Genomic DNA, 144179 nt, shown 5'->3' with positions numbered 1-144179 from the left:
AGCAAAGAATTAGAAGTAGATTTCTATTGATTGGGAAGTGGCTGAATAAATTTTGGTATATGAATGTAATGGAATGTTATTTGACCAAAGAAAATTATAAATATGATGAATGCAGAGAAACATGAAAAGAATTACATTGTTTCATTTAGAGTGAAGGTAAGTAGTGCCTATATATATAGATAATGACAATAACAGTGGCAAATAAATGGAAGTACCATCAAATGGAAGCAATCAAAAGTGAATGTTGAAAAATTATATAGAATAAGCATGGTACCAAAGAAGAGATATGGGAAAATATCCCCACCCTACTCTCTTGTACAGACAAAAGATACATGTATGGCAAATGGCTTACATTTTCTGAGTTCTTCAATGTATTGATCAAATTTGCTAATTTTTTTGGTCTCTTCCTCTTTTTCCTTTAAAAAATATTCTTGTTATATGGGATGATTCTTTAAGAGGAGAGAAGGCTACTGGGAGAAAATCTGGTGGTATAAAAAAAGATATCAACAAAATTTTTAATTAAAAGTTTTTTAATTGAAAGATATGTATATGGAATTCAATTCAAGGTATCAAATTTAACACGTAATTAAAAAAAACTTAATAGAAGAGTTGACAACAAAGATCAAATTTTAAAGGAATCCTTTAGCTGAATTCATCATAAAATTGTTTGGTGTTCTTAAATTGATGTATTCACTATCCGTTCTGTAAAATGACAAAATACAGGGGTTCGATTGGGTCTCTTTTCTACCTAGTCTTCTGTATATGTACAACCAGTAAACAAAGAACAATAACAGAAACATCATTTTTTTCTAGCAAAAGTTCTGATTTCCACCTGAAGTCACTCTTATGCCTCCTCAACTCACTGGGGGGAGATCATTGATCCAAGAGATGCAGTAGTCCAGGGTACCAGAGAGGAAAGTTATGGATGTGGCTATTTTGAAAAGGAAGCATATATACTCATAATATAGTCTTCTGTTGTTATATGACTGAGCCATGGAACATTATGTCTCTGAAAGAACTGAAGTTGTGGATAATCAAAAGGAGAATGGCATTACTTAAGAGAAGTGGGACAATAGGCCTATCAATTACATGGTGGAAGTGAGAAATAATTAATATTATCCTAGTGAGGTCAAGGGAATGCAAGGACCACCCCTAGTGCGTTGGGCAAACACCCTCCCCACCCTATCCCCATAGTGAACTTATAGAAAGAAACAGATGAGAATAGCACAGGATGATCAGGCAAGGAAAGGTTATAATTACTATCTCTGGGGGAAATACTGGATTATTTAAACTCTTTCGACCCAAGAGCTCTGGACATTAGTAACAATCTGAAAGCTGATCAGCAAGAAGAGCGATGCCAACCTATTGCTTCCCATAAAGACTTGCTTAAAGAGATAGAATAAAACCACAATTGGCTTAAGTAGCTATAAATTCAGTTCCCTCTTATATTAGGCTTCTGGTTTTTTTTAAAAGAAATCTTTCCCCTTCTTCCTTTTCTTTACATCAAAGGTCCAGGAACAGGCAAATCCTTGGGATTATATACTTCAATGATATGTATTAGTTCTGTGCTGTACAAAACTCGACTCTTTCATAGACACTAAAAGGAAAACCCCTTACTGTTGCTGGTCAGCTCTCTCTGACTTATAGTCAGTAACCTCCATTTTCTCAAAATTGCTTTTCTTTTTTTCTTTTTTAAGTGCAACAGCTTGATCTTTTACCATATGCAGGTTCTCCTGAAACTTACTTTAGGTTCAAGGCACATTGTGGGTTCATATCCTCTCAAAAACTTAGTGCCTAAATCCCTACCTCCATAGATCCATTACCAGTCAAGAGAAGATACGTTTTCAAAACAAAAGACATTTAGTTAAATGGTATTAAAAAAGATAATAACTATTCTTCTCATGCACCTGAAGTTACATTCTCCTATAGGTTACCATACATACCATCAGTGGGGAAGGGGATGCACACTGGTCACACATGTGAATGGGAGACATGAGAAATGAGGTATGTATGGGGAAAATACATACATATATACATACATACATATTTATACACATGCCTGAATATATATGTACATATATATGTAAATACATATATTTAAGGAACAGTAGTAGCCAGGAAAACAGGAATTTGTGGCAATTCTGCCAGTATTGCCATTTACTTCCCTAGGGAGCTGCTGCTACCCTCTGGGTAGCCATCATTGGACTATCAGTTACTTTCTTCTCTGCACTGTGAGACTAGGGACCTTTGCCATACGCCTCACTGGTGTCCAAAATTTGCTATGTTCTTTGCAAAAGGAAATGGAAAGATGTATCTTAGCCTCATGTTTTATACAAACTATACAAATGCAGCACTTAGCATAGTACCTGGCATGCAGAAGGCACTTAATAAAAGCTTATTGACTAACTGATTTTTTTGGTAGTGATAGCCTTAAGCAAGGGATGAATCACTCAAGTCACCAATCAATAAGCATTAAAAGATTATATACTATGTTCTAGGTTCTACAAAGATAAAAATAAAATAGTCCTATCTCAAGTTACTTACATTCTACAAGGGGATGGGGGGGACAACACACACACACACACACACACATATGTACCAAATGCATAAAAAATTAATACAAAGCAATATGGGGAAAGAATCCCTAGTTTGGGGGGAAATTAGAAAAAGTTTCATGGAAGGTGAAGTTTGAACTGAATTTTTTTAAAAAACTAAGATTTTCAGAGGAAGACAAGAAGAATTGTCTACGTAAACCCAGAATCATGAAGGACCGCCTACACAAAGGCACAGACATGGAGATGGATATACATGTGCAATGAAAAACAAGAAGGACAGATTGGCTGAACCATAGAATATATAAATGGGAAGACCATATAATAAGATTAGAATGACGGATTGGAATTCATTGTGAGAGACTTGAAATGTCAAACAGAGGAGTTTGTATGTGATCTAGAGGATCATATGGACAGTGTCGATTGTGTGTGGGAAGATGAAAGAGGAAGAAGAGGTGTGTAGTCAGAATATCTTCCTAGAAAATATTGCTCCTAGAAATGTTAAAATCAGCATTTTCTGAATGTATTGTCACATCTTGCTGTGCACATATACGATGAAATTGTAAAGAAGAATCATAGGACAGTATGTTAGCCTCCTGTTTCCCTGCTTCCATCATTTATTCCTACAATTCCCTTTCCTGGCCACAAAAGGGGTTGTCTTTGGCTGTCCCTGGTTACATATCTATTGGCCATTAGTTCTTAGTCTTAGTGGTAGTCTCTCGGTGACCGAGAATGACTATTGTCTTTGTGCAGTTTCATCTACGGTGTACCCTCATGTGGCTTTGGAGTCCAAAGACTGAGGCTCACAGTTTGTGGCACATGGGGCATGGGACACCAGTTGTTACAGGAGGTGCGGCTACTAAAAGGGAAACACAAATGAAAATTGTCAGTGCTGAAATAATTTCTAAAAGGACAAAATGCTTTTTGTTTGTGAATACGTTTCTTCAGAGTACACAAGGTAAGAGTCACCCAGCTAGACAACAGCTCCCAGGTCGAAGCAGACAAAGCTGTATCAAGCTCCTCTCACAGAGGTTAATAATTTTGAAATCCAGGAACCAGAGCTTTGAAAATCCATCAATTCAAAAGGAATCCTTTTCAAGTTCAGACCTTGAAGGTATGTCAACACTAGAGCCTGTCAGTTTGGACAACCTGAGGGAACTGACACTCAGTTTGTTGGAAAGCCCCAGTCACAGGAGTCTAGAAGATGTGTCCTTTGTCATCAAGGTGAGCTGTAAATATCATTAGTGATCAACTGAATAGCTTTTCAGAGTAGGAAAGGAAGAAACTTGATAGCTCATCAGAAAATAAAGTCACGCAGTACCTTTTCATATGTCATAAAAGAAGGCATATAGATATTGATTTCATTTTGTAGTTTAGTTTTATGCACACAACACATCAAGGACTTGAGATGCAATGGGTGTTGAAATACTTCTCTGTAGTTTATAATTTTAAAGTTTCCTGAGGAGCAGTTCTCAAAGGATAACCAAGCTATATATAACCATATTAAAAAAAATGTTCAAAATCCCTAATAATCAGGGAAATGAAAATTAAAGCAACCCTGAAGTTCTCCTTTATACTCATTTGATTGATCAAGATGAAATAAGGGGAAAATAATAAATTGGGGGGGAAGTCTAGAATCAGGAAGACTATTCATCTTCCTGAGTTCAAACCGCAGACACTTAATAGCTGTGTGACTCCAGGCAAGTCAACGAATCCTGTTTGCCTCAATTCCTCATCTATAAAAGGAACTGGAGAAGGAAATGACAAACTATTCCAGAATCTTTGCCAAGAAACCCTAAATGGGGTCCCAAAGAGTCAAACATGACTGAAATTACTGAACAACAATAAATGTTGAAAGGAATGTAGGAAAACAGTAATATTAATGCACTGCTGGTGGAGCTGTGAATTGGATCAGTCATTCTGGAAAGAGATTTGGACTTAGGAGGAACCTAAGAAACATACCCTTTTACCTAGTGACACCTTTATCTACTAGTTATATATCCAAGAGAGATCAAAGGAAGAAAGAAAAAACAGTCCCAAATGCAGAAAAATATTTGTATCAGCTCTTTTTGTGGTGGTAAAAATGGGAAATGAAGTATATCAAGTCTTGTATGGATGAATATGTTATGATATATGAATGTAAGGGATTACTATCAAACTAAAAGAAATAATGAAAAGGATAGGTTCAGAGCAACCTGGAAAGACTAGTATAAAAAGTATGAAGTGAGCAGGATCAGGAGAAAAATCTATACAATAGCAATCTGTAAAGGCAAACAACTTTGAAATACTTAAGAAATCTGAGTAATGCAATGACTAACCATAATTCCAGAATACTAATGATGAACTATTGTGAAGATTGGATTCACTATCCTGATTGTAACAATGAAGGTACTTAGCTCTTCCTTTACAGGGAAGCTAGAATTGTAATCCACAATCTATTTTTAGATTTTAATCTACAAAAAGGTGATAATTCGGTATTTTAAGTACATCTACCCATTTTGACCACAAAAAGTTGCTAAGTAACTACAAAAGTTGAACTTAACAAAAAAAGGTGTAAAGTCACCCAAAAAGATATAATCTAACCAAAGAAGGTGAGAACTAAAGAGTGTACAGTCCTGGAGAAAAGTATCTGCTGTGATTGGTAGACATGAAATTTAGGGGAGGTCGCACAAGAGAAAAAGATTCTTTAAAAAGAAGACGAAAGGCCGGAAGATTTTTTCAATTCAATTTGAGGAGATCGAAGGAACTCTCTGACTCAGAGAAACAATCAGAAGACAGACACCGAGACTTCTTTCATTTAGATGGTCACCATTGGTGAGTGAAAGGCTGACTTAGTGACCCTGCCTTTCTGGAGGCATGAAACCTCCAGGTAAGGCTCATCTTCTTGAGACTCTCTTCCCCTAGTGGGACTTAGAAATTCTAAATGGTATCAGAAGAAGCCAGAGCTCTCTCTCTCTCCTCCCCCCCCTTAATATCTTCCCTCTATTGTAAATAAACTACCATAAATTCCATTTACTTTAGTAATTCATTTTTGGGATTTAGAAATTAAATCCCTAGTAACCACCTAATTAATATATTCAGAGTCCAACCACAATTAATTTTAACACTATGACACTCACCTCCTAGGAGAAAGGTGATGGACTTAAGATGCATAATGAGATTTGCAGTTTTTGACATGGACGGTGTGGGTATTTGCTTTGTTTGACTATACATATTTATTGCAAGGATTCCATTTATTACAAGGGTTCCATGCCCCTCTCTCCTTTCAAATTGGAAAGAGGTTGGAAAGAGAGAAAACAAATAGCTGGTAACTGAAAAACAATTTGAATAGTTGCCTCAGGTTTAGAATGTCAAAGGCAGGAATTAAATCCATGTCTTATTGGATCTTTCATATCTACCCCTCTATCCTCTATGCCCCAATGATTCCCATGTATTCCCATAGTATTATCTCTACTCTAATCATTGTGGTGTGGAGATAACTCAGATAGTTCTTAGTATGGAAATCAGTCTTATTCCACTATAGTTATTTCTCTTATCTGTTCAAGAGCAAATGCTTTGTGTTCATTGAACTATTTACCCTCTTATTATTACTGTCATTATTCCTATTATTGCTAAACTAATCACCAACATGATACTGAATAATTTGATAATCCACTTTAACAAATCTGACACAGTAATATCTACTATGCTCAAAACTCTATGCCAGAGTGGGTAACTACATATAGATAGAGCACCAGGCCAGGAGTTGAGAGGACCTGGATTTAAAATCTCACTCCAGACACTTTCTAGCTGTTTGACTCTGGGCAACTCACTGACATCCAGTTGCCTGGTCTTTGCTGCTCTTCTGTCTTAAAAACAGACAGAAGGTTGTGCCTGGCAATGAAAGAAATACAATGTTTAAATAAGCTACAAAATATCCTATTTATCCTCATGAATTTTACTGTCTAATAACTCTATCCTTAAGTCATCAAGCATTTATTAAGTGCCTGCTATGTGCTGGGCACTGTATTAAGCATTAGGGGCAAAAGTGAAAAAATGTGCTGGATTTGGGATCAGGCAAGACCTGAATTCAAGTCTTACCTCTGGTAATTTTTAACTGTGTGACCACAGACAAATTACAACTTCTACTAACCTCAATTTCTTCTTCTGTAAAATATTACTGGGAACAGCTAAGTGGTATAATAGATAGAGCATTGGGTTTGGAGTCAGGGAAACTTTAGTTCAAATCTGGCCTTGGATATTTACTAGCTATGTGATCCTGGGCAAGTCATTTAACCCTGTTTCCCTCAGTTTCCTCATCTGTAAAATAAGCCAGAGAAGGAAATGACAAACCACTCTATCATCTTTACCAAGAAAATCTCAAAGTAAGTGATGATGAGCCAGATACAACTGAAATAACTGAACAACAACAAATATGCCTCTACGACCGATCATTGGAACCTTGTTATGAGAATTAAAGATTATATGTATGTATGTATATCACTTCATGAATCTTAAAGTGTCACATAAGTATCAGTTATTATTTTGATGTCTAGAATTCAGATAGGGTCCTTTAAATTTTTTTTTTAGCCTTTCCATTACACATGATTTTAATTATTCTTGTTAAAACATATAGTGTTAAAAATGTCCCCACTAAACCCAGCACTGAATTTAAATATAATTTGCTCTGCATTTGCCCTTTGTTTCAACCAAGTTTCATATCCTGACCTAGTTTACAGGTAAAAATAAGAGATCAAACTCTTCAGAAAATCCTCTTTTCTTTCTTTTTCTGTTCCTCTTGATTTTCAGAAACATTTCACCAGTCAGTCTGTTTCACTGAAGTCTTCTTCAATTCTGCCTGTCCTCTTGTACTCCTTGACCTTTGCTTCCCTTGAAGTTTTCATTTCCAATCACTGTTTGATCTCTACTGTAACATCATCATTCATCTCTAGCTAGCTAAATTTTTAAAAATCGTTTTGACAAATTTCCCAGACTCTTGTCTGGCTTTCATCTCCTTTTTGGCTGGCTTTGATTTCTGCTAACATGGGAGCCACATTCCCCGTAAGTTTTTGAATCAGAATCAGAGATCTTATCCAAATTAAAATTCAGTATCAAGAAAGTCATCTGTAGTTATTGATCTTTCTTGGCTGTGTCTACATGACAGCAAAACATCTGGATAAAAAGGAGAAAAGTTGGCCAATCAATCATTGGCATGTAACCTTTAAAAAGACATTTCAAAATGTCTATTTGCTCTATAAGGAATAGGTATTAGTTATTAAGTGGGAAATACTATATAAATATCAGCTATTATTGTGACTGATGTTATTATTTTAAAAATTGGAAAGGTGTGGTTTTGTCTTCATGGAGGTTTAGAGAGATAGGAATATAGATGTGAAATTTTTAGCTTTAAATTTATGATCTTATGAAATATAAAACAAAATAATACCTAGCAATTACTTGGCAGCTAGGTGGCATAGTGCAATATTTCTCAAACACCTTGCTCTAAGGACATTTCTATTCTCTTAGAAATTGTTGAGAATCACAAATAGTCTTTGTTTATGTGAATTATATCTATTGAGAGCTCCCACATTAGAAATTGAAATGCCTTAGCATTATTATGAAAATACTGTAGTTTTGACCTCATAGATGTCCTAACAGGGTCTTCGGGATCTACAGGGATCCCCAGAGATTCTCAGACCACACTTTGAAAACCACTAATATAGTATTGTTTTACGTGTGTGTGTGTGTGTGTGTGTGTATTGGACTTTGAGTAAGAAAGGTCTGAGTATGAATCCTGAGTCATATACTTACTGTATCCCTAGGCTGGCCACTTAATCACTTTGAGCCTCATATTATCATCTCTAAAATAAGAGAGTTACGAGACAGCTAGTCTAGTGGGTAGAGAGCCAGGCCTGGAGATGGGAGGTCCTAAGTTCAAATTTGGCCTCAGATACGTTATAGCTTTGTGACCCTGAGCAAGTCACTTAATCCACAATTGCCTGGTCCTTATTAATCCTCTGCCTTGGAGCTGATACTTTGTATTGATTCTAAGATATAAGGTAAGGGTTTAAAAAAATAAAAGAGTTGGTTCATCCATCTCTACATTTATGAATCTATTTTAATTAGGAGGGTGGGATAGGAGGGTCAGTGGTTGACTCTTGATGGTTCATTTGTCTGAAGAATAGGTCCACCTCTATTCTGAGAAAGTAGTTGCTGAGTACTAAGATGGCAATTGCTCGTTTATGTATGACAGGCTATAGAACTGTGGAGTGAATACAGAACATTCGCTTCCTTGGTTTCTACTTCAATGATTCATTTGAATATGAAAACTGGAGAACTTTGAAGTTAACAATTGAAGAAATATGAACACAATAACTTTTATGGTTATGAAATTTTATCTAATTATGGCATAATAATAGCCGATGAGAATTTGGATGTAAAATGTAAGATAAGGTGAGGTTTCTTTCAGAAAAGACCTAACTTGACTAGGCAGTTTTCAGATGAAGACATTGAAACTATCAATAATCATATGAAAAAATGTTATAAATCCCTCCTGATTAGAGAAATGCAGATCAAAACAACTCTGAGGTACCACCTCACATCTACTCCTGTTCTGGCCCTAATTTTTGGCCAAGATTTGATCAACAGATCTAAACTTTTGAGACAGGAACTTACTATTTGACCATCATCACTGCTGGGAAAATTGTTGTATGACAAAGACTGGGGATAGATCAGTATCTCACACCATATACCAAGATAAGGTTAAAATGGATACAGAATTTAAACATAAAGGTTGACACCATAAGCAATTGGGGGTGCATGGAATAATTTACCTGTCAGATCTATGAATTAGGGAAGAACTTATGACTAAACAAGAGATACATAGTATTATAGGATATAGAATGAATAATTTTGATTATGTAAAATTCAAAAGGTTTTACAGAAATAAAAACCAATGTAACCAGGATTAGAATACAAGCAGAAAGCTGGAAGAAAAAAATTTACAGCAAATATCTCTGATAAGGGTCTCATTTCTCAAATATATAGAGAACTAAGTTAAATCTATTAAAATATGTCATTCTCCAACTGATAAATGGTCAAAGGATACAAAGGCAGTTTTCAGATGAAGAGATCAACACCATTTATTATCAAATGAGAAAGGTGTAAATTTAAATAACTCTGAGGTATCACCTCCCACTAATCAAATAGGTCAATATAGCAGAAAAGGAAAATGATAAATGTTGGAGGGGATGTAGGAAAATTGGGACATTAATGCTCTATTGGTGGAGTTGTCATCTCATCTAACCATTTGAAGAGTAATTTGGAACTATTCCCAAAAGGTTCTAAAACTGTGCCTACCCTTGATCCAACAATACCACTACTAGGTCTATATCCCAAAGAGACCCAAAAAGGGAAAAGGACCTGTTTGTATGGGAATATTTATTTCAGTTCTTTTTGTAGTCACAAAGAATGGGAAATTGAGGGGTTGCCCTTCAGTTGAGGAATGCCTGAACAAGCTGAGGGGTACAATTGTGATGGAATACTATTGTGCTATGAGAAATGATAAACAGGATGATTTCAGAAAAATTTGGAAAAACTTAACAAAGTGTAGTGCACAGAACCAGAAGAACACAGTATATTTTGATGAACAACTGTGAGTGACCTAGTTATTCTCACCAATGCAGTTATCTAAGACTATCCCAGAGACTCATGATGAAAAATGCTATTTGTCCTCTAAGAAAGAACTGGTGGAATCTGAATGCAGACTGAAACATACCATATTTCACTTTCTTCTTTTTTTAAATTTGAAATTTCTTCCACAAAATGACTAATATGGGAAAATGTTTTACATGCTTGTACATGTAATAAAAGGGAGAGAATTTGGAACTCAAAAAATTGTTTAATGCTAAAAATTGTTTTTACATGGGATGGGGAAAGATAAAGTGTTATTTTAAAAATTAGCAGTTTTTGGAAGAGAGGGGGAAATGATCTTAGTCTTTGACATTCAGCTGACTTTTATTGACTATTTGGCTAGGTGCGGATAGCCATAGCTCGCAGGGATGTACACAAAAAGAGTTTCATACCGGCTTATCAGCAAGAGTCTTTGAACTACCATACCCCAGTAACAGTAGCAAAAACAGTTTAGTAACCATGAGGCCAATAGACATGGCTAGCAAAGATAATGTGACTGGGAGCAATGAAAAATGGAAATGTGACACCCAAAAGACAGATGGAGAGAACATCATGATAAGGTCATCAGAGAATAATGGCAGACAGAATTAGAGGTATGATATAGATGCCATATATGGTCCTAAACCATATATGTCCCCTACATGTGTTCTTTACATGTGTACACATGTGTTCTTGGTGTATCTCCCTTTATACAAGTTCCTTCCCTGTCTAAATGTGTTCCCTGAATATATGTATGTACCGTGCATGCAACATATTCATCTGTGTTTTAAGTGTGTGCGCCTTGCCTTACTGGTTGTGTTCGTTGTGTGAATGCCCTCCATACACAAAAGCATAGTGGCGTGGAATCTTCTAGTAATTTCATTGGCTAGTTGCCTAAAAATAAAATGAATTGCTTTGAGAGATGTTGGATCCACAATGCTGGGACTTCTTTAGGCAGAGACTGGAAGACCATTCATTGAGCATGTTATCATGGGATTTCCTTTTAAATATTCACTAGTGGAGATGACCACTACTTAAGTCTGCTCCAACTTTCAGATTCTCTCACTAAAATATCTTTTTGTCCCTTATTGGTTGATAGAAGTAAATTCATTAGTGAAGAGTGTTAAACTGTGGTTTTGAGTCATTTACTGATACACAGAATGTCTTGAAACTAGGGCAGCTCTATTGAGGTCCTGCTGTGAAGGAGAGAGTTAGTTACCTAAATGATATCCATATTTATATATAATCTGGTTTACTTTATTTTTGCCAATATCCTTCTATTTGTCAGGTTGTTTTTGCTTTATTGGTATTTAGTTTCTTTCATGTTTACTTCAAGATGGAACCATTTTTATGTTGTGGACCCCTCTGACAATTTAGTGAAAGCTACGGATCCCTTCTCAGAATAACATTTTTAAAATAACTGAAGGAAATACTAAATTTCATTCAGAGGTTAGTGAAAATAAAGTTGTAATTTTTCCCATTCAAATTCATGGATCTCCTGAAATCTCTTCCTGGACAGAGAATGCCAGGTTAAGAACCTCAGCTTTTAAGGCTTCCCACAAAGCTCTGGACAACTATGGATAACCTTAATGACAAGCTTTGTCACCTTTCCCCTAATTCTGGTGAGCCAGATTCTGCACAGGCTGCAGCATCTATTTCCTCTTTAAACAACAGCCATAGGAGGGACCAGGCAAAATGGGAGCCCAGCTAGCCCCAGATCTCTTGGTACTTGCCATTACTATTCCTCTGAGCCCAGGACTTTTCTTCCCTGTACTAATTGTGTGTTCAAGAAGTGCCTCACTGCTGGGCACAGCCAGGCCACCAGGAGCACAGCCAGAATCTTTCCCCCTGCTGAGATTCCAAAAAGGCTCTTCTTTCTTTTTTCCTCTTTGTAACTGAGGAATGCATTGAGGATTACACAATAAGAAGAATCGACTCCATTAACTGAATGCTTATTGAATCAAATTGAATTATTAATCCAATTCTGCCACTGTGCAAATGGTACTTTAGAGTACTATTTAATAAATTACAGTTTCAGCACACTATCTGCAGAGATATTAAACACCTCCATTACTGAAGTAAAGAAATGAGACATGGAGGGACTGGACCTATCATTCAGTGGCACAATTTGCTCAATCTGGAAGTACAACTAAGGTTTTCCTTCAGACCGACAAGCATTCTAGGAAAGAATTCTTTCATATCCACCTTGATGAAGTTTTCCTTTCCTCCTTCCTCTTCCTAAGTTGATGCAGGAATAGCAACCTTGAAAGCATGCTATCCTACAGAGGGCACTACTAAATATTAGCTAACATTTTTATATTGCATTAGGGTTTACAAAGTGTTTTACTTGCATTCTCATTCCATCCTCCCTGCATCCCAGTATGGTAATAACAGGTGCTATTAGCCCCCATTTTGAAGGTGAGAAAACTAAGAGGCTCCATCCTCTTATCATCATTAAGCTGTCTTCATGGCTCATCCCCTTTGCCAAACCCTTTCTTGATTCCCCTAGCTGTTTTTGCTCCCTCCCTCTACAAATAAACTTCTGTTTACTTATCTGCTTACATGCCGAAATCTCCAAAAGAATGTAACCTCTTCTTGGAAAGGCATAAGTGAATTGATGCAAATTGAAATAAGCAGCTTTAGGAAAACAACAGATACAATGATATTGACAACAGAAGTGGGAGGAACAACTGGGAAACAATTGAAATTGAATGTTGCTAAGTTATAAAGATCAAATTTGGCCCCAAAAAATAGATATATGAAGACAACTACTCTGACTCCTGTGGGGAAATTGCAGTCTATAGGTGCAGAACATGGCATATATATATATATATATATATGTACATATATATATATACACACATATTCATACACACATTTATTTTTAGTCAGGAGTTCAGTTTTGTTTATTTTTTCTCTTCATTTATTTTTATAAAAATTTGTTATAAGAAAAGGTATTCTAGGAGAGCTAAAGAGAGATGTGTTAATTGCTTTTGCTTAATTTTTTCCCTTTTTGTACTCTTTGTTATAAGATTTCACTTTCTGGGAAGGGAGGAGAAGGGATATAGAAAGAAATACAAGTGACGTAAAGCCAAAACAATAAAATCTTTAGGTTATGTTTATTGACACATTTTGTTTTTATATCATCTATGTTTCCCTTGTATCTCTCTCTCTCCTTTCCAGACTTTCCTTGCACCAAAAAATTTTTGGAAAGGAGGCAGAAATTCAGAAAAATTTATCAACATATTTAAAAAGTCTGATATCATGTGCAGTATCTATACAGAGACAATTCAAATCTGCAAAGGAATAGAGAGAGGTACCCTCACATATCTCTTCTTTGGGACTAGACTTAATTTTTACATTTCACAACATTGTTTCTATTGTTTTCTAGCATTTTATATTATTGGTATCATTGTGTATGTTGCTTTTCCGACATGGTTTACTTTATTTTGTATCAGTTCCCATAAGTCTTTCCACGTTTCCCTGTGTTTACTACATTCACCATTTTTTCTCTTTTTCTTTTCTTTTGAGGCACACAAGGTTAAGTGACTTGCCCAGGATCACATAGCTACTAAGTGACTAAAATCTTCCTGATTCCAAGCCCAGCATCCTATCTGCTGTACTCATTTATCATTTCTTCCAGAAAAGTAATATTCCATTTATTTAGCCATTCTCAAATCAAATGAGTATTTTTTCAGTTTTTTGCTCCCCCAAAATTGTTGCTTTAAAAAATTATTTTGATGCACATGGAGCCTTCTTTTTGTCCATATCCTCTTTAAGGTGTATTCTTAGCAATGGATTCTCTGAACCAATGGGTATAAGCATCTCCTTTACCTAATTCCCAACTTTTTTTTTTACAGTGGATGCACTAAATCATAGTTCAACCAACCATGCATTAATGTGCCTCAAGGAATTGTGAAAAATAAATTATATTAATGAAAAATCTGTTTTTTTTAAAGGATATAATCTTCTGAATTGCAGAGACTGTTTCCTTTTCTTTATTATCCCCAATACACAGACTAGTCTATAGGGTCTAGAGACTAAGACTATAGACAAGTCAAACAGAATGAAGTGACTTGCCAAGGGTCCCACAGCTAGTGTCTGAAGTCAGATTTGAACTCAGAAGACAAGAGTTTTTCTGACTCTGGATATGGCACTCTGTCTACTGCCCTACCTAGCTCTTATTGTCATCTCAATGTTATCTTTACTTCCCATGATGATTCCAAGACCCTATTAAGGTTCAACAGAAAATTACGCAATTCTATGGACACTTAATTTTTTCCTCCTAAGGATAACAATGGGGGAAAGTGGGAAATGTATAATTTTTATTTGTTTTCTAAACATGTTTTCAATAATTAGAGAAACTATTTCATCACTTGGGTTGGAGGCAATTCCAAGATTACCACAGGTCCTTGAGGACTTACACTACTGACATATTATTTATCTCGGACTGAACTTCATGATAATAGAGAATATAGCCATTAATATATTGTCTGTGATTCTAGGGAAAATGAAACCAATCAATACATAAACATCCAAGGAATAGTGATATGAGGACTAGTAAGATGTCATCCTCACATGAAACTAAAGAGGTGAGGCACTGGAGCAGTCATTTTGCTTGGGAAAAACTTTTAAGCAAAGCCAAAAATTAAGATGAATCATGATAAAGTGGACCAAATGTTTGTATATTCTGTTTGCATGATGTCAGATATCTAGATATTTTGGAACATTCAAATGTTTAGCATTACATGGACAAAAATATGTGGATCAGTCTCCAATTTTTCTTTAAAATTTGTCAACAGATTTCTTTTGTGTTAGTAAGAAAAAGTTGATATCTTATTGAATTTAATTCAATTTAATTCTTATCTGAGATTTCTTATACATAATTAATGGTGGTCTGGTAGACTCATAGATACAGTTATACCTTTCTCACTTAATATCAGGTCTCCATTTTGATAGTTGGGTTTTGTCTATTCCTTAAGACTTTCCCAAACACAATAGTTAGTCACTATTCCTAAATACATAGAAACAAAACAAAACTATATGTTCTTTTTTCTCCCAAGTTATTCCTTAATATAAAACATCAGAAGCCTTATACGGTTGCTATAAACTTGCCCCTTTGGAGACATTGGATTTGGGGATCTTGGCATCATAGATATAAAGTTGAAAGAGACCTCTGGTCTAATTCATTTATTTTATAGATAAGGAAACAGAGGCCAGAGAGTTTGTATCTTCTCTAAACCACAGCACAGGAAGAGAGGTTGAGAAGTTGACTGGTCTGTCCTATTTCCTCAGACAAAGCTACACACTCAAAGGGATAAGGCAAGATGAACCATTAAATGAGACCTCTGAGTGTCAGCGCAGAATGAACAAACAGAACAAGGCAAAGTTAGGAGTTTGGTTTCTGGGTGGATTTTCCTGAGTGTCTATCTTCCAATGAACTGTACATATTTACTAACCATTTCCAACATCTGACAACCTCTACCCTTCCAGAATTTGGGGGTACTAAAGCACAGTGTGTTCTCACAATTGGAGATGAATGATCAGAAAAACTGAGAAGAAAATGAATTGATTTTCAAAGAGAAGACAGAAATATCATTGTATTTTTAAGGTTGTTTATTTTTGTTTTTTATCTTTCTGAAATTGAAAATAACAACAAAGATGAACATTTCTGGTTAGAAGGAAGAATAGAAAAAAGAAGATTAGACAGAAAATCGTAAATCTCAATTGTATGTAGGTGGTAGATATAATAAATTATATAATTACAATTAATTAATATATTACATTAACTAATTAAGTAATATGATATAATTATATTAACTAATATTGGTTAATATAATGTAATTATATAATTATATTTACAGAATAAATTCACCATATTATTACCAAAGATGTACTATTTATTTCCCTGAACTTCCCCTGAACTCCCTTCTGTTCTGTTTCATGAATTTTTTAGAACTAAATGACACTACTTTCTTTCTTTAGTTTTATTGCCATTACTATTATACTCCTCTCTCCACTCCCCACCTCCAATGTTTTCTTGTAACAAAGAAGTACAGTCAAATAAAACCAACCACAAATTGGCCACATGCAAAAATAAGTACCTCATTGAACACCTCTAGACCATTGCCTTTCTTCAAGAAGTGGGAAGGATGTTTCATCATCAGTCCTCTGGTGTCCTAGTTTGTTATTGCATTTGTCAAAGTTGTTAAGTTTTATAAGTTTTTTTTAACAAAGTTGTATTCATTGTATAAATAAATTGTTTTCATGGTTCTCCTCACTTTGTTCTGTACTAGCTCATATAGTCCTTCCCAAGTTTTTGTGAATCTATCCTTTTTATATTTTCTTCTATAATATCATAATCCAAGCCTTCTGCTTTTTCAATGTGGAAGCTGCCAGATCCTATATAATCCTGACTGGGGCTCCATGATATTTGAGTTGTTTATTTCTCTCTGCTTGCAGTATTTTCTCCTTGGCCTGGGAGCTCTTTAATTTAGCTATAACATTCCTGGGAACTGTCATTTGGGGATTTATTGCAGATGATCTATGGACTCTTTCCATTTCTATTTTACCCTCTTGCTCAAGAATATCAGGACAGTTTTCATTGATAATTTCTTGTAATGTGATGTTTAGACTTTTTTTTGATCATGACTTTCAGATACTCTAATAATTCTTAAATTGTCTGTCCTGGATCTATTTTCCAGATCATTTGTTTTTTCAATGAGATATTTCATATTTTCTTCTATTTTTTCATTCTTTTAAATTTGTTTTATTTTTTTCTTGATGTCTCATGTCAGGTTATAGGTGACTGAGTGTGAGGGCCAGATAATCATGGGTAAAGATCCTCACCATCACATCTAGAGAGAGAGAGAAAGAGAGAGAGAGAGAGAGAGAGAGAGAGAGAGAGAGAGAGAGAGAGAGAGAGAGAGAGAGAAAGTTTAGAAGACCAGTCCCTTGTAAACAAAGGAATGTGAAAGAGAAAGAGAGAAAAAGATAGATAAAGAGAAGAAATATGTATATCTGAGAAGGACACTGAGAGGTCAAAACACACAGCACGGTAATTATAGCTGAGTATTTTCTATTTATTATGACAAAAAAATGTTTTATAGAATATAGCATTTTAAGCTTATCATTCAAAAGGTATAATTTTCTCACAGAAGATTCTTTATAAAAAGCTTTACCCAAAACATTTCTAAGATATTTCTATGAATCCAAGCAATTGAGAAATGTTGACAATAATTTGTACAGGAATTAAGGGGAAAGAACATCTGGATCATTTGGTCATGACATTACAGAAACTTCTTTGGTCATCAAAATAATGAACAGCTCAAGAATAATTATGAAGGAAACTTTTCAAGAGATATCTGTATTCTGGTTATAGCTAGACAATTTTTTTGAGTTGCTATTTTGAGATTTTGTCTTTGCCAAAGAAATTTGGTAAGCCTTATGGTCAAATTATTTTTTCTGAGGCTTTGCTTATATTTTGGGGGGAGGTATTTTCTTTTTCTTAGTATACTTCTTGGGCATCTTTTTGAATCCATAAAATTTTTTCACAGTGTTGACATCTTTTGTTCATATGTCCAGGATTAGTTTCTGATATAAGATTGTGTGCAAAGACCAAGTTGTATGCTCATGCTCTTGGATGGGGTAATTTGATCAGATTTTTAAAAATACTTAGTTTCTATATTAAACTTAATATTAAGTATTGATCCCAAGGCAAAAGAGCAGTAAAGACTAGGCAAAGGCAGTCAAATGACTTGTCCAGAGTCACACAGATAGAAAGCATCTGAAGCTAGATTTGAACCTAGGATTCCCTCTCTAGGCCTGGCTCTCAATCCATTGACTCACCTAACTTCCCCCTAACTGCTGACTTTTTATCTCAATTTCCTGGGTTCCTAACATTGATTTCCACCTCCTGGATATATTTGCACTCAGACTACTGGCAGATTTCTTTAAAAATATTTTTTCATATTATATATATAACAATTTTTAACATTTGCTTTCTAAACTTGAGTTCAAAATTATCTTTCTCCCTTTCTCCACTCTGCTTTCTCTGAGTCAGTAAGCAATTAGATATAGGTTATACATGTGTGACTGTGTAAAACATATTTTCAGAGGGATTTAGGTGGCTCAATGGATAGAGAGCTAGGCTTAGAGTCAGGAGATCTAGGTTCAAATCTGGCCTTAGACACTTAGACACTTAGACAATTGGGGTTAAGTGACTTGCCCAGGGTTGGGCAAGTCACTTAACCCCAATTGTCTAGCCCTTACCACTCTTCTGCCTTAGAACTGATAATACTCATTCTAAGACAGAAAATAAGGGTTTAGAAAAAAGTCCATATTGGTCATGTTGTGGAAAAAAGAAAAATGTGAAGAAAATAAAGCAAAAAATATTATGCTTCAATCTGTATACACATTCCATCAGTTCTTTCTCTGGAAATAGATAGTATTTTTCATCATAAGACCTTTGAAATTGTCTTGGATCATTATGCTACTGAGAATAGTTAGTTCATTCACAGCTGATCATCATACATGATTGCTGTTACTATGAATAATGTTCTCCTGGTTTTGCTCACTTTACTTTGTATAATTTCATGTAAATATTTCCAGTTTTTTTTTAATCATCCTGGCCATCATTTCTTATAGCACATTAGTATTCTATTACAATCATATATCACAATTTGTTTAGTCATTCCCCAGTTGATAGACATTCTCTTAATTTCTAATTTTTTGCCACCACAAAAAACAATGACAATAAATATTTTTGTACAAATGGGTCCTTTGGGGGGGGGATCTCTTTGGGATACAGATCTAGTAGTGGGATGGCTGGATCAAAAGAAATGCAGTTCTATAAACCCTGGGGCATAGTTCCAAATTGCTCTCCAGAATGGTTGAATCAGTTCATAACTCCACCAACAGTGCTTTTCCTACATCCTTTCCAACATTTATCATTTTCCTTTTGTGACATATTAGCCAATTCATAGATGTGAATTGGTACTTCAATAATGTTTTAATTTGCATTTCCTTAATCAATAATGATTTAGAACATTTTTATTGGACTGTAGATAGCACTGATTTCTTTATCTGAAAACTGTTCTTGACCATTTATCAGCTGGAAAATGACTTATATTCTTAAATTTTTGATTCATTTCTCTACAAATTTGATGAATAAAACCTTTATCAGAGAAAATTGCTGTAAAATCTACCCTCACCCCATCCTGATTTCTGCCTCCCTCTAATCTTGTATACTTTGGTTTTGTTTGTGCAAAACCTTTTTAATTTAAAATAATCAAATTATCCATTTTATATCTCTTATTAGTTCATAAATTCTTCCCTTATCCATAGATTTGTTAGGTAAATTTTTCAATGATCCCTACTGTCATATTTCAAGGGAAGAAGGAAGGAAGGAAGGAAGGAAGGAAGGAAGGAAGGAAGGAAGGAAGGAAGGAAGGAAGGAAGGAAGGAAGGAAGGAAGGAAGAAGATTATTAAATGCATAATTCTTAATCAGGGCAATACAATGACCTTCAGGTCCATATACTTTTTTCCTCTATTTTATCTAATATACAATAAATAAAAAGCTATTACTAAGATCACAATTGATCAGAGCCCACTTAGGAAAATTCTTAACAGTCAGAGAGAGTTTTAGTCCTCTGCATTAATTTAAATTTTGTCTAAATCATCCTTAGTTTCTTTATCAAGATACAGAAGATGCTTAGGGGAAAAGAGCAGAAAAGATATTTTAGTATTTGATTAGAAAGGCACAGGGAAGAAAATTGTGGAAAGAGTAGACCTTTTGGAACTTCTTTCAGTCCTTGAAGAGGCAATTATAACTGGAAGCTCCAATCTTAGTTCTCTATTTTAAGTCACCTGCAAGAACCCATTGATCCCCCTCGATCTCATTTATCACAACTCAGTTCTCCTTTTAGTTTCCTATTTTGTCAATTGTTCCCATGTGACTGGTTCTTTTCCAGTGTAGTATAATGAAAAAGAAGCTAGACATGTAGTCCATTGACCTGATTTTGAATTCTGATTCTATGAATTAATCCATATGTGATTCCCCTCTTTGGGTAAAGTTTCCTCATTTGTAAATAGAAAGTGGGATTTGATGAGCTCTAATTTCCTTTCTAGCTCAAATCTTCAGCAAGATCCCACAAATAATAAAATTGTAGTCTAGCAAGATTTCTTGTCAAATAGTGACAGTCAAATTTGAAAACAGATTCTCAGAGTCCTCTTTGCTAACCCCCTAACTTACAACTTTCTAACTTTAAAAATTCTTCCAAAACTTGGTAATCATCAAAATCTGGGTTCTTCCTCTATACCTGGATTTCTTCTGAAGTTTAATTCCCAAGAAGGTCAGCTCCTCCCATTACAAATTTCCAATCCCTCTCATTTGTCCATGATAATAAATTGACATTGTGGGAAGGAAATTTGCCACACACACACACACACACACACACACACACACACACACACACACTTCTGGAGTCATGCAGGTGACCTCAACCTGAGTACCTGGGTATGTCTATGTAAGTCTGAACTTGACCCAGAGATGAAATACAGGACATGGAGGAGCCTGGGGGTTATAAAAAAAGAGGGGTAAACAGGAAGTTGGGGCTTTCCCTGACCCTGGAATTCTGCCAAGGAATTTCTGTGCTGGGGATGCTGCTGGAAAAGCCTCATGGGTAGCTAAATTATGCCCTTTTCTCTATTCTATCTTTCTATCTCTCTATCTTCTTTTACCTATCCCAGTAATTCTAATAAACTTTATTAAAATCTAAGGACAAGAGTCCTAATATAATTAAAACAACATCCTACCATGGTGTGCCTGCATCAAGGAAGATACTGTGTTTCATGAGCAAAGCAAAATCTCAGTAGTACAGAGGAAGCATAAGATGTGCAAATTAAGAGACATGTCCATCTCTAATGTTCAAGCAAACTATTTATGCCCAACCTGTGGTAGACCCTCTCTGAGTTCATATTGGATTGATCAGCCACTATGGAACATACTGCACCCTGATGCCAATATCATGAGGCCAATTTGTCCTCTTCAAGTATATAGAGAAAAGGACAAGGGCAGGAGCATTGTTTGCTAGTCTTTAACCTCATTTCTTTGTCCTTTTGCATATTATATATATATATATATATATATATGTCCTTTTGCATATTATATATATATGTCCTTTTGCATATTATATATATATATATATATATATATATACTGTCCTTTACAAGGTTCAAATGAGTTACTTATAGGTCTGTATCCCAAAGATATGGAAGATAGAGGGAAAAGACTTATTTGTACAAAGATTTATGACAGCTCTCTTTGAGGTGGAAAAGAATTGGAAACTGAAAGAATGTCCTTCTATTGGGAAATGATCAAATAAACTGTGATATATGATTGTAATGAAATACTATTGTATCACAAAGAATGACAAACAGAATGTTCCTTTAAAAAAAAGACTGGACGAGGCAAAGTCAAGATGGTAGCATAGGGGCAGAAAAATTCAGACCTCTGAAAATCATTCCTCACCAATTATAAATCAAATCCACCTAGGGGACTGAAAACCAAACCTAACAATAGGGCAGAGCCAAGGAACCCTTCTGCTGGATTCAACTTAAAAGATATGCTTCCCCCCCCCCCAAAAGCCTGAATTCAAGAACACTCAGGTTTAAGGGGGGAAAAGAAGGAAGGTCCCAGGACCTCTCCCCCACCTAGAGTGCTGAGCCTCCAGCAGTGGTTGGAATCTCTCAGTGTGCAAGGGCACTAGTCTGGAGGGAGTACCTTGTGGGCAAAGCTGTGCCAGGTTCAGGGCTCTGAACACAGGCGGTGGGGAAGCAGTTGGAGAAGAAGCACAGAGCAGGCAGTCTAATTGCAGAGTACACACTCTATATTGTACCCCCCTTTCCTGAGGTTTTGGCCTCAGGGCACATCCAGCTCTGCAAGTTCAACTCTGCTGGGCTTAATCTTATTAAGTCTTCAGAGGGCAGGGAAACTCAAGCTCCATTACCCCTCCCCCATGGACTTCTTTGAGAACCTTGCTAAATTCCAAGGGTGAAGGTTGATGGAAAAGCCCAAACCCACAAATCCAACACATAATGAGAGGAGCAAGAGTGCAGGCAACAACAGGGAGGGAAAGAAGGGGCAAATATGAGCAAACAGAAAAAGAAAAAATAAATTACAATCAATAGCTTCTCTCCAGGCAATAAACAAAGAACAGAATCAAGGAACACCAAGCAAAAAGACAGAAACTCCAGCAAATTGGACACAGACTTTTAAAAACTCAAAATACAATTCAAAACACAATTAAGAGAGGCCGAAGACAACTGGGAAAAAAACTTAAAAAGCAAGATAAGTCATCTGGAAACAGAAAAAAAAATGTCTTGAAAGCCAAAATTAATTAGCTTGAAAATGAGGCAAAGGAGATGAAAAATCAGAAGGAGAAGATTGACCAAAAAGCCAGTGATGAAATTCAGTCTTTAAAAACCAGAATACAACAGTTAGAAGCAAGTGACTTCACAAGGGAGCAGAGAACTATAAAACAAAATCAAAATAGTGAAAAAATTGAGGAAAATATGAAATATCTCATTCACAAAACACAAAACAGAAGATTTAGAAAATAATTCCAGGAGAGACAACTTAAGAATCATTGGTCTGCCTGAAGACCATGACAAAAGAAAAAGCCTGGACATCATCCTATAGGAAATTATCCATGCCCTAACATTCTAGAACAAGAGGGAAAAGTGGAGATTGAAAGAATCCACAGATCACCTCCTGTACTTAATCCCCAACTGACAACACCCAGGAATTTTATAGCCAAATTCAAGAACTATCAGACTAAGTAAAAAATATTACAAGCTGCTAAGAAGAAGTCATGCATATACAATGAAACTACAGTGAAGATAACACAGGATTTGGCAGCATCTACACTGAAGGACCAAAAATCATGGAATATGATATTTTAGAAAGCAAGGGAACTAGGTCTACAACCAAGAATCAACTACCCAGCAAAACTGACTATATTTTTACAGGGGAAAGTATGATCATTTAACAAAATAGAAGAATTCCAAGCCTTTGTAAAGAAAAGACCAGACCTGAAAAGAAAATTTGATGCCCAAGCACAGAACTCAAGAGAATCATCAAAAGGTAATTAAGCAAGAGAAGAAAAAGAAAAACAAAACAAAAACCCTTTTTTAAAGAGACCCAATAACTTAAAATGATATGTATCCATATAAGAAAAGAGGTCATTAGTAACTCTTAATAATTGTTATTATCACCTGTGCAGCTGGAAGAATTACACTTAGAGGGAACAGTGGCAAACTGTAGAAGATGAAATGCCAAGACATAAATATGTATATAGATATATATGCATAAATACATATATGTGTGTATATATATATATATACAACTAGAGCTAAAAAGAGGTTAATACTAAAATAAATGGTAAAAGAAACAAAAGGGGTAAATTTATATGTCACAAAGAAGCTTGTGGTGGAAGTAGAGAGAATATCAATACACTGGAAGTATAAAGAGTTTGGAGTTAGGAAATACTCAACTCTTATGTGCATTGAAATTGTCTCAAAGAGGAAAGAACAATCAAATACATTGGGGAAGAGAATTGATTTGTGCCCTATAGGGAAGTAGAAGGGTAACAGATTGGTGGGGAGGGAGGCAGTACAAGGGAGAGAGAGGGTGGAGGGGTAGTTTAAAAAGACTGTAAAGAAAATAAGAAGGGAAGGGTGTAGAAAGGGAAGTAAAATAATGGTGGGAATTAGGGGGATTGATTAAAAACAAAACATTGGTGTAGAAGGAAATAGTGAAAGAAGAAAAGGCAAGACTAGGAGTGGAAGTCAAAATGCTGGGACATACACAGCTGGTAATCATAACTCTGAATGTGAATGGAATGAACTCACCCATAAAATGCAAGTGAATAGCAGAGTGGATTAGAATCCAAAACTTTACTATGTGCTGCCTATAAGAAACACACAGGAGGAAGGTAGGCACAGAAAGAGTAAAAGTAAGAGGATGGAGCCAAATCTATTGGGCATCAACTGATATGAAGAAGGCAGGAGTTGCAATCATGATATCTGACAAAGTCAAAGTAAAAATAGATCTAGTTAAAAGAGATAGGGAAAGTAATTCTATCCTGATAAAAGGCAGTATAGACAATGAGGAAATATCACTATTCAACATGTATGCACCAAATGGCATAGCATCCAAATTTCTAAAGGAGAAACTAGTGGAGCTCAAGGATGAAATATATAGAAAAACTATACTAGTGGGAGATCTGAACCTTCCCCTATCAGAACTAGAAAAATCAAACCAAAAAACAAATAAGAAAGAGATAAGAGAAGTGAATGCAATCTTAGAAAAATTAAAGTTAGTTTAGATATGTGGAGAAAAATAGAGACAAAAAGGAATACACCTTTTCAGCAGCACAGGTACATTCACAAAGATTGACCATATACTAGGGCATAAAAACATTGAAAACAAGTACAAAAGAGCATAAATAATAAATGCAACCTTCTCAGATCACAATGCAATGAAAATAATAATTAGTAAGGGTACATGGAGAGGCAAATCAAAAATTAATTGGAAATTTAAAAAATTATGATTCTCCAGAATTGGTTAAAGAACAAATCATAAAAAAAATGAATAATTTCATTGAAGAAAATGACAATGATGAGACATCCTTTCAAAATCTATGGGATGCAGCCAAAGCAGTACTTAAGGGGAAATTTATATCCTTGAGTTCATATATTAACAAATTAGGGAGGGCAGAGGTCAATGAATTGGGCATGCAAATTAAAAAACTAGAAAGTGAACAAATTAAAAACCCTCAGACGAAGACTAAATTAGAGATCCTAAAAATCAAAGGAGAAATTAATAAAATTGAAAGTCAAAGAACTATTGATTTAATAAATAAGACTAGAAGCTGGTACTTTGAAAAAACAAAATAGGCAAAGTGCTGGTCAATCTAATTAAAAAAAGGAAAGAACACCAAATTGAAAGTATCCAAGATGAAAAGGGAGACCTTACCTCTAATGAAGAGGAAATTAAGCAATCATTAAAAACTATTATGCACAATTAGTAGTAGTCTCTCAGTAACTGAGGATGAAAATTGTCTTTGTTTATTTTCATCTATGATAGATGAGTGTGCACAAAGACACTTGTGTGTGAAGGAGATTTAAGTGGAAAAGTCAATGCACAGAGACAGTCCCACTCTCTCGGTGTTGGAAGCCTGGGTCCATTGGCACGAAAAGTTGTTACACCTGGAGGCTTCCTCAGCTGCATTGGATGGCCGTGTTGTCTTTTGTGCTCCAACATGCCCTAAGCACTCCACAGTGCTTTGCTGCATTGCCATCTCAGCCGTTGAACCTTCTGATTGGTTTCTTCCGTCTGTTCAGCCGAAGCAGTCTTCAAATGCTGGGTGAGCAAGGCCCTGGTTCACCAGGGGTCTACGACCCAATGGCTACTCTCACAAGGTTTAGCCGGCCTGTCAAAGCCGCTGCCCAGGGTGTGGCCACTGCCACATGCTAGTAGCTACTAGGAGCCACAAGTAAGAGCTGGGTGTCAGGTGGGGGTCAGAGGCTGGAGAGCTGCCTTAGGAGGGCATGACAAGCCCTCCATACCAGAGATACTACCCCTCCCTGAACACCCCATACACCCCAATGCACAATTATATGGCAATAAATATGGCAATATAGGTGATATGGATGAATATTTATAAAAATATAAATTGACTAGATGAACAGAGGAAGAAATAGACTACCCAAACAACCCCATATCAGAAAAAGAAATTTAACAAACCATCAAAGAACTCCCTAAAAAAAAACCCTAGGTCCAGAAAGATTCACAAATTAATTCTATCAAACATTCAAAGAACATCTAATCCCAATATTATACAAAATATTTGACAGAATACGCAAAGAAGGAGTTCTACCAAATTCCTTTTATGACACAAATATGGTACTGATTCCAAAGCCAGGCAGGTCAAAAACAGAGAAAGAAAACTATAGACCAATCTCCTTAATGAATATAGATGCAAAAATCTTAAATAGGCTACTAGCAAAAAGACTCCAGAAAGTGATCACAAAAGTTATTCACTATGACCAGGTAGGATTCATACCAGGAATGTAAGGATGCTTCAATATTAGGAAAACCATCCACATAATTGACCATATTGACAAGAAAAACAACAAAAATCACATAATTATCTCAATAGATGCAGAAAAGTCTTTGACAAAATACAACACTCATTCCTATTGAAAACACTATAAAGCATAGGAATAGAAGGGCCTTTTCTTAAAATAATAAACAGTATATATCTAAAACCATCAGCAAGCACCATCTGCAATGGGGACAAACTATAAACCTTCCCAATAAGATCAGGAGTGAAACAAGGATGCCCATTATCACCTTTATTATTTAATATTGTACTAGAAACACTGGTTGTAGTGATTAGAGAAGAAAAAGAAACTGAAGGTATTAAAATAGGCAATGAGGAGATCTAGCTATCACTGTTTGCAGATGATATAATGGTCTACTTAAAGAATCCTAGAGAATCAACCAAAAAACTAGTCAAAATAATCAACAATTTTAGCAAAGTTGCAGGATACAAAATAAACCCACAGAAGTCATCAGCATATCTATATATTTCCAACACATCTCAGCAGCAAGAATTAGAAAGAGAAATTCCATTTAAAATCACCCTAGACAATATAAAATATTTAGGAATCTATCTGTAGAGACAAACAAAGGAACTATATAAAGACAACTACAAAACATTATCCACACAATTAAAAGATCTAAACAATTTGGAAAACATAAATTCCTCATGGGTAGGATGAACTAACATAATAAAAATGACAATCCTACCCAAAGTAATTTACTTATTTAGTGCCATACCTATTGTACTACCAAAATTTTTTTTACTGATTTAGAAAAGAAACCATAACAAAGTTAATTTGGAAGAACAAAAGATCAAGGATATCCAGGGAAATAATTTTTTTAAAATGCAAAAAAAAAAAAAAGGTGGCCTTGCAGTCCCAGATCTCAGACTACACTATAAAGCAGTGGTCATCAAAATAATATGGTACTGGCTAAGAGACAGAAAGGAAGATCAGTGGAATAGACTTGGGGTAAGTGACTTCAGCAAGACAGCCTATGATAAGCCCAAAGATCTCAGCTTTTGGGACCAAAATCCCCTATTTGATTTAAAAAAACTGCTGGGAAATTTGGAAGACAGTATGGGAGAAATTCAATTTGGATCAACATCTCACACCCTACACCAAGATAAACTCAGAATGGGTGAATGACTTGAATATAAAGAAGGAAACTATAAGTAAATTAAGTGAACACAGAATAGTATACAGGTCAGATCTTTGGGAAAGGAAAGATTTTAAAACCAAACAAGAGTTAGAAAAAAATCACAAAATGTAAAATAAATAATTTTGGTTACATCAAAGTAAAAAGTTTTTGTATGAACAAAACCAATGCAACCAAAATTAGAATGGAAGCAACAAATCAGGAAACAATCTTTGTAACAAAAAAACCTCTGACAAAGGTCTAATCACTCAAATTTATAAAGAGCTAAATCAATTCTACAAAACATCAAGCCATTCTCTAATTAATAAATGGGCAAGGGACATTAATAGGCAATTTTCAGTTAAATAAATCAAAATTATTAATAAGCACATGAAAAAGTGTTCTAAATCTCTTATAATCAGAGAGATGCAAATCAAAACAACTCTAAGGTATCACCTCACACCTAGCAGTTTGGCTAACATGACAGCAATGGAAAATAATGAATGCTGGAGGGGATGTGGCAAAGTTGTGACATGAATGCACTGCTGGTGGAGTTGTGAATTGATCCAACCATTCTGGAGGGCAATTTGGAACTATGCCCAAAGGGCACTAAAAGACTGTCTGTCCTTTAATACAGCCATAGCACTGCTGAGTTTGTACCCCAACGAGATATTAAGTGCTCTTTGTGGTGGCAAAAAATTGGAAAATGAGGGGATGCCCTTCAATTATGGAATGACTGAACAAATTGTGGTATATGTTGTTGATGGAATACTATTGTGCTCAAAGGAATAATGAACTGGAGGAATTCTATATGAACTGGAATGACCTCCAAGAATTGATGCAGAGTGAGAGGAGCAGAACTAGGAGAACATTGTACACAGAGACATACACTGTGGCACAATTGAATGTAATGGACTTCTCCATTAGTGGCAATGCAGTGATCCTGAACAACTCGGAGGGATCTATTAGAAAGACATTATCCACATTTAGAAGAAAAACTGTGAGAGTAGAAACACCGAAGAAAAACAACTGCTTGATTACATGGGTTGATGGGATATGATTGGGGATGTAGACTCTAAATGAACATCCTAGGGCAAACAGCAACAACATGGAAATAGGTTCTGATCAAGGACACCTGTAATACCCAGTGGAATTGCATGTGGGCTGTGGGAAGAAGGGAGGGAGAGAAAGAATATGATTCTTGTAACCAAGGAATAATGTTCAAAATTGACTAAATTTTTTTAAATTTAATTTAATTTAATTTTAAAAAGACATATGAAGTGATGCAAAGTGAAATGAACATAAGCAAGACACTGTACTCAGTAACAACAATAAAGTACAATTATCAGCTATGAATGTTTTAACTATTATCAACAATGCAAGAACCCAAGACTACTCCAATGGACTCATGACAAAAATAGGCTACCCATTGCTACAGAAGGAACCATTGAAGTCTGAATACAGATTGAAGCAGATAATTTTTTTTTACTTTATTTCCTTTATGAGGTTTTTCCCTTGTATAAACATGTCTTCTTTCATAATACGATGACATGGAAATGTGTGCATGTAGTGCCTCTATCATATTACCTGCCATCTTGGGAAGGGGGAAGCAGAGGAATGGAGGGAATGGACATTGATCACAAAAATGTCAGAAAATGTTTATTAAAAATTATATCTACATATAATCTGGAAATGAAAAATATAATAACACTTTAAAAATGAAAAACAAAAACAAATAAGCCACTCAAAGTCTAGCAGGAGTTAGCGTTTTTATCTCATTGCCTTGGCTACTTGTCCTTTCTATTCAATAATTTCATTAGGAATCCTGGGAAGACTTAATTGACTCATAGTCCCTTGATTAACATCCTTCCTTGCCACCATAAAAAGAACTGCTATAAATATTTTTGTAAAAATTCTTCCCTCATCCATCCATCTGACAGACTATATGCATCATGAATTAACAGCACTCAGAAGATATCCCAGGTGAATCTTGAGAAAACAATGAACCAAAACAAAATGAAGAAATATTCATTGTTTGAAAAGTCTTATTTTAGCCAATTGAGGAGTTACTACCAGCAGGTCAAAGGGACAGTGGTTTTTAAAATACAGCTTTTGTCAGTAAGTTTATTAAATAGGAAGATTGGCAATCCTTGGGAAAAGTAGACTGTCCATCCAATTAAATTATAGAATATGAAAAAGGTCAAAGCAATATAGAAGTTTAATTTGTAGAAAACACTAAAATTTTGGTTTCTCATACTCCTGATAAAGATTATAATTGTGAATTGAAAAGGTTAAACTGTTTGTTTAGTCATTTGACAAAGACTGAAATGAGAATGTAAAATGGTCACAAGTGTAACCTCATTTTGTTATATTGTTAAAACATTATTGTCCTATTTTCTTTGAATGTGAAATAACACTTCTCTCTGCATAATCTTAAAATTAAAGTAAAAATACATATCTACTTTTTTTAAAAAGTCCTTTTGCTTTTTCAGAGCATTTTAATATATTATATTTCATTTTGTCTCCAGATCTTATGTAGTATAAACTTGAGTATACGTCATGCTTAACTTCAGAGTCTAGTCTGATACCATTGTACATTCTGAGAGTGCTCAATGTAGGGCTTGGTAGCAATGGGAGCAGCAACTGAGCTTTCATTCATTAAAAATTGCCATTTGTATTGTCCTGAGATTTTCTAACTCTTAACAGCTTATCTTTAGCTTCATTTATCCTGCCATCTGTTCTTCTTCCACTTACATGTAGGGCTCATGGCTTTCTTTGTCGAACTAAATTTGCCAATAGTTGATCATTTTTCTTGTCGTGGTCATAATATTTATACTCCATGTGGCAGGCTCATCTAGGACTTGGCAAAAAAAAATATATTTTCTGGGTTTTTCTCATTTTTCCCCTAAGGCTTTATTTGTTTAGAGATTTTTCTAAAACAGCATAGTTAGGGACAGGTAGGTAGCTCAGTGGATTGAGATTCAGGCCTAGAGATGGGAGAACCTCGATTCAAAACTGGCCCAAGACTTCCTAGTTGTATGATCCTGGGCAAGTCACTTGATCTAGCCCTTACCATTGCCTAGTCCTTACCTGTCTTCTGCCTTGGAATCAAAGCAAAGTATTGGTTCTAAGCCAGAAGGTGAGGGTTTAAAAAAAAATAAAACAGCATAGTTGCTGTTTCAGCTCTCTTCAAATACCCAGCACAATGTCTGGCCCATTGTAGGGGATTAATGCTTATTGGCATAGTCTCAATATTGCTGCTTGCATAGACTGTGAATATGCACCTGCTTTCATCATTACTGTTGACCCCTTATCAGCTGAGGTAGCAAGAAAGAAAGGATGAAATGGAAGTTACTAAAATTTTCCAGTTTTACTCCTTAACCCTGTATCTATCACCAGCCTAACTCATAGAACCTTTTTTAGGATTCTCTTAAAATAGTTTTGCTCTACCAAATCAGGAGAACACTACATACAGTAACAGCAAAATTGTACGATGATCATCTATGAATGACATTCTCAGCAAAACAATCTTCCAGAAAATTTCCAAAGGAAGCATGGGGGAAAATGCTACCTACTTCCAGAGAAAGAACTGATGGAATCTGAATTTAGCTCAAAGCTTTTTCACTTTATTTTATTGTGGGTTTTTTTTCTTTATGAATCTTCTTCCACAATATGACCAATGTGGGAATAGGTTTTTCATGATTGCATAAGTATAATCTAGGTCAAATTGTTTCCTTTTACGGAGGGAGAAGAGGAGGAGGGAAAGAGAGAATTTGGAATTTAAAATTTCATAAAATGAATGTTAAAATTGTTTTATATGTAATTGATAAAAATAAAATATTATATGAAAATGTTTATTATTCTAAAACTCATGTCCTATGCTTTGAATATCTTTGACATATGCCCCCCCGCCAAGGTGGACAAAGACTAAAAGAAAGGTCCTATGTACACCAAAATACTCATAGAAATAAGAGCTTGGAAGCAGAAATGAATGAATGAATAAAGGAATCAATAAAAATGGATTTATTAAAAGCTTAAAATGTGCCACTCACTGAGCTAAGTCATAGGGATATAAATATAACAGTAAGATGGCCCCTAACCTCAAGGAGTTTAAACTCTAATGGAAGAAAACAGCATATTGGCCAAGTGGGATGGTGGAAAGTGGTGATCACAGAGGAATATTTTGGTTTGGAAAATTCCCGGGTTGATTTGGAGTCTTTTTTTTTTTTATTTTAGGGGATTTTGTCCCTGAGAACTGCATATGCAACTTCTTAGACTAGCAAAGTGTGTTGGGTAGCTATGTGATGCCACTGATAAGTTCTCTGTTTTTTAAGTTGGACCAAATGGTTTTGAGAATGACAGCTTTGTAGTATAAATTTAGCATGGCATGGCTAAGTCTCTTGTTCTTGTTTCTTTTCATAATTTCAAAATATGAAAAAATGTTCCAAATCATTACTAATTAGCAAAAAGCAAATTAAAGCAATTCTGAGGCTCTACATTATCATATTCTTCAGATGGGCAAAGATGCCAAAAAAAGGAAAATGATAAATGATGTAGGAGCTATGGGGAAGTGGACACATTGATGTTCTCTTGTTGGACCTGTGAATGGTTACAACCATTCTGGGAAGCAGTTGAGAATTAAACCCCCCAAATTACTGACAAGCATATGCCCTTTGACACAGATATATCAACACTAGGCCTGTACTAAAAAGGAATCAAAGAAATAGGAAGAGGTACTACATATGAAAAAAATATTTGTAACAACTCTTTTTTTTTATTGTGTCAAAAACCTGGAAACTAAAGGGATCATCATCAGCTGAACAATATACTGAATAAGTTATGGTTCATGAATAAGATGGAACAAGATTGTCCTCTAGGAAATTGGAAAATAGATCATTTCAAAAAGATATGCAAAGATTTGTATGAACTAATGCACAGCAAAATGAACAGATATATGTGTGTGTGTGTGTGTGTGTGTGTGTGTGTGTGTGTGTGTTTGTATTCAGCCAATGAGAAAATTTGTTTGGCTTTATTTGTTTTGCATATTTTTACAAGGTATTTTCTTTCTTTTCTTCAATGAAGTGGCAGAAAAGGGAAGAGGAAGAGAAAATAGATTTCTGTTCATTTAAAAAACTATTGAAAAAAAGAATCTGAGTGGATGCTAAAGGTTAATTAGTTCCTCTGTTTTCTGTCATCTGCAAATTTAACAAGTACATAAACTATACTTTTATCCTGAGGCATTGATAAAAGGATTAAATAGTACACAGCCAAGAGCTCTTTTCTGGGACACGGAATTAGAGACTTCCCTCTAGGTCAGTGTTGGTGAACATTTTCAAGATTACATACCCAAACTGCAACTTCAAGCTGCCTGTGAGACTCCTCCCTGCATTAACTCAGAAGTGGAGGGAGGAAGTGCTTGCTTAGGGTGGCTGGACAGAGGAATGAGGTACGTAAATGCCTCAGGCCCTGTGGAGAGGAGAAATGGAGTAGCCCCCTCCATGCCATCCTGGTACCAGTGCCATGGCTTCACTAACATGGCAGTAGGCAATATTCAATATGCTATAGACCTCTTGAATAGAAAGGGAAAATAGATGAGACATTAAAAAAAAAACAGATTCTAAGTCTGGCACATGATATAACAGTGATGGAGTGTGTGTGTTGGGGGCAGGGAACAGTCTTCTATTATTTGGACATTTGCTGGAACACACAATAATTTATTGACTTGCCTCAATGATCATTTCGCCTTTCAAAAAACAGAGAAAACAACAAGGAAAAGTTCTATTCCTCTTCAACAAGGAGAGATTGTTTTCTAGGGGGACAATAATTGGAATCTTTGAGGAAAGTGATACTCTTCCCACAGGTGAACTGTGAGATAACATCCCTTTGTGTTCTGAGGAGGAAATTTATGCCTTTTGATTGAATTTTTTTTTTTTAGACTACCTTGTCCTCTGGTTTGCTTACTGGCAAAATGTATACACAGTTGGGTGGGGAGATGGCTGCTTTGAGGCATGATTTAGAGTGGGTGGTGACCACAGAATGTCTCAGAACTGGAAGAATTATGCTAGGAGTCTTGGTGTCACATATACAACAGTGATCTTCAAGAGATAAAATCCTACACGGACATTTTCTTATTCAACTTCACATTTTACCAGCATAAAGTAAAGAATTTGGTTTAAGCTTTCCCAAGAGTGTTAGTGAAGAAGAAAAAGCAGAATCAGGCTTCTCACCTGCACATAAAGGCAGCCTAGAGAAGTATCCAAACCCTGCAGGATTTCCCCAGGATGATATTATGGACATCATCATTGGGCATTTTAAATGAACTCCAGCTTGTCAGCTGGGGTTGATCTCTAGCCTGACCTCTCCAGGGCTTTTTCTGCAGAGGAGCAGCTTCCCACTTACTAGGGCTTTTTCTCTGGAGTTCAAGGTGATTTACTGATTACTGGTGATCTCATTAATACAGCAAACCCCAGAGACAAGGATGATCCAGGTTTGTTTGTTTTAAAGAATTATTTTTTAAACCAAGACAAATTAAGCTAGAGTGGGGATAAGCCTTGTGGGGTGGATAGCAGTTAGACTGATCTTGAAATAGGTAGTAATGAATTCAGCGTTGAAAACTTATGAAGAAAAGACGAAAAACACTTAGGTGTCAAACCAAGTCTCTGGTGGAAAAAGAAATGCTGAGCGCCTTCTCTTGTCCTCAAAGTTCTCTCCTCTATTTCAAACTTAGAATCTGAGAGGGTGGGAGGCCCATTAAATATTCCTTAATAGAATTGGATAGGAGTACCCACTCTCCACTCCTTCCTACCACGGGAGAGTTAGTTCTTGAAGGGAATTTAGCAGCCATAAAGTACTACCCTTCTGTTTTTCAAATAGGAAAATTGAGGCACAGCAGCACAGATTTAGAAGTGCATGGAACTTTCGAGGCCTTTCACATTTCTCAGAAATGAAAACTGAAACTCTATTTGCCCAGGGTCACATACCTAGGAAGAGAATGGGCTAGAATTTGAACTCAGATCCTCCTGCCTCCATGTCCTACATACTACATACCATGTTCGCTCTCTTTCCACAAAGAATCTAGAACTAAAGTTTACCATGGGCAGGAGGAGAAATGTACACAGGCACAGGCAGCACACAACCATCCATCCGTGCATACACACCCACACTCACACTCACACTCACACACACACACACACACACACACACACACACACACACACACACACACAGCGCTGAAAAGGAGGAGCATGGCCTTAGAGGCAGGAGAGGAGGTGGGAGGGAGTGGGAGGAGGAGAGGGAGAAGAGGAGGAGGGAGGGGGACGCTCTGACACCCAGTGGGCACAGCCTAGAGAGGAGAAAGAAGGAGGCGGAGAAAGGAGGCAAAGGCGCCGGTTGCTGGAGTGTAGATGCAAGAGTTGCGGCCGGAGAGCAGGGAGCGACCGGTGTCCCACGCACAGGACCCAGGAGGGCCCTAGTGGGAAGAAAGGAAGGAAAGGATAATGCCTTTGCTGCTGCTGTTGCTGCTGCTGCTGCCAACCCAGGATCCCGAGGAGGAGTCGTGACTCAAGCTTGCCATGGACCCAAAGACGGGCGGAGGCGAGGAGGAGGAGGATGACTGTGTGGACTCGGGAGCTGAGACCGGCGGGTGAGGAGGGATGGAAGGGATCTGGACCGCGGGAGTGCAGTTGGGAAGCCGGGGCGAGGGAGCGCGCAGGCTCAGTTGCGCATAGGGACATGAAGACTGGGGCGACAGGGGCTCCTCCTAGCTTGGTGGGGAAGTGGGCGTAGAAAGGGAGCGGGTAGGAGTCGGCGGAGTCTCCACTCCATCCTGGGACCCCCTTACTCCACCCCGGGTGGGTAGAGCTAGAGTGGAATAAGGAGAGTTTGCATGTGGGTGTTACCCTGATCTCCGGGCTAGGCTTTAGATCAATCCTCGCCTTAGGGAATCCCTTCTCGAGGAGCAGAAGTTTGGGGGGGGGGGGGTAGAGGAGAGTCACTAGGAAGGAGGCCCTCAGGCCCAATGTGAAGCGGGAGGGCGCTCCCCTGGGACCTGATGACCGGGCCTGAGGATAGCTGAGCCCTTTTGTGTGGGGGAAAGATTATAAGAATGAGTGGGTCTCTATGAGAAGGAGAGCTCTTCTATTGCCCCTTTCCACCACCCATCTCCACTGCCCCCCTCCTTTCTGCTTCTGTGCCTTTTACAGAGAGGTGCTTGAGATGCTTTTGCACTTGTTGCTGCCCTGGGCTGACTTTCTTCTTGCTCAAGCTACTAAATTCTGTCTAGGATGTTTGAGCAGGATAAGAAAAGACTACTTGTCTCTGGCACCTACAAATACACACATTTGTTTTTGTGGGCATATATGTACACAGTGTATGTGTACATACATACATTTGTATGTATACATATATTTTTTGGTATTTAGATACCCTAAATCAGGGTATCCCCCCTCTAACCCCCCCCACTTTATAGTGGGACTTTAGTGCAAATTTCCTGGCCATAGGGCCCCTACCGGCCTTCCCCCAGGAGTCCTCCCTGACCTCAACTGAATCATTAATGTCTCCTTCCCTTCCTGAATCTCAGACACTCAAACTTTTGAGATAAGAGGAGGTGCCGTAAACCTTGCACAATACACTTTTGATTATTTAAATAACATATCATTTCCTATCTAGAAAAATAAAATAATTAGCTCAAAATACCAGTAGAAGAATAATTACTCTTTTCCTAACCACCACTGTTTTCCTGTGTAGGACAAAAGGCTGAATGCTCCTGCCCAAAGCCCTTCCTAAGTAGCTCCTATCTCAGGCTGGACTTCCCTGGGCATCCCCTGCCCAATCCTCAGGATATAGCTACCACCATGGGATGACCTGGAGGGGAAAGGGTGTCATTTCTTCTGGAGGAGGAGCCTTGAGGGACAGAGGATCTAGCTATTTCCAAACTAGAGAATGAACCTGGGGCCATTTAGGACTCATTTTGGGGTTTGACTAACCTATTGCACAGTCCTATAGTTGTTCCCAGAAAGTACAGACCTTAGAACACACCCAAATACCTCATTTAGCACTGTAGATGAACTAGCCTAGGACTGTAAACTCTCCTAATACATACCCACCCCAAACCTAAGAAATTTAAGCAAAGTAGGATTGGCCTTGCTTGGAGACTCTTCTATTAGTCAGTGTTCACTTTTGACCTCAAAAACTCATAATCTAAGAGGAGAATATAATTTCCAATTTTTAACTCTTTTGTTGCTGTTTCTGTAAATTTGTGAAGTTTATCAACTTTTATTTTAGGGATTTTGTTTTCTACCTCCTATTACTTGGAATATGAATCCAAGGCACTAGGATAAGCAACCTGTTCTTAGCTGGTTCAAACCTCTGATATTTCAATTCATTTCCAATTTGTGATTTCCACTTAAAATGGATAAAAAGGGACTTTAGCTAGGCTGGTGGAAGGCATTGACCCAGATGGTGATATTATCCTTTAGACTTAGACAGTCAGCAGGACATCTGCTTATGCCTGCTAGCAATGGCTGTTAATGCTGATGGTTTTATGGCTCTTTTTAGAGCCTCTGGTACTAAAACTGTGGCTATCATAGTGCAGGCTTAGTTGAAGAATTTTTATTGTTCAATATCATCCTTAAACTTTGAGGAGAGAAGTGAAAAAGATGCATTTAATCAAAATAGATTTCATTATATTTATTAGGTTGCGTGATTTTGGTAAATAGATTTTATTTTCTCCTTTTTTAAATCTGCATTTGTGTTTATATCTTACCTTTGTCATCAAAAGAGTTATTTCTAGTTTCTCTATTTTTCAGTTCCCTATCATACACAAAATTCCTTTTTATCCAACACACAGGCCCTTTACTCTGTTTCAAATAAATGGCTACTTCAGAATTCAAGTCTGTTTTCTGGTTATCTCAGTCAAGAGACAAAGTTTGTTAACTTTGGGGTTGACTTTAGTAGGATGTATATCCTGAACACTTTCACAGTAATTTTCTGCCTATCTCATCTACCACATCCCCTATGTAGTTTGGTAGAGATGTGTGACTTCAATTCCCCTGGTGTGAAAACCTCTCCCACCAATGAATCAGCAACCCATCTATACTATGGTTTTAGAGAGTTGAGATTTGCCCATATTCTCACAGCTCCTGTGTCAGAAGCTAGTCTTGAATTATAATTAACACTACCATTACCTCTGGAGAAGGACTTGTCCTATAATTTCACACAATGTCTTTGTGACTTCCCAGACCACAACACTCTGCCTTAGCCATTATTCTATTCTATTTGTCTCTCCCATTAAATTTAAGATCCTTGAACTCCTTTTCATTTGAAATGTCATTTCTTATTCCTTCCATACTCTGGCTTTCAATGAGACATGGCTCCCTTTTGTTGGAATGGCTTCCCTTATCACATTTTTCAGTACTTGTCATACTCCCATATCTGTATAATTCACTGGTTGTAAATCAGAATACTCTTACTCATCACTGCCACTTTTTTTAACCCTTACTTTCTGCCTTAGCAGAAGTGTGGTAAGGGCTAGGCAGTGGAGGTAAGGTGACTTGTCCAGGGTCACACCACTAGGAGGTACCCCCTAGCTGCTCCCAATCACTGCCACTTCTAAACAACTTTTCCTCTTTGTTGCTCATGGTTTCCAAATTTATTACCCATTCCAGGTACTGGTGACCATTGTCTATTGATCTCCATATTATTCTATTTATTTCCCCACTGAGTTGTGTATGGGTCATGGTCTTTCTTTCCTTCCCATTGTAATATTTAAAATAGTTGAAGGCCTTAAACTGTAACAGTTTAAGTGATGTTGTAAACTGTAGTGAGTTAAAATGGTGGAAGATACAAATTATGCTAGATATAAGAGAGGGTGAGTAAATTGTGACCGCAGAAAATATGTTTCACTACAGTGTCTTGGTTTTTAAATCAAATATAAAGTGGTCACCAGGGAAATATTCCCAATTATTCAATATGCCCAAGTCAACTGGGTTTTATAGAGAATTTAATTAATAATGCAATGAGTAATCAAAGAAAGAGAGAGAAAAAAAAGGAAATAAGTATGAAGGGCCTTAAGCCAACATGGCCTAGACCTGAGTCTTAAGAGAGAGATCAGTCGGTTAGTCTTTTATCACTCACCACAAGGTCTGTCTAAGCAAGGATTCTAGGGACACCAGGCCAGCTCCATCTCAGCTGATTTCACCAGAGAGAGTTCCAGCCAGAGTTCTCCTCAAAGAGAGATCCAGCCAGAGACTGTTTCAAAGGGCCTCTCTCCAGAGCCTCCAAAGGGACAGAGTCCCCTCAGAGGAGCTCCAAAGAGACCTCCTTAGAGATTGTCCTCCAAGAGCTTCCCTTCTCCAGAGCCTCTCTCAAGAGATTCTTCCCAAGAGATCCTCATAAGAAATCCTCCAAAAGGATTTTTTTTCTCAAGAGATTCTGCTTTTTCTTATATAGGGGTTTTTCTCCTATGTCGCCTCCCCTAAGTCCTTACATCTACCAATCACTGTAGATGTTTTCCAAAGGACTGCCCATCTGAATTCCTGCTAAGCTGACTAATCTCCTCCGTATGTCTGAACCAGCGAAAACACAGCTGAGTCAACTAATCTCATTAAGAGAAAACTTGCCCGACCCTTTTAGGTACCTAGCATCTCATTGTATCAATTCTAAAAAAAAAGGCATGGCTCAAAGAACTCCTTGCCTTATTATAAGCATGGATCCAAGTACTTTCATTCTTTAGCAAGTTTTCTCCCCTAAAGCAGTCTTAAGTATGGGTGGAGTAGAGGTTCTCCCATTTCTGATCCTGGCCAGTTCTCACATCAAAATGGGGAATGTTTCCCAGTAGGGAATTTGTTCCAATGGAGGATTCCTCAATGTGGAAATTTTTAACATTCACAAGTCTGAGAAATTTCAAGATTTACACCATCCCCTATTGTCATACCAGGTAACTTCAACATGCATATTGATATCTCCTTAAGTACTTTAATTTTCCAGTTCTTCAGTTTTATTCAGTTTCCACATTCTTCTGATCCATCTCAGCTATACATATTGATGGTCAAACCCTTGATCTTGCCATTAGCCAGAAGGGATTCTTCTTTCTTTTTTTCATGGCCTCTGAATTTCTTTGTTTTCTGATCATAATCTTTTATTGTTCTATCTTTTCCTATATTTTTAAACTCCCTAACACTACTTTTTCTCCTCACTATGACTTCCATTCCCTGTACCTTTCAGTTCTTTGACAGGCCACTATCCCTGCATTGGCTCCACTCTACTTCCTTTCTTATCTCAATCTCTTAGTGAACTAACTTTAAAAAAATACCATGTATTGGTTCTAAGGCAGAAGAGTGGTAAGGGCTAGGAAATGGGGGTTAAGTGACTTGCCCAAGGTCACACAGCTGGGAAGTGTCTGAGTCCAGATTTGAACCTAGATCCTCCTACCTCCAGGCCTGGTTCTCAATCCACTGAGCTATCCAGCTGATTTTTGGTACTGAACTTGATAATGAATAATTTGATAATGTTCACTTGATAGTGAACAATTCTTCACTATCTTCTATCCTTAGATACCTTTCCTACCTTTTCTGTAGTTTGATGCTTTACCAATTCGCAAGCCAAGTGGAGTCTCACCATCTACCTCCTCCATTATTCACATGCTATTAAATGAAACTGGGAGAAATCATGAAACTTTTCAGATGGATTTACAGATTTTTATAATCTAATCTCAACTGGGCCTTCCTTGCTGCAAGGCATTCTTTTCTCCACAACTGTGTTAAATCTTCTTGTCTCTTCTCAAGCTTCCTATCCCCTCTTCCTGATTCATCACATTAGTCATACATCTTCTTCCTTTACCCCCTTCTTCCTAGTCTTAATGGATGAGGTAGCCTTTGTCCTTACCACAGTAAGCCTCTCAAATGTAATCTTGATCCCATATGTTCTTGACATTTCCAGCAAATTGCCCTTACTATCACTATGCCTTTCTCACCAGTCTTCAACCCTTCTGTCTAGAAACATATCCATTTCTCTCTCATCCTTAAAAAAGGGTCCCAGATCTTACCATCCCCATTAACATCCCTATCTTTCTCTCTCTCTCTCTCTCTCTATATATATATATATCCTCTCATTTGTAGCTAAACTCCTTTAGAATGTTGACTTCATGCAATGCTTCTACTTTTCCTTCTCCGTCCTACTTCTAACCCTTTTGCAATCCTGCTTCTGATTTCATATTCACCTGAAATGCCAGTCTCCAATGTTGCTAATGGTCTCCTATTTGCTGAATCTAATGGCCTTTTCCTAGGTTTTTACCCTTCTTTTTTTTTAAACCCTTACCTTCCATCTGAGAGTCAATACTGTGTATTAGCTCCAAGGCAGAAGAATGGCAAGGGCTAGGCAATGGGAGTCAAGTGACTTGCCCAGGATCACACAGCTGGGAAGTGTCTGAGGACAGATTTGAACCTAGGACCTCCCATCTCTAGACCTGACTCTCAATCCACTGAGCCCCTGCCCCCAGTTTTTAGCCTTCTTGACTAGGTACTTCAGTGATTGGGCTTGGAATTAGGAAGACCTAAATTCAGATACAGATTCAGACATTTATTAGCTGTGTGACCTGAGCAAGTTATTTAATCTTTGTTTCAGTTTCCTCAACTACCTTTGAGGGTTGTTTTGAGAATCAAATAAGATTTTTGTAAAGTGCTTAGCCTAGTGCTAATCCTTAATCTCCTCCCCTCCCATCTTTTTGTATTACTACCAGAGAACCACTATCCTCATAAACAAAATGCCAACAAATTTATACAAAGCAAGCTAGACACAGGATAGATAGGGTATTCCTGACACTTTGTAGGTGCTTAAATAAATGCTTCTTGTTTCCTTCCCTTCTTCTCTAGGTTCTTTGACACTGGTGATCACTTCCCCCATCACTCTATTCTGCCTAGATTTTTATGCTATTGCTCTCTCTCTTCATTCTCTTTCTATCTGTCCAACTACTTCTCAGTCTCTTCTGCTGGTTCTTCACCCATGCCACCCCTACTGTTCATGGCTGTACCACAAGGCTCTTTCTTGAGACCTCTTTTGTTTTTTTCTTTTACATTATCTAACTTGGTGGTCTTATCTGCTCCCAAGGGTTCAATTATCATGGATATACTGTTGATTCCTAAATATGTATGTCCAACTCCAGTCTCTCATTTCAGGTGGTCACTCACCTTCGCTTGCCCCTTGGCCATTTCAAACTAAAGGCATTTTAAATTCAACATGTCTGAAATGGAGTCCATAATCTTCTCTTTCCCATTCTTCCCTTCTTTTCATCTTTTGTATTATTGTCTAAAGCATCTCCATTCTCCCAATCATCCAGGCTCACAAACTTGGTGTCATCTATTCTTCATTCTCACTTATCTCACATATCCAATCTTTTTTTTTTCAAATCTTCCTTTGTGACATCTCATATCCGTCTCTTTCTCTCCCTTCGTATAGAAACAACCTTAGTTTAGTACCTCCTTGCTTCTTGCCTGGGTTACTATAGTAACCTTCTGGTTATCTTTTTCCTTCAAGTCTCTCCCCACTCTAATTCATCCTTCACTACATTGCCAAGGTGATTTTTCTTAAAGTATAGGTTCAACCATGCCACTTTCCTGTTCAGTGTGCTCTGGTGACTCCTATTATCTCAAGGATCAATTATAAATTTCTTTCTTTGGGAGTTAAAGCCTTTTATATCTTAGTCCCTTCTTATCTTTCCTGTCTTCCTACATTTCACTCCCCCAATGCACTCTGCTATCAGAAACACTGACTCTGCTTTTCCTCACTCTCCATCTTTGTCACTGGTAGTGTCCCCAAGTCTAGAATGCTCTGCCCTCTTGAATCCACTTCATAATTTCCTCAACTGATTTAAAAACTCAGAACAAAATCTACATTCTGCAGGAGACATTTTATAGTGAGCCTGTCTTTTTCCTCACCCCCAACTCCAGGATTGCTCTTTGGGATGATCTTCTATCTACTCCCAATATATTTATATGTTTTCTTCCTCATGAGCAAACATGCTTCATGAGAGCAGGGATGTATTTTCTTGCATTGGTTTGTATTTTTATCAGTTAGCACAATTTGGCATTATAGTAGGCACTTGTAAATTAACTTATTGAGAGCCAAGAATATATTCCTTAGGTGTTTGTATTCCCAGTGTTTTGCACAGTGCTTGGCACATAGTAGGTACTTAATAAATGGCCTTTAATTCATTCATTTTATTCATAAATGGTCAAATACAGGCACCTAGTGGTTTAGTGGATAGAAAGCTGGGACTGGAGAGAAGAATACCTGAGTTCCAATCTGCCATCCAACACACAATAGGTATATGATCTTGGACAAGTCACTTGACCTCTGATTGCCTCAGTTTCCACAACTGCAAAACATGTATGATAATGGTAGTTACCTCACAGGGTTGTTATAAGAATCAAATGAGAAAATCTTTGTTAAGAGGTGCTCAGCACAGTGCCTGGGTGCTTAGTAAATACTTGTTTGTTTGATAATCCAATTGATTGATGACTCTTGAGGTAGAGACATTATAATTACTTTTTGTTATTATCATGATTTCATTATCTCTTTAGGAATGAGAAAAATGACCTTTAAAAACTAAAGAATCAGAATTTGAGGTTAGGTTTTCACTATTGCCATTATTATGCACGTTAACTCTTCTTTATTAACCTAGCAATAAACAGGAGAGAAAGATGCTCTGTTCTCTGCAGTTCATGTCCATCAATCAATCTTACTCAGTAAATATTTATTAAGCACTTATTTCACGCCAGTCATTGTGCTAACCACTCAAGATACAAAAAGAAGCCAAAGATAGACCCTAGGGGATGCCCATCAATTGGGGAATGGCTGAACAAGTTGTGACATATGCTGTGATGGAATACTACTTTTTGATGAACAGGTTAATTTTTTTAAATCATGGAAAAGCCTGTATGAAATTATGAAAAGCAAAATGAGTAGAGCCAAGGGAACATTACCTACAACTATAGAAGCATTGTTTGAAGAATAACTTGTGAATGCTTACCTCTAGGAAAATAACTGATAAATAAAAACACAAAAGACAGTTTATAGAGAGATTATTTGGGGGGCTAAATGATGACTTCTTTAAGGCCAGGAGGAAAGGAAGGGAGGGAGATATCTGAGATTTTTGATGTGAGCAGAAAACAAATAATTTTTTAAAATTCTCAACAACAGCAGAAGATAGGTCCTGCCCTTAGGGAGTTCAGATTCTAATGAGGGTGACAGCATTGCAAACAGATATATACAGACACATTATATTTGGGATTAATAGGAAATAATTAACAGAGGAAAGGCACTAGATTAAGAGGAGTTGGAGAAGGCTTCCAGTACAAGCTGAGCTTTAAGTTGGAAACCTAAAGAAAGTCAGGAAGGTCAGTAGTTGCAGTGAAGGTATATGATACAAATCACCATAAATATAGATTGCGATTAATCAGTTTGAATGAAAGTGACAGTTAAACATTTGCCTTATATAGATATAAAAAGAGAGCTATTAAAACCATAGACTTTATATTTTTGTTATTTAACAATTAACTGCTTTTTTCTCTATTTATCCAACAGCAAAGGCTATAGATCAGAATAAACAAACTCTTATGGCCACTTGCTATCTACCCAACTACCTGTGTACTGTTAATTTGTTCAAATAATTGTACCCTTTCAGCCTTTAATTAATTCTCATGTTTTTTGCCCTGACATTATTCTATTTGCTTAGTATGGCATTACTGCTGCCCAACATGTCCTGCAAGCCAAGATTGTAAGCAAGGCAGTATTCTTCAGCCGTAATTGATTTCGGTTGGAAGCCACAATTTCCCAAATCCACTTGAAAGCAAGCTTTGTACTTCAGCATGCTTTTTAGTGCCTACAGCTGACAAGCAGACCGCTAGACAGTAGTAAACGATTTTTAGTAACTGAATCTCTTAACAAAGGGACAGGCAAGGTTGTTTTATATCTACATAAAGAAAAGAGAACAAGTGAGCCTTGGCTTTAGAATGGCCATTAGTAAGATTTGTCTGCTGAACCACTCTTTCAAGTATGACTATACTAAGTAGATTCATTTCTTCGAACATTGTAGTCTAGGATTGCAGAATTGCTCCTTTCACGTCATCCCTGAACCACTGAATCAGGGTCATACAGTGCCCTTTACCTATGGCTCCCCTCCAGTTGATGATATCATAGAGTTGGGAGATGATAGCCAGGGCATGAATCTAGTGTTTTTAGAATGGATAGACAGAGAAAGAATAAACTGAAGAAACCCAGACTAAAATAGAAAGGGGGAAATCACCGTGTTTCTTCTTTCTGATCAAGAGATAATTATTAATTACTGTATATCTTTGTTTTCTGAAGTCACAAAATTTACATAGTATCTGGTCCAGTGCCCTGAGCCTTGCTGAACGTTAACCCAGATGAGGTTTGTGGGGCAGTGAGTTCTGATTTGATATTATACATAAAGGCAAAGTAGCTCATTAATTAGAATCTTAAACTTTATACCAATTTGCTGGGAAAGAAATTTTTAAGAAATATAATTAGAGGGGGCAGCTGGGTAGCTCAGAGGATTGAGAGCTAGCCCTAGAGATGGGAGGTCCTAGGTTCAAATCTGGCCTCAGACACTTCCCAGCTGTGTGACCCTGGGCAAGTCACTTGACCCCCATTGCCTAGCCCTTACCACTCTTCTGCCTTGGAGCCAATACACAGTATTGACTCCAAGATGGAAGGTAAGGGTTTAAAAAAAAAAAAAAGAAATATAATTAGAAACCCAGAGATTAGCCAAAAAGCTCTTCTGTTCACTGTTTGGGTTCACCAAGTATACATATAATGTCAACTTAGGGGAGAGAGAAGGAGGAAGAAGATGGGGAGTTTCCTGGTCAACTGAATGCCCTTAGAAACTATGATCTTTTGTGTGGGACTTGCCCAGGGCACATGGCTAGTAAGTGACAAACCTGGGATTTGAACCCTGATCATCTTGATTTCAAGACCAGTACTCCAGCCATTAAAAAAAATTGCCTTATATTTCTGTTATGAGATTAATGCAATTAAAGTTCTATTTATTAAATATATAACTGTAGAGCCAGTCAGTCAGTCGTATTTTTCCAGCTCCTGCAGTGTTGAGTTGACAGTAGCTCATGCCCTATTGGAGACTTTTCAAAAAGCTCCTGAATTAGGAACTGGACAGGGAAAACGGTTCTAATATGGTACCTAGCTGATGTTCATTGATATATAGATATGTCTATTTACCTATATTGATATATGAAAATAGACATATTTAATTTTTTCATCTTAGCATTGATTTTTTAAACCCTTACCTTCCATCTTAGAATCAATACTGGCAATGGGAGTTAATTGACTTGCCCAGGGTCACACAGTTGGGAAAGTGTCTAAGGTCAGATTTGAACCCAGGACCTCCTATCTCCAAGTCTGACTTTCTATACACTAAGCCACCTAGCTTCCCTCTTAGCACTGGGATACAAAGATAAAAACAAAATACTTTTTGTCTTCAAAAAATTTACCTTTGACTGGAAAGAAATAACATGTACACCTAAAAATGAATATGAAATATATATAAACATTTAATTAATAGTTATTGAATTAACTTAATTATAGTGTGTCTTCTCTGACCAAAAATAAAATAAAATATGTACAAAGTAGGCTAAAGATAATTTCCAAAGAGAAGCCTCTAACAACAGGGGAATCAAGATAGACCTCCTGCAGGGAGAACATTTGAACAGAGCATTGAGGTGAATTAGGAATTAAATACTCTCTTATGAGGCAGACACAAGGAAGTAGTACATCTACAAGGCATGGAAGGGCCAGCCTGTGCAAAGATTAAAGATGGGTTCTCGCATGTAGAGAACAGCAACTGGGCAAGTTTAACTAAAACACAGAATTTGTGAGGGAAAGAAATGTTCAATAAGCCTTCAAATGTAGACCAGAGTTGAATTGTAGAGAATTTTCACTTGAATCAAGGACACATGTGATACCCAGTGGAATCGCGCGTCGGCTATGGGAAGGGTGGTGAGGGGGGGAAGGAAAAGAAAATGATCTTTGTTTCCAAGGAATAATGTTTGAAAATGACCAAATAAAATAATGTTAAAAAAAAAATTTTCACAGCCAAACAAAGAACAGCCTTAATTAACTATACTCTTGTCCCAGTTAATTATTAGTAGTCCCTGACAATCAAATAGCAATGCCTTTGGGTGCATTAGCCCATATCCTCAATGCAGGGTAGCTCTTAAGAGCCATTGGAAGGCTCCATAGTGTCAAGTAGCTTACCTGATGCAGAAACTACCTTCCTGGGGATTATTTCCCCCAGTGCTATCTGTGTATGGAGTTCATTGCAGAGTCCGTAAGGCATGGGTCTTAATTGCTTCCCAAATTAGCAATCTATTGTGAGTCTGTACCTCTTGTAGCTAATGGGCCTTGAGTTTATACTAATCCTTACCCTCATGCCACCCAAAAACAATATAATCATACAAAGTTACTCTAGGCTTGTGTCTATGGTGGCTTGAAAGGATCTGTCCTTCAAAAATGTAAATATAGCTAATATTCATGTAGTCCTTTAAGGTTTGCAAAGAATTTTGCAAATATTATATCATTTGATCCTTATAACAACCCTAAGATGTAGGCACTATATTAATCCACATTTTATAGATAAGGAAACTGAGGCAGGCAGAGGTTAAGTGACTCACCCAGGATCTCACGGCTAGTAAGTGTCTGAGGGTAGATTTGAGCCCAGGTCTTCCTGACTCCAGGCTCAATGTTCTCTCTACTCTTCCACCTTTCCTTTTTTTTGAGGAAAGCAAATTTTGTTTTATTTTTATTGTATTTATTTTTTGTTACATTGAAGTTCTGAAGTATCTCCGTCCTTCCCCTGCCTTGCACGAGAGAAAGCATCATTTGACCAAAAAGCATGTATATGTATAACCAAGTCAGACATATTTCCATTTATCAGTTCTTTCTCTGAGGTGAACATTCATGGCTATTCTTCAAACAATACTGCTGGTGCTGTATACAACATTCTCTTGGTTCTGTTTGTTTTGCCCTTCATGATTTCAAGTAGGTCTTTTCACTTTTTTAATTAATCTGCTTATCATTTCTTACTGTGTAATAGTATTCTATCACAATCATATGCCACAACTTGTTCAGCCATTCCCCAATCAATGAGCATCCTCTCAATTTCCAGTTCTTTGTCACCACAAAGAGAACTGATACAAACTTTTTTTAATAAACAGGTTCTTTTTCTTTCTCTCTGATTACTGTGGGAAACAGACCCAATAGCGGTATTGCTAGGTCAAAAGGCATAGTGAATATTATAACTCTTTGGGCCTAATTCAGATTGCTCTCCAGAATACTTGAATCAGTTCACAGTTCTAATAAGAGTGTATTAGTTAGTGTCCCCATTTTTCCACATCCCGTCTAACATTTCTCAACCCCCCCTTTAATCATTTTAGCCAATTAACCAATTTTATAGGTGTCTGAGGATATCTCAATGTTATTTGAACCTTTCATTTCTCTAATCAATAATGATTTAGAGTATTTTTCATATATGTATATATTGCTTTGATTTACTCATCCAAAAACTGCCTGTTTGTATCCTTTGACCACTAATTGATTGGGGAATGACTCATATTCTTATAAATTTCACAAATTTCTCTATGTATTTGAAGGAAAGCAAAATTTAAAAAGGAAAAGTGAAACTAAAATCTTACATTAGGAAAAAAATGGATAAATTTAAAAAGAGAAGGGTTTTTTTCTTTAAAAGAGAAAGCATTTGAGGATTACATGGGAGTCCAGCAATTCCCTTCCTATCAACCTGAAGTTGGCGGGGATCCCAGTCAAGTCCAGAAGATATACTTGTGCCAGACAATTTTGAGGGTTATCTCCTGAGCACATGCTGGAGCAATGCAAACAGTTTAGGTCTATGAAACAAAATCAGAACCAAAAACAAACAGTCCTGGATGAACTGTTTTAATTCATATGATGCAAAGAGGAATGATTCAGCTCCAATAGTAACTCTTAAGTCTGGGGCTCATATGGCTGAGGTTGAGGTTTAGAGGATACCCTGCAATATCACTGAGTCCTAACTCCATGGCTCATCCTTTTTTCTTTCTTTCTTTCTTTCTTTCTTTCTTTCTTCCTTTCTTTCTTTCTTTCTTTCTTTCTTTCTTTCTTTCTTTCTTTCTTTCTTTCTTTCTTTCTTTCTTTCTTTCTTTCTTTCTTTCTTTCTTTCTTTCTTTCTTTCTTATTTACCTTCTGTTTTAGAATCAATACTGTGTAATGGTTCCAAGGCAGAAGAGTGTTAAGGGCTAGGCCCTTTGGGGGTCAAGTGATTTACCCAGGGTCACACAGCTAGGAAATGTCTGAGGCCTGATTTGAACCCAGTACCTCCTGTCTGTGATCCTGACTTTCTATCTTCTGGACCACCTGGCTGCTCCCTGGACATACTGAAATTGAGATGCTTATAGGACATCCAGTTGGACATATCCAATTAAGCAATTTGTTACATGGGACAGGAGCTCAGAAGAAAGATAAGGAGAGAATATATAACTCAAATCTAGAGATGGTAATCAAACTCATGTGAACTGATGGGGTTCACAGAAAAAGGAAAAGGGAAAGAAGAGAGGGGGCCCAGGACAAAGCATTGGTCAATGGATATGGAAATGTCCATTATAATTTTTTGGAATTTAGTCTGATGAAACTTTAAAAGACAGATGACTAGCCCCATCATAAGCCATTACAATATTAAAAATAAATTAATATAAGGCAGCTGGGTGGCTGAGTGGATTGAGAGTCAAACCCAGAGACAGGAGATCCTGGGGTCAAACCTGGCCTCAGACACTTTCCCAACTGTGTGACCCTGGGCAAGTCATTTAACTCCCATTGCCTAGCCCTTACCACTCTTCTGCCTTAGAATCAATATCCAGTATTGATTCTAAGATGGAAGGTAAGGGTTTTAAATAAACAACTAAATCAATGAATAAATAAATAAATTCATGGATTTTGGGGGTGGTGAATATTCCATGACTACATATGAAACACCTACACAGGTGAACATACCTTTTCACAACTTGTTTCTTCACACACAAAATGGAGAAATATATTACCACATGAACATTTTGGAGAACTAAATGTACTATATGAATGTGAATTGTTGCTATTGTTTGGATAAAGAATAATTGGTATAATTATACTTATGCCATGGTTTTTATTTTTCAGGTCAGACTACAGCCATATGTCCTCTACCAGCAGTAAGTAGCAATTGAAAAATCATTCTAAATTTTCTTAAAAGTTATTGCTTTCATTGTTTCTCTCTCTCGTATGCATATGGATGCATTGAAGGACCTCTGGATCTCAGGTCAGAAGACCTAGATACCAATCACAAATCTGACACCTACTATTTGTGGGGCCAGAGGCAGATCTGTTAACCTCTCTGAACCTCAATTCTCTCATCTGCAAAATGGGAGTGATAATACTGGCACTACCTTCATCACACATTTTCTGCAAAGAAAATACTTTGGATATTCCAAATGTGAGGTTATTATTTTATTAAAGTAGTATATAAATAATTAAAATGCTCTTTAAATGTGAGATATTCTTATTAATGGTGAAAATAACAAGAATAATCCATCACCAGATTTATCGTCACAAGATCATATGCTAAAGACCATACCTATATTTTAAACCTATACTTTAAAATAGTTTAATCTAGCATGGAGTAAGTGAGAAAAATCACTGGAATTGGAGTCCTTTTTCCAAGTGAAAAGAAGCAGCATATAGAATCAGAACATTTGAATTGGAATGTTGACTCTGCGTTTACTATCTGTATGATTTTGAACAATTCACTTAGTGTTTTTAGATCACATATAAAATGGGAGTGTTGGGCTAAATGTTTCCTAACATCCCTTCTACTTCTAGATCTATGATTCTGTGACTTAGTTTCAAGCCTTGACCCTATTATTTATATCACTGAGCCTTTCTGACTACATAAATTCCTTTATCTGATCACAGTCATCCCAAAATTGCAACCCCAAACCTTGTTCTTCATCTTCACCATGATCTCCAGTATCTCTAATCCTTTTACTCCTCAGTTCTTTGCCAGGGTATCACTGCCAATCTGTTTTTACTCTCCCTTCCCCTTCTTGACCCCTTGATGAACCAGTTCAACTCTATACTGACCTCTAGAGTCCCTTTCCCTCTTATCCTATTTTGCCCTGCCAATCCTTGCTTTAGAATATTCTGCTGTCTTAATTCCTGTTTACATATTCCTGAAGGAAACTTGTAACAGTCATGAAATTACGGACTGGGTCCACTATAAATTTATGTTCATTTGTTTTTCAGTAGTGCCCGATTGTTCCCCATTTGGGATTTTCTTGACAGACTTACAAGACAAGAATGATTTGTCATTTCTTTTCCCAGCTCATTTTACAGATGAGGAACTGAGGCAGGCAAAGTTAAATGACTTCTCCCAGGGTTACACACCTAGTAAGTATCTGAGGCCAGATTTGAACTTATTAAGATGAGCCTTCTTGATTCCAAACCCAGTGCTCTCTATCCAATGCCCCACAAAACAAAGTATAACAAAATTGACGTTACATAATCTCAACTGTGTCCTCACTGCAGCAAGGCAATTCTTTTATACCTTCCTAATTGACTCACCATCCTACTCACTACAGTGTCTTTTGTAAACCTTTTCATCATTCCTCAAACAACCCATAGTGTCCCCATAACCCCCCTGCCCCCAATATTCTCAGCTAAGCGCCTTACCTAATATTTCATTGGAAACCACTAAGGCCAGTTGCCAAGATCTCCCTCTTCTCTTTTCTTTCTCATCTCACATCACTCTGATCCCTTCTGCTATTATGTCCCTTTCATCCTTTTCCCACATTAAAAGATTACTCTTCTCCTTGCCAAAGCAAATCTAGCTGCATGCACAAGTGAACCCATCCCATCCTATCTTCTCTAATATGTTGCTCCCAATTCTCATCATCCCTATTCTTGTATTTCTTTTACTGGCTATTTCCCTATTGCCTAAAAACATGTCCTTGTCTCTCTCCCTTATCCTCAAAAAACTCTCACTTGATTGATCCACTCCTTCAAGCTCATTGTCCCACATAGCTCTGCCCTTCTTTAGTAAACTCCTTAACAAAGGTATTATAATCAATGCCTTTCCTTCCTTGCTCTCATTCTCATTTTAGCTCTACAATCTGGCTTCTGAATTTGTAATTCAACTGAAACTGTTCTCTCTAAACTTACCAATGATTTCTTTGCTACAAAATCTAATGGTCTTTTCTCAATCCACATCCTTCTTAACTTCTCTGCAGCTTTTGACTGGGTCAGGAACCCTCTTCTCCCCAATACTCTCTTCTCTCTTTCTTTTTTTCTTTCAGGTTTCTGTTAAACTACTTCCTCCAGGTGTTTCTCGTACCTATTTCACCCTTCCTCAGTCTCCTTTGCTGGGGCTTCATCCAAGTCACACCGAATAACTGTGGGTGTCTCTCAAGGATCTCTGTCTTGGGCATTCTTTTTTCTCTAGACTACTTTTTTTCTTGGTGATCACATCAGCTACTATGGATTCAATTACCATCTCTATGATGATGATTCTCAGATATAATTACCCAGCCCTAACTTATCTCCTAACTTCTATGCTTGAATCTCCAACTGCTAATTTGATATCTTTAGCAGGGTTTCCTATAGACATTTTAACTCAACTTATTAAAAAATGAAATCTTTATCTTTCCCCCAAAGCCTTCTCCTTTTCTGTTTCCTATAAATGTGGAGGGCACCACCATTTTTGTAGTCACTCAGGTTCATAACCTTAGGTGTCATCCTTGATTCTTCCTCTAATCCCACCTATTTGTTCTGTTGTCCAGTCCTGTAGGTCTTATCTTGATAACATCTCTCATATATGCTCCCTTCTTTCCTTGATATTGCGACCACCCTGATGCAGACCATCGCCTTCTCACTCCTAGACTATTTGGAAAACCTGCTGTCTTGAGTCTCTCCCCATTCCAGTCCATTCTCCACCCAAGTGTCTAATTCATCTTCCTATAGCACAGAGCTGACCATGTCATCCCTCTATTCAATCAACTCCATTAGCTTTCTGTCACTTACAGAATGAAATACAAAGTTCTCTGTTTGTATCCAAAAGCCTTCATAACCAGGGCCCTCTTCTCTTTCCAGAATTTTAAATTTGACTCCCACATCCCCCATATCTGCAATCCAGTGACATTGACATCCTTGCATTGCTGCCACCTTTCCATCTCTTGACTGAACATTTGGTGGGCTTTTTTTTTACTCTTTCTGTTTTAGTAACAACTCTAAGACAGAAGGGCAAGGACTGGGCAAAGAGAGCTAAGTGACTTTCCTAGGGTTACACAGCCAGGAAGTGTCTATGGCCAGATTTGAAACCAGATCCTCCTGACTCCAGGCCTGACACCAGCTGCCCTGATTTTGAACGTTTTCACTATAATCTCCCATGCTCAGAATGATCTTCCTCTTCCTCTCCATTCCCTGGATGCCTTGCCTTCCTTTGTGTCCCAGCTACAATACCAAGATGATTCTCCTCATACCCCTTAATGCTAGTGCCTTCCCTCTGAGATTATCTCCAGTTTTCCACATATGTTCATATGATAAATTGGATATATCTTATTTATATATAATGATAAATATACATATCATTGGTACATAGTTGTTTGCATGTTCCCGCCCCTCACCTCCCCATTAGAATAAGCTCCTTGAGATCAGGGACTCTGTCTTTTACCTTTCTTTGTATCCCCAATGCTTAATAAAATGTCTGGCACATAGTAGGTGCTTAATAAATGCTTCTTGTCTTGACTTGATTCACTTAACCCCTTTGAAAGTCAGTTTACCCATTCATAAAGTGAAATTATTAAATGACCTCCCTGAACCCTCTTAATTCTGGGATCCTTGAGTTTAATGACCATGAAAGCACAGGGAGTGGGGAATTTATGCTGAAAAAAAATTTGTTAGTGTTTTCAGCAAGGACAACTTTTACTAAAGTATCTGAAGACTGAAGTCCATTAAGGGCAAATAGAAAACAAATTCACTAGATCCACATGGTTAAACTCTCACCTAATTTACAAAGAAGCTTTATGGGTGTATCTGGAGAAAATTGTGGCTGTGTTTAAAAGTTATTCAGTATTTAGAAAAAGCTTTTCCTGTGAATGAGTCCGTTAGACATAAACATTAGTATAGACGGGGAGAATGTAGCCAACATTTTTTTTTACTTTAAACATGATCTGAAACAAACTAAGAACAATAGTAAGACAGGAGAAAGAACTTTGAAAAAGAAGCCTCAGATAACATTTTCCTATCTATCTCTAAAGGTTTATAAAAAGCCATATTTGTAGCCAGAAATTGGTCTTTAAATGAAAGTAATAGAAACATGATCATTTTTGTTAGCTTCCTCAGAGATTTACTCAGGAAGTGAAGGACTGGGTACACTCTGGGGGGCTTTTACTTATCTGATTGATTGTCCCTACCTATGGGGACTAGCTCATCTTATATGTTTTTTTTTCTTTTTTTCTTTCTCTCTAAAACCCTTACCTTCTGCCTTGTATTGGTTCCAAGGCAGAAGAGTGGTAAGGGCTAGGCAACTGGGGTTAAGAGACTTGCCCAGGGACACACAGTTGGGAAGTGTCTGAGGCGGATTTTAATCTAGGACCTCCCGTCTCTAGGCCTAACTCTCAATCCACTGAGCCACCCAGCTACCCCCTGCTCATCTGATATGTCATAAGACTCACCAGGGTCAAAACATAATTCAGTGTAACAGTAATGCCCTGAGCAAGGTTGGGGGGCAGAAAGGAGGAAAGATTCTTTCCAGTGGTATTCCGCTATTAGGTCTCTTATCTGTACTATTTGGGATGATACTGCTATGCTATGAACCTCTTCTTTCTGGCCAGGAGTATTGCCTCCCCTCACTGTCTTATGTAGTCCCTTCCTTTCTTCTTTCTGATGGGGCCACTCAGCTGGGATCAACTGTCCCTATAATGGAGCTCTCCTGCAGCAGATGGCTCTTGTTAGTGACTCTTCCGGGACTCCCAAGATGAATAGATGGGTAGCACTGAACCAAGTTTAAAAAATCATGTTCTCAATACATTTTGTCTAAGCAAGCTTGGGAGCAAAAAACTGTGATTACTACATATCAAATATAGATATGCCCCTTGTGTACCTTGATTGTTGAATGCCTGACAAATATTTCCTTTTCTTCTAATTTTCTTTTTTTACTTTGAGCTGACCAATTGCAGCAAACATGATCCTTTCAATACACAGAGAGAAGAGGCTTGCATATGAAATTAAACTTCTATTACATATTTTGGTTTTTAAAAATATGGAGATTAAGCTTAACAACAGTAAACTTTATAGCAACAAAATTACCCTGTTCATCTGGGTCCTTCCTGAATTTCCTTCTGTTCTCTTTGGTGTATACTTTGGATGGCTCAATAACTCACTTTTCCTTTCCTTCTTTGTTCTGACACTACCACTACCAACCAACTCCTCTAGTGCTGCTCTCCCAACAAATAGAAGCTCTCTCTCTCTCAAATAAGCATAGTCAAGTGTAAAGCTGAATAAAAGAGCGTCTCCCACATCTGATATGAGTCATGGCTCCCCCACTTTTTCATAGAGTTAGGCTTGTTCCAGTCTTCTGATACAATTGGATTGAGAAGACTGGTCTCTTTGGGAGAAACTAATAATAATTCCATGGATGCTATTATAGCCTCTGGCTATAATAAAAAATACTGGTAAACAATGTAGACACAGAGTGAGGGAAGTAAGCTGGGTCCTTCACTCTACAAGTATCTTCATGCATCTGTAAATTGCTGCTTAAAGGGGAGGTAGTTATAGGGCAGGAGTCCAGTGTGAATGAATAAATGATTCCAGGAGATTCCTTTTTCCTTCTTTGTCCTGGATAGGCTCACAAAATATCTCTCGTCTAGGGGATTTTGATTAACTTCATGTTAGAAACATTATTCTGCTTACCACCTAGATAGGCTAGCTAAGGAATACTATAGTAATGAGACGGAAAAGGTTTGTAATTTTCCAGGGAAGAAATAATTACTGAATTACTGACTACTTTTTTCCCTTTGCCATAGCTATGGATGACACTAGCCACACAATGGGGGTTAGTAACCTCAAATTTCTTATGTTAAAAATGGAAATAAACAGTAGTGAAGGAAAGAACAGAGAAGCAATGGGGGAGGGGCATAATCTCTGGGTGTATGCAAGCAGCACAGGATATTGCCAACTATAGCAGAGAACTAGTTGGCTGCTTAATTTAACTCCTTCCTTTCCTGGAGGGAGGTCACGGCAGTTGCTTCCTTCTCCAAATTGGAGTTCTGGGAGAGAAATGTTATCCCTTAGGTATTAATTGGACCATCACACTAAACTAGGTCCAATCATTACCATACTCACTGCTCACTGTTACTTTCGGGAGTCTTTCAGTTGAATATTGACTGCATTACTGGCAGCAGTTGCCACAGCTACCTTTCTGAATCTTTTAAGGAAGCACAAATCAGTGGCCAGCTAAGTGCTAGATTCTGAAAAAAAAAAAAAAAGTCCACATAGTCCAAGATGGAGGAAGGAAGTCTAAACTCACCATCTGTAGCCAAGGCTTCTCCTTTCCCCAAGATTCACTGCCAACAGTCCTTTATACCCTAGTCTCATGGTATCACTAGATGCAGGATTTTGTTTCCCCTTCACCCATGGTCATTTTGAACACAAAGTCACATCAGTAAAACAAATGTATATATTCACTATATCTAAAAATTTATGTCTCATTCTGTGCCTCTAGTCCATCTCTTTGTCATTAAAAGGGAGGACGTAATGACTGGTCATTATGTTATTGTATTGTCTTTCAAAGTTATTTACATGATTATAGTCATTTTACAAATTGTCGTATTCACTTTTTTCTGTTTCAGCTCATAAGAGTTTGCTCAAATTTCTGTGAACTCCCTCAGCATGTATTTCTTCTATCCAAACTAATAGCTGCCCTAGTACAGTGGCCCAGTGACGCCTCTTTCCTTTCCATTGTTACTATTTGACATTTCCCTCCTGTTCTCTCTCCATTTCCTTCTCTCTTGCTACAGAAATCCCCATTACCTAAAACCACGCCCTCCCTAACTCAGTCCCTTAATCAATTCACACAAGGACTAGTCCAGAACAGTCTTTAATGACAGCACTGAAGATATTGGTGAGAAACAGAAAGTAACACCCTGCAGTCATCCTTCCCTAATCCCTAATCATAATTTCCTAATCTCCAACTCCTACCATCCCATAGTTCATTAAACCAAGACACTGTAGACCTTCTCCTTCCCACTTGTCCTCCAAAAAGAGCTCTAGGTTTGAAGTCAGGACCTAAGTTTGAATCCCAGTTCTGCCTGTTTGCTACTTTGTCACTACCTGAAAGGTCACTTACCCTCTCTGGGCTTCAGTTTTCTCATTTAAAAAATGCAAGAATTGTGCTAGATGACCTTTAAGAACTCTTTCAGCTCAAAATGTATGATTTTATTTCAGAGCCTGTGAACTTGAAAGGGAAAAAAACCCTATATCTTTATTTCACCATTATTGATTATATTTTATTTTTTGAATTTAAAAACAATTCTGAGAAGGCCATAGGTTTCACTGGACTGCCAAATGGGTCTGCACACAGAAATAATGAAGAGAACCTATTTTAAATGTTTACTTTGTTTCAACAAACAGTGTTAATCACAGGTAAAAAAAAAAAGTATCATCTGATAGCCTCTTACCCTGTGGGACCTTGCATGCCAAGAAAGTCTCTGATCATATCTTAGACATAGGGAAATCCCTAATCCCACATTCTATTAGGGGAGAAAGTGGGAGAAGTCACTTGTGCCATTTAGAGGGCAGGGAGATGAACTTTTGGCATGACAAATTAGTATTTTGGATACATTTTTCCATAGAAATATTGCTACCCATTGGGGTTTACACTGTACTCAAGTACTAGAATATGCATGTCAGGTGCATTCTGGATTGAATAGGTATTTGTAGGCTGGTCTGGGATCAGAAATACAAATTTTAAAATTCTGTGAGAAAATATTTTTTCATGTGCCAACACAATGCCATTAGTAAGTCATTTTCCTTTTATGAAATATTCAGAATTATTGTCATTAATATTGGCCATTTTCTTTAAATATCATCAAATAATTATGAAGCAATGGGAGATTTGAATATTTTAATGAATCAGTAAACAGTTCTTATTCCTGGTCTGATTTGGCTTAATTCATTGGCTACTAGGCTATTTTTAGAGATTAAACACTTAATTAAATACTTTGTTCATAGATAATCTGATTTGTTCTTTTTGGAAAAAAGTTTACTTTTGTTGTTGTTGTTTTTAATCATCTACATTTCTGTATGCATCTTATTACCCTCTCTTTCCCATAGAGCCATTCTTAATGACAGAAGATTTTTAAAGAGAGAAAAAACCCAGTTCAACAAAACTAGCCAACACAATGAATCATCCTATACCCTACATCTCCATCTCAGACATTATCTATACTATTCAATACCCCAGACCCCAACTTCTGACATTACCTACAGTGTTCTGTACTCCAGACCCTCATCTCTGAAAGAAGGAAGGGAGGTGCCTTCTCATATTTTTAACTTGGATTTTATAGCATTCACTTATTTTGTTGTTCTTTCATTGATATTATAGTAGTCTTAATACATATATATGTACATATAGAGAGATAAAATAGAGCTACAAGATAGATACACATTTATATATATTTCCGCTCCTATCCATGTCACTTTGCATCATTTCACAAGTCTTCTGTTTCTCTGCCTTGGCAGATTCAGCATTTCTTAAAGCAAAGTTATTCCATTATATTCATGTACCACAACTTTATTATCCATTCCCCAATTAATATGAAACTACACCATTAAAAACCTTTTGTTATTTTAAAAATGCTTCTGTAATTATTTTGGGACATATAATACTTTTCTTTTTGCAAATGCCCCTTCTGGGTTATATACCCTGCAATGAAATTACCTGTGTGACGTTGGGCAAATAATTTAATCTTGCTGGATTTTGGATTCCTTATTTTAAAATGAAAGGGTTGGGGGTAGCTGGGTGGCTTAGTGGTTTGAGAGCCAGGCCTAGAGACAGGAGGTCCTGGGTTCAAATCTAGAATCAGACATTTCTTAGCTGTGTGACCCTGGGCAAGTCACTTTGCCCATTACCTAGCCCTTACCACTCTTCTGCCTTGGAACCAATAAACAGTATTGATTCTAAGACAGAAGAGAAAGTTTTTTTTTAAATAAACTAAAATGAAAGGGTTTTATTAGATGGCCTTTGAAATCCCTTTCAGCTCTAATAAATCTATCATCCTATGACATTTTTATTGCATTCTTAACATGATTCCAAATTGTTTTTCAGAATTGTCAGACCAAATCATAACTCCACCAATCGTGCATTAGTGTGTCCATCTTTCCATAACCTTTCCATCATTTACTTTTCCCCTCTCTTGTCCTCTTTGACAACTTTTTGGGTGTGAAGTTATTTTCTATTAGAAAAAGAAAGAATGTTCTAGAAATGTATATGTTCTCAGGCAATAAGTTGGTGTTATAGAAACTCTGGCTGTCCATGGAAGGGCATTGAGTAATTGCTGATAGCTCTGTGAGCAGCTGCTAGCTTGACAAAGCAGGAGGTCATTTGTTCACCCTCAGTCACGGAGAACTGTCAGTAAGGATCAGAAGGAATGCCAAACAGATTTGCAGGTGTACCTTTTCAGTCCCTGAAGTCCTTTTCACTTGTAAAATTAGAGAAATCCCTAGACTTCTGTATTCTACTCACAAAGACACTATACTTCCCTAGGCATGAGATTTTAAAAGTGGTTTTCTAATATAGTTGCTAAATTTGTAAATCCAGTATAACCATCTGGGTGAGAGCTTACATGCATTTTCTAGCCAGGGACCTGAGTAGGTTTTTTTTTTTAGTAAAGGCTCCCCCCTCAACATTTAAAGAAATTTTTTAAAGGGCTTTGTTGATACCTTTTGCTTTGCATCATGAGTCATTCCAGAATATACTGCTTGTATCACCCCTCCTAATAAATTTCCTCTTTAACAAAGAAAAAGAAGTTAAACAAAACTGACACATTGGCCATGTCTGAAAATGAAACATTATTTTCCATTTATAATCCTTTGTGTCTCTACCAGAAGGAGGGAGGCTCATTTTCTTATCTCTTTCCGAAGGTAGAAATGAGAAAAAAATATCTTAACTTTGGTGGTTATAGTGGGAATGCGGGAAAAGACACCAATGTGAAAGACTAAAAATGCAATCAAAAGGATTTGACCAGTGATTAAAGATGAAAAGGCATGGAAGAGAGAATTGTCATGGGCAATTCTTAAATTTTAATCCTAGGTTACTAGGAGGATGTTTATACCAGCAACAGAAAGTGGCTAGTGGCATTTGGGCATTTAGGAGGTACTGACTTGAAAGTCAGAATTATGAGAGTGTAGTGTTATTAAAATCTCTTAGAATCCCTAGTTTCCTTTAAGATTCAGCTCAGCCACTAACTCTTACAAGAAGCTTTTCTTGATCTCCATAGCTGCAAGTTCTCCATCTTAAATGGGTTTGTATCTATTTCATAGGTACATATTTATATTTGTGTATTTGTGAGTATATGTGAATATATATAGGTATAGTATCACTATAACTATAAAACTATAACTTTATAACTATATATGTAAAAACATTATTGTTCAATTTTTTAGTTGTCTGCCTCTTTGTGATCCCATGGACTTGTCCATAGGGGTTTTCTTGGTAAAGATACCAGAATGGTTTGCATTTCCTTCGCCATTGTGTTCCCATTTTACAGATGAGGAAGAGAGGCAAATAGGGATTAAGTGACTTGTCCAGGATGTCCCAATTAGTGTCTGAGAGTAGGTTTAAACTTAGATCTTCCTGATTCTCAGGCCTAGTGCTCTGTTCACTAGATAGATCCGTCTAGGTGCCATATATATACAATGAGTGTGTGTATTTTGGCAGCCATCTTTGTGGTTATTGCATTGCTATTATCTTCATATAAGTGAATTCCAACTACAAAACATAGATGGTGGATTTGGAGAAAGGTAGATCAGGATCTTCACAACTAGTACTGGTTTTTGCCCATGGGTCCCATCAGCCACACATAAAGTTTTGTCAATTGTTTTTATTTTCTTCGGGATGACTCTTAAGCCTTAAAACCATCCATTCTAATAAACATATGTATCTTTAACAGTGAAAAAATATATATATATACTATATATACCTATACCTACATGTACCTATATGGATGTGTGTGTATACTAGTTGTTTCCCTTGATAGATTATAAGTACCTGTAAATAATAGGAGCTTAATAAATGTTGATTAAGTCTCAGATATCACTTATTTTTAATTGTGTTGGGGCTTGTGTGTATCAGTGTGTGTGTGTGATCATGAATGTACAACAGGTATCAGGGTCCCATTATCAATTTTTTCCCACTTAAGAATCCCTGGAATTCTCACTTTCAGATGCTGTTATTTACAGGTGAGTGAGTATATGCAGTGCTCCTCATTCCTGCCTTTACTCCCAGACTCTGCTTATTTGTTTCAGTGAACAAAAGATTACGAAGGTGATTGTTCCAGAAATTTTTCCTTGGTGGCTCAGAGCTTCAGCTTCCAAACCTCAACAATATGGATCAAGTCATAAGGGAAAGTGTTTTCAAAATAGATCTTCAAAATTCTATCTTTGTTGGGCAAATAAGTGAATGGTTTCAGGCTTCCATGCAGTGGACTGAAAGTGGTAGTGGCTGTTATGATGGGCCTTGATTAACCTTCTCGTAAGGATAATTGATAACTTTATTATTTATCGCATCAGAATATTCTGCTTCATGCTTCCTGCAGTTGGCAAATGCAGCTCAGAGATGCTACCCCCACACCCCTCCACCAGTGCATCCAGAAGGCAGGGATTACCACCCCACTTTCACAAGCACCATTTGTCAGTCCTGAAAGGGATTAGTGTTTGGTGCTGGCAGTCTGTTTGGCCAATTGTTGTGCCCTAGGCTTCTGCCACAGGAATTGTTTATATGGGAGATTGATCATGTGACCTACTCCATGCTTATTTCGTGACTTCTGCATTGATATAAACACATAATGAGTAGAGGCAGCTTGGCTTCCCTTTTACTAAAGAAGATGGCAAATGAAAATGGATTTTTCTCCTCTTGTTTCATATCTGTTCTTTAAAATGGATATTGTCCTCCTTTATATCTGTGTTTACACTCTCTTTTTCTCTCTCTGTCTCTGTCTCTGTCTGTCTCTCTTTCTCTCTGTCTCTGTCTCTGTCTCTGTCTCTCTGCCCCCTAATGTGGAATTTTGTGCTCAGAGCTAAGTAGCTGCAGAGCTCAGATCCACTCTGGTCTGACTAGCTCAGCTCAGTGAGCTTGTCCTCCTTTGTAGTAGAATCACGATTTCATTGGTATGGGTGTTCTCTCAAGCAACAGCATTTTTATTTCTTTTGCCACAACCATCCCTGTGTTGGAAGAGTAAAATTGTCTCACATATAAGAAATGGCTCATGACTTTTGTGTGAATGTGTAGTTTCCATGCTTACCCACAAGATATATAGAATGTTATGTCTGCCTTATATTTGCCTTCATAAGAAATTGTTACAAGTTCTTTTTCCAGTCTCAGGCACTGATACTTAGTGACCATCTTTCCTGGCCCATCAGCGTTCTTTCTTCTTTTAACTGTATCAAGTTTAAATCAGTTTGCATGCCATAGAGATGGTCTTCTGAAAGACAAAACCACCTTCTTTCACACTGCTTCCTGTGGGTAAATTAAAAACCTGAGAAAGGGGAAATTGGTTAGCAGAATGTGGAAAATACTGATTTTGGCCTTTAGCATTAATGAGGAAGCACAAGCCAGTTTCCAGCGAATCCATATGCTTTTCTCATATATGTGTGTCTGTTACTATAGCAACAGCATGTGTGTTGGCAGCAGCAGCCTTTACCTTATTCCCTTTGGTACAAGGATAATAGGTGAGGTGAGGATATGACTAGTGAAGGGTGTGCTGAGACTGAGCCAGTTATCTAGACCTCTGATATTGCAGGTACCCAGCCATAGGCTTCCCTTTAAAACCAGAACATTATCTCTAGGGAGGCATAATCTGTCTATAGTCCATCCTTCCACCTAGGGTGCTTTACTTTCATGGTTAATATTGGTTTTGTTTGGGATTTTTCCCATTGAAATGTGTCTCTGTCTTTTTTTTTTTAATTGACACACCAGATAGGATTTTTCTTATCATTTTCTGAAAAAGCGGGATGCATCATTGGCACTTGGTGAATCTTTGGTGATCACAATCTGTCCCCGGGAAGATGGGCTGAAGCTGAATTTACCTTCTGTTTCCAGAAAGTCTGGTTAGGAGATTAGCAGGCCACTGTGTATAGTTTAGCTTCTTATAGATTTAAACAAGAGGAGGAGGATTTATAAACAGGAGGGAAGAAAAACAATCATTATGCCAAGGAAACTCAAAACTTCCATGTCATGCTAGTGAAATTCTCATCATGATAAGACTAAATATTTCCTCATAAACTGTTGTCATTAAGCTATTCAGAACTGGATCTGAAAACTCAAATACTTGTGCTATTTTGTTGTTATTGTTAAGGGTAATGTAACCACTTTATATTTTCATAGTAGGCATATTGGCATCAATATTGGTAGTTTTTTATAGGCAGTTAGGTGATATAGGCAGTATAGGTTGGACCTGGAGTCAGAAGGACCTGGGTTCAAATGTGATCTTGGACCTGGAGTGAGAAAGACCTGGGTTCAAATTTGATTCCAGATACTTACTGGTTGTGTGATCCTGGGCAAGTCATTTTACCTATCTGCCTCAGTTTCACCAATAAAATAGGGATGATATATGCCCCTACTTCCAAGAAATGTTATTAGGGTCAAATAAGATACTCATAAAGTATTTTGCGTATCTTTAAGTGTGATGTAAATGACAGCTATTATTGTTAGGGTGTCCTTGACCTTTGGGTCTTACAACCCAGAATAAACAAATCAAGGAAAAGGAGATTATTAACTTTAGCCCTCCCTTGCATTTGAACATATTCTTTAATGGAAAAAGAAAGAGGCGTTGCCACTATCTACCCTTTCTGACCTCTGCTCTGTCAGCCTCCATGTTGTTTTCTTTAGTGTCTGTATAAATAAGTCTTAATACTTTTCAATACACTTTTCAGACACAGAAGGTGGTAGCGGCAGGGGTGGCAGTGCTCTGTCTCTAGTGTAATTCCCCAGGGGTGTCCACGGCTCCCATATGTCTGTGGCACATGGAAGCAGATGGTTGTGAGTAGTCACTGTCACACTGTCCAGAAATAAAGTCTCTCCCCTCCACAACCCTATGTTAACTTTGAGATTTACCTTAGTCCAGCATCAGACCTGTAACTGAGAGAGCCACCATTTCACAAAGAGGGAACCTGAGGCACAAAAAGGTTAATTGCCCCATGTTGAACAATACAGCCAGTCTAGAAGTGACCTAGTATTAGAATTGGTGCTTGTTTAACTGTCTGGCAGACTGCTTTTTCATTTGGAGGCTTAAATTATTTTACTAAGTTGTCTAGAAGACCGGATCACACATAGCTGCTTTTTCTCTCACTAACCTCTTTCCCCAATAATTATTGCAATGGTTCTTTCCTTCACTCATGTTTGCTAACCTTCCTTTAATTACATCATTACCTTGTAATTTGAAGAAATGGAAACATAGCCTGCTTTGATAGCTGAAGCTATAATAGGAATTTTAAAAGCATCAAGTGCCCACATCTGCTTTTGTGCACATCTGCTCAGCTTCTCTGCATTAAAAAGAAATTAGCTAATGTAAGTGAGCTGATTTTTTAAAAAGGAAGGTTGGGAAATTTTTTTTAAGCAAGAAAATTGAAGAGCTGATTACACATTGCAAAATTAATGGATAATTTAGAATATTTTACATGAGCTGTGTACAACAACAAGAGTCAAATTCAGGTTAAAATTAATGACAATCATCTGTGTTTCTTCTGTTCTATAACAGGGGACAGTGACTTAACAGATTTTACTCACATATAGAGGCAGTGTTTTGTCAAAGATTCCCTCAAAGAGAACAGGGCAGAAGATCACAATATTCGGATTACTTTTATTTCTCCTTTATGAATTTAGCACAGGGAAAAACATCTTCTACATAGTTCATCTGTGGCTTACCTGGAGGCAATTTTAAACATAAGCTATAACTCAGCATTTCTAATTCTTGCTAGTGTATTTTGCTGACTGATCTCTATTGTTCTCATTTAAATTTAGATAAAATGGGACCTTATTTGCTGGTTTTCATAAGGAGTAATTTTAGCCCTTGAATTTGCTTAGCCACAGAAACAGCAGCAGCAGGAAATTTTGTGCTGCTTATGTTTAAGTTTGGAGTATCTGAAAGGCCCTAGGAGTGTTGCTCATCAGTCCATAATCAATCAAGAAGCATTTACTAAACATCCACTGTGTGCCTGCCAATGTGCTAAGCCCTCTGGATACAGATATTCAAATGGGAGAGACAATATGGATACAGGAATACATAGAGCCTATATTCAAAGTGAATACAAGGTAGTTTGCTGTGGAGAGCAGGAAAGGCTTCATGAAGCCTGACTTTTGAATGAAACCAGGGAATTCAAGAGGCAGAGTCAAAGAGAGTATATTCCAGGCTTAGGGGGCAGCCAATTCAAAGGGATGAGGAGAGAAGGGATGATGGAGCTTTATACAATGAAGTTTGGTATTTACAGAACACCGATGAGTAGACCAGTATGGCTGGAATGTAGGCTGGGATAAGAGTGGAATAAAGTATAAGTAAACTGGAAAAGCTTTAAAGGGCCAGTTTGCAAAAGGGTTTAAATGTCAAACAAAAGAATTTATATTTGATTCTGGAGATTCTACAGAGACAACATACCAAACCTGTTGAGATGTAGCCAAAGCAGTTCAAGAGGAAGGTAGGGGGAGAATATGTATTTCTAAACACTTTCAATCAATAAAAAAATATTTATATTTGTTAAGGGCCTATTCTGTGCCAGAATCTGTGCTAAACTAAAGAAAGAAAGAAAGAAAGAAAGAAAGAAAGAAAGAAAGAAAGAAAGAAAGAAAGAAAGAAAGAAAGAAAGAAAGAAAGAAAGAAAGAAAGAAAGAAAGAAAGGAGGAAAGGAGGAAAGAAAGAAGGAAAGGAGGAAAGGAGGAAAGGAGGAAAGAAAGAGTAGATTGGGCATGTAACTAAAAATGAACCAGAAGATCAAATAAATAAAAAACTCCAACTAAACACAAAAGTAGAAATTCTGAGAATCAAAAAAGAGATAAAGTAGGAGACAAAAGAATAGGTGCTTATTAATAAAACTAGGTATTGGGTTTTTTTTAATTACTCTAAGGTACTGTTACAACAAATATACTATAAAAATAACCTTTACTTTGTTAAAAAGGAAAGTCTATGGTATCCTTTAGTTTGCCAATAGAGCTGTATTCCAGTAGCCATATATTATTGTTTAGTGTAGACATAAGAAGAAAATGTGACCTAGTTATCTACTCATTGGAATTGTTAAATATCTTGCTTCTTAAATTTCTCCAGAGATGAGTCATTCTAATAGTGTTCATCATATTCCATTGTTAACATTCTAGTAAAGCAATTCAATTTGACAAAAAATATTAAGCCCTATGTATCAGGCATAGGACTGAACACTGAGGATAGACAAAATAGCTTGCATTAGAGTTGCATTGCAATTTTAGGAATTCTAGTATATGGAAAGAAGGAAGAGGAAGGGAGATAAGAGATGATAAAAAGCAGGAGGAGATAGATGAAGGAGAGAGAGAGAGAGAGAGAGAGAGAGAGAGAGAGAGAGAGAGAGAGAGAGAGAGAGAGAGAGAAGAAGAAGAAGAAGAAGAAGAAGAAGAAGAAGAAGAAGAAGAAGAAGAAGAAGAAGAAGAAGAAGAAGAAGAAGAAGAAGAAGAAGAAGAAGAAGAAGAAGAAGAAGAAGAAGAAGAAGAAGAAGAAGAAGAAGAAGAAGAAGAAGAAGAAGAAGAAGAAGAAGAAGGGAGAGAGAAAGAATAAGAGAATGTTCATAGTTAGCTATAAGTCCTCTTTTTGAAACCATTCCCTTTGCCTTCTTTGACTTCTCTCTTACCTTGAATTTTAGGAAGAAGAAATAGTTATGTGGTATGAACACCTAATAGAATTATATTTATACTTAAAGCCCCTCTAATCCTCCATTTTCCTGACCAAGTATTTACCTTTTGCATTTTCTTCTTTTTGAGTAGAATCCCTGGTTTGGCCTTGCCTTATGATGAATAGCCTACCTTAGCTGGATGATGGGGAAAATAGCATTTATTAATTTATTTCCATAGCATTTCCATACATTGTGTTTGTGAATTCCTGGAGTTTTAACTTGGACCAGCGTGATTAATGAAAGGAAAATGATCTGAAGTCTAAAGACCTGTGTTTGAACACTAGCTTTGTCGTTTCTCTATTTATGTGGACCTAGGTCAAATCACCTGACCTCTCTGCCCCTAAATTTCCTCATCTGTAAATTGAGGAGGTTGGATTAGGAAATCTATAAATACATACCAGTTCTAAAATTCACTACTTACATGAAAAATATTATAAGCCAAGTTCATAATATATTCTAGAAGCTACTTAGCTATTTCAAAATGAGAAGATATTTCATTAAGAGAGTGCTAAAATTATCTTACTACAAAGTACAGAAAGAAAACAGGTTATATGATCTTCATCCTATTATACTTTAGGGGCTTGGTTTAAAATGTAACCTGTCATTTGTGAATTAAGCTAGAGGTAGCAGGCAGCTAGCCTCCCATGCGAGATTGTGGGAAATAGAAAGAAAGCCTTTGAAAAGAATTAAGAGTAGGTTCATAGAATCAATCTGTGTTAAAGAGAAGATAAGTGTTTGGGGATGTGATTCATTAGAATAGTGTCTAATGAATAGGGGTAGTACAAAGTGCACTAGATTGTTTAGTTCCAAAGAAGAAGAGTAGTAAGAAGAAGTGACTTGCCCAGGGTCACATAGCTAGGAAGTATCTGAGGCCTCATTTGAACCCAGGACCTTCCATCTCTTGGCTTGGCTCTCAATCCACTGAGCCAACTCTCTACTCTCCAGATATGTTCTTTATTCCACCTGTGTGACCTTAAGGAGGTCATTTCAAAGCCTTAGGCCTTAGTTTTCTCATCCATAAAATGAGGGTTTGGTAGAAGTCTCTAAGGTCCCCTCTAACTTAAAATCCTATGATCTCTTCTCTTTCAGGTCTCCATAGTTTTTCCCAGTCTTCTAGTTGAACATCTTACAGTATCAGACTTGGAGTCAAAGAATCTGGATTCAAATCTTAGCTCTGCTGTGTACTTCTTGTATGATTTGGGGCAAATTACTTCCCTTATTTTGGTTAGTTTCCTCACCAGCAAAATAGTAGTCTCAGAACAGATTATCTCTAACATCTCTTCCTACCTCAAACTTTGTATCTAATTTTTAGCATAGTTATCTGCACACAGTAGTTTTTTTGCCTATATGCTGAATTAGTGATCATTCATTTCTAGGTGAACAAAATGTTTTTTTCAACAATAGTTCCATAAAATACATAGTTCAATTATTATGAGTTCAAGTTACTTGCTCTTTCTCACTATACCAGTGATGGTGAACCTATGGCATGGGTGCCAAAGAGGTCATGCAGAGAGCTCTCTGTGGGTATGTGGGGCACCCTCCCCCATATCATTCCCCCCCCACCCAATTCATTCATAGAAGGCAGAGGGACTTGGGTGGAGCTGCTCCCTTCCCCATCTCTTCAATGCATGATGATATTTTTTCACATTGCCTACTCCTCAGCCCAGCAGTTCAACAGGAGTTCAGAGGGAGTAAGGTGAGTAGCTCACAGGCAGCAGAGGGGAGGGGAGAGATCGGGTCACTTCCCTCCCCCTCTCTACATTTGCTGAGGGCATTCCCCACTTCACCTGCCCCTCTGTCTAGCAGCCCAATGGGAGTGTTTTCTCCCTCCTCTATGTGGGGTATGGGGGGAGGGGTATGGCATGTGGTCTCTGGGGGGTTGGCCAGCATGGCACTTGGTCTAGGGGGTCAGATAGGGGAGGAGCCAGGCACTCCATCTCTAAAAAGTTCACCATCACTGCACTATACTATACTGTTTTTCTTCCTCTTTATTTTCCAACCAAAAGATATAATAATGCTCCAGCCTCCCTAAATAGAAAAAGTAATCTTATCAAAGCAGCCTAAAAAGTTGGATAACATTCTGCAAGAAACTTCCTAACTCTCTGGTTTTAACAGATTTTGTCTATAAACAACTGACTTTTTTGGACTCCATTGGAAGGGGTGAAGGATGGCATCTATGATGGGAATACTATAGCACTATCGGCCCCAGACAATGGAATTAGCTGAAATCCTAAATTCTTGGCACCAAAGATGGTACACTTTTGTAAATTCCTCTGACATAGTTCCAAAAGGTTCAAGGTCATTGAGGAAAACAAAGAGTTGTTCTTTAAAAAAATCCTTTTTAGTTTTTGCAACTCCTGGAGAATTGTTTGTTTTGCAAATCTGCCCCTGTTGCTCTCCTTAGGAATAGATTGCAGTGGCTCCATATTGTCTCTTGGATCAACTGTGCTTGGCATTTAAAGCATTTGCAACCTGGTCCCAGCCTACTTTTCCAACTTTATCACATATTATTCTCCTTCCCATACTTGATGGTGTAGGCACACTGGCCTTCTTGCTATTCCTCATGTATCGTAACTCATTTCCCATCTCTGTACCCTTACACTGGCTGTTCCCTTATACCTGGAATACACTTGTTCTTCACCTCTGACCCTGACTCTTTGAATTCCTCATCTTCAAGAACTTTTTCTTAGTTCAAGCCCTGTCTTCTACTTGTTATGGGAGAAATATCTCCTCTCTGAATTCATTTGGTAAATAACTTCTGCAAAACACACATGCATATACACATACATGTATGCACACGTGTGCACACAAATTATTGGGGCAAAAACTTAGGTTTTATTATTATGCTCAAGCATAGGTTCAGGCTTCAGAGATAATCCAAACCACCACAAGGACTCTGACAAGGCTTCTTATAAACAAAATTACATCAGAGTGATAGAGTAATAATTCTTTTACACATTACAATCCTGTACATTCTTCTTGGGCCATTAAATTTTAAAAAGAAGATAGGTCAGGGGCAGATAGGTGGCTCAGTGGATTGAGAGCCAATCCTAGAGATGAGAGGTCCCGGCTTCAAATCTGATCTTAGACACTTACTAGTTGTATGACCCTGTGGAAGTCACTTAATCCCCATTACCTAGCCCATGCCAATCTTCTGCCTTGGAATCAATATATAGTATTGATTCTAAGTTGGAAAGTTAGGATTAAAAAAAGAGGATAGATCCATAATCCTATACTTCCTTCAATGTCATGGAAGTGGAACAAATTTAGTTAAACAGAGTCATAATCTTTTACATTCTGGGGAGGGGGGGACTCTATTAAACAATAGGTAAATTAAACCAGGTTACAGATTGTTGTTATTGTTTGTCCTTTGTTTTCAAAGAGGACAGAGTATATCATAGAGTAATGTCTCCATTTGCCTGTGAATTGGATTTAAGATTTAAGTGAGGCAGAGTGGCAGAGAGTCACTGGACTCACTTTCTTGTCCAATATCAAGTGATAAGACAAGAGTCAAGACAACTGGCAATGGCCTGGGACGCAGGGGTGAGGTTGGCATCTTCAGTATCTGACCAAGCTCTAAACTGAGATTGGGGGCTCCTGTACTAATGAAAAGTCAGAAATGGGAAGGAGAATTGGCCTTTGTAGCCACTGAACTTCCAATCTGGTCAAGATAAGGAGACCTATCTAATAAATAATCAAGTAGACAGACAGACAAAAATAGATGAATAGACTGATTGATGGATAAGTGAATGAGTGAATGAATGATAAAATTTGAGATATCTTGAGATCACTGATAGATCCAGAACTGCATAGGTAAAATTTAAAACCATCTAAAACTTGATAGTGTTTTAGATAACATCTTTTTTATTATTGTAATTCTTAAAAGATATCTCTGTTCTTAGCATTACTGGTAAACAAACATGGCAGAGTGTACAAAGTGTATTTTCAACGAAATCAGAAAAGATGTAGGTTCAAATTCTGTCCCTGATACTGACTAGCTGTGTGATCATGGGAAAGTCAGATAGACTCCTTGATTCTCCTCCTTTGTAAAATAAAGGTAATATCTAGAGTACTATACTTCCTCTACAACATTATTGTGAGGTTGTGGTAAGAGAATTTGAGTGTTGCCACCATTTTCTTGAGACAGCTTGTCACATAACAAGCTAGGGCTTGCAGAATTTAGCAGAGACATAAAATTTTACCTTAGTTAATTAACTGGTTAGTGATAGAACTTCTAGCTCAGCTTTATTACTCCTATTTACTTAAGCTGAAATGTCAACTACAGCCCTATAGCTTTTTGGTTAGTTTCTGTTTTATCTTTCTACAAATTCCAGTTAAATCTCCTAGTATTCCTTGATTACTTTATCGTTTTACCTTTTGTGGATCTTCCCTTTCTGCTATTGGTTCTTTGATGTGGAAATTTTTATCTTTGATTTTGCCTTCTGTGGAATTCCAATTGTATCTATCTTGCTGATCTAACTGGAGACTATCTAGAGAGTTGCTGAAAATGTTATTGGAACCCACTGATTTTTGTGTACTGTAGAACTATGCTCTGAGCATATAATTAAAAGCCTATTAAAATGTCTCTGCTTATAGAAGTATGATTGGCAGCAGTACCCATCAGTGAATCCTTGCATATTTTTTATCAGAATCAAATAAGATAATATATGGAGGTATATAGCAAACCTTTTGAGGACCACATCTTGAAAGTTGTTGTTTTTTGAATCACAGTTTCCAGTCCGTACCCTTGCATTTACCATTGTCGATCTTAACGTTTATATATCCTACTTCTGGATTTATATTCTCCTGACCCCGCCTGAATACTGGCCACTGATAGGGGTCCAGATGCACCCTCTTATGATGAGATTCAGTATTTAGTTAATTGGTTGGAAAGCATAAGCCTTCCCAAAGAAGGTGATCTTATGGAATGCTCACTCCCCCTGAAAGAAACCAACCATGAAGTCACTTTTGTTCTCCATCCATAATTTTCCCAGTCATTCTCCAGCTTAGGGAAACTCATCTTCAGTTTCCTACTTCACCAATGAGATAATATATGTATTATCATATTGAAAAAATTACCAAAATATTAAGAAAAACAAGTTCATGGATGAAAGTTGAAGAAACTTTGTTCTAAGTGATCTCTTCTTGTTTTCTCTTGGTTCGTAACAAATACGAGAATTTTTTTTAATAGCAATCGTGTCCTAGAATCCTAAGCATTGTTTAGTTAGTCTTTGGTTTTTAACTGAACTTATTTCCTTTTTTAATTTCTCTTATTTAATGTATTCACATAGCAAATAATTAAACTCTGGTTTCTTTTTGAAGAATAGTCAAAATGTTTTCATTTTGTTGAAAGTGACTTTTGGATTGCAGTCTAATCTTTGGTTCGGGGAATATCATATTCCAAACTCTTCTTCAATTCCTTTATAGGAAGAAGTAGTCCTGGGATATTTAAATTAATTTTCCTTGATAGCTAAAGATCTTTTTCTTGACTCCCTCAAATATTTGTTTTTGACATTTACATTATGAGGTTTAGCCATAATTGAATCTCTGTTCCTTAATGATTGGATCTTGGAGCTTCTCTCTGTTAGTAATTGTAAATTCTTACAATTAGTACTTTATTGACTGTTTTCAATACTTTGAAATAGTTTGCTTGTGTTAATTACTGCACTTAAATTTTGGAGGTTGTTCAATTTGTCATTTTTTTCTGGGAGACCCATGTAAATTATCTCTATCCATCTTGTCCGCAAGGTTGATTGCTGTGGATTGTATAGAAGTCATGTTCTTCCAATGATACTGTCCTTTTTTTAAATCAACTTTCCCCCCACATCTATATTTTTGAGTTCCATAACTAGATTCTCTTTCTCAGTATCTCTACGATTTTTGACAGATTCTCTAGTACATATTCTAAATTACTTAATCTCTCTTTTGTCATGTTATTTTCTTTGAGAATCAACTCTGATTTTTGCCTGAATTTCAATACTAATTTCTATCCTTATTTCTTCTTTTAATTTTCGTATTTCTCTTTGGAACTATTCTGGAATTTTTTTCTGCCATACCATTATTCCTAATAGTCTTTTTTCTGGGTTGGTTTGTTTTATTTTTGAGCTACTTTCTTTCACTGTATATTTATGCATTGTTTTGCATACTTTGTGGTTTTCATTTTCCTTTCTATCTTTATGAGCCTCGCCTGTTTTGTAGCATAAGGCCAGAGCTTGCTCTCAACTTTTCTCTGTTGATTCTTATCAACTACCCTTTCCTTTCTGATCTTCTGCACAGTTTGGCCCCTTCCCCACTTCTATAACGATTTCTCTGGTCCAGACCACTGGGGTGTGGCAGCTTCAAAAACCTCCCTTGTTTCAAAACATTGAAGGTAGAAGACAGTGATGGGCTGGAGCCAGCAAGTACTAAATCTCCCTGATTGTTAAAATTTTCAGGGTGAGTATTTACAATGCATAAATAGCAAAGCCACAAATTAGGGCTTGATTTATAGTTTTGTTGATCATCTAGATTTAAGAAAGTGATGGGAAAAATGTTAATATTACAGACTAAACTTTAAAATGTATTCATCTTTTTTTTTCCGTTGTTAAACATTTATCAGCACACTTTAGTGGCAGTATATAACTCATAATGAACTCCCTGTTTCATGAAAGTTCCACCAGAAGATGTCAAAGTTGGCTTCATACTCCTTTGTCCTTCAGTAGGAAAAAAACAGCTTTGCATTGCTAAGTCTCATACCCACAAAGCTATATACCCTCTCATGTAGTGCATCAATATTTGCACACACACACACACACACATGCACACACACTAGTTTTGTGACCTTAGGATCGTTATTAAAACTCCCTTGTTGGGAGTGGAGGAGGTGGAGGCACCATGGGATTGAACCAGATGGCCTCTGATATCTTTTCCAGCTCTTCTTCCTAATCTTCTCATAGAATTAGACAAATTCAACACTTTTCTTTCAGTGGAATACCCACGTAGCCCAGTGGAGGTCTATGTGGTAGGTTGCAGAGAGCAGGCAGGAATGATAGTAAGGGCATCAGTCTTCATTTAGCCATTCTCATTTCAGAAGACTTTACATTGTGTGAAACTTTCACCATCTTTATTTCTTGTTGCAGTTTTAATTACTATACATCTGCACATTTATTGTTGGTATGAGTTATTAGGGTTGGGTGTTACATTAAGAGTCATTTATATTACCCACCTGACATTCACAAGTCCCTGTGCACTATTTGCTGTGTTGAGCAATAAGGAATTTGGAAACTTTGAAAACATTTTTCTTGACTGAGTGGAGACTGGGAATACCATGCAGTGATATTATTTTGCTTTTTAAAAAAATCTGGATTTGTGATTTCATTAACTTCTTAGGGAATTTACAGAGAAGGAATTCCCCATCCTAATGTGTCTTGACACCTAATCCACACCACTGAATTTGTTTGAAACCTTTAACTTCTGCCTTAGTATCAGCTCTAAGACAGAATAGTGGCAAGGGACTAATGCTGATCTTTTTTCTTCCTGTTCTCCCTTTTCCCAGTCTGAACCTTTTTGATTTTTTATGTTGCCTGTTTGGCATGCAGGTACATAGCCTCAACTGGGACTTTTGCCACTTGATATCTTTTTGGAAGATGAATCCAGCTGGCAGAGCAACTGAACGAATAAGCTACATGATGCAATCAAGTTATTTATTTAGCCTCTGGCATTTGAGGTTGAAAAGGTCTCCAAGTAAATTCCAGGGCCAGTTTTCCAGAAGTAAACTCCCAGACACCACTGTGTTAGCAGTTTGGGTCAGCCAATCTCTATTCCTCTGCCCATTTCCAGGTTCCATCAGCCTCATGGTGTGTTGGGTGCCTAGCACCTAGTGTCAGGGAGTTGCTGTCCTGAAAGTAATGAGAGATCCCTTCATTAATATCTAGAACCTCTAAACTTGCTGTTGGGTAAAGCTTCATGCAGTGTAAGCACTAGTCTAGAAGAGTGTGTTTTGTTTTTGCTTTTTGTAATTTCCTTTCCTGTTTATAGGTTTTTTATTTATTTATATTTTTATTTATTTTATTATCATATATTTCTATTTTATTTATTTATATTTATTAGGTGTCCCAAAGTCTTAGTGCAGTTAACTTCACTAAGGCTTTGTGTAGCAGTCCAGCCCATATGTATAATTAAGAGGCAAGGATTGTGTGTGGGCACATGGCCATTCTGCGCATGGCAATGAACTCTGTTCCCAGCATGGCTAAGGTTAGGGCATGAAATCTTACTTCCCTTTGTCTTACCCACCTGGGATAAAACCCCACCTTCACCTTGTCGTAATTTGCAATTATCCAATGGCAATACACTATGTAATTCATCAGTATGTATTGGGTACATTTGCATGTCAAAGAGATTAAAAGGAGAGCTCACAGCCATCTCCATCTCTCGGAGATCTCACAGGATTGCCTAACCCTATCTCTTCTCTCTTCTCTCTCCTCTCTATCTCTCACCTGAAACCTGGCCTTCAGCCAGGCCTCTCTCTTTTCCAATGCTAATACCTAGCACTCTCTAATTCATCCTACTATACTCTGTTTATTCTCCCAGCTAAGCTGTATCATCCTCTGACCAGTGTAGTGTTAAATTGGGATCATTGGACGGAATTAGCCTTTTGAGAAGTCCACTGATTGGAGTATGGCTGCAGCTCCATTGTAATCAATACGGCCTGGTTTCTGACTCATTTCTGACATCTCGAACTTGGCTCCCTCGCGCCCTTCATGGAATCCTAACCTACTATCCTTTCTCTATCTTTCTTATCTTGTGGCTTCTCGCTGGCGAGAGGTTACACTTTAGGACACCCTATAACTTCAAAAGCTTTAAATTTTAAAAGATTAAAAGTGCACACAGACTTTTGGGACACTGTATACTATTTTATACCATATATGAAATATTAAATTACTGAAGTTTAAAACTGCCCTAAGACTTTTGGGATAGATAATGTGTGGAGTGTTGAAGTTTTGCAAAGCAATTTGCTTATAACAACCATGTGAGACTGACAGTTGCCAGTATTCTTATCCCCATCATTGCTGTTAGTATCTATTGAACTGTATCTCTGGCTGATTTGTTGTACAGTGTATGATTATGTCAGATGTTGGACTCTGTGACCAATGTTATCAGTGACTTATAAAGCTGTCAAGGAGAATTCGCTGTTTTCTTAGCTCTCTCCTCTGAGTTCTCCTGCCCCGCTGCATGGTTGTCCTGGCTTCTGTAATGGAGGAGACAAAAGAAGGAAGGAAAGAGGGGAGACAGAGTGAAAGGATTGTTTCTCTCCTCTATTACTTATAGGGAGAGGTAAGCCAGGTACTGTCTCCTTGGAAAGGAAGTGACTCTTAGGAGGTATTGTCTTGAGAAATGGAGGACAGGAGACTAGAGTGGGATTGCTTCAATGAGGTGGCAAGGTGCCTCCCTCAGAGGATCCCAGGGCTCTTGAGAGCAAATCTGTCTCTTTGAGGCCAGATGACCCCTTGAAATTCCACCTCCCAAAGGGACATCAACTATTAGCCTTTCAGGGATTTAGGTATGGCCAGCTGCCAAGGAGAAGATGACAGTTTCTTTGGTCAGAGGTACTGAGTCACTGGGGTTTGGAATCGAACCCTCTCTTTATAAGAAGTGTGACAAGCCCAGGTTTCTGGGAGGTCACAGAAGAAGACAGGATTTCACCTTGAAATCCTGTCCCAATGATTTCAAAACCTAATCCTCTTATTGTATTATCTAAAACAAGCCCAAAACCAAAGCCCAAATATTTCCAAATGGTTTATTTGAGGGAAGTGAGGCCAGTAATGGCAAAGGTGTGAGGGGGAAAAAAGGGAAGTGGCTGAAAGGGAGCTCTAAGGAGCTTTTGCCCCTCTTATAGATTGGCCTTCAGAGTCTGGAGACCAAGAGCTTCTCAGCCCTGGCCTGTCCTTTTTCCAGCTTCTTTCTTGTCCCTACTCTTAAAGCTAGCTAAAGCCTAAAGTACAAGTCAAGGGATAAGTAAGAGAGAGAGAGAGAGAGAGACAAAGAGAGAGAGAGAGAGAGAGAGAGAGAGAGAGAGAGAGAGAGAGAGAGAGAGAGAGAGAGAGAGAGAGAGAGAGATCCCAGGGAAGGATCAGGATGACTCTGGTCAGAGTCCAAGTCCAAAATCCCTTTGAGGATTTGGGTAGCTGTAGTTGAAGAGTCTCAGTGGAGGTATTTTGGGGTCCCTGAAGGAAGACAGGTCTCAACTGGATGGGCTCTTGGCTCAGCTTCCAGAAAATCCACCTTCCTCCTTCACTTCCTAGGCTAGAAGTACCTCCTGTCCAAAGTTCTATGAAGCTCTCTGAACTGTCAGCATTTTCCTGCCCTTCCCCTGCTGCTCCTCAGGCTGAATCTGTCAGTCAGCCTGGCATCTTTCTTCCTTACCCTACACTTCCTGTCATTTAGGGACAGACCCCTGATTTTATATCCACTGAAGGGACAAACCTGTTGCCATCTGTCCACCCTCTGGAAGTACTTTTGACCTGTTTTCTTAGAGACAAAACTCTAACCATCCTGTCGACTTACATGATACCATTGATCAATCTCCTTACCAGATCCCGTTGGTGTCCTTATTTAGTTCTTTTGATCCCAGCTGATGAGCATCCACTCTGAATGGGCATCAAGTAGAGCAAAAGCTTTGATAACTTGCTACTTGATAACAAAGAGACAGTAGGAGGAGACAGAGTGTCAACTGTGAAGTCAGGAAACTCCAGCTTCAACTCCTGTCTCTTTAACATATTGACTATATGACCATAGACAAATCACTCATTGCCCCTAAGCAACTCTCTGAGACCCTGCATGAGAAATTAGGAATTATTCTTCATTCATGAAAGGACCTTTTCACATTAAGAACATCAGTTCCTCTGAGTGACCATAGTTTGTGTCTTTTTTTAAAAAGGGGGAGAAAAACCTTTTATCTTTTGTCTTAGAATCACTTGGTTCCAAGGCAAAAGAGTGCTTAGAACTAGGCAATGAGGGTTAAGTGAGCTGCCCAGGATTATATAGCTAGGGAGTGTCTGAGGCCAGATCTGAATCTAGCACCTCCCATCTCTAGACTTGATTCTATTCATTGAGCCACCTAGCTTCTCTGCCTTGTGTCTTTTTTTCTAACTCTGTGCTTAACCTCTCTTAAACTTATTCATCCTCACAGAAACCCTACAATCATTCTGCCCCTTCCTGTTTTGGTAGGTTATCATCATTCCTTTCGTTTTACTCTCTTCCTTTCAAAAATCCTTTTGGTGGCCAGTTCAACTTTATATCACTCTCCATCCTTGAATCCCTTGTTCGATTGATTTCATTCTTTTCTAAACCATGATTATTCCTACCGTATTCCTTCCCTGCTTATATGTCATAGAATGTCACTATAAGGAATCACACCAGCACTGGTCCTTGGCTCTCCAGCATGACAATTTTTAACTCTTCTCTGATCCTTCAATAGGCAACCTCCTGAATTAAAGTCCTCATATATAGACTTCCACAAGAGGCTAATTGGTCTCCTTGCATCCAGCTTCTTACTTCACCTATTTACCCTCTTCCACAAGGTTGCCAAATTGATATTAAAGAACAGGTCTAACAGTATCACTCTCCTTCTCAGGAAGATCCAATGGTTTCTTATTGCTTTTAGGATAAAGTACAAAATCATCTTTTTTGACATTTAAAACACTTCACATTCTGGAAGAGTCTGGTCTGGAGCCAAAACTTAGTAATAGAGAAATACTAGTAATATGACATTAACAGGGATGAACAAGGGATATATAGGACTAGTCATAATGTAGACAGTAAAAGAAGGGTAGAAATATAGTTGTTGGTATAGTCCCAAGGCATACATAGAGTAGCTAAATTAAAAGGAACAAAGCATGATTTATTATTCCTCAACTACCTTTTATACTTTTATGCTTTTGAGAAGATAGAAGGAAGGATGAATGGGTATTACTCTATATTTCTCCCCCTAACAATAATGCTCCACTGGGCACCTATCCATCATATCACTTTCTTTCCAAAAGTGCTGTCCTCCTTCCTTCCTTCTGGCAAAAATGGGCAAAAGGCAGTTATTATATGCCAGACACTGTGCTTAGCCTTGGGGATACAAAGAAGTGCTGAAGAAACTCACACTCTGATTGGTAATGGTGGTGGTTGGGGAACAATGTGCAAAAAAAAAAAAGAAGTATTACATCCAAGGTATATATATATATATATAGTGTGAATGGTGGGGAAAATCAGACAGAGGGCAATTGTGGTGAGTATTGTTGGGATAGGGAGATGGGAATGTTGAGAGACCAGGAAGGGCATCTTACAGAAGGTGGCATTTAAGCTCAATTTTAAAAGAAGACAGGCAAGGAAGTGGAACTGAGGATGTAGAACAACTTGGGCATTGGGGACAGCCAGTGAAAAGACTTGGAGTTGCACTAAGGAGTGTCAAATGTGAGGAAAGACAAAAAGGTTAATGTCTTTGGAATGTGGAAGATAGTAAAGTTTAAAAAGACTGTAAAGGTAGGGAGGGCTAGGCTGTAAAAGGCTTTAAAAGTCAACCAAAATATTTTATATTTGATCCTGGAAGTAACAGGGAACCATGGCAATTGATGGAAAAGAGGAGTGACATAACTTAGGAAGATCACTTTGGCATCCAAGTGAAGGAAGGACTGGAGTCAGGAAAGATTTGAAGCAAGACGACTAATCGGAATGTTATTGCAATGGTTAAGGCATAAAGTGATAAAGGCCAACACCAGACTGGCAGCTAAGTGAGTAAGTGAGAAGGAAACATATACAAGAAATATTGTAGAGGTGGAAAGAGTGAGATTTGATGACAGACAGGTTAATGAAGTAAAAGAAAATGAGGAATAAAGGATGACATTGAAGTAAGTGTGGGTGATTGGGTGGATAGTGGTACCCTCAACAATTCATGGAAGTTTGAAAGAAGGATGGATTTGGAAGGAAAGATAATGAACTCTGCTTTTGGATATGTTAAGTTTGAGATGTCTATGAGACATTTCATTTGAGATTCTCACTAAGCAGTTGGTAATGTAAAATTGGAGTTCAGGATATTTAAAGCTTGGAATTATCTGTATCAAAATGATCATTGAACCCATGGGAGCTAATGGCCTTACCAAGTGAAATAGAATAGAGGGACATCCCTGGACAGATCATTAGGGAACATCACAGTTATTGGGTATGACCTGGATAAGGATTCAGCAAAAGAAACTAAGAAGCTTCAGACAAATAGGAAGAAAAGAGAGGACAATATTAGGAAAACCTTGAGAAAGAGAAGAGTCCAGAAAAATGGTGACTGACAATGTCAAAATCTACAGAGAAGTAAAGAAGGACAATTTGGTGATTAAGAGATCACTAGTAACTTTGGAGAGAATAGTTCCAATTGAATGATGATATTACAAACCAGATTACAGATGATTTTAAAAAGAGTGAGAGTAGAGAAAATAGGAGCACCATGTGTTATATGCAACTTTTAAAAAGAATTTAGCTTGAAAGGGAAGGAAGTTTTAAGAAGCTATGTAGTGGGGATGCTCAGATTAAATGAAGTTTTTTTTTAAGAACACGGGAAGAATGGGAGTCACAGAAAGGCAGCTAATGGAAAGGGAGATATTGAAAATCCCTTAGATAATGGGGATGATAGAAAAGGCAAATTTCTGGAGATGGTATGCAATGGGATTAAGGATGCATTTAGGGTGGATTGTCCTTAAAAATGACCACCTCCTCTTATTGAGATGGGTGAAAGAAATAATGGGAGAAGATATGTGTAATATGAAATCAGGAAGAAGGGAGAAGAGGGAGTTCATCTCAATTTTTTTGATGACATATGAGGCAAAATCCTCAATTGTAAAAATGAGAAAAAGGGGTTCCTTAAGAAGCTTGAAGGGGAGGGAAAAGTTTCTGTGGTAAGTAGAAGAGGGAATCAATTAGGGGAGTAGGAAACAAATTGGTTAGGTAGGTATAAATGGTTGCCTTGCTGCAGTGAACACCCACTGAAGATTGTTTTATATATATAAGGAAAGAAAGTTGAGCACATTATCAAGTAACTAAAGGTGACAATTGGCTTTAAAAGATTTAACTATGTTGAAGTAAGTGTCAATACTGGAAAATAGTTTTTTTTTTTTAAACTGACTAAAAATTCCAACTATCACAGAGAGTAGAGGAAAACATATAGAGTGAGATGTTTTTTATTTATGCTAGAGTTGAATGAGTATCTAGGCTTCAGTGGGGAATAAGAGAATCTGAAACAGAGGGGAGTTGAGGACTTCACTATGATCTGAATATTAAAGAATGGAAGGGTTTACCTGAGAAAACAGGAACAATTCTATTGTAAATATCAATATATTTCAGTATACAAAACAGAATTGTTTGACTTCTTTGAGATGAATAAAGATTAATCTTTTAAAGCCAATTGTCACCTTTAGTTACTTGATAATGTGCTCAACTTTCTTTCCTTAGTTGCAACAATAATTTCACTGGCACACTGCCCTTTAGCCTTGTATTAGTCTTTCATTGAACTAATTTGCCCCACTCATTAATCCTCTCCATCAATTTGCTTTACCTTCTAATTCCTTCACTTATCTTTTCTTACTTACCTTGCCTCATCTTGCCAACTACCTTCTCCTTTTCCTTCTTGAGTATACTTCTTCAGGATCTTCTCTCTAATCCTCCTTGATTCTTCTTTCCCCTTTTGGTCATCATTCAATCCTTTCCAACTCTTCCTGACTCCATTTAGGCTTTTCTTGGCCAAGACTGGAATGGTTTGCCATTTCCTTCTTCAACTCATTTTACAGATGAAGAACTGAGGCAAACAGGGTTAAGTGACTTGCCCAAGGTCACACAACTAATAAGCATCTGAAGCCGGTTGTGAACTCAGGAAGATGAGTCTTCCTAACTTAAGGTCCAGTACTTTAATCACTGTATCGCTCAGCTGCCTGTTTGATTCTTAATCTTCCTTAATCCTTTTCTGTCCTTAATTATTTTTTTAATCTTCCTCTCCAAATCCAAAAGTAGAATCTCATAGGAGGCAAAAGCAAAGGGAGAAGAAAGGAATATAATTACATGGATAGAAACTATATTTTTTCCCTCTGTTTCATTATTATGAGCTCCTTGAGGGCAGGGACTGTCTTTTGACTCTTGTATCCCCAGCAATTAAGCATGATGCCTGACATATCGTGGGTACCTAATAAATGCTGTTGCTGCTGCTGATTTTAATGATGCTATTTTGGAAAATGAGACTCAAATGAAAGCCAAACTCAACATGGAAGTATATTCTCTAATCCACTGTAAAGAAGTTTAGCAAACTCTTCAAATTCTTTCTTTTATGTTGATAGTGCTGATGGTAGGTTTTGGAGGGGTTTTTTGCTCTCTGAGCAACTGGCTTAAGAGATCCTTTCTGAAGAGCATAATGGAAGACACAAAGATAAAATAGCTGCATGTCTGCTTCTAGAAAGCAAAACTATTATTAATTATTAATGGTCATTAATTATTAATAAGTGACATAATTTTCTATTCCCTCTTTTAATATAATACTTAGTTTCTGCTGGTTCTACTGAGCTTATTTTCTCTAGGGGGTAGATAACCTTTACACCTAATGATGGTTACTGTGTTGCTCTGGGAGGCTCTTTTACCCTCTGATGCCAGGGGCTTCTTCAGTTCTAGAATACTAATGCCAAGGCAAGTCTTCACACAGTGACTCTTTATTATAGATAGTTTGGCCATTCACATCCACTGGTTCTTGCTGAGCAAAGGGAAGGCAGGGAGGTCATGTTCAATCTTATTCTCTTCTTTGCTTTCTTTCTTTCTTTTTGGCTACAGATATAACAGTTCACAGAAAAGGTGTCTTGCCTAAAATTTCTGTCTTGTTTTTGCTTCAGTGTTCTTGTCTTGGTTCCTTTCAAGGCAGCAAGTTTTCATTCATCCATATAGACATCAAGAGTGACCCTTATTGCTGTCTTCCCAGAAATCTTTGGGTCACTAAAAGATGATGGGAAAGTGGATGCATTGATGGTTTTGTTAAAAGGAGAGCAAAGTGATCCTTATTCTAATTGCGAAGCCTCCTCATAGCACAGAATCAATTCTGTTTGATTCACTGATCTGTTTTTTATCTCCCACTTCCAAAATGCTACTTTCTACTTCAGTACCCTGACACTGTCCTTTTTTAAGAGAAGATATCAATAAGGAAGTATCAGATTGGGGAGGGCCTTTCCCTAACTGATTTCTTTGCTCCCCAACTCTTCAGAGGTCTTTGCTTCCTTATTTCTAAGCATCAATTAACATATTTAGACAAATCACAATTATTCATTGTCCTAGAAGGGAAAGGTAGCTTAAATCATTGAAATTCACATAAAATCCCCAAACCTCATTTCGGTGCATAGTATCAACATCCTCCCTGCAGCTAAATCTCTCACCAGAGTGGCTGACAAGTGGAAAAACTAATTGGTTTTAGTTTGAGCATTTTTTAGTTCCCATGCTCTTCTGATTCTAGTCTAAATATCAATGAAATGGCCAAAGGCCAAGGAGCCAAAAGGAGAAGGCAAAGTAATGGGGCTGAATAGACCATAATTTGGACTTCTTTTTTTCCAGGAAGAGAAAATAAATTTACACAGATCCATATGCCTTTTCCCACTAAGTCTCTTTGTGGTTAGGAAACAGAAGTTAACAACCCCTACATGGGACCTAGCCCATGACCCTGTTAACACTGTTTTCTGAGAACTTGCCTATTTCCATGAAGATAACCATTATCCTTCCAGTCACCAGATTCTCAGCCTCATTTTTATCCTGGATTCTTTATTCTCCTTTACCCCACATAGAGAATTAGTTGTCAAACCCTGTTGCTTCTACATCCATGGTATCCTTCATTCTCTGCTCATATGACCACCACCTTCTCATCTGCACTCTTGCAATAACTTTGTAATTGGTCCCCCTGCCTCAAGTCTCTCCCCAACTTCAATTCATCCTCTACAATCCTACTGAAGTTATTTCCCCAAATCAAAGTTCTAATCATAGCATTTCCCTACTCAATATTCTCCATTGGCTCCCTATTGACTTTGAGATCAAATATAAACTACTTTAATTTTTAAAGACTTTGACAGCCTACTTTTCTGGCTCCAGCCTACTTTTCTGGATTTTTTAGATATTGTTCTCCATCCCACATACTATAGACCAACAAGATTAGCCTTGCTACTCCCCACACATGGCATTCCCTCTCCTACCTCCATCTCCCTTCTCAATGCTTTTTCATTGACTCTCTTGCATTCCTAGAAGGTAATCTTTCCTCATTGACATCTAAGTGACACAATGGATAGAGTGCTAGGCCTGGGGTCAGGAAGACTCATTTTCCTTAGTTCATATCTGGCTGTAGATACTTACTGGCTGTGTGACCCTAGGCAAATCACTTCGTCCTAGTTGTCTAGTTTTCTTACCTGTAAAAATGAGCTGGAGAAGGAAATGGCAAACCACTCCAGTATCTTTGGCAAGAAAATCCTAAATATAGTCAAGAAGAGTTGGACATGACTGAACAACAAAATCTTTCTTCACTTCCACCCCTTAGAATTCTGATATTTTCTTCAAAACAACTCAAGTACCATCTTTTACAAGAAGCATTTACTCATCTCTCCTGTTTCTAGTACCCCCTCCTTCTACATATTGTCATGCATTTATTTGGTAGGTGTCTCTAAATGTATACCCTACCTTTTGCACTGATTGTGAGCTCTTTGACAGCAGCAACTATTTAATTTGGGGCTTTGTATCCCCAGCATCTAGCATAGTGCTGGCATAAATAATAATAAATACTTAATAAATAATTATTGATTGATTCTAACCTCAGATGAAAGGAAGAAAATTTTGAAGTCAAAGAGTCATAGATTCAGAGTAAGAAGGAAAAACTTGGAGGTGATCTACCTTCCCATTTTACAAATAAGAAAAGTAAGGGCCAAGAAGGTTAAGTGACTTGCCCCAGGCAAATAGGTAGTAGTATATGAGGAAGTTAAGAGTTAAACTAAGATTCTCTGACTCTAAATCCAGTGTACTTCCCACCATGCTATGCTAAAATTTCCTGGAGAGCCAAAAATCACATCCTTCAGTCTCTTTAGTTCTATGCCATATGACTACATTGCCCTGATTTTGCCAAAGATTGAAACATTCTTCTGTGGAAGATATAGGACTTAGGGTCTAATGATTAATATAGTCCCACCTAATTTTTGTTGCTACCCTTTGTTGTTGGATCATCCTCATTTGCAGTTCTGTCCCTCCACCTACCAGTCAATGAGTCATCATCCTTTTTAACAAAAATTAAGAAACAAATTTTTTGAAGTTGTTCAGAAAAACCAATGAACAACTTGTTCAAGCCTAATATAGTATGTATTAATCCATATCCATATTCTTCCACTCCTAAAAAAGAGGGTAGGAAGAGATGTTGTCTCAATACTTCTCTGTGACCAAGATTGGTGTATGTAATTTATATGAATATTCACAAAGTAAATATGCATATGATAATACATGTATAATCCAGATCAAATTTCTTCCCATCTCTGAGAGGGGCAAGGGAAGGGAGGGAGGGAGACAATTTGGCTCTTATAATTTTGGAAAACATGTGGAAAATTGTTATTGCATGCAATTGGGAAAATAAAATATCTTTGAATAAAAAAGTAACTATGCATAAATTTAGTATAATCTACATGACTCATTTCTAAATCAAATGATATCTCTTGGATTAAATTCCCTTAATTTACCTGAAAACCATTGTAAATGCATATTAGTCCTCCTTTGTTTAACACTTATGGAACAAAGTTAACTGAATTTAAAATCTATGAATTTTGAAACAAGTAACAGCATTGTTTTGGTGAAATATCTCCAAAAGTTTGAGTGTTGCAAAGCTATCTATGCCAGGTTATGCAGCTAACTCCAGGCATATGTTTTTTCAGGGAAAATAAATCTTCCCTTCATTATTTTTCCAAGAAGATACTTTGACAGTAACCTAGCTGGGCAATAAACTTAGGTTTGGGCTAAATGACTCAACAATTGTGTCCCCTCTTCACCCCCCCCCCAAATGGTGGAGCATTGACATGGAAAATTCTCCTCTTCCACTCCCAGATGTTTCATAGCACCAATAGTAAGAGAGCAACACAGACAATAGGAGTGGTTTACCAATGGTTCCCTTGTGCCTCTCCAGGCAAGACAAAAAATGAATCCTACTCACTGCTGGGAAGCATTGCTTTTTCTGTCCCTGGAGTTGATTTGAACACAAGTCAGTCAATATAATCTGGATTTTAATATTTTACTCTTGACATTTGGTATACTATACCAAATAAATATGTATTTGACTCAACTTCCTCTCCTTTCCCCACCAAGGGATCATAGATACTTTGGATCCATGATTTTGCTCTAAAGTGCAATAAGTTTATTTTTCTGTTGAAAATGAACTCTTCTTAATACCATTATACATATGTCCAAAATTCAGTATGTAAAAACCTAACCATTTTTCAGCTGATCCTTCTGGAAAACATGGTTAGACAGCTTTATGTTCAGTAGACCATAGAGACAGTACACTAATAGCAAAACTAATTATGATAATTAGCACAACAGATAATATTTGTTCATGCAATAACATCAGTCTTTTAAGTGCATATTTTTCTTTTTATTATGATTTTATTTCTCATTTTGCACTTAAATACCCATTTCTAAATAAATGGCAGAACACAGAGGATTGTTTATGCAATCATGAATCTTCATTTCATGCTGCTTGCTTTAAAATATATATATATATGTAGATATGTGTGTATATAATAAATTTCACATTACTTTCAAAATTGTCCTGTTTCTCTATGCTTCCTTTCTGAACTGCCTTCTGTTTCTTTCTATGTGTTTTAAAATATATTTCAGTGATCCTCTTTTATGACATCATTATTGCTAACTACCCACCTCACCACATATCCTCCCAATGAAAAATCGAAAAATATAAAAAATGAAAAATACAGAAAGAAAAAATCTAGTAACAAAAAAGCCTTGACAAGTAAAATGAATCTGTCCAGTGGCTATGTCCAAAAATGTTTCTCTTTCTGTACCTTGAGCCCATCATCTCTGTGTCAGGAGGTAGGTAACATATTCCGTCATAGTCCTTCTAGAGACGTGGTTGTATTACTTCTTAAGTCTTTTATGTTTTTTTTTCCTTTACAATATTGCTTTTCTTATATAAATTATTATCCTGGTTCTGCTCACTTCATATTGTATCAGTTCATACTTCCTAAGATTACCTGAAATTATCTTTTTCTCATTTTCTTATGGCACAATAATATACTGATACATGCATTTCCATAATTTGTTTAGCCATTTCTCAATTGTCTCTGAAGTCATTGAAGGTGCCCCCTTTGATCCTAGTTCTTTTACTTTTTTCCCTCCCTTTTACTCTGCCTCAAATTCAGGAAGTTTGTTTTGCTTATCAATCCATCAATCTATTCATTTCTTTGTCAATCTGTATACTTGCTTATTTATGAGATTGGTCTCCTTATCTTGACCAGAGTGGAAGTTCAGTGTCTACAAAGGTCAATTCCCCATTTTGTTTTGCTTGTGACTATTCCCTCTCTGATAATATCCAGCCAATGAACATCATTTCCTCCCATTCTCACCTCCTTTAGGTTTGATGTATTTCTATACCTAACTGTTGGGGTGCATCCCTCTTTTGTTTATTTCAGGTAAGAGTGAGGCTCCTCAGATACCCACTTCCCCTACTCCTTCTTCCACATAAAGTTTTCACTCACCAAAGTTATGAAACATGGCAAGTCCCACCTTCTTTTTCCTTCTCTCTACAACTCCTTTTCTCATTTCTATTCCTCCATTTGCCCTCCTTTCTCTTTCCCCTTTTAAAACCATTATAATAGAACTAACCTCCTCTCTCTTCTCCAATGTTTCTTATTTAATTCCATCAATACATTTAGAAGATATTAAGGGGTTCTGAACAGATACTTGTTTGCTTTCCCCCATTAGGATATTAGCACTCTATCATCATATGACCTCTTTCAATTGCTCAAATAAATTTACCTTTCTAGATTATCCTTGGTTTTTGTATTGGTTATTTTTACCACTTTTTTCCCCCATCTGGAAGGCTTGAAAGTTCTTTATTGCATGAAAAAATCAATTTACCACCCTGTACAATTATAGTCAGCATTGCACAGTAAGTTATTCTTATTTTTGGTTGCAAGCCTATCTCTTCTGTCCTTTAGAATAGTGTATCCAAGATTTCCTCTCATTTGAGGTAGAAACTGCAGGGTCTTGCGTGATGCTAATTGTGGTTCCCTAGTATTTGAATAGCTTCTACTTGGAAATTGATAGCATTTTTTGTTTTGATGTAGGAGCTCTGGATTTTGGCCAGTATATTGCTGGGATTTTTCTTTTAAGAATTTTATTGGTGTATCCTTTCTATCTTCACTCTGCCTTTCTGAATCTAATAGATCTGAATAAACAATTTTCATTCATGATTTTTTTTTCAAATGTAATACCCAGGCTTTTTAAAAATCATAGTTAATAGGGAATTCAGTGATTCTCAGTTTATTTGACTTGTTTTCCAGGCTAGTTGCTGGGGATATCAGAAATCTTACATTTTCATCTACTTTTTTCTATCTTTTGATTTTATTCTAATATTTCAATATAGTTTTTCATTGAATTTCTTGAACATTTTTAAGCCTCATAGGAATTTTACACCAGTTGTTACAGGAAAAAGTATGTGGGAGCTAGGGAGCCATCTTGGTCAGAAGTTGCATGGCTTATATGTATATGTATATGTGTGTATATTTATATATACACTTGTAAAACTAAAGAAGGTAAAAATAGAGGCATTCATGGAAGACAATATTTGGAGGAGACCAACAGAAGGAAGAAAATAGAAGCAGAAAGAATAGGATAAAGAATACATTGCATACTAATATAATGGAGAGCATGCTAGATTTAGAATCAAGAAGACCTGGGTTCAAATCCTGTCTTAGATACTTACTGGCTGTGTGATTCTGGCCATGGCACAAGTTTTCTTAGCCTCAGTTTTCTCACCCATAAAATGGGATTAATAATAACACATATCTCCTAAGGTTGCTGTAAGGATCAAATGATTTAATGTGTGTAAAATAAACCTCAAAGCACCATATACATGTCAGTTATTATTCTGTGGAAGTGACTTAGTTCTCATTGCTCCTACTAACATGATCAAACTCATAAATGCTTCATTTCCTATTGCCACAGTTCAGTATTCTGAGATTTGTCCAACACCATAGGAGAGTCCTTCTCAAATAAAGGTCCAGCGGCAGGGTTAATTTCCCCAGGGAAGTCTTTATTTAGTCACTTCTCTTAGTGAGACAGTTACAATGATTTCCACTATTGTCCTTGAAGGCAGGACTCATGTAGCATGGTCTGGTGGTGTGTGTTCCATTCCTCTTCCTGCCAGTCCCTTACCACAAAAGGTTCCTGAGCATACAGCTGAGAAAATCTTTCCCATTAACACAGCTTTTCTGTTTGTGCTCTCAGGTGAGCTTTCTGTGGAAGACACTCAGGATCCCTTCCTTGTCAGCGTCCACGTTATCACTGACCCAGGTGAGTCCAAAGCCCTCCAGGAAGCCATTGACAAGGTGTTGGCTTGGATCCACCCAGATCTCCAGCTTTTCCGTGTGTCTGAAAGGAGAGTGGCTCGGAAACGGAAGAGGCAGAACAAAACTTCCCAGCCAGCCCTTGCTATCGTTCTCTTCCTACAGGAGGAATATGGAGAAGAGCAGATCTTGGAACTCCATGAAACTTTTCAGAGGCCCCCATGGCACTACCACCACACAGAGAGAGTCCATGGCAGGTTCCTCCCCTATCTACCCTGCAGTCAGGATTTCTTCACTCTGGCCCCAGGAACCCCTCTATGGGCCATACGACCGGTGCATTATGGAAAAGAAATTGTCCGTTTCACCATCTACTGCAGGCATGAGAATTTTGCTGACATCCTGAAGCTCTATGAGCTGATCCTGAAAAGGAACCCAAGTCAGAGGAAGTCAGACTTCTGCATTTTCCCCATTTATTCAAATTTGGATGTGGATATCCAGTTCTCTCTGAAAAGACTCCCCAGTGGCCAGATACCAGTGCCCACAGACTCCTCTGTGCTAGAGTTCCGAGTGAAGGATATTGGGCAGCTCGTCCCTCTTTTACCCAATCCCTGTAGTCCAATAAGTGAAGGAAGATGGCAGACTGAAGATCATGATGGGAACAAGATTCTTTTGCAGGTACCTTTGTTAGATGTCTGTCTGTGGATAAGGGGAAATTTAGTCAACTAGCTCATACTGCCATCTTTATATCCTTAAGATTAAGGAACGAATTAAGAAATTAATCCTTACTGTTAAGAAATAAGAAGAAAAAAATAAGCATTCTTTGTCCACTCACTTTTTTACAAAAAAAGTACAAGGCAGATTGTTCATAGTCTATTTATCTTTAACAAAGTAAGAAACCTGGAGGAACCTCTCCACTGGATCATTTCATTTTCCTGTTGTGCCTCAGGTTGGTGCAATCAGCTTTCTTTGAGTGCCTTTTCACTTACCCATATGTTTCAGCATCCACCACTGCACTTACAAAAAGGAATGCCAGTGGGTTATAGTTGCAATGGCTGTCAGGTTCTGATAGAACAGATGCTGCATGGTTTGTAATGTGGCCAATTTATGGTTTAAATATTCCCTTGGAGCAACCTCTAGAATTCAGTGAGTTATCAGCAGTTTCAATTCTGGGCCCCCAAGCAGAAACTAGGGAAAGCGCCCACCTACTAGTTTGTTGATTGGAAAATACATCGTTTTTCATTAGAGAAATTTATTCATTGTTTCATGCCCTCTTGTCCTCAGTTATGCAAGGAAAGATGTGGGCATATCTGTGGTTGTTAGATTGAACAATGTATTAGAAAAAAATACTTCTTTTTCAAAATTATTTAAAGAGCAAATTCTTTCTTAGAAGTTTGTGGATGTGATTTCATTAGTTAACCTTGGAAAGGGGAGAGAAATGAAGTTTAATGAAATCTACACTGTTGACTATATGCCTCCATATAATAGCTAAGTTCACATACAACCCCAAAGTTGACTCCACCGCCACCAGTGAGTTTCTTAGACCCTTTAGTGGCAGCTAATTGTGCTCCAAAATTCAAAATTCACAAGTCAAATCCATCTTGCCTCTCTCTTGGTTATACTTGAATATAAGTTTTTTTCCAATTCAAGACTATAAAAACTTTGTTTTTTCAATTACACATAGAAACCATTCTTGACAGTTGTTTTCTGACATTTTGCAATTCGGATTTTTCTCCCTCCTTTCCCCTCCCTCCCCAGCTGGTATAAAATCTGGTCTAGGTTTTACTGGTGCTGTTGTGCAGTACATATTTCCATGATCCTCATGCATGATAGAAGAAACACATTACACATACAATAAAAGAAGGAAATAAAGATGTGTGCTTTGATCTGCAATTGATGGCTGTGGATAATATTTTTTTTAATCCTGAATCCCTTGGGGTTATCTTGGGACCTTGTTTTGCTGCTTATAGTTTGGCCTTTCACAGTTCATTATCTTACAATAGTTTCTGTTACTGTATACACTGTTCTTCTTGTTCTGTCCATTTCACTTTACATCAGTTCATATAAATCTTTCCAGGTTTTTCTGAACTCATCCTGTTTTTCATTTCTTATGGTGAAAAATATTCCATTAAAACCATATATCACAACTTGTACAGCCATTCTCCAAGTGATATACATTCCTTCAGTTTCTAGTTCCAAATTCCAATTCCAAATGCTGCTAAAATATTTTTGTATAAGTAGGTCCTTGGCCTCTATGTCTGCTCCATTTAGGATGCAGATCCAGTAGTGGTATTGCTAGGTCAAGGGGTGTGCATAGTTTATGGGCCTAATTCCATATTGCTCTCCAAAATGGTTGTATCAATTTACAGTTCAACAGTGTATCAGTGTCCCAATTTTCCACTATTCCTTCCAACAATTATCATTTCCTTTTTGGCTATATTAGCCAATCTGATAGGTGTGAGGTAGTATCTCAGTTGTTTCAATTTGAATTTCTGTAATCAATAGTGATTTGGAACATTTTTTTACATGACTACAGGTAGCTTTAATTTCTTCATCAGACAATTGCCTGTTCTTATCCTTTGACTGTTTATTAGTTGGGGAACACTTTATATTTTTGTAAATTTGACTCAGTTTCCAACATATTTTAACCAAAAATGAATAATTCCAAAAGTTAGGAACCTCTCTATAAAGTTAGGACACTAAAAGGTCAATCTATATAACACATTTACTGTATAGATAAGGAAACTGAAGCTCACTGGGGTTAAAGTGACTTACCATGGCTTTTGCCACCATTCCATAGCTGCCTTTCTGGTCATAGTTTTCATATAGTAGCTATAGAGAAAAAGGAAGCTCTTTGCCATTAGGGGAAATGCTGTTAACAGAACGTATTACTACAATCACAAAAGGATGGCATTGGCCTATTTAGATAAAGTTGCATAATTTCTGTTGCATTTGGCTTTAAACATAGGCTATGTTCCCACAGCATGAAATGAAATTACAATTTGGCAATGATGTGGTTAATTGCTTAGAACAGGCAGTTAGACTATATAATTCAAGCCAAAAATAGGGCCACCTAGAGATCTGAATTATTCAGCCTGATTATCAATGCTGGCTGAATAATGATCAGGTCTTTATGTATATACATGGAGCCATAGTAATATGGCAGTCACATAGTAAGTGATTAATAAATGCTTTTACTCCATCATTTATTCTTCATATTCAACAACAAAACACCACAATTCTAATTTTTTTATTTCTAATCATTTTTTCATAGAGATAGAGACTAGACCTGAATTTTCTTTGAGAAAAGGAAATTCTGAATGAGAAAATTCCCTCTAACAATTCAGATAAACACCTGCTTTGCAATTTATAATTTTAGAGCTTTGCCTGGGGCAGTGAGAGGTAAGTGATCAATGTCCAGAGTCATACAATCAGTAGCTGTCCTTGGCAGGATTCGAACCCAAATTTTCCTGACTTCATGACCAGATCATCTCTATCCACTCTGCCATAGTGCCTCTATAATAATCACTTTTAGAATACACAGAAATTTTTGTTATGTTTTTACAGATAACCCAGACTCTTCTTTAGACAAAAATATGGTCTGTACTCATGGAGTACATAGCTGACTATGTCAGCACACCTGCTTTCGCCTCTGTCATCAGTACCACTTGGCAAGATGGCGGCACTGAATCAAAACTCATGAATGCTAGCATTTTATAATCTTGAAAGAGCAGAAAGAATCAAATGCTTCATAGGATGACTTTTGGGAATGAAACAATCCAAAAATTGAGAACTTTTTTTCTTTGATCCCTCTGATAACAAGTGAAGAGGCAGAGTATAATATATATATATGTATGTGTGTGTGTGTGTGTGTGTGTGTGTGTGTGTGTGTGTGACTTATGTTTGGTTCAGAGTGACCTCAGAGAGATGTATTTCAAAGAAGAGCCACACACAAACCTAGTTCCTGAAATTTGTCCGAGGGTAGACTTTTGAGGCTTTGGCATCAAAGTGTGAAAAACATAAGAGAAATGAAGCCATACTCTGAGCTCGGTAATGCGTGACATCAAAGGGAACTTTGTGTGGAGGAAAGAAAGTCAGTGTGGACAGAAAAGAGTAACTGACCCCATAGGAATCATAACTTATACTTAATTCTTAATCTGACAGGATAACATTGGTGGATCAGGGCAGAAAATGATCCTTTGCTTTATCTCAAAATAGAAGCCTATGGGCTCTTTAAAGGAATCTCTAAAAGTGGATAGCACATTGTACAGTGGGCATTAAGGTATTTGTGGCTGGGGATGAATATAGTGGAGGAAGCCTGTTTCCCTACCTCACCTACCTTGGAAATGCAAGCACTGCTCAGGGACCCATCCCACTGTTGATGGACTTGGAAACCTAACCTGTGCCATTTTTTCACCTGGGACAGTTCTGCCTCCTTCCCTCTCCTTATGTCATCTAATGTTCCATTTCCCTTCCTGGAGTCTCACCGTTTAATGACAAACTTGCCGCATATACCCTATAAGCTTGAGCCCTTTAGCAGCTCAGAACTCCTGAGCTCTAGCCATGGAGTAGCCTGAGTCCCTGGGAACAGGGATTAAAGGCATGGGCCACCACATCTATTGGGAGAACAGTTTAGAAAACCTGTTTTTATCCATATTTTCCAGAAGTTCACAACCCAAAGCATTCTTTCTCCTAAGCTGCTTTTTCTATTAAAGTTTCTGCCCAAGTCTTTTGTTTAGTTTGTGGGAATTCTGGCTTGAAGACCAGCTCAACTGAATAGTGTTTAATTGCTTACATAAAATACAGATTGTATTTCATTCTTAGCCTAATCAACTTAACCCTTCTCCCCATTGCCCATGTTTTGGGAAGACTGCTTCCCCTTAGGTAGATACTTGCATATGAAGTAAGGTTGCATTTCCTCTTCAAAAGACAGAAAGATTTGACTTTAAAGTATGTTTATAAATTTTCTAAACACCATGTGGATTGGGATGGGATAGCAGAGATGCTAGTGTTAGGAACTATTTAGCTCCAACCAAACAGATCTACACACGACCCAGGTTCCTCCTTCCCTGTCTACCTTTTCTATTTTCCATCTGTCTTTAGAGGCAATGTGTGACATGGTAAAGAGTACTGCACCTGGAGTCAGAAAGATCTGAGTTTAAATTCAGTCTCAGACATTTAGTAGCTCTGTGACCTTGGGCAAGTCGCTTAACCTTTGTTTGCCTCAGTTTCCTCATCTGTAAAATAGGGATGATAATAGCACCTACCTCTCAGATTATGAGGATAAAATGAGCTAATATTCATAAAGCACTTAGCACAGAATCTACACATATAATTGTTTATTCTTTTTTCCTTTACTCTCTTATTTATGGTGTCCACCACAACTGAGAGAATCAGAAGCTATGATAACACTAGAAGCAGAGTAAAATATCTTGATCATTTAGAAGTTTATGTGGTTATTGATCACGTAAAGTGTTTTACAAAACAAAGAACACAATATAAATATTGGCTATATATTACTACTATTATTATCAAGTTTGCCCAGTCTGGGCTTGATTTTCCCATGCTTAATATCCAGAGTGCTTGGAAAAGCAATCCCAGAAAAGCCTTTCCAAGAGCTTGGTTGGAGATTCCTGCCAAAGGCTTGATGACCTCATAGCTATTTCACATTGGGAAGGTAGAATGATTCTCTTGAAAGAAATAATGTGGGGCAGCTAGTGGACTGATTGCCAGGTTCTTAGACACTTCCCAGCTGTGTGACCCTGGGCAAGTCACTTAAGCCCCATTGCCCAGCCCTTACCACTCTTCTACCTTGGAACCAACACATAGTATTGTTTCCAAGATGGAAGGTGAGGGTTTAAAAAACAACAACAGTGGACCCTGATCATTGATCTTGGATACAACTTACAGAAAGTACCTCAGAGGCTATTTAATCCAACCCTTTCCTTTTACAGATGAGGAACGTGAGCTCCAGAAAATGAATTTACTGAACAAGGTAGCAAAGGGATCAGGTATCAAGGATCAAAGAGGCATTTAAATCCAGGTCCTCTAAATCCAGAGCCAGTGATGGCCCTTTCCACTATACTTTGCTGCCTCTCAGAGGGAGAGAGGAAAAGAAGAGAGTCTGAAATTTCTGCTTGAACTCTTTCAAAAAATATCTCTTTGTCTCACATGGGCCATTTAATTTGCTCTCTCTAGGGCTTCACTCTAAAACGGATCATATTTTACATGTTCTGAAGAAACAGCTGCTGTCAGTGGTGTGTGGGTACTCTTAGAATAGCAGGTGATGCTGTGACAGCCAGGCGCCCAAATCCTCACTCAAGCATGGTGCTTCAGCCAGGGAGTACGACGTTCCCTTTTCAGTGGGTTTCCAAGAGGGATTAGCATTCCCATCCTTTTAAGGGGGAGTTTCCCAAAGGGTTGGTGTCTGAAGCCTTTCAGCAGCACTTTGTTAATAGGGAACAATAGAGAATATATTTGGTTGCTCAATCCTTTTTAAAAAATTTATTTGTCTTTGTTTCATAAAATATTTTCCAATTAGATGCAAGAAAAAAATTTCAAAATTCCGTTTTTTTAAATTTTGAGTTCCAAATTCTTTCCCTCCTTCCAGCCCTTCTCCTACACCCTGAGAAGGCAAGCAATATGATATCAATTATGCCTCTGAAGTCATGCAAAACATAATTTTGTATTAGCCATGTTGCAAAAGAAAACACACACACACACACACACACACACACACACACACACATACCCCAAGCTCTAAAAAATAAAAGAAGTTTTAAAAGTATGCTTCTCACTCACTTCATCAGTTCTCTCTCTTTGGAAATGGCTTGGATAACCATCTTGATCAGAGTTTGCTCAAAATTTTGAAAGATCTTTTGATTTTTGAAAGAGGTGGATGCACATTTAGTGGTCTTACCAACCCCTGATATGGCCTTGATGAGCTGATCTAGATCATAGCAGATAGTTAAAATAGTTTGGGAACAATGTTTTAAATCCCTCTTACACACATTTTTGAGCAAATAATTTCACTTTTAATAATGCATTTTATTTTCTTTCCTTTTAACAAGAATATATTGCTGTAGCTACACAAACTGTATGATTTCATCTTATGAAAAATATTTTTTCACTTTGTTGTTATTTGATTCCGTGGTTTGTTGAAAAAGAGCACTGAATTTGGAGTCAGAGAACCTGGGTTCACTTCCCAGGTTTCCCATTTATGACCTAAGTCACCTCAAGCAAGTCATTTAAATTCACTGGAACTCTGTTTTCTTATTTGAAAAAATGAGAGTTGGGCTTTGATAGCCTCTTAGTTTCCTTCTAATGCTATGTTTTATGATCCTATGACACAGAAAATCTCAGAATATTTTTAAAATAAAATCAGAAGTTATATGGTTTCAGACACTTCCTAGCTGTGTGACCCTGGGGAAGTCACTTAACCCCCATTACCTAGCCCTTATTGCTCTTCTGCCTTGGATTCTAAGATGGAAAGTAAGGGTTTCATTTGTTTGTTTGTCATTTAATTAGAAGTTGGGTTTTTTTTTAATAATCCTTACTTTCTGCCCTAGTTACTCTAAGATAGAAGGACAAGTGCTAGGCAAATGGGGGTTAAGTGACTTGCCCAGGGTCACACAAATAGGAAGCCTCTAAGGCCAGATTTGAACCCAGGTCCTACCAACTCCAAGCCTAGTACTCTATCCATCCAGATACCTACCTTCCTCCTTATACAATATATTTCGACATGAAAGCATTAACCCAGTTCTAGTCCCTACATTGGGAAGGACAGATAGTCATTAATCTCCAAATAGACATCTTCCAGAGATTTAAACAAATAGGAACAGATATTTCCTCCTCAGTGATGAAGAATAGGACCACTTTTCAAGAATGTTACATATAAGACCAAACCTTTCCCCAGAGTTTAGGGCCATCATTTCGCAGCCAAATATTCTCCTGGTCCCAGTACAGTCTCAGAACTTTCTAAACTGAAGGTGGAGTGCCAGCTTTCAATCATTGTTCTTTAGTTGTGAAAGGGCAAGAGGCAGGATGGTCTAAAGTGCAGCTACTGTGGTGAGAGTAGGAAGGGGGAGTGGTAGCCAAGGAAGAATCTATGAATTAATTGAATCTTTTTGGACAGTTTGTTGTTGCTCAATTGTTTTTCAGGCATGTCCAATTCTTTTTGACCCCATTTGGGGTTTTCTTGGCAGAGATAATGGAAATGGAGTGGTTTGCCATTTCCTTCTCCAGCTCATTTGACAGATGAGGAAACTGGGGCAAACAGGGTGAAGTGATTTCCCCACATCACACACATATTAAGTGTCGGAGGCCAAATTTGAATGCAAGTCTTCTTGACTCCAGTTCTGGCACTCTATCTGGACCCAGAGATCCATTGTTTGTTAGTGAAAAAGAGAATTAAAAAATTTTAGCAAAATGAATCCACACATCATCTGAGTCATACCATCTATGTAGTATGATGCCATAGTCCACTACCTCTGCAAAAGAAGGAAGGGTGTTGTATTGGGTCATTTCCTCCTTGGAAACAAACTTGGTTCACTGACTCTTTCAAGTTTTTGATATGCATGGCATAAGTTTCCATCCCCTAATCTGGGAGCATGATTCTCCCCTGCAAAAAAAAAAAAAGGTTTCTGGCTTCCCTGGAAAGAGAGAAGACCTCCCCACCCCTGGTTTTGAGGAGATAGCCTGCTTTCTCTCTTGAGTGTTTGAAAGAGACAATGAAGATTGCTAATACATAGTGATGCTATATAAGCCCGTTTCCCCCCCCCCAAAGTAATTGTGTTCTATTAACATGGACCTTTTCTTTTCCTGCCTTCTTTTTTCTATGGTATATTTTACCAAATGTCTCAGAGCATCCCTCCCCGTGTTATTGTTCCTCAGCTAGGAGAGCATTGCATCTGTTTCACAGCTGACAAGCCCCAGATGAATTGCAACAATGGTACCCCATCACCGAATGATTTACAATGAGAATGTTGATCACATATATAAGTGTGATGCTAAATTGGTTCCGTGGATTTATGGGTGAAGAGACCCAGGAGTGAACAAATATAAACGATTCCCTTTGGATGCAGAACTGTACATTGCCTGAATTGTTTAGCAAGGGAATGAAAATATATTCCAGGAAAAATATATTTCAGCACTTTGGGTGGTTCTTGCTACGTGATAGTCTGAGCCTGGGAACATGGCATTCTCGTGGTTAGGAAGATCTGGGTTCAGGTATTATCACTAACATATGCTGGGCCTCTTTGTAACCCCAGACAAAGCACTAAGATTAGAAGTTGCAGGGCAAGTGCTTATCTTCCCTGGTGAAAGTGGTAGCCTTACTGGAAATCCCCAATACCAATGGTATCACAGGTCAGGATTCTTCATTTATTTTTTGCTTTCTTTTTTTTAAAATAATGAACATTAGATGCTATAAATGTAGATTTTATGTAAAGGCAGATGGAGTGTTCTGCAAACCTGAACATCATTATAACTTTTGTAATTGCTATTAGAAATCAGATTCATTCCTCATGGTACTTTCAAGGATATAACATATGCACAAATAATACAAAACGGGATCATAGAATTTTATATTTAGAAACAGAAAGGGGTCTAGAGAAACCATCTAGACAACCCATCCACTCCCTCCCCATTTTATAGATGAAGGAACTGACATTAAGTGACTTGGCCAAAGTTATTCAGATAGTGTCTGAGGCAGGATTCAACCTCAGGACCTCTTGACTCCAAAGTCAGTGCTCTAATGGGGGGAAAAAACCTCCAGACTTGGCATCAAGAAATGGCTAGTTCAGAATCTACCTCTTGGCACTTAGTGTGTAACCATGAGTAAATCATTTATCTTTCTTCTGGGATTCAGCTTTCTTATCTGTAAAATGGGGGAAATACCTCCTGAAGTGGGATTGTTAAGAAGTGCAAATGAAATTATTTACTTAAGGCACTTATAAAATTATAAACTTAGTGTTTGTGTATTTTTTCTAAGACAGATATTAAATATCAATTCTAAGGCAACTTTGGTTAAGTGACTTGCCTAGGGTCACACAGCTAGAAGTTCCTGAAGTCAAATTTGAACCTGGGTCCTTCCAATTCCAGGAGCTCAGGGGTACCCTGAGCCACCTAGCTGCCCCTAAACTTAAAATGTTTCATAAATACCAATTTTTTTTGAAAAGTACATATGAATTGTTTTTGATGAGGGGTTGGGAAAGGGTGGGAAGAGCAGTTAGATCTGTTCTAGTGGAGAGAAAAACCCTCAGGCAACATTGTAAGAATAATCATTTTGGCCATCTGTGCCATCCCAACTCTGACAGCTGTCAGCACCCCCATAGTGGTTAAATTCACTAACCTTGACTTTCCATCCAGTGTGCCTCATTAGGGCTGTGGCGTTCCTGGGTAGCAGCTCTGTAGTTGACCATAAAGGAGGATCCATTCTCCCTTTGTATAAGTCTCCACAGGAGATCCCTGGGCAGGTCTCTGATCATCTCCCTTCCCTACTGTGGGGGCCGACCCTGTAAGTCAAAGAATATATTTCAGCTTCTGACTTCTAAGAAAAATGTTCTAAGATTTTCTGAATCAATTGGAGAAAAGTGAAATGATAATTTTTAGAAGATGGTGAAACATTTTCTCAAACTGAAAACACTTTTAAAACTATAATTGCTTTTAAAATATTTACATGTAACCTTAGGCTGGGAAAAATCCTTTGAAGGAATCTTTTGAGGTGGTTAATCTTTAGAGCAGTCACTGAAATTGGCACAGGATCAGAATCCCTGCTTGCACCCTAAAGTTTTCTCAAAACATTGATCAGGCCTGAAATAAAGTGGCTAGTGGATAGGTGTTAGACCTGCAGTCAGGAAGACTCATTCCCCCCGGGTTCAAATCTGGCCTCAGACATACACTAGCTGTGAGATCCTAGGCAAAGCATTTCACCCTTGCTTGCCTCAATTTCCTCATCTGTAAAATGTGCCAGAGAAGGAAATTGACAAACCACTCCAGTAAGCTTGCCAAGAATATGCCAAATGAAGTCACAAAATATTGGACTCAACCGAACAATGAAAGTAAGTCACAGGATCTCAGTGTTGGAAGGGACCCTAGAAGCCATATGTTAACCCAAATTTAGATAAAACTCCTCCAGAACTCCTCCAGGAAACTGTTATGCTAGCTTTTAAGTTCCTTGAGAGCAACAACTGTCTTGCTTCCATATCTGTATTCCTAGTGCCCGAAGCCTACTAGATACTTAATAAATGCTTATCAATTGATTGTTATTCTCCAGCTCTGCTGCAAAGACTGTTCCCTGGAATACTCTTTAGTGATGGAGAACTCACTACCTAATGAGACAGGTCGATTTTTTTTTAAACAGGGATCTTCCATTTTAGATACCATACTATGTATTGATTCCAAGGCAAAAGTGTGGTAATGGCTAGGCAATGGGGGTTAAGTGACTTGCCCAGGGTCATATCGCTAGGAAGTATCTGAAGTCACATTTGAACTGAGGACCTCCTGTCTCTGGGCCTGGCTCTCAATCCACTGAGCCACTATGCTAACAGTTCTATTTTTATAATTATTAAGAACAAGTCCTAATATACTTCTCTGAAACTTTCATCCATTTTTTCTAGTTCTTTACTAGGGGACCAAAAACCCCAAGTCTAATCTTTCTGTCACATGGCATTGCTTAAAAATACTTCAGTAGTTGTTGCCCTCCATATGCCCCTCACCCTACTCCCCCACTGCCCAGGGAATTTTTTCCCCATGAAATAGTGGGCAAAGCTTTGATCCTGGAGTCACAGTAGCAGGGCGCACTTCAGACATTTGATGGCTGTGTGACCCTCGATGAGTAAGTTACTTAACTTGCCTGGCTTAGGGCCCTCATTTATAAAGTGACAAGGCTTGATTTGATGACCTCAGAGGTCTCTTCCAAGGCTAGATATGTGATCCTAAAAGAAAAAAAAATTACCCAAATGTATTCTACTTGCTTTATTAAACTCTTGGACTGTGAGCTAATTTGTAACCTTTATTATCTCTTTTTTCTTTGAAATTCTAATTCATGATCACTTTAAAGATTTGTGGGTATTCTGAAATACTTGGAAAATGGGAGCCTGAAGACTTCCAGAGAAACCAAATACAATGTTCTTTGGGAAGAAATTCATATTTATTTTTAAAGTGCTTTCTTACCACTCAATCCTATTATTGTTGAATATGTAATGGATGCAGTATGGAGAAAATCCAAAGTGTGCCTTATTTCAATTTAAACCTTTTCTAAAACTCGTCTGTGAGGCAAAATTGGAAATACCTCTTCTTCTAATACCAAGAAAAGAAAAAAAGGAGAGAAACTGTGATAAAAGAGAAAAGGAAATCAAATACTAGAGTTATTGGGTTGAAGTCACACCTAATTCATCCCCCAACCTAACTGTTTTTTTCTCTTTTTGAACATTTCTAGGATGAAAGGTTTCATGGTCTTCCTACTCCCATGCTTTTTTTCTTTTTTCATTTATATGGAATTTGGGTAATATGGTCTCCTTTCCAGATCTGAAATTATACTTAAGCAAATTGTATATGAGTGAGTAATCTGATGCTTCTTTAAAAAAAAAAAAAACTAACCTAATTCTGATCCCCTGAACAACAGAAGGATGGGAAAAAGTTAGGAGCGGGCTCTTCTCTGCTCTCTGGCACTGGTCAGCTCAGTCTTAGGAGACTCCAGTCTCCTAAGGCCAGTTTTGCTCATTACATTGTAAAAGGCTGGTGGAAATCAATCAAAAAAGCAACAAACATTTATTATTAAAGGTCTCCTGTGGGTCAGGCACTGTGCTATGCATGAGAGTTACAAACCCAAAAAGGAATCAGTGCCTGCTTTCAAGAAGCTTATGTTCTATTGAGGTAGCACACCAGCATGTAACTATATATGAAGCCTATGCAAAAGAAGTACAAGGTGACTTCACAGGCTAATGTCTAGCAACTTGAAGGTGATGAGTAAAGGCCTTATGTGGAAGGTGAGAAAAACATACATATAAAGGTATATATCAATAAATACAAATATAAACATACATTTTTAAATGGCAAGAAAATGCTCAAAATCCATAAAAACAAATATTAATATACATTTTAAATAGAAAGAGAAATGGTCCCAAATCCATAAATTAAAATATAAATATACATTTTTAAATGGCAAGAAAAATGGCAAAAAAAAAAGCAGGAAAGCTTGGAGGAGCTACTATTATTGACTTAGGAACTGAAGGGGAAAGGATAATTGGGGAAACAGTGGTTCCTTTTGGGAGATGGATTTATAGAGATCTTTAAGGTTTCCAAATATTACCTCATTTTATTCTCACAACAATCCTATGTTATTATTCTCACTTTACAATAGAGGAATCTGAAGCTAAGTGGCTTGCTCAGGAACACATAGTTAATAATGTCAAAGGCAATATTTGAACTTAGATCTTCATGACTCTACGTCCAGCCCTCTATACATTGCACCACTAAGCTGCCTATGATCACCACAGGCTTAATGTTTTTCTCTTGTATACACATACAAGTCTGGGGGGGAAAACACATTCGTTGGCCATTTCTTGATAAATGTATCATCAGAGTAAATCTGGGAAAGTTGTTAGATATGAATAACTGAGATAGGAAGAAAAATCTTAACTCAGAATCGGTAATTCTGAGAACCAAGAGTAATACTTGTATGGCCAGGAAGTTCTTACAGGGAGACAAGCCTTCTACTCAAGAATTCTAAAAATTTGTGTGACTTGGCTTAAAGAGATTGACAAAGGGGAAAGACCTACTCGGGTGGTCAATGGAAATAGATTGAGTAGACCAAGAGAGACTAATGGCCAAGGCTCAGGAGAAAGGACAGAAAGTGAGGAATAGGAGGCTGATCGAGGATTGAGGAATGTCTCCTAGTCTTTTAGCATCATCGTGAGACCCTGTACGTCTACATATAATTCAATGCATTGTTTTCTTTACGTGTATAAGGACACCTTTGGACAGGATTTATTTGTTTGTTTGTTTTTTCCTCCTTAAGTGGAAGATATGATTCTAAATAGGAATTAAATTTAGTCTTGCTAGTCACAAAGAAGAGCTTCCTAACTTCAGCTTAGTCTACAAATAACTGAGAATTCCCTGTGGGAAAACACAGTTCTAGGCATCATGGGAAATTAAAAGGACCTTAATATGGGGACACTGCCTGCAAAAACAACAACTTATACTCTTAAGTGGTCCTGAGATTCATCTCTAGCTTTCAATTATTCCAGAAAGAACTGATACAAACTTCAGAAGGGGGCACTGCCTGAAAAGATCTTCTACCCTAAAGTAGTCCTGAGATTTGGCCATAACTTTCAGTTATTCCAGAAAGAATTGGAACAAATTGTGGGATTTTAGGACTGTAGGCTGTGATGACATATTAAAACATAGTGCCAGGTGATATCGAATAGGTACACAATGATTAATGTGGCAGTGCTGTAAGAAGTCAGAAGAAGAGATTATTGTGGGATGGAGAGGACAGAGACATGAACTGAATGTTGGAGAGCTGTTAGGATTTAATGATGAGGAGCTCATTCCTGGCAAAGTTAGTAATGTGAGAAAAGGCATGTGGGAAGGAAGGTATTAAGCATGGTTGAGAGTCTCTGAGTAGGCTAAGCTCACTGCAGAGGATGCTCCCCATATTGGGGAATATTAGGAGATGTGTTTTGAAAAGGAGTTGAGGCTACATTGTGGAGAGATTTGGACTGTAGAAAAGTACACTTGACATTGAATTTTTGTTCTTGAGTTGTTTCAGGCATGTCTGACTTTTTGTAACTCTGTTTGAGCATTTCTTGGCAAAAATATTGCAATGGTTTGCCATTTCCTACTCCAGATGAGGAAAGTGAGGTAAACAGGGCTAAGTGACTTGTCCAGGATTATGCAGGTAGTAAGTGTCTGAGGTCAAATCTGAACTCGGGTCATCTGGCTCCATGCCCAGTGCTCAATCCAGATTGCCCTGATAGAACTTATCTATTTATTGATTCACAGAAGAATCTTAAAGGAAAGCAATGACCTAGGTTTTGCAAAAATTAATAGGTATGGTTCCATAAGAGATAGCAAGAGAAAAGCCTATATTATGTTATTATAGTAGATTATTTTTCTTGTGAAGAGAATAGAGTTGAAATAAAGTAAATGAAAGTGGCTAGGTACACTTCCTGGGTTAATTGGTTTTAAGCCTTAAAGATGTGATTAGGAATCACTGAACACAGAAGAGGACATTCCAAAAAATTAAGGAAAATGGATTTTTGTTGACTTCAAATGAATTAGAAAATAGGAATGTTGGTAGCTCTCTGTAGGATGACTGATGATGTTCCAGAGCCCTAGGGCAAGAATCTTCTTTGCTTACTCTCTCACCTTCTTCCCCTTCCTCTCAGGTCATGCCCAGGTATGACAGTGAGTTTTGAGGTCCTTTTTGATCTGGGCTCTCCCAAAGGAACATCATCTTGGACTTCTAACTCTTCTCCAGTTCTGGATGCTCCCATATCAGGCCAAAACTAATTAAATCCTAAGATTTGGATCAGAAGTGGAAGAATAGTGCTGCCTCTGAAAATATAAACACTAATCTATAAAAAGAAAACATGTTATAAAGACTTTTTTGATGGTTATTTGTGGTCAGTTTATTTAGGTATTTATGTTTGCATGAGGGGGTTAGCTTGCCCACTCCTTAAGAGCTAAGTTCTTTCCTTAACTTGCTTTTCAGAGTCCTACATAGACTCATATAGGGTCGGTAGGTGGTGCAGTTGATAAGAGTAATGGCTTCGAATCGGGAAGACTCATCTTCTCAAGTTCAAATGTGGCCTCAGACACTTACTAGCTGTGTGAACCTGGGCAAGTCACTTACCCTGTTTGCCTCAGTTTCCTCCTCTAAAAAACAAGCTGGAGAAGTAATGACAAAACTACTCCAGTGTCTTTGTCAAGAAAACCTGAAATGGGGTCATGAAGAGTTGGAAATGACTGAAGGACAACAAAAATATGCCAGCCAGGCACTGGCCTAAGCACTGGGGGATACAAAGAAAGGAGGGGACAGAATTTGCTCTCAAAGATCTCATAGTCTAATAAGCAGCTCATTTAACAAATCCCAAATTGTATCCCAAGAGCCTAGCACAATGCATTATAAGTAGCATACATTTACATGTTTATTGAATTGGATGGGATGGAATTAAATTCCCCTATCTCTTTTAAGTAATAGCTTCAATTTAGTAAGAAATCTAGCATTATCTTTCTAAATTTATTCGTGAGGGGAATTATTATTACAAATCTATTCTATCTCCTCAAGATTTTTTTGTCTTCCAGTCAACTAAATTCAAGTAAAGGATTAACTTTGCCTTTACTGTGGAAAGTTTAGACTGAGGTCTGTGAGTTCTTGTGTTTTCTGTGTTGGACCTTTGTTCTCTCAAAGAACTGAGCCTCTTCTGATGTTGGTGGCATTTTATTTCTGGCACAGATATTACAAGTGTATTAGACAGCTCTGGGTCAGCCTTGAGGGAGGTAACAGACACCACAGAAAACATCCAGACAGTGAAAGAAGACTGCAATCCATTTGGGTTTTGTTACTAAAATGTAGATTTGCAAAGTAGCTAGCCCAGACCCAGAAGATTGGGGAAGGATAGGGTGAGAGGGGAAACAGCCACAGGAAAGGGCCTTCTCTCCAATTTCAGCTTACATTTTCCCTCTCCAGCTGTAACCAAACCATGTGCTGTAGGAATCTCCAACTCTCAGGAGTCAGAATATTTTAGACGAAATAGCAGAAGTGAGTGCCCATCTGTTGTAAGGATTAATGGAGAAAAACACATTCAGCTCACAGGTTCTAGTCCTGGCTCTCTACGAAGTTAACACATTTGGTATTTGTTGGTTGCTTATTACATTGGGGAGAATGTGCAAAGGGCAAGTGGCCATTAAAGTAAGCATATGTCCCAGCCACGTGGGAAAAAAAGGTCTGAAAAGAAAGAAAATCAAGCAGCAGGGCTGAAGAAATGCAATAAACTTCCTCTTCCCTTTTCTTATCTCCATGTGAATCTATTTCTGAGGGAACCAACCCTGAGTATCATTTTCTGTCAGCCTAATGATATGTGTCACAGGAGAAGAAGCTAGCACTGGCTGGGAGGGGAAGAGGAAAGCATCGGTTAGTGGGAATGGAGCCAGAGCTAACTTTGCAAACCAAGTGGCCATTTGTTCAAAATACTTACAAAACAGACTTACTGAAACTGGGAGAGATAGAATGAGAGATAAATAAGAGCATGGCTCCGGCATAGGGTCTTATAATAAGTTAGCTTCTATTAACAGAGTGCTTTATGTTGCATGGAGCTCTTTTCTCTTCCTAACCCTATCAATCAGGATGAGCTAATTTAATATTCCTTGTTTGGGAGAAGAGGAAGTTGAGCCCTGAAAAGGTTAAGAGACTTGGCGTACTCAAGGTGGGGTAAGGAGTAACAGGAGAGAGAGAGAAGGCAGCTACTCAAGTACATGTGATACCAATTAGAATGTGATAAGTATGTTCAGAGAGTGTAAATCATCTGCCAGAAGGGAGAGATTGGTACACGTTTGGGATATCAAGGAAGATTTCATGAAGTCAGTTGAATAGAAGGGCGGCAGGTGGAAACAGCAGATATATATATATATATATATATATATATATATATATATCCTCCAGCACTGGCAATGGTATTAGCTAAGGCACACAGAACTCATCTGGCCACAGTGAAGATTCCTAGCCGGGGATACGAGGGAGAATATGAGTGATAGACTAAGACCAAAGGTAGAGTAGAGCAAAATTAGAGCGGGCAGTAGTGCTAAGCTAAGGTGTCTGATATTTATTGAGTAGACAGGCGGGAGCCTTTGAAGGCTGTTGAGCAGTGAAGATGATGAGATCCACCATGTAGATGAAGGAGACGAAACTATCATGATGCAGCAGGGCAATTAAGCTATTTGTTTCTCAGTTCTATTAGAGAGAGCCCATAAATGAGCATTCAAAGATTGCTAAGCTACCAAACCCTGCCTGGCAATATTCTTTCAAACTCCCAGTAGGGCCACAGAATATTAGGGATAAAAGGGAATGTTAGAAATGAACTCATTTTATAGCTGAGGCCCTGAAAGGTTAAGATTCAATTCAATTAGCCAAGTATTTATTTAGCATTGAGTGTTTGCCTAGGACAGGTAGGTAGGTGGTACAATGGATAGAGGGCTGGACTCTGAAGCCAGGAAGACTCATCTTCCTGAGTTCAAATTTGGCCCCAGGCATTTATTAACTGTGTGACCCTGGGAAAGTCACTTGTGCCTATTTGCCTCAGTTTCCTCGTCTGTAAAATGAGCTGGGAAAGGAAATGGCAAACCATTGCAGTATCTTGGCCAAGAAAACCCAAAATAAGGTCATGAAGAGTTGGACACAACTGAAACAACTGAACAACCACAACATTATGTGCCTAGTACTGGGCTAAATGATTAAAAGAAAGGAAGGAACAAAGGAGACTAGGTATGATGAGAGGAAGGAACGTGGCTCTCTCTCTCTCTAGTTTCCATGAAAGGCTGTGAACCACTCTTCAATTCTTTTATTTTTTTTTATTTTAAACATTATTTTTATTTGGTCAATTTCAAATCACTCTTCAATTCTAACATTCAAAGACCAAAGACCAGAGTGAAATAATCCCTGCTTTTAAGAAGCTGGCATTCTACCCTTGTAATTAGGATCCTAATTTTAAGATATTTTAGAGGTTAGGTCTTAAGTCGCAACTCTAGTGATGGGCAAAGGAAGGGAACAAACATTTATGAAGTGCCTACTATATGCCCATCATTGTGCTAAGCACTTTACAAATGTCTTGTTATTATTATTATATTACATTATTATTCGTTATATGGTGCTTACTACGTACCACATACTGTGCTAAGTGCTTTACAGTTATCTCATTTCATCCTTACAACAACCCTCTGTGGTGGGTGCTAGTATGATCTCCATTTTACAGTTGAGAAAACTGAGGCAAAAATCTATTAAGTAACTTGCTCAGAGGCATACAAGTAGTAAGTGTCTGAAGTGTGATATGAACTCAGTTTTTTCCCAAATCTAGACCCAGCACTCTATGCTCTGTGCAACCCATTAATTATGTATTGTCCAAATAGGAATACAAGCTTTGTTTTCTGTACTGTGTGTCTCGCAGATTCCAAAACCATTCCACTTCTAAAACAAAAGGATGGTGGCTATAACCACTAAAAGTCTCTGCTAGGGTAATTAGTTTCCCTCTTGGAGAAGTCATACATTAATAGTTAAAACAAATTTTCTCAAGATTAATCTGACCTCAGGGCCCTTTTGCTCATTTCCTAGATCCATGACTCTGGTCTAGTTAGGTACCTTGGTCTGGTCATTTCAACTGAAGTCTTTAAGAATAGGGCCAGGAGCTGTGATTTTATTGGTATAGGGAAATCCCAGATAAGAAAATTCTTTCTACCTATACAGGTTGACTCTTCTTGGCAACTTACAGTATTCAATCTTAGGAGTTCTAATCAACAAGATAACCAATCATGATTCCAGAGGATTATTGAAATGGGTTGCCTACCTCTTGGCTGAAAAGTAGATGGACTCAGATTGGGACATAGACAGACATAGAGATATATTTTTGTATATATATGTATAATATATGCATATATTTTTGGACATGGTCAATGTAGGAATTTGTTTAACTTAACTATACATGTTTGTTATAAAAGAGTTGTGGGGGTTTTTTGTTTGTTAATGGGGGAGGTAAAAGGGAGAAAAGGCAAATCTTTGTTTAAAAACTTTTTTTTAAGTCTTTGAGAGTTGCCTAGAGTTGCCCTAGTTGAGGGGTTAGATGGTTTTCTTAGGGTCACAAAGCCAGTACCTGTCAGTGGCAGGATTTGAATTCAGGTCTTTTCAGCTCTATCCATTAAAGCAAGGGTCAGTAAACTACAGCCTGAAGGCCAAATTCTCCCACCACTGATTTTATAAGGACCAGGAGTTTTTTGGTTAAGAAAGAGTTTTTATTACAAAATAGTATTTTTTATTACAAAACTGTAAAATTATTCCTAGCTTACAGGTACAAAATCAGGCAGTAGGCTGAATTCAACTCTTGGACTATAATTTCTTGGCATTATTCAGTTGTTTTGGTTATATCCAAGTCTTCATGACCCCACCACCCTGCACTAAAGCATGACCCCTTTGAAAAAATATCAAACATGCAAAGTGAAAGGAGCAGAAGCAGGAGAACATTGTACACAGAGACTGATACACTGTGGTACAATTGAATGTAATGGACTTCTCCATGAGTGGCAATGCAGTGATCCTGAACAACCCTGAGGGATCTATGAGAAAGAACATTATCCACATTTAGAGGAAACACTGTGGGAGCAGAAACACAGAAGAAAAACAACTGCTTGACTACATGGGTTGAGTGGGATATGATTGGGAATGTAGACTCTAAATGATCACTCTATTGTAAATATTAATAATAGGAAAATAGGTTTTGAACAATGATACATGTACAACTCAGTGGAATTGTTTGTTGGTTCCTGGAAGGGGAAGGGAGAAGAGAAGGGAAAGAACATGAATCATGGAACCATGGAAAAAAATTCTAAATAAAATAAATAAATAAATAATTTTTTAAAAGAAAGAAAAATATCAAACAATATAATGTTAGAGAGAGAAGTAATGATAGACCATCTTTGCCTAATCTTAGATCAATAAGCTAATTTTCAAATCATATCTCTGTTAGCAAAGTGGAGATGTGAAACAATTATTTGAGAAATTCAGGCCTCTCCTCCTCTCTCACCACATTTCCTCTCAATAATTTCCCAAGTTATTAAAAAAAAGTGAATTTTTTTTTGCTTGCTTTGTCTGGTTAACTGTTTTTCACTCTCTAGTGTAGATCTGTCCATAGAATTATATGAAAAGATGCTCCCTTTCACACACTCAAAATATAGGATGGGAAAATTCTTCTCACTCTTCCCAAAATTAGGAATCAGTTAATATGTTCAGCTCTGCTCCTTGTGAGTAAAAGTGACAGCCAAAAGGAAGAATGAGTTATGTCATGCTAAAAATATTGAAATAAACAAAAATATCCAGGAATAACTTCATCGGATTTATGTAGATGGAGAAACAACCTTCTCTTCTGTCAAAGTATTTCCTCCTTTGCACTTTCTTATTTGGCACGTCTCTCGCTAGTATCAAATATTTATGTTTCGGCCCATTTTCCTCCAGATATATGAGTTAGCTTATTTGAGTTAGATGTCCTTCTGTTGTTTCCTATTTAAATTTATAAGCTTTCTAAATATATAATACAGATTAATAACCTGGTTGTTTCTCAGCACTTCAATTCTCATACTCTTTCCAATTTAATATACTCTGTGAGCTTGACTTAATGTGTTACTTCCTACCTTTTCCCAAATGTTACTGCAGGTGATAAATAAGACCAGTCCCTGTGGCATCCCCACTGGCATTTCTTCTCAACCTGGGAAATGCCATTTATCATTGAATATTGTTTTCACTCTTTCAAGTCAGAGTTTAGTCCAATGACTATTCATAGCAAAACAAAATTATACCAGACCTTCAGTCATAAAAACAGGTACAGAATAAGTGTAAAAAGGAGCAAGGCAAGGATTAAAAAGGTCCACAGTGAAATGTCCAGTAATAATTCTCATGTTTCTATAGTGCCTTGCAGTTTACATTTCCTTGAAATAACAATGTGAAACAACATAGTGTAATGAATCTCTAAGGCCAGGAGGATGGGAGTTCAAGTCCTGCCTCTGACATAAACTGGCTGTGTAACCAGTGAGTTTAACTCACTTAAATTCTCAGTGTTTGGAACTCTGAGACTATGAGGCAACCCTTAAGTCTAGTTCTTCTCCCTAACCTTGTGGGATAAGAAGTATTATCATTCCCATTTTACATATGAGGAAACAGGCTCAGAAGAGCCAATTGGCACAAGGTTTCATACTAGAGATGTGAACCCAAGTCTTCTTTCTCCAAATCACTTTCTTTCCATGGAACATTATCATGTCTTTCTTTCATATGAAATGTTACTTATTAAATGTTACATGTTATCAAGAGGTAAAAAGAGCTATTAAATCTTGAGGTTACACTAAGGCTTTGGGGACACTCTGTATTTGTTTGTTCCTTTTAAAATTCATGTTACCCAGCTCACCCCAGCATTGGATTCTATCAACATTTTTTGGACCTATATTCTTTTTTATTCAATATGTTAGCTATTCCTCCTTATTTTGTGTCAAGCAAACAACATGATATGCATGCCAGCTCCAACTTCATCCAAGATGTTCATGAAAATATTAAAAGCACAATTTCCTAGGGGTATTCAATTAGAAATCTCCCATATCAGGTTGGCAATGATTCACCAGTAAGTGCTCTTTGGGTCTGACCATTCAGCCAGTCCTGTTTGTATTGTACATGTTCCATTTATTCACATCTTGTCTTTACAAAAATGTCATAAGCTTTTTGAAGGAAGATGAAGTTTTATCTGTGTACCTTCTAAGCCTAGCATTGCATTATATACCTAGCTGTTGGCAAGATTCATACTTACTGAAGGAAATGATGAAGTATAGAGAGGCGGGAGGGAAAAAAGAAGGAAATAATGATGCAAAGAGTGATTTAAGGCTTCAGTCATCCTGAAAAATCATCTCCCATAAAGGAGGACCATTAGAGATGAGGAAGGATTCTGAGATGTATAATGTTAACTTTAAACCTCCGTATTCAAAAAGAGTACCTAAAATGTAAAGGCCATATATGAGTAAAGTAAGGTTTTTTTTCTTCCTTTTTTCTTCCTTTTTCTTCCTTTTCTTTCTTTCTTTCTTCCTTTTCTTTCTTTCTTTCTTTCTTTCTTTCTTTCTTTCTTTCTTTCTTTCTTTCTTTCTTTCTTTCTTTCTTCCTTTCTTTCTTTCTTCCTTTCTTTCTTCCTTTCTTTCTTTCTTTCTTTCTTTCTTTCTTTCTTTTTTTCTTTCTTTCTAAAAACCCCTACCTTTGATTCTAAGGAATAGGAGTGGTAAGAGCTAGGCAACAGGGATCAAGTGACTTGCTCAAAGTCACACAGCCACAAAATATTTGAGACCACATTTGAACCCAGGATCTCTATCATTGAGCCACTCAGCTTCCCCTGAAGTAACTTTCAAATGCATAAAACAATATCACTGCATGACCACTAAACAATTCATATGGACAATTTCATTTCTTTCATCTCATAAGAAACAAAATAGGATGGACTGGGGCATTGCTATAATTAGATAATTATTAGAACTGATTATTGAGAGGCAGTGCAACATAGAATATAAGACTGGGAGTCAGGAGTCCTGACAAATACTAACTGTGATCATGGTAGATTATTTAATATCCTTGAGCCTGAGTTTCCTTAACTATAATTTGGAAGTTATAATACTTGAACTGCCTATCTTTTAGGGCTACTATGGAGAAAGAGCTTTACAAATCTTAAAGGGATATGTAAAGTGTTGGCTATTATTAAGAATGAGAAGGGAAGAGAAATAAAATTGTAATTTAAAAGAGTTTATTAATCATTGTTTTCAAGCCTACATGCATCCCAAATCTTTGGGGGACCAATATTTATAAGATGTTATAGGTTTAGTACATAAGAGTATCTGGAAGCTTAATTCCTTGAAATAAAGATAAATTTTACTCAAGAGAGAGAAATAAGAGAGAGAGATTTAATGGAAACTATCAGGCATATGGACTACCAAGGGAAATTATTAGCTCAATAATGAAGATATAAATCCTGTTAAAGTTGAGACCTATCAAACACACGAGCTACCAAGGGAAATTCCTAGCTTGATACAAACATACAAATCTATCAGAAATGACTTGTTTATGATGAAAATAGAATTTTTAGCAATAATCCTAAAAATATAAGGCAAAAAATTATTCCTGAAAAGAGGACAATGGATTAATAATAGATACCTGTCCTAGCCTTGGTGGAGAGTAAGGGGGGGGGGGGGGAGGTTACCTTGAAATAAATCCACATTGATTTCTCCAACTCCTTTTAAAGAGAAACAAAGAACAAGGAAGCCAAAGACTGCTGAAGAGTTGCCTTCTACCCAATCTCACACTCAGAGCAGTTGAGGAGCCCACGATGTTCCTTACTGTTCTGCCTTCCAGCACAACAAAGAAGCAAGAGAGAGACATACTGATACAGTCAGAGAAAGAGGAGAGACAGAGACCAGGCAGAGGGAGAGGGTGGGGGGGTAGAAGGGAAGGAAGAGGAGGAGGGGGAGAGAAAAGGAGAGAGAGAATGCATAAGAGCAGGACCATGTCTCTTCTCTTCTCTACTCAAGGGAAAAATATCAAAAACATGAGTTCCTGGCCAACCATCTGCTCCACCTAAGAGAAAAGGAAAAGCTCAGTTTCTAATCCTTTGTTAATCTCAAGAGAAACAAGAGAAAGGGCAGAACAGAGCCCAGAAGCTACTGCTTCCACCATTGGCTGGAAGACCAGGCAGGTCAACAGAAAAATTTCCAATTATCTTGGTGTTGAAGCCTTGACTACTACTATTGGTCACATGCTTCTAATCTTTTGAGCTCTTGCTAGTAACCATGACTGTTCTTCAGTTTTACTCCCAAGGGTAGGGATATTATCTCTTTCTATATCCAATTTTTATCAAGAAAGGAGCCAGCTTTGAATTAAAAGAATCTACTCTATTAGTGAACCAAAACCTACTTCCTCAATCTAGTTCACATGACTCATTTAGAGACCACAGTTAGGAATCAAGAGGGTCTTGTCCCATCAATGAACAGAAGGATATTTCTTTAATTATGACCTTGGCTAGAGCCAAGTAAAGGACAGATCAGTTATTCTATATTTCTCCATCATATGAGTATTTCCTCCACCAAAGGATTTATCAAGGCTTTAGAGGGCAGCTAGGTGGTGCAGTAGATAGAGTGCCAGGCCTGAAGTCAGGATGACTTATCTTCCTGAGTTCAAATCTGGCCTCAGATATACCCATTTTGCCTCAGCTTCTTCATCTGTAAAATGAGCTGAAGAAGGAAATAGTTCTAATTTTTTGCCAAGAAAATCCCAAATAGGGTTATGAAGAATTGGATACAATTGAAATGATTAACAACAAAATCTAGCTACCTATATATATGTACACACACTTTCATGTGTGTATATGTATGCTTAATATGTATAAATATGTGCATATATAGTCTCTGCATTCACCATACAATGACCACATTTTTTACAACTAGTTTGTTTTCTTACTCTTTAAAAAAACTAGCTTTCAAAAATGAAAAGTTATTGATTTTGTAAAATTTGAAGCAGCACTCTTCTCTTTATCAATAGAAATAGCATGATGTCAAAAGGACATTGGACAGAATATCTGGGTTCTAGTCCCAACTCTACCCTGTTACTAAGCCATAGGTGTACCCTCTCTCAGTCTCTGTGGAGTCACTTATAAAATGAAAATATTACTCACTGTGCCAATACCAAATGAAATAATAGGCTGTAGATCTAGAACTAGCCAGGAACTTTAGAGGTCTCATCTGAAAGCATTTTCTATACAAATCTGAGATATTCTTATTACCATGTACTATTTCCTCCCTCTCCAAACTGTCTTCATTTCTTTCTACTGGGACACATAGTACTAAGTTGGACAAAGCCCAATCTTTGCCTGGACCCACTACATTCCAGATAAATGGAGTAACCAACCCACCGAAGGCCAATGAAAGGCCAAATAAGGTATATGAAGGAGCCATGCTTCTTCTTCTAATGGACTGGTTTTTATTAATCCCCTTAGCTGATTGCCACTTGACATTCCAGGATTTCTTTAAGTCCTGGATATATGATTTTCTTGGCCTCATTACATAGAAAATGGTACTGTGATATTCCATTGTTGACGTTGATGCTGTGTTTTGAGAAAAGAGGACAAAGGAAGATGTTCTTATACTAAGGGAAGGGGAAATAGAGTCCCAGAAGAGAAGGAGGGAAAAGAAAAGAATGAGAAAACAAAGATAATTCTGTTGGAGAATTATTAAATACTACAGAAGACAGGAATTAAAATTATGGAATCTCCTTCTTGGGATATTTTATATATTTCACAAATATATAAATTATAATCATTCATATGCTTGGATATAGACTAGAATAGGAGTTCTTGAGTAATTTTGTGTCATGGACACCTCTACCAGTTTAGGAAAACTCTCAGAATAAGGTTTTTAGCTATATCAAATTGTTTACCATTTCAGGAAGGAGTGGATGGGAGGAAGAGAAGGAGAGAATTTGGAACTTAAAATGTTAGAAAAGAAATGTTAAAAGTTGTTTTTATTTGTAATTAGAAAAACATAAATATTACTGAGTATAAAAATAATAAGATCTTTAAATTCACAAAATAAGAATTACAAAGAAAATCAACTGCATCAAAATACTGTGATTTTAAAAATATTTTAATTTTAATATTTAATTAATTTAATTGATATTAAATAAATTTAATAAAATTAATATTTAAAATATAACAAATGAAGGGCCCATTTACTAGATGATGGCAACTTCTCTCCCCTTTCACTGTCATTAAGAACCATGAAAATGCATAGATAACCTCTGCAGCCATGCTAATAACCTTCTATAGTCTAAAAACATTTAGTGAATATATTTCCACTTGTGTCCCAGCTGTCTGTAGAAGTTAGATTAAAAACCCTTAGGACTCACTCTGGAGTCTAGTTTTATGCTGATTTCTAGGAGGGAACCAGATCTTTCTGCCAGGAAAATCCATCTCCATCCCCTTGGCATTCTAAGGCAGGTTAATTTATGGAAAGCTATTTAGTTACTTAGTGAAAGGTGTTTACTTCACACATCAAAGGAATTCTCTGTGCCCAGGAACCACTTGAGTAGGGGTGTCTGGGAATGTGAACCCCTGGTTCTCTCATCTCCCCTACTTCAAAAAGAAAGGAAGCAATTACAGCAGTAAATTTATTAATGTCACTGGGAGTAGTTTGCAAGGAAAAGTCTAAGGTGACCCCAGGGAGTCCAGGAGAGACTTCCAATATAATGAAGTTCACTAGTTATTATTCATTCTGGAAGGGCCCATTTCTTGACTCTCCTGGGTGATTATTCATTTCTCTTCCCTATTGTTTCCTTACACTTTCTAAGGGGGTGATTGAATCCCTTGGGCTGCTGCAGCTACAGAAGCTCTGATCTAGCCACAATCTGCCTACCCCTCCAAGGCTGAGGCTCAAACCTGATTGGAATCCAGCCAACACAGCTCTCAAACCCCATGACTGCTGAGGCTCTTCCCCATCCCCAAATAAAGATGGCCACCCTGTACTAGGAGCTAAAGGCCATTTGAATGCCTTGGCAGGCTGTCCATAATGCCTTCCTCTATGCCAGAACCTCTACTGTTGTGTACTCTTGGCATTCAGAGGGTGTGTGCCTATTTTCCCTGTTCTAGTCCTATCTAATCATAGAATAATATGATCATTACAACTAGAAAGGCTCTCAGAGGCCATCTAGTTACCAACACAGAATGTTAGAGCTAGGGGGAAAAACCCAGCCATTCTAATCCCCCTAATCTGCTAGACAAGGAAATTGAAGCTGAGTAGAAGTGACTTGTCCCTGGTCAGGAAGTAATTAGGTCGAGCCAGGACTACAGCCTAATTCTTTGGAATCTTTCTTCTACAATTCCCCTGCTTTTTCTACGGCTTCCCCTCAGCTTATAGACCAAAAAAAAAAAAAAACTGAGTCTGAAAGAGATTTAATGACTTGCCCAAGACTATACAGCTAATTAATCAGTCAATAAATATTTATTAAGCACCTACTATGTGCCAAGCACCAGTCCGAGTGCTGGGGATACAAAGATGAAAATAAAGTTGATAAATAAGAAGAAAGTTGGGAAAGATTTTAGACTTGAAATCAGAAGATCCAGATTTGAATCTGGAATTTGTTTATCAGCTGTTTGACTTTGAACAAGTTGCCTCAATTCCTTGAACCTCAGTTTTCTTCTCTGTAAAATAAGAGTGTGAATACTCCTGTTGTCTAACAGTCATTGTATAGGGAATTGGTCTCCAAAACTGGGACATGTTTGGCAAGATTCCCTCCTTATTTCTCATTGTTTCATGGGCTGTTCCAAAGGAGAACAACTTACTGTAGTTCCACGGTTGGCATTCAGTGGAATCAGGAAATGAGCAGAGGACTGTCATATGAGACACTGTGGTCAGAGGCTGACTTGGGTACCATGACAGTCAGTCAGTCAGTCAGTCAATAAACATTTGTTGTCTGTTGTGTGCTAACTACTATGCTAAGCACTGGTGATATGAAAAGAGACAAAAAACAGTCCTTGCCCCCTAGGAGCTTACAATCAAATGGGGAAAACAACAAGCTAACAACTATGTACAAAGAAGCTAAATACATGATAAATACTAAATAACAAAAAGAGGAGGCAACTAGGTGTCTCAATGGATGAGAGGCAGGCCTGGAATTAGGAGAACCTGGGTTCAAACCTGTTCAGTCACTTCCTAGCTGTGTGACCCTGGCCAAGCCACTTTATTCCAATTGCCTAGCTTTTACTGCTTTTTTGACTTAGAACTAATACTTAGTATAGATTCTAAGACAGTTAAAGTAAGGATTTTAAAAAAGAAATAACAAAAAAAGATAATTAGGAAGGGTTAGGATGGGCTTCCTGTAGAAGATGAAATTTCAGCTGAGACTTGAAGGAAGCCATCCAGGCATGTAGAACAATCAGAGAAAATGTCCAGAGCTCAGATGGAATGTCTTGTTTGAGGTCACTGAAGTCGATGTCACTGGATTGAAGGGTGGCAGGAAAGACTAGAAAGGGAGTAAGGGGCCAAGTTAAGAAGGGCTTCGAATGTCAGGATTTTGTATTTGACACTGGAGATGATAGGAAGTCCTAGAGATTATTGGGAAACACACTGGTAGGATTGGTCACACGAGGATGACAAGTAAGACCCCAGGAGCAATCATAATTTGGGGGAGGGGGTTGCTTTATTTTGATGGTTTTTAAAAATAATTTTTCCTCAATTAATCTGTAAAAACAATTTTATAGAGTCAACTATAATTATTAGTTCATACATAGCTCTAGAGTAGGAAGGGACCCTAGAAATCATCAAATCCCAGCTCACATTTTAGAGATGAGAAAATGGTGACTTAACAACAGTCATACAAGGTAGGAAGAGGCAAAGCAAAAACCTTATAGCTTTTCTATAGCACCACAAAGTGTCGATGTGCATTTTAGGGAGTCCATTCAATTTAAGAAAAGAGAGGGAGTAGCTGAGAACCCTTATGGTCCTTATAGTGTATGGAAGGGGGCATGGTAAATAAGGATAAACAGAACCAAGTTGCTTGTATCTCTCCCAACCCAAGCACACCCACAGCTTGTATCAGTATGGAACAAGCAATGACGGGAGACATAAAAGCAGATTTTGTTTGGTATAATAGATCTGATCATAGATAGCGTTAAGTTCATTTACAGGGTCTTGCTTCCAAGGGAGAACATCAACATAGGAACTGGCTTCTTAACATAAACCTTAAAGTACCATATAAGAGTGAGTTGTTATTATTACTAGGAATAAAATCATCAAGAGAGGAGTTGGGACTTGAAACCAGGTCTCCTGACTCCCAGACAAGGGCTCCAAGCCTCTGCTATACTTTGACATTTAGCTGGAGTTTACCTTCTGTGTATAAATAATCTTCCTCCCATTGCTTAGGTCCACACTTCTTCCTGGTTTCCTCTCTTTTCAAATTTCTAGTAATAAATGGGTCATTCCAACCTTGATATTAATTATATGATTACAAATAAAACAGCATACCATTCTAAATACTATAGCTACAAATGGCTATAAAACAAATATTTCCAATTCTCAGAGAGAGGACTGTTATTTTGAGCCATATTCAATATAATCAAATTCCAAAACAGTGGAAAAATTTGGATAGCCTCTTGAAGAGTCATGCAATGAACACTGCCCTTTAGCTCAGCATAAACTCATAGCAGTAGGGACTTTTTAAAAATATAGATTCATGGAATAGGAATCCTTATAATGATCACATTCTTTGAAAAGCCTGGGGGGAAAAACCCGGCAAAAGTTGCAAATAAAGACAGATTTTTTTTTCAAGTAGTAAGAGGGGACATAGGAAACCAAAGAGAACTAACACTCTCCAGAGGGTACAACAGAGTTTTACTTTTTTTTTTTTGGACACAGCCATTACAAAATTTTCTGGAAGCAGCATTCGTGCACAAAGTCTTCCTTTTCTGGAAACCTTGTGATTTGCTTATTTAGCCAAGTTGAAATCATGCGTTTTTTCTTTCTATAAATATATAAAATTCAGGCACCTCTTCCCCATCAAACTTATTCCAACTCATACTAAGAATCCTCCAAGCCTTGATAACCTTGGCAGACATACATAGTATTCCAACTTGTATTCACTTTGGTGACAGATCCCCAAGTTAACTCCTGAGAAGAATGATCTGTTCAAAGTCAGGTCAATACATCAAGTCTCGGGATGGTTTTAGTGACCTGCAGCACACTGAGGAAGTAGGACACAAACAGAACTCCTTGAGGTTCAGAATCTCCCTTCCTTACATGCATGACTACCTATCCTACTCCCAACACACACACACACACACACACACACACACACACATACCTATCCATGTTTTTTCTTTTAAATAATATTTGGAACTGCTGTTCCATGTCATCATAGACTTAATGGCCAAAACCCTGTCGCTGGATATTGCCTTTAGAAGTACCATGTACAGCCAAATAGTTTGTGCTTGAGGTAGGTGAGCTAATTTTTCAGACTCAAAAGGGACCTAGGATAGATACTGTTGTTATTCAGTCATTTCAGTTGTGTCGGACACTTCATGACCCCTTTGGGGGTTTTCTTTTCAAAGATATTGAAATGGTTTGCCATTTCCTTCTCCAGCTCATTTTACAAATGAGACAACTGAGGCAAACAGGGTTAAGTGACTTGCCCAGGATAATACAGTTATTAAGTATCTGAGACCAGATTTGAACTCAATTCTTCCTGACTCTGGGCCCATCACCTAGATGCCCTGGGATAGATATTAGAGATTAATGATGAGAACCCAGACTTTAACAGGAAGATGACATTGCACTAGTTGTATTTGGGAAATTACTGAGGACTTTTGGTTAGCCCAGGGTGTTTCTTGTAGCAAAAATACATTTTTTAATAATAGTATGCCAAGGAATAACTAACAAGACACAGAATGCCATGATCTTGGAGGATTCACAATTTGCAGCTGACCTGAAGGCCAATGAAAAGATGTTTGGTGGACAAGTGGGCAGCCGCATATTACTAGTGGCTTATACACATAGAATGATAAAATATATTATTAGGGATATGCACAACTAGAAAAACAGGTAGTTCAAACACATGGCAAAGATGAGGGGGAGAGCACTGAGGGTTGCACAAAATATTAAAAGAGAGAATTGGTCCAACCACTCTAGAATGTAGTTTGGAATTATTGGCTAAAATGTAAATTATTGGCTTTTGACCTAGAGTTTCCACTACTAGGCACATATCCCAAAGTGGCCAGTGAAAAAAAGAAAGCCTCCAAAGAGTAATAAGGAATTGGAAACAAAGTAGATGTCATCTATTTGAAAAATACCTAAATAAATTAATGGAATGGAACATTCCCATATTAAACGAAATTATGGGCAAGTCACTTAACCCCCATTGCTTAGCCCTTACTGTTCTTCTGCCTTGGAACCAATCCACAGTATTGATTCTAAGACAGAAGGTGAGGGTTTAAGAAAAAGAAAGAAATTATGAATAACGATTAATTTAAGGAAGCATGGTCGACTTATACAAACTGATGCAAAGCAAAGTAAACAGGATCAGGAAAAAAGTTTACACAATGACCACAATGATAGGAATGGAAAAAACAGCAAAACACTAGAAACTAAAGGTTGTGTAATAATAGCCAGAATTTATACAGTGCTTTAAAAATCACCAACTGTTTTCCAAATATGGCCTCATTTTTTTCTTCTTAACAACCCTGGCAAGTAGGTTCTCTTTTCCTTTCTTTCCTTGTAGAGGTGAGGGATTATGGGCCTGGAATACTATAGATAAGCTAAGACTTCTTTTATATGTTAGTCAGTTTTACTGATTTTTTTTCTTCATCTTTTTTTTTATTCTTTATTATAAGGGGGGAGATTTGGAGAAGGAGAAAGGAAACAATGGCAAATGTATTTATTGTTGGGTTGTAAAAATCAGGAAGCAGAAATTATCTCAAGTTAATGAGAAATTTGTTGATTATCATATGCAATAGCCAGAATGCTTACATATATAAGTTAAATGCCTGCATGTAAGAAGCCTGTGAGAGAGACTACATAATTCCTCCAAATTCCCCAATTTTTATACCTTTGGTCAAACAACTCTGGCTTCTTCTCTTTACTAAACATTGTTCCCCATTTTACATACTATTACTGCAAGTTCTTTTTCTTCTCTTGAATTCTAGCTTGAATTGCCTCTTTTTTTCTGTTTTGCAACCTTGTGGGTCAACAATTATTAATATGAATTGTTTTCTCTTATTATTTTATTCTGAAATGAAATTTTTACCCTTCATTATCTCCTCATTGTTACAGATGAGGAAGCCAGGATAGAGCGAAGTTAAGTGATTTGTCCAGGGTTACACAACTAAATCCAAAGTCAGGTTTGAACTCGGATCTTCCAGTTCCAATGCTGTGTCCACTGAACCACTTTGATGCTTATGACCATATTGGTTCCAAAGAAGATATAAGAAAATACCTCCTCTCCCCTTCTTTCCTTGTAGAGGTGAGGAACTGTGAGCATGGAATATTGTAGATAAAAAGACTTCTCTTATATGTTGATCCATTTTATTGATTTTTTCTTCCCCCTTTTTTATTATTTATTATAATGGGGAGACTTGGGGGAGGAGAGAGAGAACAATGGAAAATATAGATGATATAAAACCAGGAGATATCATTAAACTTTTTATATTATTATGAGAACCAGTGGAAAACCTTTGGAGGACTGAGAATATCCTCTGAGGAGGCATTATGAATACAGTGATAAGAATCACATAATATGAAGAGGCATAGATGAGTTCTCTGTTGGAGAGTCTATATTGATGAGACCAGGGATTCATTGAAATACTGAAATACAGGGGCAGGTAGGTGACTCAGTTGACAGAGAGCCAGACCTGACAATGAGAGGTCCTAGGTTCAATTTTGATCTCAGACTCTTCCTGGCTGTGTGACCCTGGACAAGTCATTTAACTCCCATTGCTTAGTCCTTACTATTCTTCTGCCTTACAGGTAATAATTAGCACGGATTCTGATACATAAGATAAGAGTTTGGTTTTTTAAAAAATACTGAAATACAGAAGGGTCCTCCTTGGATGTCATTTGGTCCAACTCTGGTCTAAATCACAAGTCTTGTCCAATATCCTCAGAATTTCATTTTTGACAGGTTCAAATCCCTCTTGACCCAACTTCTCCTTTGGTCCTTGAGACTATGAGATGATACCTACCTGCCCTACCCTACCATACCCCACCTTGGACCTCTCTGATGTGTTTTCCTGACCCACTGGGTCAACATCAGAGTGTTATTAGAAATCTTCTCATTCTATCCTGACTTTGAACATTAACTCAGTCTCAGAGAGCCTCCCTTACCTCTGTGTTTTACAAGTTGGCTCCTTCTTGTGGGCCCCCTTTTTTAATTTCCTCTGCATTCCAAATGATGAAACGATCCACCTGGCAAGTCAAGAATTTGTCAGCTTTAATATGTTGCCAAAGTGCTCTGGGAAAGATTTTGATGATACCCTCATTACTGTCTTCAAGAAGAAAGGTGAAAAGGCCAACTGAAATGACCATTACATTCCCTCACATTTTCTCCATTGCTGGCAAAACCCTGGCAGAGTCCTTCTGAATCATTCAAACAAAATCTCCAGCCACAAGCTACTGAAATTTAAGCGTTGTTTTTTATCTTATTATGGTACTGCAGAACTTTTCTTTGCTCTGCTATGTCAGAGGGAGGAAAGAGATATCACCAAACACAATAACCTTTCAAAGGCATCTGATACCATGGCAGACCCACCAGTATAACAATTCAATTCACCAAGGATCCATTCATTTACTAAACTCCTACTGTGTGCCAAGCACTGTGCTAGTCTTGAATATATAGAGACAAAAACCAAAACAGTTCTTGCTTAGAAGTGCCTTGAATTCTCTTGGGAGAAAACAACATAGACTTAGAAAATTAAAGTCACTCTGCATTTATTAGGCACTTGCTATGTACCAGGCAATATATTAAGTACTGAGTACATAAAGAAAGGCAAAAACATAGTCCTTTTCCTTAAAGAGTTCATATTCAAATAAGGGAGAAGACATACAAGTACGTAAAAGATCTATATGACATGAGCTCACATTCTAATGGAGAAGAAAATGAAAAAATAACTGTCTATAATGATAGATATAGTGGAAATAGAATGCAGTTTCAGAGATAAAACCTGTAAAATGGCATGCAATCCCAGAGGGAAGAACACCTACAAAAGATGGGATTGGAATTGAGCCTTCAGGGAAGTCAGGAACTATGGGATTGAGGTGAACATGAACAAACTAGCTACAGAGTAGGTAAAAGTAATTTCAGAGGAGTAGGAAGGGCACTTTATCTATGCTGAAAATTCGTTAACTTGTTAGAAGTAAAGAAGCCTGAGTTTTTCCCTGCCTAGATAGATCCGACTATTCACTCAAGACTTCTGATGCTGTACTTGGCCAGGGTTCAGAGTCATCTATGACTGAATCAGATCAAAGCAAACGGTCCCATATGAAGCCCAAAGATGTCACCTTGACATTATTATGGGCGTGCTTATCAGGACCCATATTTAGCTGCTTCTCCTTCCATGCCTTCCTTAGTCAGCTGTAGCCAACTTATCTTATATACTTGTAGACCCAGATCCTCTTACCTAAGCAAGAAATATAGTCCTAGGACTTGACATAGTACCTGGAACATAGTAGGCTTTTTTTTTTTACTAAATGTTGGTTGATTGATTGAAAAATAAATCCTATTTAACTGGTTCCCTGTTGTTCATACTGAAATAGAGAAGGTAAACCTCTCTCTCTTCATGTCTCTATCACAATACCTGGAGGGCATATCTTGATAAGTAATTTTATAAGTTTTATAAACATATCTTATTATGTGAATGATATGTTATATGTAAATAATAACATACATTTATTTAGATTTACTAGAAATGAACATATCTATCTAATGATAAATATTTTTAAGTGATTAATGTTTTTCTATAGAAATGTAATAAATAATATTTATGATTAAGTACAAATTTAAAATATCTATAAGGGGGAAGTTGAGTGGCTCAGTGGATTGAGTGCCAGGCCTAGAGATGGGAGGTCCTGGGTTTAAATATGGCCTCAGGCACTTCCAAGCTGTGTGACCCTGGGCAAGTCACTTAACCCCCATTGCCTAGCCCTTACCACTCTTCTGCCTTGGAGCTAATACACAGTATTGACTCCAAGACAGAAGGTAAGGGTTTTAAAATAAAATAAAATAAGGTATCTATAAATTCCATCATTTTCTCTCTTAGCTTCATTAGGTGACTGTTAGTAAGTTTCATTGAGAGTTATGTGGTGTGGCGTGGCATGGGTGAAAAAACAATTAAGAAAAAAGTCACAGAATCTGAGTTGGAAGGAATATCAAATTCCATCTGGGTCAAGTCATATTGGACCAAGAATCCTCTTTCTACCCCATCCCTAACAAGCACAAGCATGTACAGAGTGTTGGAACAAGTGTGCTGGAACAAGCAGGCAGGCTTAGCTAATACTTTATGCAGCTCCTTTGCCAAAAAGTGTTCCTTCAGCCTTTGCTTGAAGACTTTAAGTGAAAAAGAACTCACTCTGTCCCAAAGTAGGGGGGCGTTTGGTTTGGTTTGTTTGGGGGATTTTGCATCAAGACTAAATCTTATTGCAACTTGGTCAATTCCCTCATTGCTCCTAGTTCTGCGGAACCAGGGGCCAAATGGAATGAGTTTCATTTCTCTTCCTCATGACAGCCCTTCCAATACCTGAAGACCTAGTCTGCTCCAGGCTAAACATAGCCCAGCAGAAGAAAAGGTGACTGAATGAGTAGATGTGACTTGCCTGTTCAGTCAGGGACGGTGTTAGGAGGAATCCAAATGGTAGCATGGAGGGAATAATACCCAGAGAGCCCTGTGATGGATGAGAAGCCTCTGGGAGGAACTTGGAAATGTGGCCAAACATCCCCAGTCTGAGAGGAGAGAGGCATTTGATCACAGCATTAGGAAATCCCTGGGGTTGAGCAAATGGGCCTTTAGGAAGAAAGGGAACGTTGCAGTGGAAATGAAACATGATTAAACCTGAATAAAGCTTTCAGTTGAAGCAAGGCGGGTGTAAGGGTTACTTTTGTAAAGTGGTCACCAGAAACAGTGAAACTTGAGAGGAAAAGAACTTACGGATTGCAGGTAAGTCATCACAGTTCTTCGCTTCAGAACAGATTTTAAGGCCCCAGATCTTGCTAAGTAAGGCACAAGATGGTCCTGCAGTTAGTAGATTCAAGGTGCAATGAAGTCATATCTTGCATTCCTATGCATGGGGTGACTCATTTTGCAAGACAGATGTGCTCCTAAAACTTCATCTATAAAATGAGTTTTTATAAACAAAATAATTTCCCCATTAATTTTCATCATAATTTACTTAATGAGTTCAAAGGAAAAATGCTTCCAGAATATCCCATCTGGTCTCATATCCACTCCTAAATACTCAGAAGGTTGCCAGTAGTTTCACTAAGGCCCTGAGCTCTTTTTGTGTCCCTAGGCATTATGTATACTAATATCAAAACTGTCAGAAACAATGGTAATTTGCCATTCAAATACATATAATCTGATTAAGACATAGCTATCATTGCTCCCCAATGTTGCTGTTGCTATGTGTGAAAGGCATTAGAACTCAGACTCCCATGTTTTGTTCCCATTTAGGGGCTTAGTGCAAAAAGAGCATGCCTCCATCTTTGTCCTAGTGGTCATGCTGACTCCTCTTCACCAGAGCTCCTGAAAACAGTCTCACTTTCCATCTCCAATAGCCTGCCATTTTTCCCAAGTGACTACTTCCCAACATCCAAATGACCTGGGCTCATACTCTCAATATGCCCCCAACCTGGGGGCAGCTGGGTAGCACAGTGGATTGAGAGTCAGGCCTAGAGACAGGAGGTCTTAGGTTCAAATCTGACCTCAGACACTTCCCAGCTGTGTGGCCCTGGGCAAGTCACTTGGCCCCCATTGCCTAGCCCTTACCACTCTTCTGCCTTGGAGCCAATACACAGTATTGACTCCAAGACAGAAGGTAAGGGTTTAAAAAAAAAAAAATATATATATATATATATATATATATATATATGCCCCCAACCTATGCCTCTTTTGTTCTCATGTTCAAGCTACAGTTTTTGTCTCTTCTTCACTCTTTCTGACGTGCCTCATTTACTAGTGAACACACTCACTGACTCTTGCATCCAAAGGTGACTGCCTTCCACCATGTGCTCTCTGACACCAATGATAAGTCTCTATTTCTTCACTGCCTGCAAGTAAAGTTTTTTCCCAGAGACTTCACAAGAGCTCCATTGGGCACCAAAAAGAGCCTCCTGCCTAATCACACCATCCTCTTATGCCTTGAGGACTCATAGAGGTTTACATCACATTATATACTGGGAAACTTGGCATGTAGACTACTAATACTGTAGAAGAAATAGCTTGAAAATGGAATTTAGGAGATTGAATTCTATTCCTTGCTCCAACATTTATCTGTGCGATCATGAAGTATCATTTTACCTCTTAAGTTTTCTTCTCTGTGAAATAGGAAGAATAATACTAATATATCAAAGGTTACATTTGTGCCCCAGCTGATGAGTCATGGGCTTCATCTCTAAGGTCCACCCTATCTATAAATCCAAGACAATATGAAATGAATCTGAGAGAGTAGGTGCACTTAAAAGGAGGAAAGTAGCTTAGGGATCAACAAAATAAAAAGTGAACAAATTGTAATCATAATAAAACCAGAGGAAATAAAAAGGAACTATCAGAACATTCCATGTAGAATTGCTTGCCAACAAAACCAATAACACAAAAAAATAGAATACCTTCAAAAGTATAAAATAATTAAATCAACAGTTCTCCAAGTAGCAATATGTAATCCAATTTCATAAAAAGAAATAGAGTTGAGAAAAACTGATGGAGTCTGAATGCAGACTAAAATAGATTATATTTCACTTAATTTTTTTCCTGTTTGACATCTCTTCCATAAAATGACTAATATGGAAAAATGTTTTACATGATTGCACATGTAAAATCTATATAAGATTACTACCATCTCAGAAAGTGTGAAGGGGTATAAGGAAGAAAGGATAAGAAGGAATGAGATAATTTGGAATTCAAATTTCTAAAGAAAATTAATGTTAAAATATTTTTTACTTAAAATGGGGGGGTATTATTTTTAAAAAAGAAATAGTAATGGATGTATATAAGTAATGGATGTATGTAAATGTAAAGGAATTACCAAATTTTAAAATGCCTTGCCAAATGAATTTTGAGAATTCTATCAGATTTTAAAAGAAAAATTAATACCTATACCATACAAATTATTCTCAAATATTGAGAGAGAAAGCACTTTACCAAGCTCCAATATTGAGAGAGAAAGCAATTTACCAAGCTCCTTTTATAAGACAAATAAAGTCTTAATGTCAGGGAAGCAAAAAGCAAAAGAGAACTACAGACCAATAACATTTATGAATATCAACTCAAACATTTTAAATAGAATCTTGACAAAAAGAACACGTGAATTTACTCAAGAAATCATTTCTCATCACCAAATTGAATTTATACCATAAATAAAAAGATTATCAAACATTTGGAAAATAATCAAGATGATTAATCAAAATAGAAACATCTAAAACCATATGTTTATATCTAAAATTGCAGAAAAAGTTATTGACATAATATAACATTGATTTATGCTAGACAACCCTACAATGGCAATAAACTAGATGATTTCCCATTAAATAGAGTAAATAAAGAGGCCCTCTTACCCTGATATTTGATAGACCAGTGGCAGAAATAAAAAGGCATAAAGGAGTCAAAAAGAGGAAATCTTCTACTGACAAGATTTTGGTTTACTGAGAAAATCCTGAGAAATCAGCAGAGAAACTAATTGAGATAATAATTCAGCAGAGTTTCAGACTACAAAAAAAAAATCAATAGCATTTCTATATGATAATAACAACATACAGAGGCAATAATAGAAAAAGAAGCCACATTCAAAAGAACTACAAAATGCATAAATATTTGGGAGGCAATCTACCAAAGCAACCAGAACATTTGTACAGATTCAATTACAAAATGCTTCTTAAAGAATAACTTAAGTATCTAGAAGAGTATTTAGTGCTCAGAGCAGGGCTGAGCCAATTCAATTAAAAGTACAATATTTCAAAGTTAACAGATTTAATGCTATACCAATCAGACAACAAAAAGGTTACTTTATAAAGTTAAATCATATAATCATATGAAGAGAAATTTATTTGGAGAAGCAAAAGATCTAGAATATCAAGAGCTAATGAAAAAATGGTGAGAATGAAGGAGGAATAGTACTTCCAGAACTCAAACCATATTATGAAGTACCAGTCATTAAAACTACTTTATATCAGGGGGCAGCTAGGTGACTCAATGGATAGAGTGCCAGCCCTGGAGTCAGGAGGACACAAGTTCAAATATGACCTCAGTCACTTCCTAGATGTGTGACCCTGGGCAAGTCACTTAACCTCAGTTGCCTAGCCCTTACTTAGTATCAGTTCTAAGTATCTAATCAATACTTAGTATCAATTCCAAGAGAGAAGGTAAGAGTTTAAAAAAACAAAATCACTTGCTATTAGCTTAAAAAATAGTAAAGTGGAATCAGTTGGACAGAGCAAGAAAAGTAGAAGCAGAGATAATGGAACCCCATGATAAGGAATGTGCTAGAGTTACCTCTTAGTAGCTGCAGAAAGTCAATTATGAAATTTTCAGTGTGGACATTTACACCTCAAAAATCTGAAAATGATAGCAATTAGGGCTTGATTTCTTGTTGTGTCAATAATTTAGATTTAAGAAAGAAATACAGAAAGTATTAATAATAAAAATTAAATTTAAAAGTGTGTTGTGCTTACATTTTTTTAGAAACATTTGTTAACATACCCCTGCCCATACCCCAGTATTCAATAAATCTGAAAATAAAAATTACATATTAAAAAAATCTTCCTACTTAAAAAGAACTGCTAGGAAATATAGAAGGTAGTCTAGAAGAAATTAGGCTTAGTCTAAGACCTAACACCATATTCTACAATAAATTCCAGATGGAAATGTGATCTGAATATTAAAGATTACATTATAAAATATTATGAGAGGGGATCAGATTAACTTTCAAAACTATTAATGGAGGACGAGTTCTTTTTAATTTCAAATATGTCATTTTTTCCAATTACACATAAATCAATTGTTAATTTTTTACATTTTTAGGTTCCAAATTATCCTCCTTCCACCTTCCTCCCCTCATTGAGATAGCAAGCAATTTAATGTAGATTAGACATGTTCAGTCACACAAAACATTTCTATATTAGTAATGTTAGAAAACACTGCCCCCCCAAGTGAAAAATAATATGTCTGATATGGATTCAGACTCCATGAGTTCTTTCTTTGAAATAGATAGCATTTTTCATTGTTAGTCCTTTGGATTTGTCCTAGATCTTTGTATTGCTGAGAATAGCTAATTCATTGACAGATGATCAACATATGATATTGTTGTTAACATACAGTGTTCTCCTGGTTCTGCTCAGTTCACTCAATTCATCAGTTCATATTAAGTCTTTCCAGGTTTTTCTGAAAACATCTTCTTCATCATTTCTCATAGCACAATAGTATTCTATCACAATCATATACTACAACTTATTCAGCCATTCCCCAATTGATGGACTAGGGGATGAATTTTTACGCAAACAAGAGATACAGTTACAAAATATAAAATAGATAATTTTGATTAAATGAAATTGAAACACTTTTGTACAAACAAAATGAGCACATTTAGGGTAAAAAGTTAAGTACCAAATGAGGAAAGAGTCTTTGTATCAAATTTCTTTGATAAGAGTTTGACATACATAGCTAGACAACTAATAGAAATATTTAAGACCAAATGCAATTCTCCTATATAGAAGTAATCAAAAGATATGACTATTGTTGGATCAAAAGAAGAATTTTACCAAAAGTTATATAGTCATAAGCTAGTCAAAACTATTCATAAACATGTAATAATATGAAATAATGCTCCAAATGACTAATAATAAAAGAAATGTGAATCAAGACAGCTCTGACCAGCTCATACTAGCAAATTGGCAAAGATGGAAAAAGATAAGACTAGATAATGTTGAAGGAATTAGAGAGAAGTATAAACTGTTCCAATCATCTTGGAAAGTAGTCATAATTATGTAAATAAAATAACTAAAATGTCCATATCATTTGATCTAGAGATTTTATTGCTTGGCATATGTCCCAAGGAGTTTATTGATAAGAAATAAAATTCCAGATACACCAAAATGTTTCTATTGACTCTTCCTAAAGTACTTTTGTGAACTAGGGGGAAAAAGGCAGATTCTACCCATTGATAGGAGAGTGTCTAAATCAGTGTTATTAAATGCAAACAGAAACAGGTGCACTAATTTCTACAGAAGGATTCCTGTGGGCCGCATACTGACTTCGTCTTAAAATGTAATCTATATTTTATTATATTTATATTTATTTTGTTAATGATTTCCAAATTACCTTTTAATCTTTTCCAAGTAGTTGAGGGCATAAGACTTCATATTTGACACTGGGTCTAAGCCAAGTATGAAATGTAATATAATGGAATTGTACTGTAAAAAAGAGAGAACATGAATTCAGAGAAGCATGGAAAGATTTACATGAACTGATACAAAGTTAATTAAGAGGGGCCAGGAAAACAACATATACAATGACTGCTACATTGTAAATGGAAAGAAATGACATAAGATTCAGGTAAGCAGATATTCAAGGAGCAAAGAACTTAGAAAAATGAGAGCTGGAGAAATATCTCTCTCCAAGTTTTGACAGACATTTTCATTCACTGTTTCACTGGTCAAAAACAGGCAGCTAGAATCATTTGGAAAGACAGGAACAGAATAAGTATTTGTTTATCAAGTGCCTGCTTGTCCCAGGCACTGTACTAAGTACTTTGCAAATATTATCTCATTTTGCCTTCACAATAATACTGTGAGATAGATGCTGTTATTATTCCAGTTGAGGAAAAGGGAACCCACAGAGGTTAAGTGATATACTCACCTTCATATAGCTAGTAAGTGTCTGAGACTGAATTTGAACTCAGGTCTTCCTGTTTATAGACCCAGTGCTCTATCCATTTTACCACCTGGCTGCCTCTTTTTGGAGTACTAGTTAGCCCAACCCCTGAGTATCCATACCAGAGTATTGTTGAAAAAAATTAAGTAGAAAAGCCATATTATCAAAGATAGGTCCCATTTTCCAAGTTACTCAATTAACTGAGGCTAAGTGGGAAAATGTTGGAAGATGTTTTAGAATAGTCAGAAATGGAAGATCAATGGAGAAACAAGTGGGGAGTGCTTGCTAATTTCTAATAAGTGCAGCTAATGAGTTTGAGACTAAACACATAAACTATAACCAGCAACTCCTAGATCTAGGGCATGCCTATATAATTGTAAAAGGATGCCTAGGTTTTGGAAGAGCTGATGGCACAGTCCATAATAGCTGCTTTATCACATTTAAGGGTCTTTTTTTCTCCTTTTGCTTATATGATTACTGTAAAGACTGTCTGAAATTAAACTATGCTTCTTTATGATTTTGTTATACCATGTTCATATGATTAGGGTTCATTTAAATATAACACAAAACAAAAAGAGTGGCACTATTCCAATGGATGGGGGCTGAGCCAAGAGATCAACTGAATAAATCCATGTAGAATAGATCCTTACACTGTGATAAGTACTGCCACCCACATTAAGCAGTAGAGTTAAGAGAAAGTGGTCACTTGCTTTTTAAGAACTATAAGAGAAGAGAGGTCAGCATTTTTGCTATGCTCTGTAGTACTAAATGGCATGCATAACTGCTAGGGTGTGTGCCAAGGAAGTTCATCCCCTCCCCTTCCTGAGTAACTTTCCCTGTCTATCAAACATTCCTGGCATACCACAGTTGCGCCAGGCTTGCTTTGGTGTACATTCTGTATGTCAATAAAAGTTAAGGTTTGGGGCAGAATCAAGGGAGATCCATGAGAGAATCAGGAGAACCATGAGGAGAGGAGACAGGGCAGGCAGGTGAGGGGGAAGGAGGAAGAGACTGGCAGGCTAGGCTCCACATGGTCAGGTTACTTAGGAACATTATCTACCCTTCCAATAAACTTTATAATATATATGTATACATATACATATATATGAATAGAAATGTTATTATTTTTCATTATTACAAGTGAACCTCCTCATTTTATCCATGAGGAAACTGACTGCTAGTACCTGAGCCTTCATCATAGAAAAGGATTAAACTTATGCTCACTATTTTACAAGGTTGTGAGGAAAGTGCTTTGTATATGTTTTTAAATTAACATCTGGATGCATTCGTTGGTCAATGTAGGGCAATGGTAACAAAATGGGGGGCACTGAACATATGTGAAAGTCTCTGATACTTGCTCTATTGACTTTTTGTGAATAATATCTGCTTTACTATATTTTCATTTTGTTAAATATTTTCCAATTATATTTTAATCTGGTTCTGGGCTGGGAAATGTTATGGGTTACATATGGGTATTTGACTTTTCTGACATCAAAATGGAACTCCTCAGAGTATTGTTCAGAGAGATATCATCGCACACCTATCAGATTGGCTAAAATGATAAAAGGGCAAAATGACAAATGTTGTAGGGGATGTGGAAAAATAAGGACATTAATACACTGTTGCTGGAACTGTGAATTGATCCAACCATTTTGAAGAACAATCTGGAATTTTGCCCAGAGAGTTATAAGATTGTGAATAGCCTTAGACCCAGCAATACCAACATTGGATCTGTTTTATAAGGTGATCAGTGAAAAAGGAAAAGAACCTAATTGCTTTAAAATATTTATGGCAGCTCACTTTGGGGTGTCAAAAAACCAGAAATGGAAGGGAAAGCCATCAATCAGAGAATGGCAGAATAAGTCGGGCATATGATTGTGATAGAATACTACTAAAGCTGTAAGAAATGATGAGCAGGTTAATTTTTTTAAAAACTTGAAAATATCTGGATAAAATAATGAAGAGCAAAATGAGTAGAACCAAGAGAACACTATACAGGATTTCCTTTCACATTATGACTTTCCCCATTGTCTGCTTAAGAAATTAAATGGGAATTTTGGGGGGGGGGGGTTGCAGAAACCCTAAATGACACACAAAGGTCAGAAGACAACACAGAAAAAGTTTAGAAACTCAAAAGTGCATAAAATTTATGTATTTTATGATACCAACATATTTTATCTTTTCATACAACAAATGTTTTAAAGTTAAAATAAGTAAAAAGTTAAAAAGAACAGAAAGCCTATAGATAACATATAAAGAGCAGAAATATTAACATTGATCTATATATATATATCCTATGACCAAATACTTAACCCAAATTTTAGAGTAAAGTACTGTAAATGCCCCATAAAATAAAAAGAAAAATTTCTTTGGTATGAAGGGAGGGCCAAAAAATTTTATGAGGATTTGGGGGGGGGGGCAAACCCCTAACCTTATGCCCAGAAGTGAATACCAATATACAGCTACAGAATTAATGTTTAAAAAATAACTTATAAAACATCCACTTCCTAGAGAAAGAAGTGATACATGAAAATATGAAAGGTTTGTTTTTTTTTTGGTCAAGTGATATCTTCCTCGCAACTGGGGAAGAGAGAGAGAGAGAGAGACACTTGAGAATTTTAGAGTAATCAACAAACAAATTATGAGAGAGAGAGACAGAGAGAGAAAATTGCCTAGAGAACAGAGATATTCATTGACTTGTCCATGAATGATCAAACAGCTAATACATATCACAGATGGGATTTGAACTTAGGTCTTTGTGACTCCAGTGAAACTCTCTGTACCCTATGCCAGTGAGGGTGAATGTTGTAGAAACCAAGTGCCCAAATTGCAACCCTCATGCTGCATGTGAGCCCCCTACCTTACAGACAGGGGAGGAAGGAAGTGCTCCCATTGGGCAGCTGAGCAGAGGGGTGGGTGATGGGAGAAATGTCCTTGGGCACAGGAGAAGAGTGGGAAGGGAAAAGCACCCAATCCCAGCATGTTCCAGCACATGTACCATAGGTTCACCGACATGGCTCTATGCCATTACTTATTCTCTTTGTCAACTTCAAGACTTTCTGCAAATGTGAACTGTTATGATCAGAGAAGTAGTAAGGTTTATTGGCCCTAGACTTGAAGCCAGGAGAACCAGGTTGAGATCTCAGCTCTATCACACATGCTACTTAAGTGTCCCTGAGCAAGATATTTCATCGGAGTTTCACTTTCTTCATTTGTAAAAGGGCACTGATTGCTTCTAGTACCTATTTTGCAAGGATGTTTTAAAGAAAGTGCTTTGTAAAGCATTGAGTCAATGTTTAAAAAACTATAAATTATAATTGTAACTAGATAATATATGTAATTATGAATTATATGAATATATGAATCAGCCCATTGGGTGAGTCTTCCATAGAGTGAGAGAGATACACAGTCAAGCAATAAACATTTATGAAATAATTACCATGTATCAGGTACAATGCTAGACTCTGGATTTACAATAAAGAAAAGGCTGAGATGAGGGTACAAGTGGCTGTCTAAATTTAAGACGAGGGTTTGGGGTTCTAAGCAGCAGTAACAAGAGGTTTGTTTTCTGAATTTCTGAAAGTGGAGGCCAGAAAACAAAAGTACTAGAAATAGGAGAAATTAACGGACAAACAAATGCACAAGTTTCTGCAAAGAATCTGTGCCAGCTGGGATTAAGTCTACTAATTAATGACTCCATAGCTTACTGGACAGTCCCGTTATCATAAAAAGTGAATGAGGTAGGAGGAGAGTAATCAATACCCTCTAATGGTTAGTAGGCTTTTGGGGCTAAATGCATAGAATACAAGGCAATTTCTTTTTCTAAATTGTGCTTTACTCATGACAGGGTGTGTTTAGTATCCTCTGTTGGGGCAAACCCTAGGATTTTATCTTAACCATAAAATTGACATAGGCTCTAGAATTAAGCTATTTGATACAGTTGAAAACTATAAGCATCCATTTCTATAATCCAAGTTAATAGAAGATGTTACTAGCTTCCTCCATATCTGTTATAATCTGTAAAGACAGGGAGAATGAAGGGGAGCTACCTGCTTCCTTATGTCCCCTGCCTATTAGGATTATAGTGTGAAATAGAATCTGTTACTCTAAAAAAACTACAATCCCCAGAAAAAAAACTGTGATTCCCAGAACCCCACTCACTTCCTGTCCTTACATGCTGACATAGACAGGATAAACTGGGTGGAGTTCCCAGTCTAGCCCTCTTTCCTTCCTGTTGCTGGTTTTGGTGGAGCAGGGATTTTTGAGCAGGTATAAAACTTAGTCATGTGGTTCCATTTTGTCAGATAATAAACTTTATAAAAATAATATTTGAAGTATTGGACATTAATTTAACTCTTACAATAGATATAGAGCTGGAAGAAGACCTCAGAGGTTATTTTATCCAATCTGTTCATTTTACACATGAGAAAACTGAGGCTCAGAGAGTTTAGGTGACATGTCCAAGATCATATAGTTAGTTTTTACCATCAGTTCCTATAATCTAACTGTTTTGCCCTCTTCATGATTTCTCTGTTACTACTACAACTATGATTATGTCTATGACTACAATTACCATTTTCCACATTTTTTCTGGGTTGCTGGAGTCATAGGTGGAAGCAACTTAAGATTTCATATTGTACACCACTCTCTCCATTTTATATATGACAAAACTGAGACCCAGAAAGGTTACATAGTTTACCTTAGGTCACACAGTTTGCAAGTAGCTCAGCTAGGATTTTAATTCCCCCCCCTTCTGACATCAGAATTGTTCCTTCCAATACATTAAGATGTCTCTCAAAAGAAAGAAAACAGGTTCTTTGTTCTCTGGGAATATCATTCTACTCTTCTCTGATGTTCAAAGGAACATATTTGTCAGAAAGGGCAAAAACTAATTTTTGATACATTTCATTTCACCATGAGTTTGGATCACCCCACATAGTTTATAAAGTATCCCTACTGAGTATTCTTGTGTGATCTTTCCTTTAGAATTTGGTAAACACTTATTATTAATGATTATTTTCATGATTATTATCACTGACATTTAAATATAATACCATCAGGGGCAGGTTGGTGGCACAAGGCAGAGAGCATTAATCCAGGAAGTCCTGGTTTCAAATATGGCCGCAGCTACTTCCTGGCAATGTGACCCTGGGCAAGTCACTTAACCCTGTTTGACTAGCCCTTGCCCTTCTGTCTTAGAATTGGTAAGCCAGAAAGTAAGGGTGTCTATGTATATGGGGGGGGGGGGAACGGGAGAGAGAGGGAGAGAGAGAGAGAGAGAGAGAGAGAGAGAGAGAGAGAGAGAGAGAGAGAGAGAGAGAGAGAGAGAGAGAGAGAGAGAGAGAAGAAAAAGAAAGAAAGAAAGAAAGAAAGAAAGAAAGAAAGAAAGAAAGAAAGAAAGAAAGAAAGAAAGAAAGAAAGAAAGAAAGAAAGAAAGAAAGAAAGAAAGAAAGAAAGAAAGAAAGAAAGAAAGAAAGAAAGAAAGAAAGAAAGAAAGAAAGAAAGAAAGAAAGAAAGAAAGAAAGAAAGAGAGAGAGAGAGAGAGAGAGAGAGAGAGAGAGAGAGAAAGAAAGAGAGAGAGAGAAAGAAAGGAAGGAAGTAAGAAAGAAAGGAAGGAAGGAAGAAAGAAAGAAAGAAAGAAAGAAAGAAAGAAAGAAAGAAAGAAAGAAAGAAAGAAAGAAAGAAAGAAAGAAAGAAAGAAAGAGAAAGGAGGAAGGAGAGAGGAAGGAAGGGAGGAAGGAAGAAAGGAAGAAACAGTGAGAAATAAAAATAAAAAGAGAGAGAGAGAGAGAATCTCTTTCCCATGAGTTTTCACAGCCTTCCTCTAGGCTTTTCTAATGATTCAAGACAATGATTTCTAGCAAATTTAACATTTAACATTGCAAATATGTTACCAGGAAACTAACCATCCCATATTAATGAAGCCTTTCCTGTTTCCCCAACAGGCACACAGTTTGTATAGGAAATCTTCTAAGGCCAGCAAGCTTCATTGCTACTCAGAGAAGACTTCTTCCTTCATCCCTCCATCTAGCTTCATTCCACGGAGTCGCACACTCAGCAGCAGCCAGCAGCCACAATCAGGCCGTCCAGCCAATGGGCTCTACCAGCCTGACCTAGCTCCTGGAGATCAGGGAGAATGGACTCAAAGAAACAGCAGTGCTCGCTACCCAACATGGTCATTCCCAAGGAGCAAGTCATTGTTTTGTTTGCCCACTGGAGGAACGACCTCTGACTCCTTGCCGGTGACTGAACCACTCTGGCTTTTAAACAGAGGTTCCCCAGCAGTAGAGGAGTCAGAACGGAAACAGAACCCCAAGCTCTCCGTTGATGACTTAGAGGGTGCCCAAGAAACTGATGTGGACACAGGCCTAAAACTTTCTTTCTCAGACTTGTCTGTGGTCTCAGCCTATTCAGCTCCTAGTGGGTTTTGTAATAATTTGGAAACTTTCCTCCCTCCGAGAAAATGTCCACCCCATTGGTCAAAGCCAGGAACTTCCAAAGGAAGGCCACTCTCTGCTTCAAGTGGTGTGCCAGCGGAGGCCTCCTGCACTTCCCTTTCCTCATTTACTGAGGAGTCATCCAGCTCTACCCCGTCATCTGCAGCATCTCCCTTTGCATCTTCCTCCACACTCAAGGAGACCTCTGAGCCCCCCACTTCCCTTTCTGCAGAAGTCAAGCAAATTAGCAACAACTTCCAACAACTTGCAGAGCCTCCTGGACCCCCAACTCAAGAAATCGAAGAGTTCTACATCTGAATTTTTTCCTCACTATCACTCCATACTTGGTGTCTTGTCTCAAAAATTCTCGCCTACTCCTGGCCCCACTACGCGGCTGAGTTACAAATACTGAGAGTATTTATGTCGCAATGTAGAAACTCCTCTGGAAATGAATTATTTGCCCCAGTTTCTAAGAAATTAGTAACATATGTGATATAATCATTGCTTCTTAGCAGAGAGCCGATCTTTTTCCAGAGGCAATGGAGAAACATTGACATTATTAGACCAATAATGTGTATCTTTAAATTGCAAAATTTCGTTTTAAAAAGAGACTCAACTTACAGGCATAATTTATTGCTTGCATAACTCAAACACATCTTTTTATGACCTGAAATAGAAAAAAAATAAGCCAGCCTATGTAATTAATGGTTTGATAATTCTTACAACTATGAAGCAAAATAATTAAAGCCAGAATATTGAAATTTGGAAAAGTGGAAGATGTTTTATTACTTTTATAAGAAGCACGTGAAATAATATTTCATCCATCCCAAATCTTACTTAATCAGAGACCTACAGAGCTCCTTCTGGTAACCAGAAGAGGTTTTGTAGGTCTCTAGCAAGATAAATATTGGTAAACTCTGTCACCAGAAAATCCTTAGGTAACACAGATGTACATGCCTCCTTACCCATAGTGTGCCTCGCTATAAGAAAACCCAAAATGTGGAAAAGAAGTCTTACAGATGACACATTATCTACTTAAAAAAAAAAAAAAACCCTTCCCTTCTGTTTTAGAATCCATGCTTTTTATTGATTCCAGAGCAGAAGAGTAATAAGAGCTAGGCGATGGGGATTAAGTGACTTGTCCAGGGTCACAAATCTAGGAAGTATCTGAGTTCATATTTGAACCCAGAACCTTCTGTCTCTAGACCTGGTTCTCAATTCACTGAGCCACATAGCTACCCCCATATTATCGACTTTTTTTAAAAACAGAATTTCTTTTGCTAATAAAAAGGATTCCTTTAAGTGACAAACTATATTTAAAAAATGTGACTTGCTTTACAAAATTTGGATTTGCTTTTGTCTTTTCAGGAACATTTCTACCATATAAAAAGAACATGGTAGAGATTAATCTAGTACCCTAAGTTTATGGTGCTCTCTTAGGTTTTAATAAGGAGTCACATTAAGTACTAGAGGGTAGCTATAGAAGATAAACACTATTATCCCCTATTGTAGATGAAGAACAAGGGCTCGGCGGTTAAGTGACGACTGATGTCAGAGGCAAAATTCAAACCCAGATCTTTTTAACTCCAAGTCCAGTGGATCTAGTGGCTATGCAATGGGGTAAGTCATGCCCATTGGCAAGAAGGAATTTTTGTGCACATATATGTGTATATGTATAAGTGGCATAGTGAATAGAATGCCAGCCCTGGTGTCAGGAGGACCCAAGTTCAAATCCAGTCTCAGGCACTTATTTAGCTGTGTGTCCCTGGATGAGTTATTTATTTAATCCAAATATCTTTGCCAAGAAAACCCCAAATGGGGTCACAAAGAGTTGGGCACAGCTGAAATAACAGGACAAAACCATATATATATATATGTATATATATATATATATATGCACACAATGAGAGAGAGGGAGGAGAGAGAGAGAGAGAGAGAGAGAGAGAGAGAGAGAGAGAGAGAGAGAGAGAAGAGAAGAGAGAGGGAGAGAGAGAGATAAAACAGATCTGGATATACTTTGCCCAAAATAGTGTTTCCTCAGGTAAATTTGGAGTTTTTTGCCATTCCTTATTTTTTATTTTTTCTTGCTATATTTTATTTTTGAGTCACCTTTACTTCCAAATATACCTGCCACCCCACTGATGGATCCATCCCTTATAACAAATAATAAAAATGAAAGAAAAAAATCAGTTCAACAAGAACAACCAGTTTATCAACACAGTCTGACAGGCTATTCTATATTTCATCCCCCAAAACTGCGGAGGGGGACAGTGGATAGAGTGCAGAACTTGCAGTTGGAACAATGTCACTTAAACCCTTCCTCAGTTTCCTCATCTGTAAAAATGAGAACAATAATAACTTCAACCATATAGGGTTGTTTGTAAAGCACTTTGTAATACTTTAAAGTGTTATGGTAAATATATTTTATTGTCGTTATTATTATGGACCCCCAATTTTTCACAGGAGTTTTCTCTTCTCCTATAAGTCAAACTTCCCAAGATTTTCTTTACAGAATGTGAAAGTGAATTATGGTTCATCTACAGTGAATAATAGAAACAAAACATCAGCATCCACCCCATCCTTACCCCATCCTTCCAACCTTTGCCCCCATCCCGAACAGAAACTGTGGAGGTTTTTCACTTATAGGTTATTGTATGTTACTGGCAGGAGCTCATAGAGGCTTGAATTGAGAACAGGAATCAGCCTGAACATTTCCTGCCTTTTGACCCTGCCTATTATAGTATGAAAAATGTTTAAATCTCATCTTTTGTGACAATAGGGTTGCGTTTACAGCTCTGTCGAGCCCTGGTACTAGGAATATGGCTGGGTTTGCCTTCAGACTCCATCACCTTATCTAGGAAGGGAGGGTGAATGTGGCCTTGTCAGCTCCAGTTTGGTACCCAAAGGTGACATTTTCTTCTCAGCCTGTGGTGGTATTTGGGGCAGGAGCTCATTCAAGACCACAGCCCCAGGGAAGAACAAATAACTGGATTAAAATAGCCTCCAATGTAGATACATCTAAAATTCTAATAAAATCCATCTAAAAATCAGGATTAACACGCTACAAAACCAAAAATTATTGAAGACGAGTGCTAGCTTCATTTTACAGCTCCAGTCCCTAGTGATATATCAGCAATCTCCCCTTTTTCTACCTTTCTTCTATCCTGTAAGCTTAGCACCCAGTCAATAGATGGTCATCATAAATAATACATCAATGAGCAGAGAAGGCCCAAAATGATTTTTTAAAAGATAAAGAATTAAAAGGCAACAAATGAATGAATGAAAAAGCATTTATTAAACACTTGCTGTGTACAAAGCACCATGCTCAGTACTGGAGAAACACATATGGAGGTAAGATGGTACCCACTTTCAAGGAGCTCAGTAAGGGACACAGTGACCTATAGAAGGTTTCAGCTGCAAGTCAATGGGAGATGTCCCAAGATCCTTAGGGTTCTACAGCAAAGTGGATGATCATGTATCATCTTTAATGTTGTTGCCATTGTTAAAATCACATCCATTTCTGATGTTAAAACTTTTAACAATGTCAAGGATTTGGGTGGCAAGAACTTTCTCTTCTGGGTCTTCAGAAACAGTATCTATAGCAGCTATAAGAAGGAATTTTCAGGCCACAACTCTCCATGATCTGGGCTGGAAGCAGGACACATTCCAAAAAGGACACATTCCAAATTCTGGCTCCATAATTGAGTGGGTGAGGGAGGGTGCCACCACTTCCAAGGCTTGTGAGTTCAAGTTCTTGAGCTGCCTCTATCTGAGTCTAAAAACAAGAAGGCAGTTGAAGGGGTGGTAGCGGTCCATCTTTTCTGACACATACTACCTCCTGTGTTCTTCAGGGTGCCTTGTTGCTCTGGCTAGGCTGGCATGGCTACTCCATAGATGACAACTGGTGTTTGTTGGTGAAGATGGCTGGCCATAGGAATTGCTTCCATAGATGATGGGGCTGCTGTAAATAGGAAAATACCACTTCAGAGCAAAAACCAATAGGGCACAAATGCATCAACTGCCAAGCTATGATTCCTCCCATTTTCTGTTCAGTTTGTACCAACACACATTATAAGCATATTCGTGTGCTTCCCCACCATCTACCACACATTGGTCTTACCTTTCACAGAGCAATCCCCTCCTCACATTAGACCAATCTTCTGATAACCTCAGAGTTGATTAAAACTACAGATTTTTATGGGATCATAAATATTGGTTTTGAAGGGACCTCAGAGGTATCTAGGCTAATGTCCTCATTTTACAGAGAAGAGAACTGAAGGCCAGAGGAGTTAGTTGGCTTGTCTAATATCCTAAAGGCAGCTAGGTGACACAGTGGATAGAGTACTGTGCCTAGAGTTAGAATAAGGAATTAAATTTTATGGTTGTACTAAATGTATGAGAATTCTAAGATAATACTGTGGTCGCTGATTTTAAAATTAATTCAGCCCAAGTAAAAATGACTTTTAGTAGCTTTTATTTATGGGGGAAAAAAGGCAAAGGGAGTAAAAGTAGAGAAATGTGAAAGAGGGTAGAGTAAGAAGTTTATCTTATCACCCTCCAGTTCCCAGATCAACCCTTGAGCCAGAGAACTTGGTGGTAAATTAAGCAAGAGTTCAATCTACTGGGCCTCCTCCAAGAAGGGGAGGTATCTCCAGAGCTAATCTCTTCAGAAGCCGGGAAAGGAAGATCAGCTTTTCTCTCACCAGAAGAAGATCTAAAGGGAGAATATCCAGGAGCAGTCTTACCAGAAGCAGTCCAAGAGTCAGAGTCCCAGGTCTGAGTGAAGCCAAAGACTGAAGTATCAAGGCAAAGTCCCAAAGGAGAAGATCTTCCAACCTGAAAATTCAGGACAAAGCCCTCTTGTTACAGGAAGTTAATCATCTTTTATAGTCCTTTTTTATGTCACTTCCTGTCCCTTCCTCCACTTTATGGAGACCAAATGCAGTCTTTAAATTTCCTTAGAATTGCCCATGGTGGCAGTGTTTGTACATTCTACCTCTAGTCCTATGAGTGTGTAAACTCTTATCAAAGGATTCATAAGTTTCTCACTGAATGAGCTCTAAGTGGTATGCAAACTCACCCAACTAGTGCCAAGTAGGGATGTTCAAGTTTTGGTTAATTCAAAAATAGGCAAGGGGAGAGTTAATCCCATCTTCACAATAGGAAGACTCATCTCCCTGAGTTCAAATCTGGCCTCAGTTACTTACTAGCTATGTGACCCTGAGCAAGTTGCTTAACCCTGTTTGCCTCAGTTTCCTAGTCTATAAAATAAGCTGGAGAAGAAAGTGGGAAACCACTTCAACATCTTTGCCATGAAAACCCTAAATGGTGTCCCAGAACCAGACATGACTGAAAATGACTGAATAATTGTTAGAAAATTTTTCAGAATCACAGAATTTGGCTAGTGATTCCAGTTGTATACTTTGGGACTGCCTTTTTCTTTCTTTCCTTTTTAACCCTTAACTTCTGTCTTATTATCAATTTTAAGAAAGAAGAGCAGTAAGGGCTAAGAATTGGGGTGAGTGATTTATCCAGGCTCACATAGCTAGGAAGTATCTGAGGCCAGATTTGAATCCAAGTCTTTCAGACTCCAGCCCTGACTCTCTATCTCCTGTGCCACCTACCTGCCTCTAGTGACTATCTTTTTCTTGAATAGCCTGAGTGGTTAGACTCATTTGAGAGGCCCAATGTGACTTGCACAGTCCTCACAAGGGTTAATATTCTGGATAAAATGTGGTTAGAGGCAACAGATGTTTCATTAAAATCACCAAGGAAATAAAGAAAGAAATATGAACAAAATTCATGGATATTCTCAAGTGGAAATTGTTTTATAAGTACAAAGAATACTTAATAATTTATTATGTGTCTATTGCTCCAAAAACCATATTTACTATGTAAATTCTTCTATCTTCTTTTGAAGTTCATTAATGGAGATCTAGAGTCCTGATTACAAAATATATTTTAAAAGCTATAATTTCTGGCTATAACAATTGAAGCATTAAAAATGTAGAAGTATAAAAATTTGGTTGTAGCAAAGGAGTATTTGGAATGA

The 144179-nt window shown here is 37.5% G+C and overlaps 1 protein-coding gene across 2 annotated transcripts; it reads left to right on the top strand.

Moving 5' to 3' along the window:
• Positions 1-34667: 34667 nt before the first annotated feature.
• On the top strand, positions 34668-138897 carry FAM124A (family with sequence similarity 124 member A). Of its 2 annotated transcripts, XM_007495400.2 has the most exons (5): positions 34783-35150; positions 49736-49767; positions 89246-89311; positions 89470-89979; positions 137636-138897. In XM_007495400.2, exons 1-5 carry the CDS (start codon positions 35117-35119, stop codon positions 138443-138445), a joined length of 1452 nt encoding a protein of 483 aa, XP_007495462.2. In that variant the 5' UTR covers positions 34783-35116; the 3' UTR covers positions 138446-138897. The 2 variants fall into 2 exon arrangements, with proteins under 2 accessions (XP_001378356.2, XP_007495462.2); XM_001378319.3 differs by having other exon boundaries at positions 34668-35150; positions 89246-89979.
• Positions 138898-144179: the final 5282 nt, after the last annotated feature.

The sequence above is a fragment of the Monodelphis domestica genome, chromosome 4, assembly GCF_027887165.1.
Source record: "Monodelphis domestica isolate mMonDom1 chromosome 4, mMonDom1.pri, whole genome shotgun sequence".
NCBI lineage: Eukaryota > Metazoa > Chordata > Mammalia > Didelphimorphia > Didelphidae > Monodelphis > Monodelphis domestica.
The sequence above is the reverse complement of the archived record's forward strand: the minus strand, read 5'-3'. Positions and strand labels throughout refer to the sequence as shown.

Bases quoted from the DNA above. Each gene is read 5' to 3' on its own strand.
- FAM124A (XM_001378319.3), top strand. From the start codon at position 35,080: ATGGACCCAAAGACGGGCGGAGGCGAGGAGGAGGAGGATGACTGTGTG. The intron at 35,151-49,735 runs GTGAGGAGGGAT...TTTATTTTTCAG, and splicing joins TCGGGAGCTGAGACCGGCGG to GTCAGACTACAGCCATATGT. The intron at 89,980-137,635 runs GTACCTTTGTTA...TTTCCCCAACAG, and splicing joins GGAACAAGATTCTTTTGCAG to GCACACAGTTTGTATAGGAA.